A 124,532-nucleotide genomic window follows, 5' to 3' on the forward strand; every position below is an offset into this window, starting at 1 on the left:
TCCTGGCTGAAGTTTTGGTCACTTTTGAATGCTGGCGGTGCTTTCACTCTAGTGGTAGCATGAGACGGAGTCTACAACCCACACAAGTGGCTCAGGTAGTGCAGCTCATCCAGGATGGCACATCAATGCGAGCTGTGGCAAGAAGGTTTGCTGTGTCTGTCAGCGTAGTGTCCAGAGCATGGAGGCGCTACCAGGAGACAGGCCAGTACATCAGGAGACGTGGAGGAGGCCGTAGGAGGGCAACAACCCAGCAGCAGGACCGCTACCTCCGCCTTTGTGCAAGGAGGAGCACTGCCAGAGCCCTGCAAAATGACCTCCAGCAGGCCACAAATGTGCATGTGTCTGCTCAAACGGTCAGAAACAGACTCCATGAGGGTGGTATGAGGGCCCGACGTCCACAGGTGGGGGTTGTGCTTACAGCCCAACACCGTGCAGGACGTTTGGCATTTGCCAGAGAACACCAAGATTGGCAAATTCGCCACTGGCGCCCTGTGCTCTTCACAGATGAAAGCAGGTTCACACTGAGCACGTGACAGAGTCTGGAGACGCCGTGGAGAACGTTCTGCTGCCTGCAACATCCTCCAGCATGACCGGTTTGGCGGTGGGTCAGTCATGGTGTGGGGTGGCATTTCTTTGTGGGGCCGCACAGCCCTCCATGTGCTCGCCAGAGGTAGCCTGACTGCCATTAGGTACCGAGATGAGATCCTCAGACCCCTTGTGAGACCATATGCTGACACATGCACATTTGTGGCCTGCTGGAGGTCATTTTGCAGGGCTCTGGCAGTGCTCCTCCATGCACAAAGGCGGAGGTAGCGGTCCTGCTGCTGGGTTGTTGCCCTCCTACAGCCTCCTCCACGTCATTTGCACAACAGCATGTGAAATTTATTGTCAATCAGTGTTGCTTCCTAAGTGGACAGTTTGATTTCACAGAAGTGTGATTGACTTGGAGTTACATTGTGTTGTTTAAGTGTTCCCTTTATTTTTTTGAGCAGTGTATGTACCCCTCATCAACATGAAACTGGCACGTACCCACCCCACAGCCATATGTAATTCAACTGGGTGACTGGATAGATCAACACACTACACCATAAAGGATATTTTATTTACGGCTGTTAGCAGGTAAAACCACCAGGAAGACCTTTGGGATGTTATTTTGACTTGGGACACATTGGGTTAACTTTCATGCCAGTAGATGTTATATGTTATATGTTCATGCCAGTAGATGTTTTAACAGCAAATCAGAAAAATCCTATACGTTCTATTATGGAGATTCTGAAGAGACATTTTTAGAATGTAGGCTATAGTATCATTTGTGGTGCAGCTGATGCTCTTTGTGTGTGTGTGTGTGTGTGTGTGTGTGTGTGTGTGTGTGTGTGTGTGTGTGTGTGTGTGTGTGTGTGTGTGTGTGTGTGTGTGTGTGTGTGTTTCTCAGAGCACACTGGAGTGGCTGTGCCCCCTCACCTGGAGTTGACTCAGCGGGGGTGGAACCTGGCAGTGGGGCCTGTCCTGTCTCCCCCTTAACTGTCAGCCAGCTAAGCCGGTGATACACATATAACTCTCCCAGGCCCTATCATATACACTGACGTGCACCAGCTTTGATGTTCTCCTCAGTGCTCCCTCTCTCTCTGGGAGCGCTAAGTGCTTCTAACTGAACTGGTCCCGCTAGATGGGAGTTTTTCTCCAAATTACTTTTTGGATGTTTTCAAATTAAAGGCATGTATTAGTGGCCTACATTTCAAAGATGGAGATGAAGACATTTGTCCTTCTGCTCTGAGAAAATTACAAACATATGGGGGCATGTGTGAGAGAGAGATTGAAGAGAGATGGAGAGAGAGAGAGCAATATATGAGAGAGAGAGAGATATGGAAGAGAGATGGAGAGAGAGTGATATATGGGAGATAGAGAGATGGAAGAGAGATGGAGAGAGAGAGTGATATATGTGAGAGAGCGATATGGAAGAGAGGTGGAGAGAGAGCGATATATGGGAGAGAGAGAGATGGAAGAGAGATGGAGAGAGAGAGTGATATGGGAGAGAGATGGAGAGAGAGTGATATATGGGAGAGAGAGAGAGAGAGATGAGAGAGAGAGAGAGAGAATATTGGCCTATGTGCCCTAAATTTCCTGACTATCGATTATATGAGACCAAAGACGAAACATTATGATATAAAAGGACAAAACCTGAGAACAGGACAACAAGGCAAGATGCAATAACAATTCAGTGTTGATTGCTTTTGTAACCACCAGATGACAGTATTTATCCTCAGTTTGTCTGGACATCATTGACTTGACAGCTGTGGACCCCTAGTGGTAAGGCTGACAATATCAACCACTGTCTTGGTTGGAGACAGGATAAGGAGTCAACTGTCAACAAATAGTTGTTGGGATGATTACAACTTGTACAAGAATGACTGACTTGTTTCTTAACCAAATGCACACACACATACACGCAAAGATATTGGACATCTGTTCAAATTAAGAGAACATAGACATATACTATTGAATCACACGAACAGATGAAGTGGACTGCAGAAGGAAAGGGCAATAGGATTCCATCCTATCCCAGAGCAGCATACTTGACAACCAATGTTAGTCATTTAGCAGTGTGTACTAACGAAACTAGCCTGATAGACTCAGGAAATGTAAATATCTAGCCGTGATCTGTGTGTATATGTTATCATCTGAAAGACAGATTGATTGGTTGACAAGTATTTGGGAATTGAATTAGAACCTGATTTGGATGAACGAATGAAAAGATAGACAGTGTCCTGATATTTCAGTTTCTCTAACTGGTATTATTCCTATACATGTGTGCGTGTGTGTGTGTGCGTGTGTGTTTGTGTGAACTGCCAGCAGCCCATTTTCAGTCAGTGAGTACACATGCAGTGGCATACAAAGTCATACTAAAAAGCACAGCTTGACAGAAAACACCACTAATGGCTCCAGGGAACTCCAGTTTTTACAATTAACTGTCACAATTCTAGAGGAATACAAATGCATTCAAGGGAACACCCAAACAGTGCTTGCGTCCCCAACAGCAACCTATTCCTATTTAATGCACTACTTTTGACGAAAGCCCCTTAGAGATATAAGGAAAAGGATGCCATTTGGGACAGTTGGTGAGTCACACACATCTCAAAAAGGTCAAATGTAAGAATTTGAAAAACAGCAAATGTCCTCGTCTCTGTCTTTTAATAAAACAGCATGGTGGGCCGTTCAGGTCTACTGAGTCTACATTACACTAGATCTACACTATATATATATACAAAAGTATGTGGATACTCCTTCAAATTCGGCTATTTCAGCCACACTCATTGCTGACAGGGGTATAAATTGAGAATACAGCCATGCAATCTCCATAGACAAACATTGGCAGTAGAATGGCCTTACCAAAGAGCTACGTGACTTTCTTTCAATGTGACAGCATCATAGGATGCCACCTTTCCAACAAGTCAGTTCATCCTCGATTGCAACACTCACTACCGAGTTCCAAACTGCCTCTGAAAGCAACAACAGAACAATAACTGTTCGTCGGGAGCTTTATTAAATGGGTTTCCATGGCCGAGCAGCTGCACACAAGCCTAAGATCACCATGCGCAATGCCACGCGTCGGCGTAAAGCTCGCCGCCATTGGACTCTGGAGCAGTGGAAACGTATTCTCTGGAGTGATGAATCACGCTTCACCATCTTGCAGTCCGTCGGACGAATCTGGATTTGGCTGATGCCAGGATGAAGGTACCTGCCCCAATGCATAGTGCCTACTGTAAAGTTTGGTGGAGGAGGAATAATGGTCTGGGGCTGTTTTTCATGGTTCGGTCTAGGCCCCTTAGTTCCAGTGAAGGGAAATCTTAACGCTACAGCATACAATGACATTCTAGACGATTTTGTGCTTCCAACTTTGTGGCAACAGTTTGGGGAAGGCTCTTTCCTGTTTCAGCATGACAATGCCCACATGCACAAAGCAAGGACCATACAGAAATGGTTTGTCGAGATTGGTGTGGAAGAACTTGACTGACCTGCACAGGGCCCAAACCTCCACCCCATCGAACACCTTTGGGATGAATTGGAACGCTGACTGTGAGCCAGGCCTATCGCCCAACATCAGTGTCTGACCTCACTAATGCTCTTGTGGCTGAATGAAATAAAGTCCCCGGAGCAATGTTCCAACATCTAGTGGAAAGCCTTCCCAGAAGAGTGGAGGCGGTTATAGCAGCAAAGGGGGGACCAACTCCATCTTAATGCCCATGAATTTGGAGTGAGATATTTGAGCAGGTGTCCAAATACTTTTGGTAATGTATTGTATTTCCCAAATGGCACCCTATTCTCTATACAGGACTCATAGGGCTCTGGTCAAAAGTAGTGCACTATTAAGGGAATAAGGTGCCATTTGGGACACAACCCAGAGCATAGTCACTTCTGTCCTGCCTCTCTCTCTCAGTACCTCTCTCCTTCACTCTCCATGCCAGCATGGAATAATGAATTACAGCGAATGCCAAAGAGGAGCTTGACTGAAATGGCTGCAAATGGACTCCATTTTAGGTCAAATGACCTACGGCAGATCCCATTCAAATTGTAGTCGTTAATGTTGTACCCTCTCCTATTCTCCACATATCCATGTCAATGTGATACGGTTGCGGCCAAATATATTGGCACCCTTGCACTTTTCTACTGGCAATTTGCCCCACTCTTCAGCAGCAACCTGCTCTTTCATGTTTGAGAGGTGCCCTCCACCAACTGCTGTTTTCATATCTCGCCATAGGTTATGAATGTGATTCAGATATGGACTCTTCGCTGGCCACAGAACAGTACAGCAGCTTGAACCATTTCAGAGTGCTTTAATGTGTGTTTGGGGTTGTTGTCCTTCTGGAAGACCCACAACTTTTAACAGAGACAGAGTTTTTGGACACCAAAACACCTTGATAATCCGCTGATTTCACGATGTCTTGCACACTTTCAAGGCCCTCAGTACCAGAGGTAGCAAAGCAACACAGCATTATCGAACCTCACTTATGTTTGATTGTAGGGAGAGTGATTTTTCTTTGAATGCTTCATTTGTGGGCCACATTGCCGGTAGAGAGCTGCAGCAAGCTCATTGATGGTTAAAAGAAGCATTTGTCTACAGTCATCTTGCCCAAAAGCCATATAACCAAGTACTAGCTCTGGGCTGACAATAATTTTGTCCATGCCATTTCTTTTTTTTTCTAAATTAAAATTGTAAACAGAAATGTACTAAAATAAAATTGGTTCTGCAATGTTGAAAATCCAATAGCAAGGTGTGGAGACCAAAAGTTTTGTTCAATTTAAAAATATTTGAAGAGAAATAAGGAGTTATCTAAGAAAAGTGCAAAAATTGTATGTACAACTGCTGGTGTAAAAAGGGCTTTATAAAATACATTTGATTGATATCTGACCCACTGTTTTGACTATTCATTCATTTAGTTAGTCCCGTAACATTGTTGCCGTTGGCTTGTGATGGTCAATGCCTTCTGGACCTTGAATTGAACAGTGCAGAAGCCAATTCAGAATACTGCGTCTATAAATGTCTGATTGGAATATCCCAACAGCAGAGCAGATAGAACAAAAAAAATTCAACACCATGGTAAAAGCAGACAATTGATATCCAAGCATTCAAAGTATGATGAATATATAACTACTTTATAATGAAATGGAAACCTCAAGCTCGTGCTGTGAGTAAGAATATACAGGAAAATGTACCACCCGTGAATAGCATAGAATATAAATGTAAATATCAAGCATGTATTTTAACTCAACATATCCCTTACAATTGGAATAGGAAAGAAAACAAGCATACATGGAGATTAAGGGCTTTGCCTTCTCTGCCTTTATCCCATGTTCTGTGTGCAGTGCTGTATGCTGCTTCTGACGCTTTTCTCTTCCCTCCACAGGGCAAAATTGAGTTGACACGATAAACCTCAGGTGATGCCACATTATGCATCTCATCCCAACAAATCCTTTAGAGTGCAAATTAAACACAAAGCACACACACATCCCATATTACGGTGTGGATTAGCGTATCGTAAACCGGCCCAGCATATTACAACCTAATAAAGTTGAGACATGGCGTTGCATTGGTAAATAGAATCCATCAAGGTGCGCCTTTTTGTTTCAGGGTTTTAAATAAATAAGTTCAGACAATGACATTTATGTAGGGTAACTACCCCCCTGGGGTAACTGTCCCCACTGTAATGCTCACAAAAACCACTTTATGTCACCAAAAAAAATGTGCAACAAATGTTAATAGTCTCATAAACAATGTTTTTTGTCACTAACAAAAGGATTCTGAGGTAAATTGATCTAATATTTCATAATTTAGAAAAAGTTATATAAATAATCTAATTAAGTTAGATCTATAAAAGTTGTATATATATACAGTACCAGTCAAAAGTTTGGACACACCTACTCAATACAAGGTTTATCTTTATTTTTACTATTTTCTATATTGTAGAATAATAGTGAAGACATCAAAACTATGATATAACACATTTGGAATCATGTAGTAACCAAAGAAGTGTATATTTTATATTTGAGATTCTTCAAAGTAGGTACACTTCGCCTTGATGACAGCTTTGCACACTCTTGGCATTCTCTCAACCAGCTTCATGAGGTAGTCACCTGGAATGCATTTCAATTAGTTACCTCTGCTGCAGAGGATAAGTTCATTAGAGTTAACTGCACCTCAGATTGCAGTCCAAATAAATGCTTCACAGAGTTCAAGTAACAGACACATCTCAACATCAACTGTTCAGAGACTGCGTTAATCAGGCCTTCATGATCGAATTGCTGCAAAGAAACTTCTAAAGGACACCAATAAGAAGAAAAGACTTGCTTGGGCCAAGAAACAAGCAATGGACATTAGATTGGTGGAAATTTGTCCTTTCATCTGATGAGTCAAAATTTGAGATTTTTGGTTCCAACCGCCGTGTCTTTGTGAGACGCAGAGTAGGTGAACGGCTGATCTCTGCATTTGTGGTTCCCACCGTGAAGCATGGAGGAGGAGGTGTGATTGTGTGGGGTGCTTTGCTGGTGACACTGTCAGTGATTTATTTAGAATTCAAGGCACACTTAACCAGCATGGCTACCACAGCATTCTGCAGCGATACGCCATCTCATCTGGTTTGCACTTAGTCAGACTATTATTTGTTTTTCAACAGGAAAATGACCCAACACACCTCCAGACTGTGTAAGGGCTATTTGACCAAGAAGGAGAGTGATGGAGTGCTGCATCAGATGACCTGGCCTCCACACTCACCCAACCTCAACCCAATTGAGATGGTTTGGGATGAGTTGGACCAAAGGAAGGAAAAGCAGCCAACAAGTGCTCAGAATATGTGGGAACTCCTTCATGGCTGTTGGAAAAGCATTCCAGGTGAAGCTGGTGGAGAATGCCAAGAGTGTGCAAAGCTGTCATCAAGGCAAAGGGTGGCAACTTTGAAAAATCTCAAATATAAATCATTAGGGGAGCCTAAAGATAAATAATCCACTTGTTTAGAAATGTCATCTGTTTTTAATAAATCAGTAACATTTAAGGTGAGTGTATAGGGGACAACTGCCCCCCCCCCCCTCCTCCCCCCCCCCCCTCCTCCTCCCCCCCTCTCCAGGCAATCCAATGCAAGTCAATGATACCTAAATGAACATTTTCCAAATCATGTCCAGTTAGGCCGGTACTTGGGAAAAACACCACTTTTGTAAAAACAACATTTCATTAAATAAGTAAAAAGGTGTAAACTGTAGCCACTTACATCCCATCATAGTTTATTTGGCTAAGCATGACCATCATTCACATACCTCATTTTTACCAAACTGCTTTTTTGTGTAACCAATTGCAAATATTTCTCAGGTAACCCTTGTTACCCCACTTTACCCTAAATATAATCCCCAAATGTAACTATCATACACAAAAACACAGTTATCATGTGATTGGGCTTCCACAATCGAAAGAAGAAATAAAGAGTAGAAATTTACCACAAGAAAATCTGTCTAAATGCATAATGCAGTGAAACGTTATTGGTCATCAATATAACGAACAAACGCCCGGCAAGCATGCACTAGTGCAGAAAGTTAGCAAAATATGCAATAAACCACAATTCATCCTATACCTTATATTAGAATTATTACATCTCCATTCGCTCAATACTAATTACATATTAACATATTCGAGGTACAGGATGCAAGAATAGAGCGCCAGACGAAAAAAGTGCAGGTGCATTGCCCCGAACAACTTGAGAAACACCTGTTGAGACAGAGATATGTGTCACGGATGTGAAGGTGGGTGTTCGGTGGCTCATATGACCACAATATAGATTAAATGAATGCATATATACATTAAATTATCAGACGAATTTGACCTAATACGAACACTTTTCAACTTTATTTTGCCGTGTATGTAATGGATGAGAAATCTTACTCACTTGAGACCTCACCCCATAAGTAAAAAAAATAAAATAATAATGTATAAACAAGTTCAGAATCACTTCAGCATCGATTGTGTTAGTAACAAAACCTTTATTCAAATGGTTTATTTTTGGACCCCAAAGGCACCATATAGGGTAACGTTCAATAATGTCTCTGCCTTTTCTTGCATATCTTATAAACAATTAAGGTCAACGTGTATGATTTGTAAAACATTTATGTTATGCTCTTAAGGACGTTATGCCCTGTAAAGCCTTCTTGAGTTATAGTTCATTTAAAGCGTGACCGGCTTTAAAGAAAATTAGGCTACCATATATGTACAAAATGTAAAAATGTAAGAATTAAAGTGTAGGCTACTCAGTGTAAAATCTAACAGATTTAACGGAGGCCTATATTATTATCACGAAAAACATATTTAAAGTTACTCAAGAGTTATAGGCCCTACATCAGACAATAATGCTCCACTTCTGACACCCGTGTATAGCCTAATGAAACATTGTTGAATTGAGGTCATTTACTAATGCCGCCTGTCGATTTAAAAGTCACCATCACCATATTTCACCGTTGGGGGGGGGGGTGGGAACTATTCGGGTGGAGAGGGGTGAAAGGTGCCTCGTCGACACATGCATGCTTTCATGAGATCCTGCAGCACTATTTTTGCAAGTTAAAACTGGGGACAGTGCAGGGGCATGATGCCACACAAGAAGAGGGGTCGAATAAACTCTCATAACGATTGACCTCTCCCCTAAGTTAAAAGTTAAAAGTAAGCTGGACCTAAAAGCATATTGCAACTGGCCACTCACATTTGTAACTGAACGAAACATTCGATTTACAGAGTCCTTGGCCAAAACAGATGTAAGTTAAGGGTAAAATTGTCAATTTATGCGATTTTTACTTTATGATTCCACAGTGCTGTAACATTTAACCTTTACACATAATTTAGGCTAATTCATGATTTTGAGTTTAGGCCTAAAAAAAGTGTATAGGCCCATAGCCTATCTGAGATTAAAGCAAAAAATATAGGGCTATATCTAGTGGAAATATCAAAAAACATTCGAATTGATTGTCCAATGGCCAGGTCAGGTGCAAAACATATTCGATAGATAGGCTACTCGCTAATAACTTTTATGAATAAACATTATCGATAACCTTCGACACCCTTAACGCATGATCATTTCACAAAGTTGATTTTACAACCGTTTACACCATTTTAGAAACTTGAAAAGTTAACAATAGGCTACATTGAGTTTACAGTCTTGTTGAAGTGGTTGGGTTTTGAGTAACAAGTGCTTCACACCTGTCGAGGTCCCTGGTAATTGATTGCAGACCTCCTCCGACAGGTGCAGGGGCATTTCGATCATCTAAAACGCGCGAGGCATCGGGGATACTGCAGTAAAACAGGCAAATATTCAAGGCCCATATACGCTTGGGTGGGGGCCTGCCATATACGTTACAGAAGTTGGATCAGGTACCATACCTCTACTTTATTGTTACTGGGCTTTTGTGCGGTTGACCTTTCAGCATGTTTTTATTAAATGGGCATATTGTTTGGCCTTTACGAGGTTTTATTAATGAGCAGATTTTCAGTGTCAATTGCCTGAAAGTGCCCCCTCCCCCTGCAGGGTATTTGTTCTGTATGACTGAGAATCTAAACCCATTAACCTTACGGAAATAGCCTACACGTGGTGTTCATTCTTTACTGTCACAAGTAAGACGTCGTGACACGTGAAACGTCTGGCTGACCGGCTGTATAAACGTACATGTGCATGCGCGCTTTGGTGTTCATCAACAGGATAAGGTTGCCGATGTATAGCCTATATGTTACCATTGGTGAATAAAAACGTCAACACGGCAAGGCTCCAACATTAGACTGGTGGTGAAATGGGCCTACAATATTAAGTCCAATATTAAGTCATTTATTTTTTAAGTGAAAAAAGTATAGCTATTTTGACACATTTTGCCAGTAAACAGTAACCTAAATAACTCGAGCGAATCCTAGAACTTTCGTTGAGTTTTGGCCTCTACAAGGGAAATTTGTAACGAACATAAAAATATATATATTCTCTTCTGGACAAAACCAGTCTTTTACCCAGTCTTTTTTTTGTAAGGTCTTTGACATGCAAATAGGCTACACTGTAGACTTCTAGGACACTTTTTTTCGACATAACTTTTATAGCCCATACAAGGTTTTTCCTTAAAGACTATGCCTTATATGTGGAATTCAAACTATTAACTGAGAAGTTTTACATAGACTGGATTACCAAACTGCACTTCAATAAAAAAAGAACTATATTCTGAATCAGAAAAAAAAGCACAATATGCTAATTGCATGTAAAGTGTCAAAATTGATGTTACCTGCATTTGACACTGACATTGTGTCAACATTAAAACTTTGATTAGTAAACGTTATCCTATATTTGTACATTATAGGCATATTTGTGTTATGTTACATTGATTGAATACAACATTGTTTATACTGAAATAAGCTCCGTTTATTTTAGAAATAGACTATCTATCAAAAGTTCTTGGTTCAGTTGACATATATAGAAATCCGGATGACAAAGACAGCTCAGGCTTCTAAACTTCTGGAACACATTTTTTATTATATATTTTCAAAAATCTTCACAAGACATCTGACCACATTAGAAGAGTATCAAATTAGACCAGAAATCATACCCGGATGCTTTTGCAAACAATCAGAAATTTAAGCATGTGGTATTTTCGTTCACTAGGCCTAATGATTGACAGCAGAAAACATTCATCATCAATTAAAGAAAAATGCGTTTGATCTCCGTTTTATCAATCGTAATTAGGTCGTAGCCCATAGAACAGAATTTGATGGTCAGAAATGTTGGGAATTGGTTTTAGGCCTACCCATACACTATAGGCCAAATCCCCACCATGCTCTTTGTTTTTCTTGTGATTAGATAAGAGTTTAATAGTGTGTCTAAACTTCTAGAAATGTAGCTGCATACAAACATTTAAATGGACGACACTGACTTAACCAAAGTTATAAATAGTTTTTCTCCCAATTCTTCTGCATCTTAAACTCAAGCAACACAAATAAAATATGTAGATAGTTGCAATAAACAACGGACTGGCGTTCAATTAGCTTAATCTGATCAAGACCTTGATTGCGTTCGGGGGATGCAGCAGTGGTTCGTCAGGGCTGCGGTAAACTCGATTAGGACCTCTATGGCGAAATCCGAAGGGATCCCTAAAGAGCAATCCCAATTCAAAGGAGACTTATCTACGCCAGGGCGATCAAGTGGATTCAGAGTTATTAAACCTATAAATTATCTCCACCCAAAATTTCAAGTGACCATTCGCTAGGCAAGACCTCGACGGTGACGCGGTCAGATTAGCTTGAAGAAACATTTATCCTAAAACAAAGGATGGGGATTGGACACCCTTAAATCGTAATTATATAGGGTGGAGAATCGAAACTAACATTAATGACGAAACACTCAAACTTTGATGAATTTTAAGTTAAAGGTCCAATGCATACGTTTTTATCTCAATCTCAAATAATTTCAAATATATCAAATAATTTTATCTCAATAAAGTACCTGTGATTGTTTTCAATTAAAATCGTTTTTTTTTTAAATAGCTTCTTATAGCAAAGAGCAATTTCTCAAGCAAGAATGTTGCTAGGACTGTCTGTGAGTGGTCTGAGTGGGGAGAGGAAAACTGAAAACTAGCTGTTATTGGTAGAGAGGCAGGCCAAAACTCCATCCAACCAAAACAGGCTGACATTTCAGGCAGTCTTTTCAAACAGCTCTAAAACTAACAGCTCTCACACTATTAACATAATTTTCACAATTTCACAGTATTTTTCCAACCTCATAGTGTGGAAATATAAAACACAGGCAAATCACGTTTTTTACTCCACTGGGCCTTTAGGAATAGGGAACAATAAAGACAGGGAAGGTTTTGGGCTAGGTTTGATGTGTGGATTTGATCTGTACATTGACTGTGATATGACTGTTCTGTTCTTGAGTGACCCAGGATGACAAAAAGCAGCTCTCACCGAGACAAAACCACAGAAATTATACAGAATCGTCAAATGGGGGAGATGTGCTTTCACGTTTTGAAAGGGCACATGCAGGAAGCTGGCGGATTTGGGCCGACCCCTGGAGACAGAGCTGATATCTTAGCGACCCCATTCGACGGGAGGGGCGGTGGCCGGGGTGGGAGAGGGAGGGATGCGAATAAGGCACATCTGCAACGGTCTCAGAGCCCTATGATCTGTGAGCTGGCACAGACTGTGCACGGTGTCCATTCACAAATCCTTCCCTGCGCGTCACCTTTTGTAGTGGGGGTTCTCAATCCATGGCAGTGAGTTCTTATAACGTCTCAGAAAAGCCAAAAGAAAAACACAGGAAAAATAGGGTTAGGGACTCGAGGACGGTTTGCAGTAGGCCTATACGCATACGCACACGTAGGCCTAGGCTAACCAATGTCTATTTCAAAGGTATCAGTGGGGAAAACGCTTGTACGCGTGTATGCACAATTGGTATGCATATAGCTCATATGAAATGTATCAACATTGAATTTTGATCAAATCAAAGATATTGATCATTTGGAATCATTGATCATTTGGAATCAAAAAGGCTTACGAAAAATCTATCGAACGAACAAAGGGGGCTTATGGCGCAGAGATGAGTACCCTGCCCTGAATTTAGTCACTGTCACTAGCCGGCTACCACCCGGTCACTCATCCCTGCACCTTAGAGGCTGCTGCCCTATGTACATAGACATGGAACACTGGTCACTTTAATAATGGAACACTGGTCACTTTAGTAATGGAACACTGGTCACTTTACATATGTATATGGGATGCATAAACATTATGGACAGTGTGTGGATAGAATATAGAATATATAGTATGTGTATAGTATGTTAACATTATTAAAGTGACTAGTGTTCCATTATTAAACTCCGAACTCCGACATTGCTCGTCCAAATATGTCTATATTCTTTAATTCCATTACTTTACTTTTAGATGTGTGTGTATTGTTAGGTATTACTGCACTGTTGGAGCTAGGAACACAAGCATTTCGCTACACGCGCAATAACATTTGCTAAACACGTGTATGCGACCAATACAATTTGATTTATATAGCGGGGTGTGCCATAATTGTATGTGACATAATTGTATGTCACAGCATCTTTCAAAGTGGACAGTCTTGAACAGTCTTGGACTGAAATAAACTAACTGTTACTTCTCGGTTCATGTATAGGCTAGTCTACATTAAACATTTGCATAACATTTATTAGTCATTTAGCAGGCACACTGCAGGTTTGTATATCGACTGGTTTCGAAGAACATTTGACAGGTTTGGGTTGTATGCATGCATGGCCTTAAGGATGATCAATATCTCCACCTCCCATGAAGGTGCTCATAATTTATTGGTTAAAACATTTATATAAGCAGCATTTCTGTCCAATTTTAACTGAATTGGTTAGGATACTAAATGCGAACGTTCATAATAACCTACGGATTGCATTTTATTTATCGTGTTAATAACCTTTTTAATCAGACTCAATTGATTTTTAACGTGGCTATACTTAAAATCATAGGGAAAAAAGTGGCGTAGAATTATCAGGTTACCATACGCATGAAGGCCTATACCCATAAACTACTTAACTGACATTACCATCGTTCTTTGCCAACTATCGCAAGAGGTGGTTTGAAGAGCAAATCCCTAGGAATTCGTTGAAAATGTAGGCCTACTGCTTTGGGTAAATATCTGATTTCCTTCGTCGCGCCAGTGTCCAGGGAAAAGTAGACCTATAGGGTTGCTGTCAGGGCGCGATTGTTTTTTCGGGGGGATTAGACTGGTGCAGAAGTGCGAATACCCAATACATGTTTAGTAAATCATATAAGGGGTATAACGACCGTTGAGGCATTGACCACCAGCTGAATGATACACAATGTGCACAACAACAACAACAACAACACATGATAAACAGAATGATGTCACATTCAGGCAGAATAAAAATGTCAATGTAGCACAGCCCTTTACGCATCTCACTACGTTTTAAAGGGGGCGTTATTGCCAAACTGACGCAATGGTAGAGCATACATCTCATGTAGGTCTACCATAGGCTACGAGAGATGAGTTACCATATCCCTCGTAAAACTAAATGATATGCACAATGCATAAATGCATAACGAGGGCATATTGCAGTCAGAGATATCGGTAAAGACTGTCCTACGAAGGTTGTGAATAAATGTAAGTTTATTATCTTGTATTAATAGGCCTATAATGTATCTAAATGTATAATTTATTCACGCATTTAACACAGCAATAAGAGAATATAGGGTATGGATCTACACCGAATTAGTCAAATTCGTTACAAGAATAAACTATAGGGTACAATTGCAGGAAATACAGGCCTACAGCGAAAAACAGATTATGGGTCACAAAAAACCTTTGGAAATTATACAACAATAAGGCATAAAATGTAACATGTATTTGTTCCTTTTAAATTAATCCAAATTCGAGTTCGTTTAACCTAACCTTTGGTAACATAAACCAAATAACAGGATATCGAGACAACACAGTCTTCTTAAACCATGAAAGTGTGCAGCATAGCCTACAAGGTGCACCGTGGAAGAAAACGTAAGGTAGATTGGCCTCTATGTCAATATTTCAAGAAAAATCTCTTAACCGGGTGCGTGTGACACCACAATAGAAGACGCCTACCAATTAAGGGATATACTATGCCATATTGTCCAATATAATCAATAAAACCAACGTAGGCCTTCAATAGCATATTGACACGTATATGCCGTTGCGGTCTATAGGAGCCTGCAAAACAAAACGCATAAAACTCGATTAACTCAATATTCTGCAACAAGAATACGAACATAGAGGCCCATTGAAGCATCCTGTTTATTATTGGCTGTGGTTTGATCTGTATGACTCTTGACTCGAAATCGTGTGATTTCCTCCACGCCAGCCCTGTTTCAGCCCTGTTTTGCTGTGGCTGGCAGCGAGAAGCGGGGGGAGGTTAGAGGCCAAGCCTCGGTGGTAGCGGGTCTGTCTGGCCGCCATTGTTTCCTGCTCATTTATTTGTGCTCTGGATAATCTGGACATCCCTCACAAGTGAGAAACAATCACAGCTTGAGAGTGGCCTATCTAATTACATCCTTTACTCAGAACTTTCACTATCAGCAGAGACGGTCACTGCATGGTGCATGATGGTTGTGCATGGTGCAGGGAGCGCCGCCGCTTTCAACCATGTGGCACTGCTAGAAAATGAATGACGTATGGAGATCGCTCTATGGTGGAAATGTAGGAATTTATTTATCATCAGAGTTAGGCTATTGGTGAAAATGACATAAAAGTAATGTAGCCTATCATTAATATAGCGGGCTCGCGTCATTTGGCCGTTTTGCACGAGCCAATAGGCCTACATAATGTGGAAGAAAACATTTGTATGCCTGTTCGAAGTTTATTCTCTGTTGAGCTGACAAACGTTAATTTTAAACGTACACAAAGTGAAAACAAATAGTAATGCAATAGGTCACACACGAAATAGGGCACAGTCCGCCATATGACTTGGAAAAGCTATTTACCGCAGGACAATACCTAAAAAGATGCAGCCTATTATAGGGTCTTAGTACACCACAGAGGAACAGTCATTCTAAAAACGCACTCTTACAGAGTTATTCCACCGTTCCCCAACACTCTTTTGGGGAATGAATAAACCATGAATGTTGGGACGCACCAATAATAATGACCTACACAAAGTTGATATAGGCAATGCACCCTTTACGTTTTTGGGGAGACTGAGTTGAAATTATAGACCAACTTTGTCCTCTTAATTTTGTAATGCCAAACTTTTAACATTTCTATGGCACCTATAGGCCTACAAAGAATTCGAAATTAGACACTTCACGATTACCTTGATAACAATTTACATCGGATATTGCCCACTGGCCCAGGAGAGGTTGAAAAAACAATTCCATAATTGACAGTTTTTTTTTTAACCTAAATTTGACAAATGCAATGTCCTCTTTCACTCACGCGCTCCTTCAGTGATGCCCTTTTACGCAGTGCGTAGCCTACATTACATTTCAGATCAAATAGCAACTTAACTTTGGTGACTATTGCAAGGCACGCCCTGAATCCTGATTTATGAGAAAACAGTAAAGGAGTTGGTCAGTAAAGTTACTCCCAAGTTTTGTCTTTGGCGCGACTCTATGTCATGTGCACCGTGAATACAACAGTTTGTTTGCGTCACTGATTTATTTTAAAGGGCTACGGACCCATTTTTGCTTCGAACCTCTCGTTTCTTGACCTCAGACTATCGAGCGCAACTAACCAAGGACTCAACACTACCTGCACTTTAAATAATTATGGAGGGAACATGAGGAGATGAGAAGGAATTGGAGATTGCATGACTGGCTATGATTGCATGACTAGCTATGAGATTGCATGAATTGGCCATTTGCTATGGCGCTTTAGAAACTGGGACGGTCAATGCCCTGTCAATGACATGATGCATGCAAGACGAGTCAGCTATAGCCACATTAAATATCACTCCTCAAAATGAAGAGCTCAATAAAGTAAAAAAGGTACACAACGTCCCAAATAGAAAACGAGCGAGTTAAAAATAACTTAGAAACCCCAAACCCAGTAGCCCACTAGTTCGAATCTGCTTCGATGCGACCTATAAACTACAGACTCCGGTATCCCCACCTAATTCTGGTTGCAGAGACTATCCTTAGTAGCCTAGTTGGTTAGGACACAGCTTTGACAACTACTAGGCTATTCATCTGTCTGAAACAAAATAGTTGTATAATGAAAACTTCACACAGCAGGCTATTAACCGACTCTCCAAATTTTACCCAATCTTACAATAACATTTTTAGAATGAGTCTATTTCAATATTCTTCTTCTTATGAAATGGCGTTTGACCGTTTCCAGATTATGCATGCATTACGCATGCAATACGCGTGAATTGAAAACATTAACCTTCAACTACAACACAAAGTCACCAATATAATAGTCAAATCAAACATAAGAGATATTTAGGGTAGGTATTTCGTTTTATTTCAGAACGCTTTTCCTTTAAAAAGGCGAGGCTGAACATTTGTCGATTCGCTCACTAGTCACTGTCATGTGGTAAAATATCTCCCAGTCTATTGGTCCAAGGCACGTGTCTAGGATAACTGCTGCAACGTCACTTGGGGGCTCGTATTGAAAATAAGAACAAAACTCAAGAGTGAATGTGTTTCAGGATCAGTTGGAAGCCTCTTTATTTACCCTTAGTTTAGTCATTGAAGCACTTTTATTGGATAGACTGAAAACGGATAGTATCAAGTTGGATGGCCAAATGACAAATGGTGTCTATCCAGTGCAACAATATAGGATAGGCAAGTTTGGGAATATATGACCAAAACGATGTTTTTGTCTGTGGGCACTATCGCAAAGGGTTGCAGGGTGTCCTGCACACTCAACGAGATTTGAGTTTATTTTTTAAACCTTTATTCAAACATTTAAAAAGCTGCGCGTGACGTAGAAGTGGATTGCGCTCATTTCGGTGCGGGAGAGCAATAAAGGGGTTAAAGAAAGAACATTGGAAAGTGTATCAAGTATGGAAGAAAATGATCATAGCAACAGAGATGAGGAACGTCAAGTGTCGGCGGATGAGTCAAACAGAGCGATACTTCCCCTATTACAAGCGCCGGGAAACATTCAGCAGATCCCGCATCGAGTCACCAATTTCTTCATCGATAATATCTTACGGCCGGACTTTGGGCGGAAAAAAGAAGGCAACACAGAGCAGGAAGAAAATAGTCACGTTACCAGAGAGAACCATAGCCCGGCTGTTCCAAGAACGGAGCAAGTGGGGAGTACTGTGCCAACGGAAGGAACTTCCACTCCTCATCCAGGCGGCGTGGCCAATAAGGCTGAAATAGTTACCGAAGAGCCCCTGAAACCCCGCGGAGAGAATGGAGATCAGTGCCTAAGCTCGGACTCGGATAGTTCTCAAGCCAGCTCAAATGTACCATCCAAACAGCCTATGCTCTGGCCAGCTTGGGTGTACTGCACCAGATACTCAGACAGGCCCTCATCAGGTAGGCTACGATTCTTTCCCCTCGTCTTTGTATCCTGAAATGCCCCAACCCGTTGTAACACTGACCTCAAACGCCTCGACCGAGTTCTATAAGGAAAGGAGGGCAAACAGTGTTTCTCCTGTTTTACGACGTGAAAATGGAAAATAGAAGATTTTACTGTGCAAAATATTCTAAATGTGTCCGTGCAAACATAAAAATAACAATAAAAACATTACATACGATATCATTATCCACGAAAGCTATATAGGGAACAATTTCAAGACTAATTAAGGCGCTCAAAATAGCATCTTGCGCTGGTTTAAAGCTGAAATGTTTAAACGCAGGGGTATTGGAAGTCTACACATTAATGTAGCATAAGTGTGCGGGATAAATAGCATACTAACATGAATAGATGAATGAATTGAATTGTAAATAAATATATATTTCAAATTAGGCTATAAGCCAACAACATTGTTGAAGTCATTTTGGAAAAACCTCAAACGAATTGTATTTTATTTGAGTGTTTAGATTATAACCCCATAATAAGAATATGCTAGCTTTGGGTTAGATCATAGCCAATTAACTACTAGGTTACTACTACTAGTTTATAGGTTACTATAAACATCTGCGCGCATATAACCAAAGCAATAATCGTCTTCCAGGGAATTCTTGAATCTCCCCAAAATTTGTTTAACGACTTAATAGCATACTTTTCCGCGATAATTCTGTCGTGCAAATCCACTGTTTTTGTTTATGCATGAGTTTTCGCAATGGAGCTGCCTTGGTCTCTACATATTTAGCCTATAAAACATGAACGTTTCCATCACTATTCTGTTATACTACTTATTCCAAAAATCGTATTGTACAAAATGTTCTCATGCATTACATAACGTTCGTTGCATGGAGTGCACTATTATTCGATGGTATCCCCATTGGCTGCCTATCTTAAAACGTTTTACGTCGTTTTATCATCTCCAGCAAACTCCAAATGTATTAAATAATATTTATTTGATTGTCGACCAGGCCTATTTACCCAAACAGATGTCACCACTTTTTCATCAAATCGTTTGGGCTGACGATCTTATAGGCCTAATAGTCAAAACAATTAAGCCTAAATAAAACCATCAATGCTGAGGTCAATGTTTATTTTCATTAAACAAATATTCAAATAAACCAATATTCAAAACAAACCATGCTTACCCACCAAAAGTGTAAACTTGGAATAGTATTTTGCAACAGCCAAAAACCGAATTCAGAAACCTGCTACGATGTATTCCACTAGACAACATCAACAAGCCTATAGGCTATTACCTCTACTGTATATGAAAGTAGAAAGGCGGTCTTAGAAATCAATTATTTACGAAAAATATATTTTATATTATTCAGTATTTCAATTTCAGACGGGCATTCCAGTTGTGTTGATATATTTCAGGCCTTCTCAGCAATTCCTCCAATGACCATAACAAACTCCGACATACTCCATCAGTAGCATATTAGCCTACCTACCATCTATATCTCTTCCAATGCATGGTTGTAGTCTAAGTAGCCTATAGAAGTGCGGAATTACGGTTTAATTTCGAACTATTTTGACAATTCTTGTGTAATATGGATTAGTGTTCTTTGAAATTACCAAATGACACTCAAATTCGTATTTTGCATTACGTAGCAAATGGGGTATTTATTGGCCTACCTACAGTGCAGTAATAAATAAATAAGTAGGGCCTAAATGAACGAATTCATTACTACAGTCGTAGTAACTGGGACACTTACAGCCTAGGCTACACTAAGCTTTCACATTTCATATTATGATTGGTTTTGGTTAATAATATATATATTTTTAAACACAGGACCGAGATCTCGAAAACCAAAGAAGAAAACCGCCAGCAAAGAGGACAAGCGACCAAGGACGGCCTTCACAGCTGAACAGCTTCAAAGACTAAAAACCGAGTTTCAAACGAACCGGTATTTGACCGAACAGAGGCGACAGGCCTTGGCCCAAGAACTCGGTCTTAACGAATCTCAAATCAAAATCTGGTTCCAGAACAAAAGGGCAAAAATCAAGAAGGCCACGGGCGCCAAAAACAGCCTAGCCCTGCACCTGATGGCACAGGGACTGTACAATCATGCTACGACGTCAAAAGATGACAAATCAGACAGCGATTGATTTCGAGAGACAGATAACAATGCAATACTTTCACCGAATAAAAGGGCCAGTGTATAGAATATACCAGCATAAATTGATCAATATATAGAGATATTTCTGCAATATCATGTCTATGAAAAGATGTTGTAAAAATGTATGTTTTCAATCTCTTGTAACGTGTGTCGTTTTTCTTCCAGGAAAAGTACAAATGCTTATTATACGCTTCATTTTATATTGCTATTCATTTTCGATTTTTACATTATAGCGCTTTAAACTGGCACTTGACGTTGAGATCTGTCAGTGAAGTGAAAAACAACCTGCTTAAGTCCAAAGAATATTTTCTGCTGCATCCAGGCAACTGTGAATCTTAATAAATTTGCTGACAAGATATTTTATTTCCATGGTTGTTATGGTTTTATTGGGGTTGAGTTTAGTGTAAAAAGGACATAGCAAGGGTTTTTGAGTGTCAGTGCTGTGCAGACTTAATTGAAAAGTAGATGGATTTTGATACTATTTTTTCGAAAATTCGTATTATCACAGAAGTGATTGGTTAGCAATGTTTTGGTTAGCAGACAGAACACCTAAATTGCTAATACGTAGCATAGCCTAAAGCAAGTTCATTTCCATAAACAATTTGCGTGTTCTGTGTAATATCAATGCACCGAGGCCTCTATACATAGTTTTTGAAGAGCAATATAAATCATCTTTTGTAGCAAAATGTTTTGAATTATTATAATGCTGCCTGCCTATAACGCGAGAGACAACTCTGTAGCATAATGACAATGATGACAAAACGTTTAATGCACTCTTGGCTGAAAGTATTATAGGTCTATTTTATCAAAAGTAGACAGACACAAGGTATCGGAACATATGGTCTATATACATCCCATGGAACTCTTTCTCTATATACATTTTATTTCATATACATATCCATATATATCATTAAACAGGCGAAATCGTTAGTGACTGTATAACAATTGTTGAAAATCTCTTTTATTGTTGTTGAAAGGACTTCATATGTGTATTTATATAGATTATATTAAGAGAAAAAAAAATCTATCCAATGACCGGTGTTGCTTTAGAGTAGACTTCTGAGGTTTTTACACTGCTTCTTTATCTTGCAATAACTTCTTTTCGTGAATGAAATTGGTTTATGGGGCCTTTGCATGAAAGCTGCAATTTGTTATACTTGGGCAAATAACTGTGTTTATAAACTTTGTTTTTTGTCGACGAGAGTATGATCGAGCTAAGTTTTAGACTGTATCCATACCAAATTGTGGACTTTTGCCTTTTAATTGTTTTGTTGTGTATCTGGGAAAAGTGTGTGTGAATTAAAATCCACCAAACTGAACACACTTTGCCTTAAATTTCAAGTGAGAACTTTTTATGAAACAGAACTGCCGATTCAGAGAAGCAGTAGCCTATCACTTCAAAATGCAGATTATTGATTCAAGATTATTGCCTTTATGAAAACTGCTGGTATGACATAAAGAATATATTCATCAGCGAATATCTATCTATAGGCCTAGGCTAATATGTTTAAATGAAATTACAACACGGAGTTGTAGTATTATACAATGTTATTTTTCATTATTTTATGTTCAAAGTATTCTTTGGTATAATGTACATCGTTTGTATCATGTATGTATTCATTGTGTAATTAACTTCCTCCTGAAAAACTGGAAAAGAAAAGTAAATAAACCTCGAAGATAATACACTTAAAACTTCTCTGGCATCATAATTTTTCTATAATTCAGAGTCCAGGATAACTTAACCATGGAAATAGAATGAATTCATTCCATTTATATGAACGCCTGTGAGACATGGCCATCTCTATGCAAACACAGAAAAATCGGAAAGAAAACGTTGACCCTCCACTGACAAATGGTTAGTGCTATCCGGGATCCTTGTGATGGCCCTACCCTAACCCTAGCCACTATCCTTACATCAAACATTGCCCATAACCTGAACCTAATCCTAACCCGAACCTTAACCCTTACCTAACTGTTTTACATTTCAACTTCAATGGGGGTGACGTCAGAGTTGTTCCAAGGAGTCCATTTGGATGGCGTCATTGTTTTGGCAACACCACTGGGAAAATCACCAATGTTATTTGTAGTAACCTTTCGACCAAAAATGTCAATGATAAAATGAAACAAAAAGCAAAAATCTAGAATATTTACATGATTTGGATTTTGCCACCATTTGTTGCAACTATTACTACCCCAGAGAGGTTAGGTCCAGCCCAGAAGGGTGCATTAGTTTAAGTGGTGAGCTGTTATTAGGCCTAGTACTCCCCCAAACTGACACTCCCTTCTCAAGACCATTGACATTACAGTTACCTTATCAATAAGACTACTAGATAAATAAAAAGGAATAATGACACCCAACATTTTTTCATTTACAATGGCCTACAATAAAATAGCACTATCACAACAAAGCTGGTATAAGGTTGGCCTATGTTCCAAGTAGGTCTTATAACAGTGATGTTTGCTCATGAAAAATCGTAAAGTGAATTTCATCCAATAGCTTTACATTCCCAGGTTTGTGTTGTCATCACACAGGTCAGGTTAGTTCATAAAAAGGTGACACAAACATACAACTTTAAAACAAAGACATCACATTTGAGTACGTCTTCATTTTTATTATGAGAAGGACAAATCACAACATTACACAAAATGGTGAATAATATTTTTCTCATCACTTTGACAAAAAAAATGTACAAAATAAAGATGGATCAAATGTATTGGATATCATTTGAGATAAATGTTGCTATGTTTCCAGATTCTTCCTCATACTAGTCAGGTGGGCCATATATCCCAGTCTACGACTGCTTCAACTCGTTCAATCATCACAATATAACCAAAACTGCCATTGGACTACTCCTCCATTCGGACTGTTGGGGGATACTTGATTAAGACAATACATATACTGTGGATATTTTTTTTAAATATAAAAAACAAAACATGTTTTACATACTTACAGAGCTTCTATGAATTACCCAAATAACATATAGCCTGCAAAACGTAATACTAAACAGACTTGCTTTATACTGTTTTGATTGTTTTCTCGTAAACGTCACATGACAGTTGTATGTTTCCATATCTAACAAACTATGTAGAATGTTTATCTGAAAGAGTACATTCGGGCATATCATCAGCAAACTGTGATAGGTCATTGTTAATGACATCTTAAATTCAAAGAAACAAAAATATGTTATTTACATTGAGGGCTCTCATAATCTGCGTGTGTAGAAAGATACCTCCGCTCTACAGATCCGTCAACAACTGAAAATGTTGGCAAAATTTTCAAAACAAAATGCACCAGGTAGTGGTACAAGTGGTGGACGGTGACCATTTCCAGGCATTTAACCCTTTTTTTCCCTCTTTCATTTGTTACAATGATTTATCTGCATTTCCATACTTGTGGCACTAGTCTTTGAACAAAACGCCTAGAACAGTCAGTGACTGGCATGATGGGAGAAAGGCCAGTGTCTCGCTTGCAGACTGGTCAGTCCTCACTGCTTCTGAAAAGGAGTCTGTGGTTCTGTGGCCAGGCGGGAAAGGAAAGGAGAAAGAAGAAGAGAGTAAGACAGAAAGAGGAGGGAGAAGGAAAGAGAGAGAGACCAATGAAGGTCAAATCCTCCTGTCATGGCTGCAGGTGGCTCATTCCCCCCCCCCCTCCCCCACCCCACCCCACAGTAACCCATTCTCAATAGACAGTACTTTCTCACCCACAAACTCAAACTCACTCCCCCATTTCTTTCTCCCCCTCTCTGTTCTTCCCCTCCCTCCCTCCCTCTGTTCTTTCCCCCCCTCCCTCCGTTCTTCCCCCCCCTCCCTCCCTCCCTCTCGTCCACACACACACCCACACACTTCTGCAGCTTTTCGATGGGAACCTCCGTCAATTTCCAAAGTTTCAAACCCAACATCAAAACCCCATCACACTTCAAAAAACAAAATAACTGCTAAGCCCCGAAACCCATTGCTTGTCGTGTGAAGGTTAAATGTAAGCATAGAAAATGTTTTAGAAACCATCATAACTTTACTGTGTTTGAGAGCTACCTATCCAAATAAAACATTATTGGTTCCCATTGAGAGGAATGGTTAGTTAAATAACTGAGGGAGCACATTGCCTTAAGAAACAACTGTATGAACATGCAGGCCTGCATTAAAATGCGGACTTCAAAAACAACCATTTTAAAAGGAGAGTAAAAGTAATTGCTTTGAAAGTTCACAGAACTTTTCAAAAGTTCTCCACCAACAGGTAGTTAGGTGGCAGAGAGAGAGAGAGAGACCAAGAAAGAGGAAGCGGGAGATAACAAGAAAATAACAGAAAAGTATTAATGTCCCTTGCCTACCTAGGATCCCATCCTGCTTTGCCCTCACCCTCCCCTACTGTGTCCTTTCACCATAGTTTCTAAATGCTTCCTATAGCTCGAGTGGAATCTGCTTCGAGGTGCCCAGGCTTTGTAGCGGAAACATAATTAAAGTGGTGAAAGACGTAAAAGGTGGAGAATGGGGATGACATCAGGCCAATTTCACACTTGGCACTCGAATGGCCAGGCCCAAGCCAGGACCCTTGCCACGCAACACAGATCAAAGCCCAGTGTCACCGCACCACCGCAAAAAAAAAGAAGGCAAAAGGGCACCTAACTATGCTAATCCCCAGGACAAATATATTTTAATCTTGTTAGAATACAAGTTAATGCCAGAGCTCAGTGACTGGACATTGTGGAGAGAACCCGAGTGGACAGATGCACCTTTTACCTTTCTAAATGAGGTACTTCTGTCTGGCACTGCTTGACCATAGTCAGGTCCAACTTTCCTTGGTTAACCACCTCAATGCATTATCAAGCCACACACACACACACACACACACACACACACACACACACACACACACACACACACACACACACACACACACACACACACACACACACACACACACACACACACACACACACACACACACACACACACACACACACACACACACACACACACACACACTGCACAGAGCTGGGGACCGTTTACAAACAGCAACTCCAGCAGTTGTGTCAGTGACCCTGTCTGAATCCCCACCAGGGCACCTAACATGCAAAGGAAATTAGTATTTTGTGGTCCAGTTTGTCCCCTTTCACATTGAGCCCTTCTCTCTCAATAGCACCTTGGTAACCCTTGATCTCTTATGTATGGGACTCAGGGCACTGGGGCCTGTAGAAGTTGACTGGGCAGACAATGAGACGCGGACGCCTTCTAAGAAGTCGCACAGAAGGCAACTCTCATTTCACACACTGTGTTTGAGTGACCCCTTGGCAAAAGAGACACGGGATAGTTTTCATCGGAATGCTAGAAGTTTTTAGGGAACTTTCCATTTGGCTGTTTTTCTCATGTAGGATATCGAATGACCCTTCCTGGTGTAGGCCACCCTACCCATTCTCCCACTTAGGAAGCATTTTCACTAACAAAGTTTTTTTTTTTAAGAAAAAAAAGAGAAGATATCCCAAGGAATTTAATTATCTAGAAACTTGTTAAAACCACTTCCTGGACTAAACTAACCAATGAAATAAGGTTGCTGATTGATTGATGGATGCATACCAGACATAATTAATTTCAATTGCTGGACGATTCGATTCACTTGCAAAAGTAAAAACATGCTACGATATTGTTGAGGGACTGGCAGTAGGGCTCAGAGAAAATAGTCAAAAATGAATGTCAATAAAGCATTAGCTCCAATTCCCCACAATTTCCATGCCCAAACAGCTTTTTCCTCCAATGCTGAGAGTACATTCTGAGTCCACATATGACATAACCCACATAAACACTTTCTGATCAATGTTTATAAATGCTGCAGTGAAATACAATAGCATTGCAGGTGGTTTTTCATTTATTTCATGTTATGGTTTCTATTCACATTTCACTTACATAACAGATTATGAAAGGAGGAGTATGGACAGACTACTTTGAAAGGATGTTCATTGCACTGTATGATTTTTCATTACACCTCAGTCATTTCTACACCTAGTCTATAATTTGGAGTTGACTAATAAACCTTTTTAGCACAGACTCTGACACCCTGCGTGTCATGGGCTTCGTTTGGACAGGCAGTCCAATTCAGATCTTTTTTTTTTTACTACTAATTGGTCTTTTGACGAATAAGATCAGCTCTGAAAAAGATCTGATGTGATTGGCCAAAAGACCAAATCGTGGAAAAAAGATCAGAATTGGGCTGCCTGTGTAAACGCAGCCATTATGCAGTTATCACAGAAGCAATCTGAGACCCCCTGATGAACTAAGTGCTGAACTCGGCAATACTAGAACAGTGGTTCCAAAACTTTGTTGCTGTGATTTTTAGACATTCAATATATTTTTTAAACCCCACAAACAACGTTCCCGAGTAGAAATTGGCCACAGTATGCGGTTGGGTTTGACCCACCATTTTGGGAGCACTGACAAACATGCCGCAGATCATGAACATAGGAAATGGAGTCGGCACATAATTTGTTCCATACTGAACTGTCATGATCAATCTCTCATGGTGCCAAACGGTGGGATACACAGCGAGAGAAGGTAGGTTTCTCATAGTCAATATTCCGTACCATATTCAAATCCTTCATTTTAACACCGAACATTGTCATTTTTCTTCTTTCTTTATATCCCCAAAACAGATGTATTCTCTTTTGCATCCCTCAGTGTGTGCGATGTTTAGTGTGGAGTTCTTTTTAAATGCCACTTTAAACGTGTACATGATACTGCAACAAAACAATAAAGTCATTAAGTAAGTAAGTAGATCTCCGAGATAGAATTGTGATGATCTGGGGAAGGGTATACAACAATTTCTAGAGTCTTGAAAGTTTCCAAGAGCACAGTCGCCTCCGTCATTGGGAAATGGAAAAAAATATAGAACTATCCAGACGAGCTGTCCGTCCGACTAAACTGAGGAAGTAGGACCTTGGTCAGAGAGGTGACCAAGAACCCAATGAAATCTCTGACAGAACTACAGAGTTCCTTGGCTGAGATGGGAGAACCTGCCAGAAGGACAACAATCTCTACAATACTTCAACAATCTGGGCTTTATGGGAGAGTGGCCAGACGGAAGCCACTCCTGAGAAAAAGGCACATGACAGCACACCTGGAGTTTGCAAAAATGCACGTGAGACTCTGAATGCATAAGGCAAAAATATTTTGTGTTCTCATGAGACAAAAATGTATGCAAAAAGCGCTATGTCTGGAGAAAAACAAAAACACAGCTCATCACCCGTCTAACACCATCCCTACCTTGAAGCATGGTGGTGGCGGTATCATGCTATTGGGATGCTTTTCAGTGTCAGGGACTGGGAGACTGGTAACGACAGAGGGAACAATGAATGGAGCCAAATACAGGCAAATCCTTGATGAGAACCTGCTTCAGAGTGGAAACGACCTTAGAACAGGACAATGACCCCAAGCATACAGCCAAAGCAATGTTGGAATGGCTTCAGAACAAGAATGTGAAAGTCCTTGAGTGGCCCATCCAAAGCTTAGACTTGAATCTCATTGAAATTTTGTGGAAAGACTTGAAGATTGCTGTTCACCGCCGCTCCCCATCTAACTTAACAGAGCTTGAGAAAATCTGCATGGAAGAATGGGAGAAAATCCCCAAACCCAGTTGTGCATACCCAAGACGACTCAAAGCTGTAAATCGCTGCCAAAGGTCCTTCTACAAAGTATTGACTCAGAGAAATGAGATATTTCTGTATTTCAATGTCAATAAATTTGCAAACAATTGGCATTATGGGGGTATTGTGTGTAGATGGGTGAGAATGTTTTATTTATTGAAGCCATTTTGAATTTCTGAAGGCTCTGTATGTGTCTGTGTTGCTGAGAGAAACAAAGGTAGCCAGACAGGCAGGGCCAAGGGCACATCCTACTCACCTCAGGCCCCCTATGCTGTGTGGGGACCAGGCTGTCACTCACTCTCTATGGTTACGCATCATGGCCAACAGAGACACACGTGAGAGAGCCACCGCTACAGTACATCACACCAACAACATCAGTGCAGAAACCCATCCTCAGCATGACATCTTCTTCGTGGTGCAGAGCACAGCCATCCTCCTCACACGCTGTGAAAAAAAAACAAAGAAACAAATATACATTGTGAACCAATGAGAATGTCATATTTACCAGGGGTGCCTAAAAATAGAACTTTGATTTATATGATCCAACCTAATTTTAACACTATTGCATGATCCAACCTATTTTTTCCTATGTATTGTGTGTAGATTGGATGACAATGCGCTGTATACTCCATCACACAATTAATTTCAGGCAAAATTCAGGTTCGTCAATATATTGTAAAGAACAATCCCAGAATTAGGCTACATCTAAAGTTGCTGGTGCACATGAGCAACAAAATAACATGCATGTAATACGTATAGTGACTTAGAAGCAAACAGATAAGAGTATCGCAAATGGGGTTTGTTATCGTATTCCGTAAAACAGTCATTTGGCATCAATGGTGTATAATCACCACAATGAACCGAAGGTCAAATATATTCACCCATTTGAAGGGTTACCATGTTTCAGACCACTTCCTGCCCTCCCTACACTGCAAAAACACATTCTACTTCTGCGATACAGTACAGTTCTGGAATTCAAATGACACAGTGTTCTATGGTGACGCGAAGGATTATCGGAGACATGATACCGCAGAAAAATGGCGCAGCCGTGTTATGTAAGCGGAAAAAGATATGATCATATAACCAAATCTCTGTTTGCCCACATTGATTTGGTAGATAACACATAAATCATCAGGAAGACATTTCAATGCTAAACAGAGGAGCTGGTGAAATTGTGCATAAAACATCCTCGCCTCCATCTCTAGTGCTGATAACAAAAACATATCCAATGCAATAAGATAAGCCTCACCGCATGATGTACCGGTTACTGTATCCCAGTGAGCAAAACTGGCTAAAAAGGACATCCTTTTAACTACACAACTGGTTAAAAAGACGTCATTTTGACTGTAAAACTGGTTAAAAAGACATAATTTCAACCAGTGTCGTCACTGGGATGGTTATCCCTGGTTGCTTCCTAGACAAACGCAAAAACAGCCACCTTAGTCATTTTTCGCAAATAAAACTACTCGCTAATCCAGATCAATATACTTCTGTGCGGTCTGCCACACATTACCATGGCGACATCAATTCTATCATTGAGCCTCTGAACAGCCTGCACTGTCAACCATTTCTTGTGGTTACAGTCATTGAGAAAATGGTGGCGGGCTAGGCTACCCATCATCTGTATCAGTAGTATCTTCTACCTGTGCTGTCCTATGCAAACGATTCATTCCCTAAGCACTCACTCACACAATAACTCTCTCCTTCGTACACTACCATGCTTTAACACCGTTTAAAAGCACCTTAAGACGTATAGAGCGCCCCTAAGCTCGGGTATGGTGAACGGGAAGGGTTATGGTTCAGTGGAGTGTGCCACAGCAGCCACATAGCAGTGGTGGGCGCATCGCTCTCTAGTCTCGCTCACTCCATTTTACTGCTAGTCCTGAGTGGCAGGCGAGAGGGCGGGGTGGCAATGGCGGCCATGATGGAAGAATTACTACACCCACCATTCCACAGGAACAACCACTGCTTCCTGCAGCTGGCTGTGTGCCGGTGAATAGGCGCCAGTCATCACAGACTATGAGAAAATAGTGGTACTATGTGGTAATAACGCTACATGAATGGGGTTTTCCTTAAAAAATGTGCATTGTAAATATGCATGTGTTGCAGAAGATTTTATTTTACACAAGGCGCAGCAAAAGTCGGCAAACTACGTAGACACGTTTTGTGACCAATTATATATTAAATCGAGAAACCATAGTGTAATAACTGAATTATTTGACAATATTTGATCAATTCTGTTCTCATATAGTCAAGTGGGTGGCTAAGCTGAGTCAAAACTGGCAACAGACCAAATGGATATCAATTCGTGTCCCTCAAAACAAAAACAGTGATACTGTTTTTTAGTCAACTTGTAAGAAAACAATGCAATGCCTTTGAGTCTATTAAGATTTGTTTAAAAAAAAAAACATTTTTAAAAACCATTTACCTTCTTATTACACTGTATTTGTACATAAAGTTAAGGGGGGGGGGGGGGGAATCACAAATTACTGAAATATTATAATAACAGAATACAAGTACGTTGGGTTACTTTACACATAACCAAAGTAATACATTTATTTATGTATACACACACACACATACATACATATACATATATATATTCAAAAAAGATAACTTACTGAAAACTTTATGAAATTAGATGTCAGAGGAAGTCCAACTGTAAAATACTGAACATTCTGTAAAAAAGCTCCCATGTAGATCATCTGCATGTCTTGGTCCCCAAGTGAGCAGGTATAATCTGCTAACAAACCTATTAAATCTAAATGTTTGTTTGCTTCTCAGAACAGTTAGCGCCACATATGTTCACAGAAAACAAAATAAATACAAATAAAATGAAACTTCAGAAAAACTTTTGCATTCATGCATTCATGCTAGTGATCCTTTCCAGAAGATTGTATATTATGTGGGTCACATCCACACCCCCGCCCTTTTTCCCCACCCCCCAACCCCTCCAAATAAAAAACATCCTTTTGGATGACCAGAGTGACTCTTAACCAACTGCATTTAAGGTCAGAGTTCATCATTTCCCCTTGGCAACACCACAGCAACCTGCGACACTGTCTAGACAGGTCATGGTGGCCACCACCCCAGGCCAACCCCCCCTGGCTCTTTCCGGAAGGAGGTGTCAGCAGCAGCCAAGTACAGGGTAAAGAAGGCAGGTCGGATCGTCGCCCTCCTCCCTCCACTGATCAAAGCTGACGCTACTCCGTGCCAGGGCCCTGGTCAAAGGGGGCAGGGCCGGGAGATGAACTCTGTGTTTCTCTAATCTGGACGTGTCCAGACCAAATTGTCTCCTTTCACAGCCCAGAATGGACCCTTCCGGTGCCACTGATTACATTAGGGAGGAGAGGCTCTTTTCACAGGGGCTGTCTGCACAAAAGGGGAGCTTCTGTGCCCCTCCGCCATCTGGTCTCCAAAATAAGAGAAAGGGTCCCAGGAAGAGAATAAGCCCAGCGAGCCACGCCTCCCTTTAATTAAAGGGATGCTATTTGAATAGATGGGATGGCTGGACAGATAAGCAAACATACAGTAAAGCCTCACACATTCAGCCCAGAGATTGGGACCCAATCTGCATTTGCAAATAAAGCCAGTGTGTACAGCTCTGTCAGATGGGCTCTAACCATTTTGGAGGATTTATGTAAATATGGATTTTGCTGCAGAACAACAGAAAACAACAAAAATCTAAATTCGGCTGTTGAGCACTACTCTCAAGCCATCTGTTAATAACCACACATTTGAATTCCTAATTAATCAAACATTTGAGAATGTCGTTGAATTGACAAATACATTGCTGTAGTGTAGAAAGGAATGGGTTAATTATTTTGATGCCAAAATTATACCTGGTTGATCTGAAGGTGATAATTACCAAAGCTTGTCCTTTCTCAACAATGACAGGCCGATGTCTCTTCTTGGCCAATATAAGGGATTTGAATGGTGTCTCTCTGGACATGTACAGTGTAGGATCCAACCGGCCAGCCATCCTCAAAGAGAGGAGGCCCCTTAACACTTTATCCATTGTATCCCCATTGGAGGAATGGATGGCCATCTTTGAAAAGACACTGGACAGAAACTGGTCTCTATGTATCGTTTCAGAAGCTGAAAATCCTTGCAGATTGCAATGATCTCCAGAGAACTCATCAAATGTTGTCTACGACTAGACATGAAACAAAATCAAGCCTTTGTGGAACATTGTAGAGAACATTGCAATTACATAACTATCATTATCAGGCATCATGATATGATTAGGGGAGACCAGGGTTGGAGGTCTCACGGGTTGATTGACATAGTGCTATTTACTACAGTGCTTTTACTCTCAATCTAAATGCCACTGTGTAAGAACTCATCCACCTGGTCAATTCATGTCAGCATGACAAAACATTGAGGTGAGGGGAATTTATATTTTTCATAGGTGAAAGTTTAAAAAATGAATTATTGGTATTTTCTTTGTACATCTTTGAATTATGAGAGTATCCATGAACAATTATCTTGTTGAAAGGAGAAAATGGAGAGCTATATTTCAAACCTATTTCGGAGTTCGGATCGTCACCCTCATTAAGATGCTAGTTACCATGTGGTAACTAGCATCTTAATGAGCACATGGAATGTAGGGTTGATTGTCACTATCAACATTGCCCCTGCCAGTACACAATACCCCAAGCTCTTTTGCGCTTGTGCCATTTAGTATTCATTAGGATCCCCATTAAATACTTACTGTACCTGGCAGACACCTTGATCACGAATGAGGTTCACCTAGGGCGAGTCTCAGCCATTGTACTCCGGCCATGCTGACCCCTGCGAATTCCCCAAATGTGGGAATCTCGACTGCATAATTTGTGGTAGTGGGGGACTGCGTCCACGCTCTCCCATGACTGTATTGCTAGGTATTACTTCAAGTATTTCTAGGTATTACTGCACTGTTGGAGCTAGACACACAATCATTTCACGGCACCTGCGACAACATCTGCAAATCTGTGTCCTCGAACAATACACTTTGATTTGATTTTGATTTGAGCTGCTGCCAAGCTACTCTTCCTGGGGTCCAAACAGAAATAAAACAATTACATCACAACAACAGCCTACATCATAAATAAAACAATTATACATTATATTATTACAAATTTACAATTTAAAATGTACACTATTACAATAATACAATTGTACAACGTGTGTATGTAGAGTGTGTGTGTTAGATTGTGTTTGCGTATGTCTCTCTTCACAGTCCGTGTTGTGCCGTGAGGTGCTGTTTTATCTGTTTCTTTAATCTGATTTCACTGCTCGCTTGAGTTATTTGATGTGGAAGAGAGTTCCATGTAGTCACGGCTCTATAGTACTGTGTGTTTCTTAGCCTCTGTTCTGAACTTGGGGTGCTGTGAAGAGACCCCTGGTGGCTTGTCTTCTGGGGTACGTATGGGTGTTGGAGCTGTATGTTCGCTGTTTGAACAGACAGATCGGTGCTTTCAACACGTCAATACCTCTCACGAAGACAAGTAGTGGTGCAGTCAATCTCTCCTCTACTTTGAGCCAGGAGAGATTGACATGCATGTTAATGATATCAGCCCTTCATGTACAGTTAAGAGCCAGCCGTGCTGGTCTCTTCTGGGCCAACTGTAATTGCCTATCGGTGTGTCCTTCTTTGTGGCACTTGACCATATAACTGGGTAGTAGTCCAGGTGGAATAAAACTGGGGCCTGTAGAACTTGTTTGGTTGATTGTAATGTAAAGAGATCGCTTCGTTGCCTTTCTCTCTCTCAAAAACATTTATTTTGTCACACACATACACTCAAAACGTTTCTCAAAATGTCAGATGTTATTCTAAAGACATAAAATGCTGCATTTTGTTAGGAATATCGTTCGATCAAAGAGAGTTGGCTATTTCTAAGACTTTGTTTGCTATATCGCTTCACTTCCTGTTACAAAAGAAATAAGCTACTAGCAATCATAGCGACAACCAACTCCATACTGTGTGACAACCGACCCCATACTGTGTGACAACCAAACCCGCGATGGGGCAGGTGTGTTTGATGGCTTATAACTACATGTTGGAATAGGATACGTGGATAAAACGGGTCCCCATTTCAACCCAAGACATTGGCCTTTCTCCTAATATTGAAAATGGTGATATACTGGTGCTGTCAATAAAAAGCACAGATGCGTCCAGAAAGTGTGACGACCAACCGTTCTCCCCTATTCTCTGGATAAGAGCGTCTGCTAAATGACCAAAATGTAAATGTCATACCGTAGCAATATTCCGAAGATTTCTTTACGTGGTTCAATAATCCTCCAGGTACCAGTGAAACATTCTTAAGGGTGAAACGTGTGCTGAACGATAAGACTTTGAATCCATGATCGTCAGTTCATCCTGGACTGTAATCACTTTGAATGACATGTTCCTCCGCAAATGATACTTTAAGGCTAAAGGGCATTGTGATATTGCTGTTGTGATTTCATCTCGATTGTGTGTGTGTGTGTGTCTGTCTGTCTGGGGGTTAAGGGTGAGGTCTACAGATGGATGTCTGAGACTGACTCAGTTCACTTCGACCGTTTTGGGATGACATGGGTGTGCGTGGCATGAAGAGGGTAGGTGTCTGCAGTCAAGTGGAGTATATGAGCACAGTCCAAGTTGTAATTAGCGTTTGTTCCATATGAGTCTTTTCCGTGCAACAAATGACGTTATCGGGTCTTATGGTTGCCCATTACTTCTGGTAACAAACGAATTGAAAACAACTTCCATCCTACGGAGACCAGCGAATGGCGTTCCAGGGAGGGACTCGAGTCACTGTGTGAAATGAACAAGAACAGACACGACACCTGGCATTTCCCAGCCAAAGTGTGTTGTTGTACACTGCTGAGCACACTGCTGGAACAGCCTGCTTAATTGCGCTAGTTGAAGAGACTGGTGGAAATGGCAGTCTAACCTACTCCACTTTTGTTTACTCCAACAACATTCTAAAAAAACCTATTGACGAAACCCTTCTGGAAACTGTTTTTCTTCTCGCTATGCACAATCTCTGCTAAAAGTAACGAATAAAAACAGATATAAAAGCTTTCCAGTCGAAATAAAACGCTTAACTCCATTGCAGCCTGGTGTGATGCGAGCTGCCGATGCATAACGGCTATCCAAAAGACATAGCGTGTGGTTTCCTTGGCACCACTATTTGCCCACAGTCCTGAAGTTAATGAAAGTAAGCAAAGTCTTTAACAATGAGCGCCACGGAAAAACATGCAAAACGCTTAAAAAGGGGGAGAGTAAAGCTACCAGATGGCAAACCAGAGGATCAAATGTGATGTTTTATGAAAAATGGGTAAAATAGAGGAAAAAAAGACAAACGCCACATTTGACTCATAAACTTGAGTATTCTACTGATATGCGGTTCCTTATTAATAAACTGGACTTCACCAGACTTTTTTGTAATATGCACAAGACTTGACATGATCATAAACCCATCTTTAATTATGCCCATGTCACCCAAACATAGTGCTCGGTCAAAAATGCCATGTAACACTGTATTTGCACCGCTAGACATTTGCATACAGCAACTGAGAGTCGACACAAAATATAATTCTGCCGGAAGATCCCTTTAATATTGATCAAACTTCAATTTTTCATGAAAATTATGTTCAATTGGTGCTCATATTTGAGCTTCTGATTGCTTGATAAATATAGGGCTTATGTAACGGCCCCACAGGTGACCAATAGTACAGAGAATGGAATAATATGTTACTCCTGCTTCCTCCATTTTCAAGTGATTCCTCCAAGTCCAACCAACTCATTAAAACTTTGTTTAAGTGAGTAATTAGCCAACTGTTTACAGCTGTGCAACCATCCATAAGATGGTGTTGAAGATGAAAGAGGTCAAGTCAAAACAAACTTTACCATTGAGATCAATGAGGGATCCTAGAGGTCATGGCAGTAAGCCCTGCTAAGAGCCTCAGATGACACAAACTGAACACTGAGCACTTTGTAAGTGTCTATAAAAATAAAACCCACACAAACATGAAAAATATCAATTTCACATTTGGTTTAGCGCTTTACCACCTTGTGTCACCGACACTCTGAGAGTTGGGCTGTGGAAGACAAAACACAGCTCCTGGATAAGGATTGTATTATTGCCTATCAATTAGCATCAAAAGGGGATTAACCCACATGGCTGATGGGGTGAGGTGGTGCGGGGGCCCGCGCACAGTCACTGAATACCAGGGGTTAAACCTCTGACTTCATTAGGCCTGACCTTTCCACACCATTGTGTGACAGGAGAAAGGACATGGTGCAGTCTGCATTTCCCTTGCTCATTTTGACTTCTGTGGAGTTAAATGTTTAAAACAAGCCAAAGGCATGCTAGCTCGCGCTCAGTGAGATATGAAATCCACCCCTAAAGGTCTCCTGACTGATGTGGGTTTCCACGGGTTTGCAGCAGGTGGGCATTTACCCTCCCTGTACAATAAAGAATTTCCTCCACCTTTGAGCGAGGTGAGATTTACTAATTAGTCATGGTGCATCGTACTCTAGTTATGAGGAACCGGCGGGGGAGACTGGTTCTAACTCTGCTCTGCCTGGCCGTCAATTCACGAAAGGTCACAGTGCTTTAGGAGAGAGAGCAGGTATTCCAGCTGAAGCTAATGAGAGACCCTAATTAAGAAAATATACGAACACACATGCAGGACGAAAAGTGCCACGCATACGAGGAAGTGCGTAGGAAGGAATACTCCAGGATGGTCGCTAACTTAACTATGCAGGTGATAGGCCATGTACTCTATTTTATTTCCTTTGAGATATTTTTATGTAATCTCAAAAAAACTCAGCTGACTAATGGTCAGTCAAAAAGTACAAGTAGTTCAACCAAATTTGTACAGAGAGAGAGAGAGAAACAGTCCATTTCATTAATCTGCAAAACCGACACCTCCAGATTTTCCTATAAACAAAACAATAACAACGGAATAGCATGAAAGCAACCCATGCCCATCTGTGCCATTGGCCAATTTATCCCAAGAACACTAAAGTGGGAGAAAAAAAAGTTACCATGGCAGCGACATGGCATGAATGCGTCGTACTGTATCTTACGACGAAAGCGATGCACTTCGTAGTAAGAAAACAAAACGTGTTTAACATAAGACGCCACCCGAGGACAAAAGTTTCCAGCCAAAAAGGTCTCTCTATTCAATCTGGACAGTCTTCAAGGCTAGGGGTCGCAGTCAGACGTTGCTCACCCACCCCATACCGCTTTTTCTTTACTCTTATGGAGAGTTTTATAGATGAGTACACCCCATTTAAAAGGCAGTGGCTGAAGGATTTGCAGTCAAATGAAAACAGGGGAAATTGCTGGAGCTGTCAGTGTTACGCAGCTGGGTGGGAAGGACATGCTGTGTGTGCACATCCTAAAACCAGCAGCTGCATCTAGAACAGTGGAACATGGGAAAGCACTTAGCATTCACACGGAGCAGCGCAGTCAACATCTGAAACAAACCATTCACTTATTTACCATTCAAACTAAATAGCGCGGTCGCAACCGTACTTTAAAGCTGATGTTTACTCCATGTTTCCATTGGCATATATTATTTGTCCCGCTCATCTTTTTCCGTCTAAAGAGACCCTCCCACCCGAATAAAAGGCCTTGTAATATCAGAAGAAACATTGTGTGAGAAAGTGTCCTAAATATCAAGACCTTAAAAGTGGGATAGTTCACTCAAATTACAAAAATACATACATTGGTTTCCTTACCATGTAAGCAGTCTATGGACAAGACCACAATACTTGCTTTGGTTTTGTTTACATGACCAATGCTTACTCTTTAGCAATTTTGACAATATCCCTGATGTGAGTATTTTTGGCATTTGATGTCATCTTAAAGCTTAAATCTTTATTTGAAATAATAACAAAGCGGACACCCCACCTCTGTTTTGGTAAAAAGCTGGGGGTTGGGCCAGGAGAAATGTAACCACTCAAATTCATAGACAGAGCTATGGATGCACGGCCTGACCATCCATGATAGCGCCATTATAGTTTTAACCATGTTTTGAGGCTATACACAGTTTGTTTACATTTACTTTGTTTACAAACATTGGAGTATATTTGGGGTTCTGATGGCGTACGACATCTGAACTAAGCTCATGAGGCATTTACAAATTATATTATTTTAAGAATCAAAAGTCCAAAAATGGATGTAGCAACTAAGGATTCTAGCTTTAAAGTTAACTGTATTAATTAAGCTATGCAGTACATTTGAGTGACTTTGTGATGATTTGGACATAAAACACAGAAAATACTAATATAAGGTCAGGGGACATGTGTCTTTTCTAAATTCATACCCATAGCCCTATATATGGATAGCCCTTTAGACAACGGTAAAAACAAAGTTAGTTTACTTATATATAGTGGATTACATTTTACATGTATAGTCATTTAGCGGATGCTCTTATCCAGTGCGTACATTTTCATACCGGTCCCCCGTGGGAATTGAACCCACAACCCGGGCGTTGTGAGCGCCATGCTCTACCAAGTGAGCTCCAAGGGAGCAGAGCAGAGGCTAAATGGTAGATTGTTACATTATGTTTCGAAATACATTTCCTTATATCGAAACACACACTTCCAACTATCGCAGCTGCCTAGAAATGAATACACATGTATTTTGTAACACAGCCAACCCTGTCGTAACTTACTTCAAACCGCTGAGTATTCATAATAATAGCACAGTTTAACACCAAATAAAGTTATATTATTCTTCAGCAGAATTTGCGTTATTGTTGTACTGTTTGTACAGTACAACATTTTACTAATGCTCAGTCATTAGTTGTTTCAAACTTTAGGACATCTTTACATTTTTGGTTGTTGAGGAAATACTTCAGCCACAACCCCCAATGTCAAATTATCTCTAATGCCTGTTATATCAGCCCTTGTTTTCCAAACCCAAATGTGCCCCAGAAATCTGACTGCACAAAACTCAGTGCACAAAACACAACTGTATTGGGCATTGCCTTGTCTCACCCCAAAGGTCAAGAAGTTTGAGCGAACAGTGAAAAATCAAGGACTATAGTGCAGACAACCTGACATTAAGCCGAAGCTTGATTCTCCTACCCCACCACCAACCCTCAAAGCCCCCCCCCCCCCCCCCCCACCACCGCCCTCCACATCCTGACACGCACACAAACCAACAGTCCTCTTTCTACTGTTGTGGCGTGGGAGTAGCATGCCAGCTTAACGTGTCACTGGCAGCCATTCTTGTGTTAGGTGGTATAGAAACACAGGTTGACCTCCATAAAACTTTTTTTTTAACAGTAAAACCAAGGCCACCATTCAGAGCGTGAAAGTCAGAGGTACCAGAAACCTACACCCCACAATTAGAAAATAGTTTGTAGCTACAGTTTTTACTATATGAGAACATGTTAAGTTTACACTATGAAATACTTTCAACCAGACTATTCAAAGAACAGAGAGAGAAATGTAAGGAGATGTACAGTTTATGGATTCTCTTTGGTATACCATTTTTTTTCTCACTTTTAGTTTTTTACTTTTCAAAGGCCTGATCATGATTTGCTTGTTCAAAAGCATGTTGGCAAATAATATATAGAAAGGTAATTACAAGTAATTCAAAGATAATGCGGGCAACTATAAAACTGCAAACTCAAAGTCTTATAGCTTTAAAGGTTTAGTTGCAAATGTCCACTTCAGGGATCGAGTTGATTTGTTAATTCATTCCTCATGCAACCTCCAGTCAGTTAAAGTGCAATAATTCATTGAAACATTAAAAGTTACCTTTACTGCAAAAAGTACACTCATCATATCCCCATATATACCGTTTGAGTTTTGCAGTAATGATGAGTCGCAGTAAATATTTCACTGTGTTACAACAAATGACTGCTAAAAGATACAATATTAAAGTACAAAAATTGTTGGGTAACCTTTGTTTGAAAAGCAGTCAAATAACGATGGGAAATTGCAAAAAAAAAAAAGATGTAAAATTATATGCCAAGTAACGTATTTTACAATAATCTAATCAGTTAATATTATATATTGTGGTCTGTATATGTGTACATCTAATTCGATTGCAATTTTTCAACTTAACAATAAATAATAATTTGGTTTGAAAATCTACCAAACACATTTTTTCTTAATATGTATTATAGAAGCAGCATCTGATAATATTTGATACTAAAGATAACACGATTTGGTATGTTTTTTAAATTAGGATATATAGGTCTGCATGTGTCACACTATCTGTATTTATCGGGGTTAAATGTTTATTTTAAGACATTGCAAAACAACGGGATAACCTGTTGTAAATAACCTGAAAACTGAAGAAAAATAATATATATATAGTGAAATCTTTTAATTTAATTGTTTTATATTTTATACGTTTCACTTAATTTTGAATCATAGGATATGTTGGATCGCGATCAAATGTAAAATCATATCATTTAACTGTGGAGAACAGTCAACCACAAATTCAAATTCATATGATAACATTCGATGCAATTTTGGACAAGAAACTTTTGGGGATAGCCAATAAAAAGTGAATGGTTACCCGTCTCAATGCCATCATCTAAAAATCGAACGACCTTGTACGAAGGGGGGAAAAAAGATGAAATAAAGATAAAAAAACATAAATCCATGTTCAGGATGTTCATATTAGTTCCCTCACTGACGATTTAACATTGTTCAGTTGCATATCGTTTTTTTAGTAGAAATTGTATTGCTTCCTAATCATAAACCCTCCATTTTCAATTAGCCTGATCCAGTAGCTACATTACAGCGCAAACTCTTTCCCCTTCGGCTGCACCATAAAATGGAGGATGCTGGCCTTGAATTTTCGACAGCTAAGACCAGCAAAGAGTACAGCTGTGCAAATAGTCATGATCTTGTGCAGCCATGGGGGAAGAGGCAAGTGGGCCCATATTCTGGCAGACTGCGAGGAGACCCTTTCAAATACAGCAAAGGCTTTGATTCAAAAACTATGCCACACCAATATCAAAGGAAACGCCCTGTTTCCAGAATGCAGCGTCATTACGTAGTCAGGATAGGAAAAACAACCAGCCATTTAGAAAGCAGCATTGGCTGGTGTCGCTGTTGTGCAGTGCACTGATAAAAGATTAAACAACCGAATTTAACCTACCGTAATATAATGTATGAGCACAGAGATCTCCCCAAAAAAGTGTTAAAATAAAATAGAAAAATGGCTTTAAGATGAACCACATTCTCTCTGGGCATTTCCATGATGCTAGAATGTAAATCGTGACTGCGGCCACTAGAGCGAGGCAAGCAAAAGGGAACCGATAACAGAGTAGTAAAACGATTCTGAGATATATGTCAGTATTTTTTCCCCCAGCTAAAAGCCTCTGGTGAAAAGTTATCTGATTTCAGATCCACATTGTGTAATTATCTTGAGAAGATATCAACAATCTGAGTTTATTAGAAGTGGTCGCTGAAAATGAATGGACTGCAGAGCTGAATGCAAAGTGCCATTTCTCAGCAACAGATTTGACGATGAAAGCTGCTACTCATTTTCTGTTAATATTAGCCTGTGAAGCAGTCATGCTCCCCCAAGGCAATAACACTTGCTCTCTTTACCCAACACCTTATAGCATTCCTAGCGTTACTATTTTCTCCTTGCAACATGCCCAAATGTGCTTTAGCGAACAGGTCAACAATATTCTTACCATCAGCCATGGAACAGTGTCCTCACCACAGACATGGGGTTTATGTACAGGGTTCAAGATGTCATAAGGGCCTTCTGTAAACAAAGACAACAAACATTTTAATATGCTGCTAATGTGAAAAACAAAAAAAGAACCCATGCTTGACATAGGATTAAAGACATGAAATTAAGGACAGAGTCTATTTTAAGTGTAACTGAAATGTTCTTAATCATTATAATTGCATTATAATCCATTGTACCTGTCTGCTTTCAGTAAAGTGTTTGTGAAAAATTTACTTAAAATGTATTTCAAATATATGTTGATGAGCATAGCAAAGGAAGCCGATTTTGTTACAATGTCATCGTACACAAATTGTGTGTTTTTTTTATTTAAACCAGGTCCATTGGACCATCATGAACATGCTTACAGACAGACCATCACCATGAGCATGCAATGTTTTTCTCCCTCTCTAATTGCAATTGGAATATTGTACATGTCAACCATTTCAGGTCAGATTGGGGACAAACCTGCAAAGATAAAACTTCCCAAGTTAGGCTACATTGAAACATAATCTTAAACCACTCAAAAACCATTAACGTATCTGTCCTGTGAAAATCTCACTTTTAAAAGTTCATATTCTGTTAATTCATACCCAAATAACGTTATTGACTCATCCTATACTCGTATGTGGCCAAAGCATACATTGGCGGGGGAAAGAAACACTTCAAAAACCCCACCTTAAACTTGTATCTCAAACAGACAGTTTTGAAAATGCTTGCCATTTCCTCACAGAGGATAGTGAAATGAAATGGCCAATCAGCGGTCTACTAGCATTAATATCTTTAATGACCGGTATACGCCCACACTTCTGTCGTTGGGGCACGCCCAAGCCATTCAAACACAGAAAGGCTTCTTTTTAATTACCATTTTTTGGAAGGAAAACTTTTTCACTCATATTGTAATTATAGGTCATATTAATTAGGTCATAGATTAATATAAACTCGAGACAGTTGCTTTAAGACTCAGTGAGGGTGAGGTTGGACAGCAGATGCACAAATCAAGCTTTAGCAGGTGATCATTAAGTGATCTGTCCAGGCCGGTCACTGATAAGACTCACAGATAAACATCACAGAGCCAGCGATTACAGTCAGACTGCACCCTGATGGGTGTTTAACAACACCCAAAGAGGCCTTGCGTCTATTACGATCTCTCTTTAGAGGTATACTGTACATCATTAACTTGTCATTACAACTCCTTCTGATAATAAAGTAAAAAGTGTACAAAACCACACATTAAATGTAGGCTAAGAGATCTTGTGTCCATTAACCACATTTGTTACATCAGAATCAGCATCAAAGACATGTCTATCACTTGCATCAGTTATTATGTCAAACCATAATGCCATGAGCCACTATGTGCCATGAGCAAAATGCTGATGGCTGTGCCTATAAGATCTCAAAGTTCCAGGCTGCCCTGCTCATTTTCTGAACTCTGTCACTACCCTCTACTGTGACGACGAGGGGCGTAAGACTGAATACTATGGATATTTTTGCTGATAGATAAACAAAACCAGACAGTGGGATAGTCCATATCATGTGTGCATATGAACAACAGGGTTGATGTGGGAAAAAGAGACTAACAGTGCCCAGAATTCTTTTTATATTATCAAAGAAACAAAAAAGGGGGTTTTGGTGCAATGAATGCTCACTTTACATTCAGCAGTAACAAATAAATCTATGCTTTCTCTGATCTATCGCAGATAACCGCACTGTGTTCAAGTATTCTGTCCAAGGTTTGTCTCATTACATTCATCAAATAGCCAAAGAATCAATAGGCGATAGAAAATAACAATGCTTTGAGATTTCAGCAGCCGCCATCTTGTCCTGTCAAACCAGAGGCGGGTGGGAGGGTAGCTTCCAAGTCATGTGACTACTGTTTCTTTAGACAGCTACAATGACAAAGCAAAGGTGTCTATTTCACATGCAAAGTAGAATCTCTGACCGAGGCAACAAAAAATGTGGATATACCCGCTGAAGAGCACCTTCTTATCTAAAATGTCAAATTTGTAGAAGCTTATTGTGCATGCAATGGAAAAATCTATGAACTATGTAAATGTTTCAGGCTACACAATTTCATTTTTTTTAAACACAGTCAATTCAAATGGCTTCTTCAACAAAAACTTAACAGTAATTCTAGTGTCCTATACCAAATTCAGTGATTGGCAAGAGATGACAAGAAACCACCTTAGACAGGTACAGAAGACTACAGCTAATAAACATAGGCTAATAAATCTACTGGCTGACACAAATCACGTTTTGGTTAATCTTCAGGGCTATATTGCCTTACCTGAAGTAACAATTTGTGGGCTATAGGCTATTACATTGATTGTGTGAACAAAGAAAACTGCTACCTGTTACTCGTGTTTTGACACAGTTCCAACATCCAATTTTCATGACTATGAGCTCGTTTGGCAATTGGTAGCTTAGAATGTACTTGTTGGGTTATGGGCCATCTCATGTGCTATCCTGCCTTACCTTAACAGGTAGACGCCAATTGTACAATACCTCAGTAATTAACTTATCATCATTTACTTGTAATTTACTTTTTCAACCAGAACTAACCTTTCAAATAACTGCTCCATTGAAACGCTCCATTAGGCTTAATCTTCGGGCAAATAGGCTTTTTGTCAGGACGGAAGAAGATGATACCTGCAGGTTAAGAGCACACTAGCACATGCCAACAATGGCGTGGTATTTACCACACGCGCAGTGCAGCTACACTACATCAATTCAAATTCCTAATTTAGCCTACAATGTTGTTGTAAAACAATGTCGTAATCCATCAACAAATTACAAATATTTGGGAGTAACATGTATCCAACGTTCAAGTGCTTGTCGGAACTTTGAGATGTTCGACTTGCTAAATGGTTATAGTCATACACGTGCCACGTTTAACCAGTTAGCAAGTCGGACATTTCCGAGTTTCCTAGTTCCGACTACCACATGAACTCGGCATAACACACTGTTACTCGTGTAACATTTAAAAAGGGCCATCATCCTCTGGCTCTGAAAATGCTGAACAAGTAAGAGGCACTCTCTTGTGAGGTGCTCAAATGGTTAATAGGTATTCACGTGAGCAAAGGTGCGTCACCTGCGCATCTTCCAAAGTAGGCAACAGGACGAAGAATGAGGGATGCATATTTCCTCAAAAGCAACAATTCTGTTGTTGTCTGTTTGGCAGTGCATAATTCACATCACATAAGGCATGCGTTATATACAGCAATGAAGTCAATTTATCAGCATGTGATGTCTGTTGATTTTTTTTTTTATATAAAAACACATTTCCGATTCTTTATCATAACATATTAATTTTAACAGCAATGAACGATAGCATTTATTTAGTAAGCTTGTATAAAATAGTAGCCTATCGCGCTCTACAGACGGTTGGTTGTCTTACCTGTAAATAATGAATTGTCTGATGATAAACATTGAAAAAACTTTCAAAGCGTCAGCCTAAATATTGATTTATATTGCGCGGTAATTCAATCCCTAGCGTTGTTGAGTGATTGTAAATTCCCATGTTGAATTCATTATTTCTTATCAATTTAGATGGAGACTTAAAACTCCATCTCCAATTTGTTCAGTTTCAGACAGACTCCAGACAGTCTCAAAACAGTTACGTGCCTGTCTGTGTTGCGCGTGCACGACCCGCGCAAAAAAATGAGCAACACTTCAGACTGACAGCCAAAGAGCCAATGGCATTGTGAATCTGAACCTGGCATCCAATGACAAAGGCCATAATGATAGCCCTCGTGCTCGAATGCTGGGGTTGAAATGAATCATTAGGCTGGGCTACGTTTAACTGTGTCAAGCTTGAACTTGAAAATAGAATTGGGAGAACTGTCAAAACACTTGACTAGCCCATCTATTGTGAAATAAAGTGCATTGTGGATATGTTAGTGTAGTGCACCTATTCTGGATAAATCCTCAACTGAATGAATGCACAATTGAAGTAATTATTTGAATGTATGTAATGCACATTTTACATGCAATAACTGAGCAAAATGCCAGCAGACAGACAGTTATCAATTCTGTAACATCCTTTCACAGAGGCTACAGTTTATCATGAAATGTAACATTTTTATTCTTGACAATCCCATTAGGGTGCGTCACGACATCTTGACCATATATGGTAATTGACTGGTAATTGACCATGAAGAAAAATTGGTGGAACTTGCTTTAACTCTTAACACATATTTTTGGGGTAGTGGAAGAAGTTTAAAATGTTTTACTTAAGCCAAGCAGTTAAATATAGTCAAACTTAAATTTAGTAAAATAATTGGTGTTATTACTTTGATAGTGTAGTTTATCAACCTTATTACTTTGGATTGTGGGACAGATAGATCACATATTTCATCTCAAATAAATACACTCAGACTAGCATACTACACTTTTATGCACTCTCCTACTAGAATACCACAGTATGTGCCAACTGTAATAATAGAGTATAAATGACAAGGAGGCATTGTTGAAGTTTAAAATAAATTAAACAACTTTATTTTATCCCAGGTGTTTATCCCTTACTTCAACCATACATTCATTTCTTAATTAAATGATAAAGCTGTTAAAAGAAAGTTATTACTGGATAGATACATAGGATAGATACATAAATAGATAGATAATGAGAATAACATGTTTTTGCTGAAAAACCAACACGTGAAAATCGAACTCCCATGTGGAATAGCTTTTTCACGTGTGAAAAACTGTTGAAATTTTGCATCCCCACGCTGTCACGTTTATTTCAGATTGAGATAATGTTTTCACGTGTGCTCAAATGTGTAATTGAATGGTATCACAGAGATTTTGCATTCCCATGTCGTCACATTTATTTCACATGAGATGATGTTTTCACCTGTGCAGTTTCATGTTATCACGTGTTGCTTTTACATGCTGTCACATGTTATCACATTCTCTTCACATAAGATCACATGTGATCACATGTGAAGTTGATGTGTTTTTTCTGTGAAGTAAACAACCAAAGTTTATGTATTAAGTATAAATGCTTAGGTTTGCTTGTTTGAAACAGGTTCATAGCAAAATACAAATGTCTTCTTAGGTCTCTGTTACTTTCACTGGATGGCTCAATCGCTTCCTACAATACTATAGTGTTGTCACAGACTTTAGAAGCTACTTACCGAGTTCACAATTGACCAAAAACAATGACAAGGGAGGTCAGATTCATTGTGCTTGGACCCCCCATCTGATACTCCAAACACATGAAACCAACTGAAAACAAAATAGATTATTGCAGTGCCATTATTGCAGTGCCATAACTTTAAGGGGTGCCAGAGACAGAAGGGGGTGACAGAGACAGAAGAGGAAGCGAGACATCCCACTTCATTTTTTCTTGAACAATAAAAATGAATTAAGCAGACCAGATTCAGCTGCTATTACATTGGTGCCTATGTGAGAGCCACCATGTCAGGCAGACCAGCACTTACACCCCCCCCCCCGGCCCCCCCTCCGATCCCCTCCCAATGGTAAATGGCCTGAGTAAGACATCTTCATTTAGCTAGCACCTTTCGGGTGCTTTTATACATTTTTACATGTTCACCACTACATATGGTTCCCTGAGAAACAAGGACCAAAACTAAGGTTTATATCCTGTCACACGTAGGCCTACATTACAAGTTGATTGTCATTTTCAGGGGATCAGAGTAGACAGAGTATAGGCTGGGTACTATATCCTTTTGATTTTAAAGGTCTTATGTGTGTGTTATTTCACACTCCGAAGTGTTTCTGATAATATCACAACCTGCACAAGTAGAATGCTCTGTTACATAGATCATTTCATGTACAGTACCAGTCAAACGTTTGGACACAACTACTCATTGAAGGGTTTTTCTTTATTTTTACTATTTTCTACATTGTAGAATAATAGTGAAGACATCAAAACTATGAAAGAACACATATGGAATTATGTAGTAACCAAAGAAGTGTTAAACAAATCCAAATATATTTTATATTTGAGATTCTTCATAGAGACTCTTTGCCTTGATGACAGCTTTGCACACTCTTGGCATTCTCTCAACTAGCTTCAGGAGGTAGTCACCTGGAATGCATTTCAATTAACAGGTGTGCCTTGTTGAAAGTTAATTTGTGGAATTTCTAGTAGTAGAATTTGTAGTAGTATACAGAAGATAGCCATATTTGGTAAAAGACCAAGTCCATATTATGGCAAGAACAGCTCAAATAAGCAAAGAGAAATGACAGTCCATCATTAATTTAAGACATGAAGGTCAGTCAATACGGAACATTTCAAGAACTTTGAAAGTTTCTTCAAGTGCGGTCGCAAAAACCATCAGGCGCTATGATGAAACTGGCTCTCACGAGGACCGCCACAGGAAAGGAAGACCCAGAGTCACCTCTGCCTTTGAATCTCGAATATAAAATATATTTAGATTTGTTTACACTTTTTTGGTTACTACATGATTCTATATGTGTTATTTCATAGTGTTGATGTCTTCACTATTATTCTACAAAGTAGAAAATAGTCAAAATAAAGAAAAACCCTTGAATGAATAGGTGTGTCCAAACTTTTGACTGGTACTGTACATGTTTGGTAGCAATGCTATAGGGCTTTCTCAGGATAGTTTGCATTGTTGTAATAATGATTCATTATTTGCACATACAAATGGTTCACACACAAAAACAAAACAAGATGAGGTTGAGGCTTTGTCAAGTGAATCTACACAAGGCAAATTGACAGACTTGTTGTGGGAAGAACTTTTCTCCGTTAACTGAAAATGATAAATGATTGTCGCCTTTGGCATTGCACCCTCGCATTGTTATGGAAAACCACTGGATTTGGAAAAGGGCACAGAATCATTCAGGGCGCTGTAATAGAATGTGACAGCTCCCTTCGGCACTTGCTATTGGAAATAACCCAAAATTCTTGGAAAAGACAATCAGGATCGAGGGATGAGTATATACAACCTCTCAGCATTTAGTTGGGGGAGAAAAACATCACACAGCATCTTAAAAGCAGCTGTGTTCAGTTGTTAATATTTCTTACGATGGTATCCCCATTATGAATATTAATATGCATAGCAATAATGTTGATCATGATGAAAGTACTTATTAGTTATGATGACATGGTTGTTTTGTATGTGTAAAATGTATGTAGTCAAGATAATTGTTTTATTTTCTGAAACTTATAGCTCATCTATAATCTTTTCAATTCATGTTTTTACAGTTGTACCTTTACCATAATTGGTTGCATGTTAGTACTGATAGCTAATGTTGTTCTGTGTTCATTGTACACTGGACATTGGACACACATTTGGAGTATCCTTGACAAGCCCCAGGGGTTTAATTATTCACTGCTTGAGGATTTCCTTTTGTACTCGCATGCATAAAGTCTTGTCTTTATTTACAGACACTATTGGTGAGATATTGTTAAAAAATGTGTGTCAGAAGGTAAGCCTACCTGCCAAACACCAAAATAAATGACATGCCAGGCAACAGACAGTCATGGAGAAATAGGGAAAAGGCTATAGGCTTTATCAATACACCATTCCACACGAAAGCAGGAAAACATTCACCAGCTCAACATCCTATCCTCCCAATCCCCACAGTCCATTATAATTCACAGACTGTCTTTCACCAGGAAAGTCCCTTTACGCCTTCTCAAATTAAAAATCTCACGGCTGATCCCCTCCATCGCTCTGGCTTTCAGATATTGACCTTGTGGTGCTACAAAATGGCCTCTTCCTCACTGCGGGACCCCATAATAAGCCAATACAATGAGGCTTCACTTCACTGCTCACCTCTCTTTGGTGTCTCTAGGGGTCTTTGTTGACGTTTGTCAGCCCTAGAGGAATTTGGGGGTTAGACTTTAGCAGTAGCTGGGTCGTTCCATAAAAATAGTGCCTTTTGCATCTCTTCGATATTTTAAGTAGAAATTGTGCACCAACATTGCATTTTAAAAACATGATATATTAAATGAAGTGCCCTTTAATAAAGACCACATGTATAATTCAATAAATATTTTCATATTTTATTCATGTTTTTAATTTGAAAAAAGTTTTGCTAAAGTGCCAAAATGTATTATTTTGACATGTCCCTCTGTGCACCCTCTGTGAATTCTAGGAACATTTTAACCAACTTAACCCCAGATTTTCTGTAAGTTTTCACCATCATTGTAAAGCCCTAGTAATTTTGTTTGATGTAGTCATTACTGAAGATTATTATTGATTTAATGTGATTAGTGATTCATTTACGTCTGTCCCTCAATTTAAGGTCAACCCTGTTACGTGAACTGAACTCTCGATTTAAAATGGTGAAATGATTCCTTTTTAAATATATTTTTCAAAAGAAACATTGAACATTAATAGTCAAATCATAGTGTAAAAGCAAGTGATCTGATTTGACTATTTTTGGCAATTTTCTGGTGCTTGTGGTGGAAAACCGAGTGGGACAAGCATAACATGTCAACCTTGTTACCCATAGATAGACAGGCTAGAAATGTTTAACAGTGAAACAAAATGTGAAGCTTGCATTAAATTGCCACTCCCTGTTGCACACAACAAGCTTCCATTCCCCCTGTCACAAGGGGATTTATGGCTGATTTAAGAGGAAATCGTCGACCCTGTTGCGGTCAACCTTGATAAGTCAACCCTGTTGCATTATTTGGCACTTAATAGGCACTTACTATAGTCATGTTTTTATTTAACCTCTTGAGATGGGAAAACTTGTTTTTTATTAAGATGAACATGTGCTCTTTCTGACTAACTAGGTGAAATCCCCCCCCCCCAAAATGGACCAAGTTACACTTCTCAAAAGGCACTAAATTGGTGAAACGACCCAGCTGCAAAGTCTGGCTGAAGAGTCAGACAGACAACTACTTGGATTCCTTCTTCAGAGCTTAATAGACCCCAGAATTTAGAATGGAAACCTTTGTAACGTTAACTGAAAAAGGCTTTGGTCCAAAAATATAAAAAAATATAAGGACTGACTTGAATCACTTCAATAAGATTAACTCCATTTCTGGAATTGCATAATGACTAGACGTCAATGTAAATTGCATGTGTTTATCTAGAGGTAAGTAAAATACAATCTATTTACATTGGTCATGTTTACACCAGTCAGTTACTGTACTAAATAATATGGATCTGAGAGTGATTGATAACCTCAAGTTATTCCCAAGGGACTGAGTCTTTTGTTTCAAGGATACTTCATGTTTTATTCACAATTCCACTCCAGCATCATTGTGACAAACCCATTATCCTCAAATAATTTTTGTGACATTTCCCCTCTCTTAATTCCTATAGCTACCAGTGAGACTGATAAACATGGTCTGTTTCCTATCCAAATCACAATCCCAGAGGAAAGTCTCTATGCAGTCAGACCACAAATTAAATTGATGCAATGCTTCAACGCAGCACACCACTAACCTTGATACAGAAAATAAGACAAGAGCGATGGTGCTACTGATTTTGGCGAGAAAGCATATTATTCAGTCACAATAATGCAACCAAGCAATAGCGAAACCTGATAGCATTGAAAATATATTCAATATGTATGTTGGAAAACTGAAAGGTGCCATATCTTTGGTAGAAAAACAATATTTTTGAAGAACGGGTAATTGGGTTAGTAAAGTAACGTGGGGTAAACAGCCCCCCATAGTAACTGTCCCTCCCCCCTTCTGAGGTAAATTGATCTAATATTTTGTCATTTAGAAAAAGTTATATACATAATATAATTAAGTTAGATCTATAAACATTTATAAACAATTGAAGTTGGCAGTTTACATACACCTTAGCCAAATACATTTAAACTCAGTTTCATAATTCCTGACATTTAATCCTAGCAAAAATTACCTGTCTTAGGTCAGTTAAGATCACCACTTTTATTTTAAGAATGTGAAATGTCAGAATAATAGTAGAGAGAATGATTTATTTCAGCTTTTATTTCTTTCATCACATTCCCAGTGGTTCAGAAGTTTACATACACTACAATTAGTATTTGGTAGCATTGCCTTTCCATTGTTTAACTTGGGTCAAACGTTTCGGGTAGCCTTCCACAAGCTTCCCACAATAAGTTAAGTGAATTTCGGCCCATTCCTCCTGACAGAGCTGGTCAGGTTAGTAGGCTTCCTTGCTCGCACACACTTTTTCATTTCTGCCGACAAATTTTCTACAGGATTGAGGTCAGGGCGTTTGTGATGGCCACTCCAATACCTTGACTTTGTTGTCCATTTTGCCACAATTTTGGAAGTATGCTTGGGGTCATTGTCCATTTGGAAGACCCATTTGCTACCAAGTTTTAACTTCCTGACTGATGTCTTGAGATGTTGTTTCAATATATCCACATAATTTCCCTCCCTCATGATGCCATCTATTTTGTGAAGTGCACCAGTCCATCCTGCAGCAAAGCACCCCCACAACATGATGCTGCCACCCCGTGCTTCACGGTTGGGATGGTGTTCTTCGGCTTGCAAGCATCCCCGTTTCCTCCAAACATAACAATGGTCATTATGGCCAAACAGTTCTATTTTTGTTTCATCAGACCAGAAGACATTTCTCCAAAATGTATGATCTTTGTCCCCATGTGCAGTTGCAAACCGTAGTCTGGCTTTTTTATGGCGATTTTGGAAGCAGTGGCTTCTTCCTTGCTGAGCGGCCTTTCAGGTTATGTCGATACAGGACTCGTTTTACTGTGGATATAAATACTTTTGTACCTGTTTCCTCCAGCATTTTCATAAGGTCCTTTGCTGTTGTTCTGGGATTGATTTGCACGTTTTGCACCAAAGTACGTTCATCTCTTGGAGGCAGAACGCATCTCCTTCCTGAGCGATATGACGGCTGTGTGGTCCCATGGTGTTTATACTTGCGTACTATTGTTTGTACAGATGAACGTGGTACCTTCAGGCGTTTGGAAATTGCTCGCAATGATGAACCAGACTTGTGGAGGTCTACAATGTTTTTTCTGAGGTCTTGGATGATTTCTTTTGATTTTCCCATGATGTCAAGCAACGAGGCACTGCGTTTGAAGGTAGGCCTTGAAATACATCCACAGGTACACCTCCAATTGACTCAGATGATGTCAATTAGCCTATCAGAAGCTTCTAAAGCCATGACATCATTTACTGGAATTTTCCAAGCTGTTTAAAGGCACAGTCAATTTAGTGTATGTAAACTTCTGACCCACTGGAATTGTGATACAGTGAATTATACATAAAATAATCTGTCTGTAAACAATTATTAGAAAAATAACTTGTGTCATGTGTAGCGTGGTTCATTCTGCGTTGTGTATTTTTAATTAGGACGCTGCCACAACTGATGGTCTGCTCGTTGAAATCTTTTTATTTGCCCTGCACACGAAGAGACAACACACATGTTACCCTTGGCGCAGTCACAGCTCTCGGGCACCTTGCTAGCCGAGGGTCAGGCAAAAGAGCGCCAAAAGGAATTAACAGGTGCTGCGTGCACACACTCGCTGCACAACAGCACACCATACAAGTAAAACTATACAGAACATAATTCTGACAAAATAAAAGACATACCTGCACACGAAGAGACAACACACATGTTACCCTTGGCGCAGTCACAGCTCTCGGGCACCTGCGCGAGCACATGGACACTCACTCAACCACTGTCACAAGTACTCACAAGTTACAACAGATACCCCAGTCAGTGAGCTCTGTGAAACTTGTTAACATAAATTCCTACACTGTCCACACTATAACAAACTTATGGTTGCAAAACAGTACATTGTATAACCTTATGACGGTTGTATATTAAACAGTTTCGGAGCCAAGGACAACATACCTTGCTAGCCGAGGGTCAGGCAAAAGAGAACGATAAAGGGGTATGGGAATACAGATAACCCGCGATGGGCCAAACCAAAATATACAAAACTTTTACAATCACATGTATGTACAATATTGGTATGAAAAAGTGTTTGTACACCAAATAAAAACATTAGCTATGCAGCTGTAATTAAATAAAAAATACACTGAATTATTATTATTATTATCAAATTATTAACATCCCCTCTTGACCTGGCCTATTTTAATTGGTCCTTGTGTGCAATTTGGTGCTTAATCTAGGGGAACAACATCACACTGCTACATTCACCCCCACTGTTTTACACTAGATTATAGGCCCAAAACAAAACACATTACCTCGAAGGTAACAAAGCAAAGAAAAAAAAAACAATTCACACCCACAGGGTGACAGAGTAACCCAGTGTAGTCCCTTAATTCTAGACCCACAAATGGTCGATCAGCTGAAAAGCTATCCCGCGAAGGATTAGGAAAAATAAGGGGTAGCTAATCCCTTATTCAACCGTATACGAAAAATGCCATATACATTTTATGCCGATGGACTACACACAAAGTTACATGAATTGTCAAATATATTAGACAAACCCACAAACCATTCTAAGACATGCTTAGATTCCTACATATATATATATATATATATAAAAAATAAAAGGTAGGCAATATCCTACCGTCACTGAGAAACCAAGAACTGTTTCATTTCCTGTGTAGACATAGTTTGGATTAGCCTATCCACTGGCTTAATAAGTCTACCTAGTCTAGTCCGAACACCCTCACCCACAAACCTAGCAGGAATGTCACAGACAGCACTAACCCTGCTCAGAGGTCTAACCTCAGGATGGGGAGTACTACAGATCCGCATCTCCGGAGCCAGCACACTTTCAGTTACCGACTCAACACTAGTAGTGTCAGACGACTGATCAGAATCCTGGTAGATTGTCACAGACCACACTGACGAAGCATCTTCAACCAAGGTAACATCATCCGCACTGAATGGAGTTTCGCAATCAGAACTCTTGTAGGCTTCGGGGATATCTCTCTGGTCCACTTCTGCTGAGCACACTTCACTTAAGGGGACTTCATACGGTTGTTCCACCTCACTTCCATCAGCCGGGACTTCACCATCCTCTTGGAGTATCCTCCCAGAAGACTCAGGAAGGCCTGCTACCCAGTGGACAGTCCTGGCGTCACTCCCATCCATTTGGCTGGATTTTGCAGACATCTCAGAGATCACGTCACCACTCGATAGAGATCCGTGACCCTCAGGTTCCTCCCACGAAGGTAAAGGCAGAAAGTTGACTGGCATAATCAGGTTCCTATGCACAGTTTTGATGCGTCCAGTGGTAGGGTGTTGGATACGATATGTGTTCAGTGAGCTGTTCTTTGCAACCACTATGTACACCACACTCTCCCAGCGATCAGCCAGTTTCTTCTTGCCCCTCTCCCCCTTGTTAGCAAGTAGAACTCTATCTCCCTTCTGCACCGAGTGACCCTTAGACCGTCTGTTGTAGACCTCGGCTTGTCTCTTTTGTTGCTTACTGGCATGCTGCTGGGCCAATGTCATGGCCTCTCTCAGATCCTCACCCAGAGACTGGACATACTTATCCACATCTACTGTGTCCCCATCCAACAGCACACTTTCAAACATAACATCTACCGGCAACCTAGGGGTGCGTCCGAACATCAAGAAGAAGGGTGGAAACCCAGTAGTCTCATGAACAGTGCAGTTATAGGAGAATGTCAATGTGTTCAACATCTGAGGCCATTTAGCCTTAGACCTAGCTGGCAGAGCTCTAATCATCCCACCCAGTGTGCGATTCAGACGTTCTGCTTGACCGTTACCCATGGGATGATAAGGTGTGGTGTGGGACTTTTCAACACCAGATAACTGAAGTAATTCTGCAATAAGTAAACTCTCAAAGTTAGCACCCCTGTCAGAATGGATGCAATCAGCGAACCCATAAATGCAGAAGAAATTATTCCAGAGAACACGAGCAACAGTCTTAGCAGACTGGTTTGGACATGGATACGCACAGGCCAGCTTAGTAAAGTGATCAGTCACTACTAACACATCAATAGACTTGTTGTTTGAATCTTCAGCAGTCCAGAAATCAATACACACAAGTTCTAAAGGTGCCGTTGTCACAATGGAGACAAGTGGAGCTCTTGCTTCAGGCTCAGGTGCTTTACTCAACACACATCTCTTACAGTGGGCCACGTATTCCTTGACATCCTTCTCCATAGATTCCCAGTAAAACCGCTGTCTCGTGAGCCACAATGTGCGCTGCTGACCCTGATGACCAGCATCATCATGAACTCCCTTCAACACAAGGCCTCTCAAAGACACAGGTACGACATACTGGAATATTTTCTTCTTACTCACTGGGTGTTTTGAGACACGATACAGAATCCCTAACCGCGTGGTGAGTTTCCCCCACTGTCTTAGAGTATAAACTGTTTCTTTAGCTTCAAAGACTCGCTCTCTCCTAGATGGGCGCCGGCCTCTATCTACAAAGAACATGACTCTGCTGATGATAGGATCCAGTGACTGGTTATCATACAGCTCCTTGTGTGTAAGGACAGGTAAAGGGCTCTGACCCATGGACATCAACTTCTCAAGGTGCTGCACATGTGAAACGGCCCTCACTGTGGCACCATCATCCCATCTGCGATGGGCCTGGAGGACAGCAGACACCTCTTCACAGGAAACCAACCCACTGACATCGTCTCCAGCTCTACTCAACTCACTCCCAGGAGCCATAGACGTTCCACAGCCAGCCTCGGGCTGCTCACAGGAGAGACGGAACATGTCTTGTACATCATCCAGTCGAAGACCTCTGGCTTCCTCCAGCAGGGCATCATATGGAATTCTTGTCAGTCGGTGCAGAACTTTGGAGCGGACAAATGGCTCTCTGCTCAAAGCATCAGCAACGACATTCTTGGGCCCTGGTATGTACTGGATATCAAAATCAAAAGGTGCCAGCTTTGCAACCCATCTCTGCTCACATGCATCAAGTCTCGGCTTTGTAAGAATATATTTGAGTGGATTGTTGTCGGTCCACACCGTAAACTTATGCCCTCGCAGCCAATGGCTGAACTTATCATGAATGGCCCATTTCATGGCTAGAAATTCCAGCCGGTGAGCAGGATACTTGGATTGTGCATGATTAAGAGATTTACTAGCAAAAGCTATTGGCCTGGCTATGGCCTTCCCATCTTGCACTTGGGATAGTACAGCTCCCAAACCACTAGTAGATGCATCAACAGAAAGCAAAAATGGCTGAGAAAAATCTGGATGAGCCAGCAGTGCCTGGTCAACTAGTGCTGCTTTCAAAGCTTCAAAAGCGAGTTGACATTCAGCAGTCCAGTCTGCAGCAGTGAGCCTGCGAGAGGGACCAGGCCTCTTTCTGCCCTTGCCTCTCCTAGGCTTCTTCTGACCTGTAGTCAGCTGAAACAATGGCCTAGCAACCATGGAACAATTCTCAATGTAGTGTTGATAGTATACTACCATACCAAGGAAAGAACGGATTTTGCTAGGAGACGGAGTGACACCATCAGCTTCCATCATCTCACTCTCAGTCACATTCAAAATGGTTTGAACCTTAGCAGGGTCAGTGGCTACACCCTCCTGAGAAATGATGTGGCCCAAAAACTTAACAGACCTCCTCAAAAACTTGCACTTAGACGGAGACAGTTTAAGATTGTGCTCCTGCAACCGCTGGAAAACCATCTCAAGTCTCTGCAGACTCTCTTCCTCCGTCTTAGCAAAAACCATCAGATCATCCAAATAGCAAAGGAGACTTAGAAAGTTTTGGTCCCCAAAGATGGTCAGCATCATTCTCATAAAAGTAGCTGGGCTGTTGCAAAGGCCCTGAGGCAAACGATTGTACTCGTGCAGACCTAAAGGAGAGGAAAAGGCTGTGTATTTCTTATCCTCTTCATGCAGTGGCACATTGTAGTACCCAGATGTCAAGTCCATTGTGCTGAAGAAGGCATTACCTCCCAGCGCCGCCAGTACATCAGCCTGATGAGGCAGGGGATGAGCATCCTTCGCTGTGCGGGCGTTTAACCACCTAAAGTCAGTACATAGACGCAAGTCCCCATTCTTTTTCCATACCAGCACCAATGGTGAGGCATACTCGCTGCTGGATTTTCTGACGATTTCCTTTTCCTCCATATCATCCAGTGTTTCCCTGAGTTTTTGGTAATCAGCTGGAGAAAGCCTACGATAAGGTAATCGAAATGGGCGGTCATCAGTCAGCCGTATGCGATGGCAGAACTCTTTTGCCTCTCCACAATCCAGGCTATGTCTAGAGAACACCGTGTCATACTTCTCAATTAAACCGACAAGTTTGTCTTTCCAGAACTGTGAAACTGGACACTCCTCAACAGACAGGCCTTGAAGTCCAAGATTGCTCAGTGTACTGTTGTCATTAACTACACTGCCACCAACTGAACTCTTAGCTGTAAGACTGCCATGTGAGCTGTCACATTGTACTTTTGCCACGTTCTGGTAAGCAGCTTGCTGCTTGACATCATCAAAATCCTCCAATGCAATACAAGGGTACACATCTGCCACTTTAGCATTTCGTCTCAGGGTAACTGGCGAAGTTGTTGGATTCACAATCTTCACAGGGAGCCATCCATCCCCCCACAGAGGCGTAACTATTCTCCCTACTAGTATGTGTCGATTCACACAACGAGACGTGCTGGGCTCGACAACAACAGTACTGCCCACAGAGAGTTTTGTCTTTGGGGGTAAGCGGCCCCACACCAGATGCTCAGTCATGGGTTGGAGCGTTACTGCCCTCTTCAACTTAATGGTGCACACTTTATCTGGGATGGAGTCTCCTCTCCATCTCTCCAGATTTGATAGGAGACGCAGGAACTGGCTGTCCTCACACTGGCCAGAGGGACCTGGCGTACCCACCACCCGCCAGTAGCTGTCATTTGATTTGAACTGTTTAATCAGAGACTTCAACACGTTAGTGCCAACAATGAGTTCATCAACCTGCCCATCTACAATAAGCACTGGGACTACATAACTGAAGCCATAAAGCTGTAGTTTCAAGTCACACATGCCCACTGGGCTAGTTTGCGTCCCACCACAACCCACCAGTATGATGTCTGAAGGAGCTAGAAAGTTCCCCTCTACCACTCCTGCCTCCCTCAACCGAGGTACAATATCTGCGCGCAGAGTAGTAGCCATGGACCCACTATCTAACATCCCCTTCAGCTCAACTTTATCCTGTACTAGCACGGTGGTGTAAAACAAACTGTCATTCTGAGAAATTCTCATTGTGTTCTGAAAAATTACTGTGTTGTTCTTGGGTACTGACTCACAAAAATAAGAATAAACAGATTGGATATCATCATCATCAGTGGAGGAAAAATTAGCCTGCCCCACATTGCCCTCCTCAGAATGGAGGCTTTCTAGTTTTCCAGACCTGCCATTCTGTCCACATCCAGGGCTCTTTCGCTTCCCAGTATCACTACAGTCAAAGCTCATGTGGCCAGGAGAGAAGCACTTGAAACACAGCTGGTGCATCTGACAGTGAGCTTTGGTCCAGTGATTAGTGCTTCCACAGACAGCGCACTCACGCTCACGTTTGGGGAACTGTTTACGGGGCCCTCTGTTCACAGACTGAGTATTGCTGACAAGAGCCTTCTCTAGCATACTCAAAACTTTCTCTAATGTCCCACCCTCAGATACAGATTGGGCCTGTTCTGGTTCACGGCCACATCGAGAAAAAGATGACACATTAGGTCTGCTCTCAGGATCCACTTCCTCTTGGGGGGAGTCGAAGACAGCAGCCACCTGCTGTGAAAGTTGTATTCTACATGCTTTACGCTCCCTTAACAGTTCATCCAAACGGTCCTGTACCTCACTGGCTGTCCAGTAACGAAGGGGTTTGCATTTGAACACTTGGGCCAACTCTTTATCAGGACAGTTGCGTACAAACATGACTGCCAACTCTGAGCGCTGATTGGGCAAAGTTCTACCCTCACCTACAAGATACTGTTCAGCTGCGTCTGCAGCTTTGTTAAGCCTAATCCAGAAATCTAGTTGACCCTCATTAGCATATGGTTTCATTGAATAGAAATCAGCTAATGGCATACCTGAGTAGACAGTATCCCCAAAGTGTTGCTTGAGAACACTGAACACTGCCTTAACATCTGTGACAACAGGGTTGTTACGCATCCAGACTTTGGTCACATCCCGTGCCCTCCCCATGAGCCTAGACATCACCTCCCCAACATTCTCAGACCCAGTGTAACCCCTCTTCTCTAGGTAGACTCCCATTAGCTCCTCCCACTCCAGGACAGAGTACTCATCTGAGCCATCACCCCTGAAGAAAGGTGGAGCACTAACCTCTGACTTCACAACCAGATTCAGCTTGGACGCATCAATAAAAGTTGACCCACATTGTTCAGGCAGGGGAAACTGCTGGGATTGGTCAGGGGAATGGGCAGGAAAAAGACTTGAAGCCCCAGGCTGCAGTAAACTCGCCCTGATAGATTCTCCTATCTCTGAACCAACCTGCTTTATAAGGTCACTAAGCTGACTCGGTGTCCCATTATTACTGAGGACTGGGGACGATGGTACATCAAGAGACAGAGGTGGGATACCCTGGTCAGGTGGAGTAAACAGCCTACCCCTCCCAGTGCTTGTAAACTCAGGACTAGCAAACACTCTACTCCCAGGAGCTGACTGTACAAATGGTGTAAATGCATGGACACCCCTCCCTCTACCCACACCAAAATCCCCAGCATAACTCATCTTATGGACTTGAGAGTCTTCCATGGCTCAATAGAGAACTAAACTACAATGTAATTTACTGCATACAAATACAAAAAAAATGCAATAAACAAATTCCCTCAAAACATGCAAATAAACACCAATACAATTATCTAGTGAATATGCTACATTCACCTTCACTATTTACAGTATACATTCACTTATAGCAAACCATCAACAAGTGCGCATGCGCGGATCGCGCATCTCCTCCACATGCACAGCTCCGGTGGTCAGCTTGAGCTAACCAGTCGGCAGGTCGCGGCACCAGTTTGTAGCGTGGTTCATTCTGCGTTGTGTATTTTTAATTAGGACGCTGCCACAACTGATGGTCTGCTCGTTGAAATCTTTTTATTTGCCCTGCACACGAAGAGACAACACACATGTTACCCTTGGCGCAGTCACAGCTCTCGGGCACCTTGCTAGCCGAGGGTCAGGCAAAAGAGCGCCAAAAGGAATTAACAGGTGCTGCGTGCACACACTCGCTGCACAACAGCACACCATACAAGTAAAACTATACAGAACATAATTCTGACAAAATAAAAGACATACCTGCACACGAAGAGACAACACACATGTTACCCTTGGCGCAGTCACAGCTCTCGGGCACCTGCGCGAGCACATGGACACTCACTCAACCACTGTCACAAGTACTCACAAGTTACAACAGATACCCCAGTCAGTGAGCTCTGTGAAACTTGTTAACATAAATTCCTACACTGTCCACACTATAACAAACTTATGGTTGCAAAACAGTACATTGTATAACCTTATGACGGTTGTATATTAAACAGTTTCGGAGCCAAGGACAACATACCTTGCTAGCCGAGGGTCAGGCAAAAGAGAACGATAAAGGTGTATGGGAATACAGATAACCCGCGATGGGCCAAACCAAAATATACAAAACTTTTACAATCACATGTATGTACAATATTGGTATGAAAAAGTGTTTGTACACCAAATAAAAACATTAGCTATGCAGCTGTAATTAAATAAAAAATACACTGAATTATTATTATTATTATCAAATTATTAACATCCCCTCTTGACCTGGCCTATTTTAATTGGTCCTTGTGTGCAATTTGGTGCTTAATCTAGGGGAACAACATCACACTGCTACACATGCATAAAGTAGATGTCCTAACCGACTTGCCAAAACTATAGTTTGTTAACAAGAAATTTGTGGAGTGGTTGAAAAACGAGTTTTAATGACTCCAACCTAAGTGTATGTAAACTTCCGACTTCAACTGTATATACCATTAGGGGAGCCTAAAGATACATAATACAGTTGTTAAGAGATAACAATTGTAATAAAGCAGTAACATTTAAGATGAGTGTGTTGGGGGAAACTGCCCCCCCCCCCCAATGGGGAAACTTGCCCCCCCCCCAGCAACCCAATGCAAATCAATGGTTCCTAAATTTGCATTTTCCAAATCATGTCGAAATCATCTACAAGTAACTTAATTGAGTTACACAGTAATTTTTTTAGATACTTTAGGATGACTTGGACATGATTTGATGCGGAAATTAGAAGAGGGACCTTACATCAAAATCTCATCATAGTGAGAATATTAATAGTGAGATGTGCATTGCCATTTTGTTAAAAAGTTTAAAAAGTGTAAACTGTAGCTACTAATTTCCCTTCATAGTTTGTTTGCCTAAGCATTACCATCATCCACATACCATTTTTTTCGCCAAACTTCGCATTTTTTTTTGTGTCAGCAATTGGACATTGTTGTTAGGGGGCTAGTTACCCCACGTTACCCAAATTACTGATATTGTATAGCTAGTGTATTGTAGGCTATATTTAATGTGTCAGTATCTCCTACTCTAATTAAGAAAATATGTATACTTTTACAGTTTCATTCATTATGTATTAATGTAATTAGATATCGTGCATACTTATTGGGTCTCATGAACTGCAGAGGTTGACAAAAAGATCTAGGATCAGTTTATCCTACACATAAATATTAAATGGATATGTGTAGGCAAAATAAACTTTCTTCGGATCAGCGCTTAGGAAGGACATTATTCTATCCCAGAATGCATCAGAACTTATTCAGTCTGTAATGGTTATGTTCAGATTCTCTGCCGATTGTGGTAAACAACGTTAGCTTGATTTAAACACGAAGGAGTAAACATTTCAATGTATTCTTCAATTATATAGAATTTCGCCTACACTGAGGAAACCGGCTTGCGTAATGGCGGACAGCCCCGGAGGTATGGTTACCACAATTATTTCGGTAGACTTTTGGCTTTCTAGCTAACACGTTTGGTTTGCTAGCCAGACGAGATAGGCCTAAAATGTAGCTAGCTACGATAATTAATCCATAAACACTCTAGGCATCATGATACAAGTTCATGCTGTGTTGTATTTAGTTCCAAAGTTTGAATGTCCATGTTACCGTGTTGTCTAGGGTGCTCATATTTTTAGCCAACAACCAAGTGGGAAAGGCCACAGTTAGCCAGCTAACTATCGTTAGCTAACTAACGTTGCATTTGGCTAACGTTAGCTTGTTGCTACATTTTCATTGCTTTGAACTATCTAAAACAGCCTAAATATCATTAAAAGTATTAAACAATTGTTGTTTAGTAAACTGTCATAGCTCGTTGACCATTCATTAATTGAAACAGCATAGGTTGTCAATTGCGGTATTGCGTTTCTCTAATTGATTGGCCCGAGTTTTCACATCTGGTTTCCCACATCATCATCATCATTTGCCAATTAGAAAGCAAATATGTTCAATGTTTCTGGCCCTCAAGGACTGGGGTTGAAGACCCTGCCATCCAACAAGTTAACAGAACCTTGTCTTTTTGTTTTCAGACGAGGACTTTGAAGATTATGACAAGCCAGGTGCAGAGAGATCACGCAGGAGGAGAGGAGAAGATGATTTAGACAGGTATCTCAGCCGCTTGGTGTAACATACTGTAGCTCTCAAACTCTCGGCGGCATTCTGCCTCCTCCTTACGGTTCTCAGCCATTCACTTCGCCCACGACTGTCTCATGGGAACTACGATCCCGACACTGTGTTTTAACGTTTAGAAACGTCAAATCAAACTTTATTAGTCACATGCGCCGAATACAACAGGTGAAATGCTAACTTACAAGCCCTTAACCAACAATGCGGTTCAAGAAAGAGTTAAGAAAATATTGACCAAATAATCAAAAGTAACACAATAAAATAACGAGGCTATATACAGGGGGTACCGGTACCGTGTCAATGTGCGGGGTACAGGTTAGTCGAGGTAATTTGTACATGTAGGTAGGGGTAAAGTGACTATGCATAGATAATAAACAGTGAGTAGCAGCAGTGTAAAAACAAATGGGGGGGCAATGTAAATAGTCCGGGTGGCCATTTGATTAATTGTAAAGCAGTCTTATGGCTTGGGAGAAGAAGCTGTTAAGGAGCCTTTTGGTCCTAGACTTGGCGCTCCGGTACCGCCTGCCGTGTGGTAGCAGAGAGAACAGTCTATGACTTGGGTGACTGGAGTCTTTCACAATTTGAGGCTTTCCTCTGACACCGCCTAGTATATAGGTCCTGGATGGCAGGAAGCTTGGCCCCAGTGATGTACTGGGCCGTAGGCACTACCCTCTTTAGCGTCTTACGGTCAGATGCCGAGCAGTTGCCATACCAGGCGATGATGCAACCGGTCAGGATGCTCTCGATGGTGCAGCTGTAGAACTTATGGATTATCAGGGGATCCCTGACAAATCTTTTCAGTCTCCCTCAGGAGCCCTCTTCACGACTGTCTTGATGTGTCTGGACCATGATAGTTCGTTGGTGATGTGGACACCAAGGAACTTGAAACTCTCGACCCCCTCCACTACAGCTTCGTCAATGTTAATGGGGTCCTGTTCGGCCCCCCTTTTTCTGTAGTCCACAATCAGATCCTTTGTCTTGTTCACATTGAGGGAGAGGTTGTTGTCCTGGCATCACACTGCCAGGTCTCTGACCTCCCTATAGGCTGTCTCTTCGTTCTTGGTAATCAGGCCTAACACTGTTGTGTCAGCAAACTTAATGATAGTGTTTAAGTCGTGTTTGGCCACACAGTTGTGGTTGAAAAGGGAGTACAGGAGGGGACTAAGCACGCACCCCTGAGGGGCCCCAGTGTTGAGGATCAGTGTTGCAGATGTGTTGTTACCTACCCTTACCACCTGGTGGTGGCCTGTCTGGAAGTCCAGGATCCAGTTGCGGAGGGAGGTGTTTAGTTCCCGGGTCCTTAGCTTAGTGATGAGGTTTGTGGGCAGTATGGTGTTGAGCTGTAGTCAATGAACAGCATTTTCACGTAGGTTTTCCTTTTGTCCAGGTGGGAAAGGGCAGTGTGGAGTGCGATTGAGATTGCGTCATCTGTGGATCTGTTGGGGTGGTATGTAAATTGGAGTGGGTCTAGGGTATCTGGGATGATGCTGTTGTGAGCCATGACCAGCCTTTCAAAGCACTTCATGGCTACCGACGTGGGTGCTACGGGGCGGTAATCATTTACGCAGGTTACCTTTGCTTTCTTGTGCACAGACTATGGTAGTCTGCTTGAAACATGTCGGTATTATCGACTCGGCCATGGTGTGGTTGAAAATGGCAGTGAAGACACTTGCCAGTTGGTCTGCGCATGCTTTGCGTACACGTCCTGGTAAACTAAAGCAGGAAGAACCATCTGGCCCCGCTGCTTTGTGAATGTTGACCTGTTTAAAGGTCTTGCTCACATCGGCCGCAGAGAGTGTTATCACACAGCCGTCCGGAACAGCTGATGCTCTCATGCATGTTTCAGTGTTGCTTGCCTCGAAGCGCGCATAAAAGGCATTTAGCTCATCTCGTAGGCTCGCGTCACTGGGCAGCTCGTGACTGGGTTTCCCTTTGTAGTCCGTAATAGTTTTCGAGCACTGCCACATCCGACGAGCATCAGAGCCGGTGTAGTAGGATTCAATCTTATTGACGCTTTACCTGTTTGATGGTTCGTCTGAGGCCATGGCTGGATTTCCCATAGGCATCCGGATTAGTTTCCCACTCCTTGAAAGCGGCTTCTCTAACTTTTAGCTCGATGCGGATGTTGCCTGTAATCCATGGCTTCTGGTTGGGATATGTACACGCGGTAACTGTGGGGATGAAGTCGTCAATGCACTTATTGATGAAGCCGATTACTGTGGTGGTATACTCCTCAATGCCATTGGATGAATCCTGGAACCTATTCCAGTCTGTGCTAGCAAAACAGTGCAGTCCTGTGAAGCGGATGCTATCTGACCGCTTTTTGTATTGAGCGAGTCACTGGTACTTGCCGCTTTAGTTTTAGCTTGTAAGCAGGAATCAGGAGGATATAATTATGGTCAGATTTGCCAAATGGAGGGAGAGCTTTGTTTGCGCCTCTGTGTGTGGAGTAAAGGTGGTCGAGAGTTTTCTTCTTTTTTTTTCTCTGGTTGCACATATGACATGCTGGTAGAAATGAGGTAAACCGGATTTAAGTTTGCCTGCATTAAAGTCCCCGGCCAGTAGGAGCACCACTTCTTGATGAGCATTTTCTTGTTTGCTTATGACCTTATACAGCCCGTTGAGTGTGGTCTTCGTGCCAGCTTCGGTTTGTGGTGGTAAATGGACGGCTACGAATAATATAGATGTGAACTCTCTTGGTAGATAGTGTTGGTAGATACAGTTTACATAAGATACTCTACCTCAGGCGAGCATTGCCTCGAGACTTTAATATTAGACATCGCGCACCAGCTGTTATTGACAAATACACACACCCCCGCCTCTCGTCTTACAAGATGTAGCTTCTCTGTCCTGCCGATGGTTGGAAAATCCCGCCAGCTCTATGTTATCCGTGTTTTCGTTCAGCCACGACTCGGTGAAACAAAATCTGTAATATCTTATATGTCCCATTGGTAGGATAGTCTTGATCGTTTATCATCCATTTTGTTTTCCAATGATTGCATGTTGGCCAATAGAACGGATGGTAGTGGGGGTTTACTCACTCGCCTACGAATTCTTAAAAGGCAGCCCGACCTCCGTCCCCTTTTTCTACGTCTTTTCTTTACGCAAATGACGGGGATCTGGGTCCGTTCCCGAGGAAAGCAGTATATCCTTCGCGTTGGACTCGTTAAAGAAATAATCTTTGTCCAGTTCGAGGTGAGTAATCGCTGTTCTGATGTCCAGAAGTTATTTTCGGTCATAAGAGATGGTAGCGGCAACGTTATGTACAAAACAAGTTAAAAAAATGGCACACTTGGTTAGGAGCCCGTAAAACGGCAGCCATCCCCTCCTGCGCCATTCTCAACTATTAATAATCATTTATTTCGTTACGGCCCTGATCTTTCATCAGCGAGAAAGAATACTGAAATCAAATAGAATATACACTTACTGTAGCAGTTTTGCACAGATCCATACAGCTATGGGTGCCTCCATCTGACGAAAGTACACTTCTACACTTCCCGAGTTACACTTACCCACAGGTGTTCGGAACATGCTAGATAGCTAATTAGCACAGGTGGTCGCCTCCTGTCTTCCTTCTGTTTTCCGTAAACAAGCTTTGTAAGATAGAGATATGGCTGTGTGGGAACACTAACCTACATAAGGGACGCCGATGGCATTTCCCGTATGATTGATGAGGATCTCCATATTCCAAATGTACGGTCCCTTACTATACGTCCGCAAATGTTTTTAAAATAGGCCAACGGCCTCAGGCCTTGCCCCTAGATAGCTAATTAGCACAGGTGGTCGGTCGCCTCTTGTCTTCCTTCTGTTTTCCGTAAACAAACTTTGTAAGATGGCGATATGGCTGTGTGGGAACACTAACTCTATAAAAGTGTGTATCAATTTAACTTTTTTCTTTAATGATTTCCCACAGATATGAAAGATAAGGTCCTTATGCTTCCAAAACTGTACCACAAGCGATGGGTGTTAATGTTCAGAACTAGTGTCGGGGCTCTAAACAACACTTCCCCATGCAGAAGTTGCCTTCGTCCAATGACTCTTATGTGTAATGGAACTTAGAGTCATGATCAAGTGCTAGGTGTAACATGACTGTTTTAAACCTTTGTTCAAGTTTTGCATGCCTTTTCCCTTTACTGCAGGCCGTTTTGGGCTTGTCCTCTGACATTAGGCTATACTAGTACAGTAGTTCCTTACTCCAACTATGAAGCCCATAACTCATGCACAAAATATAGGCCTAAAATAGATTTTAGGCAGAGACTGTCTCCAGCGGAGACTTTGTCACAATGTGTATTCATGAATGGAGCTTGGCGATTATATACACAAAGTATACTGTTGTAATTTGACTAAACAATTTTCACAACACTATAAGAAACAATATGACTATAATGAGCTTATGATCTGAATATGATGTAGGTTTATATGAGAAGACCTGGTAGGAGAGTAATTGAGGTGGTACATTTTGAAGTGCTTTCTCCTGTTTGAGACCAACTGAACATGACCCAGGAACGATAGTGACTGCAGCCTATGAGAACAACATTTCTATCACTACTATATGGGCCTTGCAGAGTCAGGCCTAGTGTAAATATTGTGGAACATTGGGATCTGCTTATCGTAAACATGCCGTGTAAGAATGTAGCCTATTGCCTGGCCTTGCTCATGAGAATGACAATTTAGGCTTCATTAAATAATCTTGTCTAGACTAGCTGTAAACATGCGTGGAGAGTAGACCAATACCTAGCTTTGTAAAAGGAGCTACGCTGACTCTGTTTATCTCGCTAACTTGGTTGATCTCTTCTCTTAAAGTGATCTTGAGAGTGATTTGCTCGAGGAGGATTGGCTGACAGCCAAAAAGGTAAGACAAAGAACTCCCTGGCTTCTGTTTGTGATTACTTTCATAGCATTCATAGATGCCTCTGCCATGCTAACCTACATGCCGTTATTAATGTAGCCTACCAGCTGTAGGATAGGTGAAATAGTCTTGATCCCATAGTTAGAATTCACAGTGACGTGGAATTTTGCAGTAGTCTTTTGACAGGGGGCTCCACCACAGGGGTGTTTATTGATGTGAACCAGGAGGAAGTACAGTGGGCAAAAAAAGCATCTTAACCTGCCCAGGTTGCCTTCACCACATGGGAATAAAGCATACATTTGGACTGGAGGAGACCCCCCCCCCCCCCCCCCATGTTTATTTCAACTCACTATTTTATTGATTCAAATATTGACTTAATCTGTTAGATTAGCAATCCGATTTGAACATGCGTAGGCCTACACATTCAATCATAATGTAACTTTTGGTTGATATTCGGGGAGTTGTGTTATAGTCGACCTTGCCATTTTAAAGCCTGGGCTTGCAAGGAATAAACAACATGAGCTAAAACATACTGATCCGTTCTGGCTTGTTTATCTTGTTTTTTTAGGATCCCTCAGAAGTGTCAGATGAGGAATTGAACGATGACCTTCTACAAAGCGATGAAGAAGATCAAAACATGTAAGTTAATTGTATCCACGTTGTCTGATCATGCTATATGCGTTTCCATACTTAGTCTTTAGACACTTGATGTGCCCGTTTTTGAGCTACAGTGTCCTTTGTTTATAATTGTGTGTTTTTGCCTTTCAGCGGCCAGGGCGTTAGCCTCAATGATACTCTATGCGAATTTGACCAGCAGGTGAACCCCATAGACTACCCAGAAAAACTAGGAGATATAGAGGGGGGCTACCAGCAGGAGGGGGGAGAGTACGTGGACGAGTACAGCCTGCCCAATGACATGGAGATACCAGACGGCCAAATGGAATACTCAGGAGAACAGGCTGGGGGCGACGGAGTGTTAGACATTCAAATCAATGAGCCTCTAGACGATGAATTTCAAGTGAGTCCTCGTCTCCCCTCTTTCTATTTTACTCCATTGCATCTTGAAACGATAACTTAGATTTATTTCCCTGTCTCAGGTTTCAGGGGGCACGTATCAAATATATTCAGGGGACGCTAAAGGGGATGTGCGTTGGATAGGGGTTGAAGGTGGGGTGGGGGGGATTCATTATCACTCTGTGCCAGTTGATTTCTCCTTTCGTTGACGAAGTTGGTGTTGACATCTTGTTTGGCAGTAGGTAGGTAATGCTCTGGGGTCTGTCGGCTGTGACGCCTGGTGCCATTGGGCCCTGTATATTTTGTCTGGCTAAAGAGCCACTTTGTGCGAGGAAGACGCGCTGCCAATCGGCAGAGGTTAACGCGGGGGGCTTTTATATCGGGCACTCGACTCTGATAAAGTCTCACATTGGTGGAAAGATTATTGACCTTCCTAAGGACAGCCCATACAGTCCTGAAGTGGGATGAAATGATTGATGCGATTTCCTCTAGTTATTTCCCAAATCCCTAAGCCAAGAGTGAAGAGGGGAAAAGATAAGACTAGATCCATGTGACGTCTGTTATAGTCCTATTTACTAAGGTGTGATGGCTGACAAAAGACACATCACTGTTTTTACTAACTGAAGATAAAGCCTTTGATATTCTAAGTAGGGTTGCACGGTTCTACTTCATACTTACTTTGAAAAACCCCAGTGAGTACGTAGAGCACGTTTGTGTGTAATAACTATGTTTACAAGGTCACTCGACTGCCCGGGCTTAAATACTTCTGTTTGCGGTGGTATTCAGAGGTAACATGTGGAACAGTTTAAAGGATTAATTCCTTTCTGTTCCCTCGGGACAGTCTGTCCGTCTATCCTTCTGCTACAATTATTATTTTATTTGTCTGAAATATTATGTTTTGGGTTGGCAGGTTAATGGTGCAGAACACCAAACACTATCCTGCGACCTACACACTGACCTCATTTGACAGTCATGAATCACCTAGTGGCTTCTCACTGGAAGTATGTTTTGAAATGAGTGTAATTACGTGAGTTGAGACCACATGGTATATCAAGTACACGTTGGAGAGCCAACACTTTTTTTTATTACCGGAATTATTGTATAAATGGAATCCCGGGTTTCGGCACCGTGAAACTGTAGTCAGCTTCCTGTGTGGGATGCTCCTCCTGGCATTGAGTCGTGAACTTCTAGAGTGGGCCATTAAAGCAATAGCTAGCGTGATGATATTTTCATCACTGATCCAGAGGTTGTTTTTATCTCCCCCCACATTTCTGGATATCATGTCAAACATTTACATCTCATAGAATTTCAAATGCCGTCAGGAATTGGTAACAAAGCCTGCTCCCACTGTTATGTTAATTCAAGAGGCTCCCCCTTTCTAACCCCCCCCCCCTCATAACATTTCAATGATTTCTCCTTTTATGCTCGCTGTTAATATTTTCATTAAAAGGAAACACGGCAGTATTTTTGGTTCAACCGTTATTCCTTTCACATTTCCATGGGGATAAAGTTAGGCTAAACCCACACAGGCTGTAATCTCAGGCCAGTGTTAATATCCTGCTAGCATTGATAGTAAATATGAGCCATAATAGGATGGTAGAATGTACAATACATCTATGACACTTAGCCTATTTTGAATATTGACTCTGGATCTCTCCACTTGTTGTTCTAGGCGGATGATTACTCACCAAGCTATGGGGGTGGAGAAAAGCAGGAGGAGCAGGTAGAGCAACAGGAAGCCCCAGAGGAGGAGGAAGTCTCTCAGCTCGCAGACACAGAGGTAGGAACAGAACAAGTCTCCTTCACTCACTGGCTACGTCCTAAATTGCACCCTATTCCCTCTATATTCCCTATACAGGACTTTACATTTTAGCCAGTTGTCCTTAGGACAAGTAGGACTTTCATATTTTTATTGTAACTTGTCCAAAAGCTCAAGTCGCACCATTTTTACATCATTGTATGATGCAAGAAACCACTTTACAAAATAAAATGCGTTACTATCTTTTTTACCATAGAGAAACAGATAAAAATGTAGGCTACACTATTGGATTCTTATATTCAAACTCGTCTCAAAATAAAACACTGCCCCTTTAAGGCTCTCCTGGAGGATGGTTGGCCACCCTTGAGAGCCTATAAAATATTGCAACATTACAATTACGACCCCCAAAAACATATCTACGGTTCAAAACAGACTCTGGGACGACAGATCCAAAATTCATACAACCACTGCACATAAACTCACCAAAAATAGAAACGTCCTCATTGTCAACTGCGTTTATTTTCATGAACATAACAACAAAATTCAACAACTGAGACCTAAACTGAACAAGTTCCACAGACATGTGACGAACAGAAATTGAATGTGTCCCTGAACAAAGGGGTGGTCAAAACCAAAAGTAACTGTCAGTATCTGGTGTGGCCACCAGCTGCATTAAGTACTGCAGTGCATCTCCTCATGGACTGCACCAGATTTGCCAGTTCTTGCTGTGAGATGTTACCCCACTCTTCCACCAAGGCACCTGCAAGTTCCCGGACAATTCTGAGGGGAATGGTCCTAGCTCTCACCCTCCGATCCAACAGGTCCCAGACGTGCTCAATGGGATTGAGATCCGGGCTCTTCGCTGGCCATGGCAGACCACTGACATTCCTGTCTTGCAGGAAATCACGCACAGAACGACAATGCCACCAACCATACTGCTCATGCTGGAGGGTCATGTCAAGATGAGCCTGCGGGAAGGGTACCACATGAGGGAGGAGGATGTCTTACCTGAAATGGACAGTGTTGAGTTTGCCTGCAATGACAACAAGCACAGTCCGATGATGCTGTGACACACCGCCCCAGACCATGACGGACCCTCCACCTCCAAATCGATCCCGTTCCAGAGTACAGGCCTCGGTGTAACGCTCATTGCTTCGACGATAAACCCGAATCCGACCATCACCCTTGGTGAGACAAAACCGCGACTCGTCAGTGAAGAGCACTTTTTGCCAGTCCTGTCTGGTCCAGCGACAGTGGGTTTGTGCCCATATGCGACATTGACGGTGATGTCTGGTGAGGACCTGCCTTAACAACAGACCTGCAAGCCCTCAGGCCAATCTCTCTCTCAGCCTATTGCGGACAGTCAGAGCACTGATGAAGGGATTGTGCGTTCCTGGTGTAACTCGGGCAGTTGTTGTTGCCATCCTGTACCTGTCCCGCAGGTGTGATGTTCGGATGTACTGATTCTGTGCAGGTGTTGTTACACATGGTCTACCACTGCGAGGACGATCAGCTGTCCGTCCTGTCTCCCTGTAGCGCTGTCTTAGGTGTCTCACAGTGCAGACATTGTATTTCATTGCCCTGGCCACATTTGCAGTCCTCATGCCTCCTTGCAGCATGCCTAAGGCACGTTCACGCAGATGAGCAGGGACCCTGGGCATTTTTCTTTTGGTGTTTTTTAGAGTCAGTAGAAAGGCCTCTTTAGTGTCCTAAGTTTTCATAACTGTGACCATAATTGCCTACCGTCTGTAAGCTGTTAGTGTCTTAACGACCGTTCCACAGGTGCATGTTCATTTAATTGTTTATGGTTCGTTGAACAAGCATGGGAAACAGTGTTTAAACACTTTACAATGAAGATCTATGAAGTTATTTGGATTTTTACGAATTCTTTGAAAGACAGGGTCCTGAAAAAGGGACGTTTCTTTTTTTTTTTGCTAAGTTTATATGAAAAATATCTATCACTGATGCTGATGCAACAGATCAGACCATTGAGCTTCAAATGTTGCCAAAGTTATTTATTCATATTATAAGCTCAACAATACACATATGGCTGTAGGCTTGGCGAATGTTTCAACATGCAATTAGCGGGAAAACACTTATCAAAAGTGCACCGCACACGTGAGCAGTTTCATGTGACAGAGATGAAAATATCTGTTAGAAATGAAGAGAGGAGAGACTTAAAAATGCATCAATTAGCATTGTTTACTGATATGACAAGGATTATGCCTTTGGCTGCTGGACAATAAAACGTTGATTTGAAAACTAATATGGCATGGGAAAAATGCTAGTTTCAATGGCATATTAAGTGTTTTATAAAATAATTCCCTCAATTTCTATGGTCATATTTTGGTTAGGCTACTTTGAAACAATGTAAAGTGCCTTCCAGAAAGTATTCATACCCCTTGACTTATCTCACATTTTGTTGTTACAGCTTGGATGAAAAAATAAATAAAACATCCATCTGCACACACTACCCCATAATGACACTGAAACATTTTTGTATTATTTACATAACTATTCACACAAGTCTCTAAGAGCTTTGCACACCTGGATTGTACAATATTTGCCCGTTTATTATTTTCAAAATTCTTCAATATCTGTCAAATTGTTTGATCATTGTTAGACAACCATTTTCAATCCTTGCCATAGATTTTCATGTACATTTAAGTCAAACTGATAATCGACCACATTCACTGTCTTCTGTAAGCAACTGCAGTGTAGATTTGGTGTTGTGTTTTAGGTTATTGTCCTGCTGAAAGGTGAATTCGTTTTCCAGTGTCTGGTGGAAAGCAGACTGAACCATTTTTTTTGCCTGTGCTTGGCTCTATTACGTTTGTTATCCTGAAACTCCCAAGTCCTTAACAATTACAAGCATACCCATAACATGATGCAGCCACCACTATGCTTGAAAATATGGAGAGTGGTACTCAGTTGTGTGTTGTTGGATCCATCTGCCCCAAACATTACACTTTGTATTCAAGACAAAAAGTAAATTGCTTTGCCACATTTTGAGCAGTATTACTTTAGTACCTTTCAAAGAGGATGCAGATTTTTGGAAAAATTGTATTATGTATAGGCTTCCTCCTTTTCACGCTCTAGTTTAGTATTGTGGAGTAACTACAATGTTGATCCACCCTCAGTTTTCTCCTATCACAGGCATTAAACTGTTTTAAAGTCACCATTGGCCTCGTGATGAAATCGCTGAGTGGTTTACTTCCTCTCCGGAAGTAAAGGACGCCTGTATCTTAAGAAGGACGCGCCTGTATCTTTTGTAGTGACTGGGTAATGTTCATTAGCGATAGGCGTCCCGCTAGCGGGACACCAGCCGACTACATCCGGTGAAATTGGAGGGCACGCAATTCAAATAAATAATCGTAATATTAAACATTTATGAACATACAAGTATCTTATATAATTTAAAATCTAACTGCATGGTCCGGTTTACAATAAGCTCTACGGCAAAAGCATACCATGCGATTGTCTGAGGACGGCGCCCCACATCAACATATTTTTCAACCAGCACAGGCTTCATAAAATCACAAATAGCGATGAAATAAATCACTTACTTTTGATGATCTTCCTCTGTTTGCAATCCCAATGGTCCCAGCTACAACATGAATGGTCGTTTTGTTAGATAAAATCCTTCTTTATATCCCAAAAAGTCAGTTTAGGCGCCATCGATTTCAGTAATCCACTCGTTCAACATGCCGACAAAGGAGTCCAAAAAGCTACCGCTAAACTTCGTCCAAACAAGTCAAACAACGTTTCTGTCTAATCCTCAGGTACTCTAAAATGTAAATAAACTATAATATTTCATACGGAAAGTAGTATGTTCAATAGGAAAGGAAAATTAGTAAGCGTGCGCCCTCTCCCTCGCGCGCCGAAAGACTGATATCGTTCCGGTGCTCTACTCACTAAAACTCAAAATTCTTGCTTGTTTTTCAAAAAACAAGTCTGAAACCTTGAATAAAGACTGTTGAAATCTAGTGGAAGCCATAGGAATTGCATTCTGGGGAGACGGATTTACATGGGAACAATAGGTTTCTATTATAAGAGCCTGGCACCTAAAAAAAAAAATATATATTTATAAAAATCCGCTTGGATTTTCATCGGATTTTCGCCTGCCATATCAATTCTGTTATAGTCTCAGATATTATTTTAACAGTTTTAGGAACTTCAAAGTGTTTTCTATCCAATACTACCAATTATAAGCATATCCTGGCTTCTGGGCCTGAGTAACAGGTAGTTTACTTTGGGCACGTCAATCAGGCGGAAATTCAGGAAACTAGACCCTATCCCAGAGAGGTTTTAAGCCATTTTTGCACACAGTGAGTCCATGCAATGTATTATGTAAGTTTTTCAGCAAATTGTTACTCCTGAAATTATTTTGTCTTGCCATAACAAACGGGTTGAATACTTATTGACTCAAGACATGTCAGCTTTTTATTTGTAATAATGTCCCCCAAAAAATCCACTTTGGGGTAATGTGTGTCGGCCAGTGACAAAAACATTTTATATTCAGGCTGTAACACAACTAAATGTGGAAAAAGTCAAGGGGTGTGAATACTTTCTGAAGAAAGACATGCTTCATAAAATGATATAGAATGTCCAGTTTTAAAACAATGAAGTTTATTGTTGAATCATTTTCTAAATGCTGACCGCCTCCGCTCAGATTCAAGGTGGGTGATGTGTGGTGCGCAACAGGCACTGTCCTTCACTCTCTGGTCTTGTGACCATTTAGACATTAATGTTAATTATCCTTCATTATATTTGTCAAACATTATTATTTATGTACATGGAAAAATAGATTTTAATATTATTTCAATGTTTGCTTCTCTGATCCAATTATTGGCTTCTCTGATCTAATAATTGTTAGATTGTTATGATTATATGTTTTTAAAGATTTTTAAAATATATATATTCTTGTCCGACTATTTATTTAAACTTGTACCTGGACAAGAGGACAAGCGTTAATGTCGAGCCCTGTTATATAATGCACAACTAAGAGGCTCTGGTCAAAAGTAGTGCACTATATAGGGAATATTCCCTATATAGTGCACTATATAGGGAATAGACACTGACCAATAAGTCAAAGCCCCTCTCTCTCCGATGCCTCTTTGGTGCTTTGCATTGAGTCAATGGCTGCAATTCTGCTATGGACAATGTATAATTTATGCAAATGATAAATGTTGTTTGTAGCTTATTCTATACTTTAGATTTACGTCTTTTGTGAAGTACTGTGAAATCTGATAATGCCCCAGATGTTCAAGTAATACATGGTTGCAGTTTATAGGCCTGCAAGAACACTATCCATATGCTGTACAGGTAACTGCCAAAAAAAAGGGACCACTGAAGTGGGCCAGAACCACTTCAGTGCACCTTGGCATAGATTGTCTGGAATTCTATTGGAGGGATGCGATTAGTGTTGCATAGTGTATTTAATAAATAAATAAATAAAAGGTTAACTAGGCAAGTCAGTTAAAACCTCTCTGGGATCGTTCGGGACGCTAGCGTCCCACCTCGCCAACAGCCAGTGATATTGCAGGGCGCCAAATTCAAAACAACAGGAATCTCATAATTAAAATTCCTCAAACATACAAGTATCTTATACCATTTTAAAGGTAATCTTGTTGTTAATCCCACCACAGTGTCTGATTTCAAAAAGGCTTTACAGCGAAAGCATCACAAACGATTATGTTAGATCACCGCCAAATCACAGAAATACACCGTCATTTTTCCAGCCAAAGAGTGGAGTCACAAAAAGCAGAAATATAGATAAAATGAATCACTAACCTTTGATGATCTTCATCAGATGACACTCATAGGACTTCATGTTACATAATACATATGTTTTGTTTACATTGGCGCCATGTTCTGAAATGCCTCCAACATCCCGTGGGAAATTGCAGAGAGCCACATCAAATAACAGAAATACTCATCATAAACTTTGATGAAAGATACATGTTTTACATAGAATTAAAGATAAACTTGTTATTAATGCAACCGCTGTGTCAGATTTCAAAAAAGCTTTACGGCAAAAGCACAATATTCAATAATCTGAGTACAGCGTTCAGCCACAAAAGCAAGCCATACAGTTACCCGCCAAATTGTGGAGTCAACAAAAGTCAGAAATAGCATTATAAATCTTCACTTACCTTTGCTGATCTTCGTCGGAATGCACTCCCAGGACTCCCACTTCCACAAGAAATGTTCGATTACGTCCATATTTATGTCCAAATCGCTCAGTTTTGTTGGCGCGTTTAGTTCAAAGGCACAATGCGCGAGCGCAAAATACAGACAAAGTCAAAAGAGTTCCATTACAGTTTGTAGAAACATGTCAAACGATGTTTACAATCAATCCTTAGGTTTTTTTTAATAATAAATCTTGAATAATATTCCAACCGGACAATAGCGTATTCATTACAGAGAAAAAAGAAGGAACCGCGCGCCCGCGTGACTGCGCAGTAAACAACTCATTGGCCTCAGCCTAGTCCACTTGTTGAAACGGCTCTTATTCGACCCCCTTCAACAATAGAAGCCTCAAACAACTTTCTAAAGACTGTTGACATCTGCTGGAAGCCTTGGGAAGTGCAATCTGGCCCCATAGACACAGCATAGGCAATCACTTAAATGAAACTACAAACCTCAGATTTTCCACTTCCTGGTTGGATTTGAGTTTTGAGTTTTGTTATACTCCCAGACATTATTTTAACAGTTTTGGAAACTTTAGAGTGTTTTCTATCCAAATCTACTACTTATATGCATATCATAGCTTCTGGGCCTGGGTAACAAGCCGTTTACTCTGGGCACCTTATTCATCCAAGCTACTCAATACTGCCCCCCTTTCCCAAAGAAGTTAAGAACACATTCTTATTTTCAATGATGGCCTAGGAACAGTGGGTTAACTGCCTTGTTCAGGGGCAGAACGACATTTTTACCTTGTCAGCTCGGGGATTCGATCTTGCAACCTTTTGGTTACTAGTCCAACGCTCTAACCACTGGGCTACTTGCCGCCCCGGTATCACGGTACCAAAACGTCATGATACTTCTGACACCAATATATTGTTTTATACCGTAGTACCGTTTCATATGATACTACCATATTTTTCATCCCTACTGATCTAAAGATCCTGCTGGTGCATGTTTATAAATTCAGTTGAATTCAAGCAATAGCCACTAGTCTCTTGTATGCGCAGGGCCAATAATATCCACTTCACTCATGTGCATATCACGTGTGGCAGCTGTAATTAGTCCTGTAATCAGTCCTCACTCACCTGCTTCTCTCTGTCTGCTCTTCATGCGCATCTATTCCTCCATCAGCTTTTAAAATATACACTGAACAAAAATATAAACGCAACCTCCAACAATTTCAAAGATTTTACTGAGATCCAGTTCATATAAGGAAATCAGTGGATTAGTCCCTAATTTATGGATTTCACATGACTGGGAATACAGATATGCATCTGGTCATAGATACCTTTAAAAATAAGGTAGGGGCGTGGATCAGAACCAGTCAGTAACTGGTGTGACCACCATTTGCATCATGCAGCACGCCTCGTCTCCTTCACATAGAGTTGATCAGGCTGGTGATTGTGGCCTGTGAAATGTTGTCCCACTCCTCTTCAATGGCTGTGCGAAGTTGCTGGATATTGGCGGAAGTGGATCATGCTGTCGTATACGTCGATCCAGAGCATCCTAAACATGCTCATTGGGTAAGTATGCAGGCCGTCGAAGAACGGCGTTATGGCGGCAGATGAATGGCACAATGGTCCTCAGGATCTCCTCATCACGGTATTTCTGTGCATTCAAATTGCCATCGATAAAATGCAATTGTGTTCGTTGTCCATAGCTTATGCCTGCCCATACCATAACTCCACCACCACCATAGGGCACTCTGTTCACAACATCCGTGAAGAGCACACTTCTCCAGTGGCCATTCGAAGGTGAGTGTTTGCCCAATGAAGTCGGTTATGACCTCGAACTGCAGTCTTCAAGCACACAGTTGAGCTTCCCTGAGACAGTTTCTGACCGTTTGCATAAATTCTTTGTTTGAAGACCCACAGTTTCATCAGCTGTTCGGGTGGCTGGTCTCAGATGATCCCGCAGGTGAAGAAGCTGGATGTGGAAGTCCTGGGATGGCGTGGTTACTTGTGGTCTGTTGTTGGGAGGCCGGTTGGATGTACTGCCAAATTCTCTAAAAAGATTTTGGTGGTGGCTTATGGTAGATAAATTAACATTCAATTCTCTGGCACAGGTGTGGTGGACATTACTGCAGTCAGCATGCCAATTGCAAGCTCCCACAACTTGAGACATCTGTGGCATTGTTGTGAGAACAGCATGTTTTAGAGGGCCTTTTATTGCCTCCAGCACAAGGTTCACCTGTGTAAAGATCATGCAGTTTAATCAGCTTCTTGATATGCCACACCTGTCAGGTGGATGGATTATCTTGGCAAAGCTGAAATGCTCACAAACAAGGATGTAAACAAATTTCTGCACAAAATTTGAGAGATGCTTTGTGTGCTTATGAAATCTTTCTGGGATCTTTTATTTTAGCTCATGAAACATGGGACCGACACCTTTTTATATGTTTTATATTTTTGTTCAGTGTAATTTAGCTGTGATGGTGAGCGGGATGCAGACCCAGATGAGTCTAAGGTTGTTAGATTTGTACATTTGTTACATTGGAGCAGAGCGCACAGGGAGCGATGTTGATACATTGTATCATTTCATCACCTGTTATAAGCAAGAGCAAAGGTCAGTCTTGAGTAGACTTTGCAAGATCACCTTCATGCAGCCTCTGAGTGCCAGAGGGAAAAATGGACAGCCATGCTTGCAGCTTTACAGCAAAGAAAACTAGCATAAACGGTTCAAAACAGTATGACCCATATTACCAGAGATGCCTTTTTTTCTATCGGGATTTGCGTGCATTTAATATCATTTCACAGACCGTGTCGTTTTTTGAACTAATCCCTGGTCGCTGATTATTGGTTTGATAACAAATTACGTTGTTCAGTCATGTTACCTAGCTAGCTAACAACCTGGTAACTTGACAGTAGGTTTAAGTAAATTTCATTGGCACAGGAAGAAAGGAAAAGGGTCTGCTACTCATGATGTGCTTCAAAGGTAGGATTCATATTGGCCTAATGTAAGCCTAAACTATATCAAAAAATCTATTTATTTCTGGCGCTCCTTAAATTTTGTTCGGTGCCTAACCTTTTAAAAGTTGGGAGCAGTGTTTGTGGCAGAGCGAGAGAGTGGTGTGAGTTTGAGAGCAAGGGAGACGGTGTGTGTGTGTGGGGGAGGGAGTGTGTGCATCTGTTAACTCGAGTAAAGGTTTCATGCCGTGTTTGTTTTTTAGTTTTAGTTTTTAACCTTTATTTAACTAGGCAAGTTTTCCCCTTACTGCCACAATGACATGCATGTATATTAATATATTCCTTCCTCCCATTCCTCCAGCCAAATCCAAGGTATGCCTTTGCAAATATGAGCTATCAGCTCTCTGTAGTATTCTATTATACACCGAACAGTGTGAAGTTAAATTCAATGTGTTGTATTGAGTAGAAGAGTGAATTTCAGTGACAGGATTTTGTGTAGCACATGTACATGATGGTGCGAGCAGGACGCCAGACCACAGATTAAAAAATAATGATAATAATAATTTACGCCATGGTACTGTGAAACTGCTCTATATCGTGATACTTGGCCTGGTATTGTTAGTAAAGTGTTGGTATCGTGACAACACTAGATGCAACACCATTCTTCCACGAGAAATTCCATCATTTGATGTTCTGTTGATGGTGGTGGAGAACGCTGAGACTGCCATGGCATATAGTTTACATTGTTTTCATCAACCCATTCAGTAACCACTCCTGTCTTGTTGATAGGGGCATCGTCTTCCTGTTGGGGGGGGGTATATGGTGCCAAAATAATGGCCTGCCCAACATTTGTATACATAAGCCTAAGTATGATGGGATGTTAATTGTTTAATTAACTCAGGAACTACACCTGGGTGGAAGCACCTGCTTTCAATATAACAATGTATCCCTATTTTTTTTTTTTAAGTCTTCCATTATTTTGGCAGTTACCTGTATCTGATGGGGTTGTTGATCATTGATGGCTAAGATGATCCCTATATTTCTAAAGGTTGAGAATGAACCAGAGCCAAAGGAAGAAGTGAAGGAGGAGGAAGACGAGGATGAAGAGGAAGACGACGATGGAGAGTCTGGCCGGTTGCGTTTCAAAACGGAGCGCAAAGATGTCACGTCTGGTGTTGTGCGGCTGGCGGATGCGGGAACCAAACGACGGAACATTCCTGAAACATTAGGTACATTAATGTACAACCTTGCACTGTTATATAAACTGTAATATATTTGTGTGCTTTGTTTGGTTACGTTGTTTGGTTGAAGGGCATTTCAAGTTTAACTCCTGTACCTAAACAATTTGGATCAAAAGAAAATGCTCAAGTGCAGCTTGAGCAATTCTTACTGAATGGCTTGTATTTGAATGTCCTAATGTTAACCTCGTGGGGATGTGTTTTGCCCTCCAGAGCTGTCTGAAGAGGCAAAAGCAGACCTGATGGAGTTTGAGGAGAAGGAGCGCCAGAGGAAGCAGGGCCGCTTTGGGGGCCGAGGAGGAGATAGAGGAGCATTCAGAGGTCGAGGATTAAGAGGGAGGTTCCCCGGATTTGGGATGGGAGACTTCGGTGGAGGAAGAGGACGAATGAATGACATGAGGCTCCCAATGGTGCCTCTACATATGGGCATGCAGGTAAATCTTATTAAAATAATCTGACACAATATAAAAGGATTATCTATCTCTTGATATTCTGTAATGTCACTTTAAATTATAGAATTGTTTACGATTAGCTTACTTGAGTGTATGTGTGCAAGACAATTTAAAGCTATGCTTACTGAATATTGGCACAGCTATGTGGGCTATTTTTTTCTTGTTCTCACACATGCCATTGTCATCATGGCATATTGGATTTAGTTTCTCGTGGCCTTTTTATTATTAGACATCTCTTGAAGCATATAATCTGTTTATTTAAGATGTTCATCCATATACAGTTGAACTCGGAAGCTTATATACACTTAGGTTGTCATTAAAGGGAGTCATTAAAACTCGTTTTTCAACCACTCCACACACATTTCTTGTTAACAAACTATAGTTTTGGCAAGTCGGTCAGGACATCTACTTTGTGCATGACACAAGTAATTCTTCCAACAATTGTTTACAGACAGATTATTTCACTTATAATTCATTGTATCACAATTCCAGTGGGTCAGAAGTTTACATATACTAAGTTGACTGTGCCTTGAAACAGCTTGGAAAATTCCAGAAAATGATGTCATGGCTTTAGGAGGTGTACCTGTAAATGTATTTCAAGGCCTACCTTCAAATTCAGTGCCTCTTTGCTTGACAACATGGGAAAATCCAAAGAAATCAGCCAAGACCTCAGAAAAAAATTGTAGTAGTACGCAAGTATAAACACCATGGGACCACGCAGCCGTCATACCGCTCAGGAAGGAGACGCGTTCTGTCTCCTAGAGATAAACGTGCTTTGGTGCGAAAAGTGCAAATCAATCCTAGAATAACAGCAAAGGACCTTGTGAAGATGCTGGAGGAAACAGGTACAAAAGTATTTATATCCACAGTAAAACGAGTCCTATGTCGACATAACCTGAAAGACCGCTCGGCAAGGAAGAAGCCAGTGCTCCAGAACCGCCATTAAAAAAGCCAGACTACAGTTTGCAACTGCACATGGGGACAAAGATCGTACTTTTTGGAGAAATGTCCTCTGGTCTGATGAAACAAAAATAGAACTGTTTGGCCATAATGACTATCATTATGTCTGGAGGAAAAGGGGGGAGGCTTGCAAGCCGAAGAACACCTTCCCAACCGTGAAGCACGGGGTGGCAGCATCATGTTGTGGGGGTGCTTTGCTGCAGGATGGACTGGTGCACTTCACAAAATAGATGGCATCATGAGGCAGGAAATTATGTGGATATATTGAAGCAACATCTCAAGACATCAGTCAAGAAGTTAAAGCTTGGTCGCAAATGGTCAATGACCCCAAGCATACTTCCAAAGTTGTGGCAAAATGGCTTAAGGACAACCAAGTCAAGGTATTGGAGTGGCCATTACAAAGCCCTGACCACAATCTTGTAGAAAATGTGTGGGCAGAACTGAAAAAGCGTGTGCGAGCAAGGAAGCAATCAAACCTGACTCAGTTACACCAGCTCTGTCCGGAAGAATGGGCCAAAATTCACCCAACTTATTGTGGGAAGCTTGTGGAAGGCTACTCGAAACATTTGACCCAAGTTAAACAATTTTTAAAGGCAATGCTACCAAATAATAATTGAGTGTATGTAAACTTCTGATCCACTGGGAATGTGATGAAAGAAATAAAAGCTGAAAGAAATCATTCTCTCTACTATTATTCTGACATTTCACATTCTTAATATAAAGTGGTGATCCTAACTGACCTAAAATTGAATTTTTACTAGGATTAAATGTCAGGAATTGTGAAACTGAGTTTAAATGTATTTTGCTAAGGTGTATGTAAACTTCTGACTTCAACTGTATGCAACGCCTTGGAGGTTGAAGGTCACTTGTTGAACGCGGAAAGAGGGATAGCTCGGTTTGATGTTTTGGACGTCTCTGGCAAAATTATTCGAATGAAAAAGTTTGGTTACTAGTTCCTTTTTTTTGGGGGGGGGTTCCTGCAACTCAGTTAGCCTCAGTTGCTGCGACCACTATATCTGTCCAGGGATCCTGCCTACCAAAAGTTAGAATGAAGAGCTGCTTGGCGTAGCAGCTAGCCTAGCTGTTAACTAGCTAGCAAGGTTTATTTTACAGCTTGAACACAGCCTGTGATGCAGTTAGTCCTTGTGGCTGGGACTGCTATAGTGGGAAGCAATATTTGACATGTTTTTATACAGTATATTATATATACATCACATGCGACTCGTAATTAGGTTAAAGAATTAGCCTATTAACATTATCTGACTCAATAAAGATATACAAGATACAATAAAATATACAAGCTAGCATTAGGCAATGAGTTGACGTTGACTAGCAAGAATTGGTATGAAAATGGTTGATGTCAAAGGCAGATATTTAATTAACATTGTACAATGAATGGATTTATAAACAAGGCATTAAGCATTACAAGGCATTCTAAGCATATAGATCCTAAGATTATAGAACAGGACAAAGCATGAACAAAGAGATGCCTACTCGGCCAGGGGCCTGGAAGCCTAGGGAAGGAGAATTGATCATACAACCTTCCTCCATGGTTTTGAAACAGGATAAGAGAGAACAGAGGCATTTAATAAAAAATAAAGTGTTATCACCTTTATTTAACCAGGTAGGCCGATCGGTAAGCTGCTCAGACAGCTGATGCTTAAAGTTAGAGAGGGAGATATAAGACTTCAGCTTCAGAGATTTTTGCAATTCATTCCAGTCATTTACAACAGAGAACTGGAAGGCAAGGCGGCCAAAGGAAGTGTTGGCTTTGGGGATGACCAGTGCAATGTCCCTGCTGGAGTGCCTGCTATGGGTGGGTGTTGCTATGGTGACCAGTGAGCTGAAATAAGGCGGGGCTTTACCTAGCAAAGACTTTTAGATGACCTGGAGCCAGTGGGTTTGGCGACAGATATGAGGGCCAGCCAATGAGAGCATACAGGTCGCAGTGGTGGGTAGAATATGGGGCTTTGGTGATAAAATGGATGGCACTGTGATAGACTACTCAGCAAACTGGATGTAGAGTGTTGGGGGGCTATTTTGTAAAAGACATCGCCAAAGTCAAGGATCGGTAGGATAGTCAGTTTTACCAGGGTATGTTTGGCGGCATGAGTGAAGGAGGCTTTGTTGTGAAATAGGAAGCCGATTCTAGATTTAATTTTGAATTGGAGATGCTTAATGTGAGTCTGGAAGGAGAGTTTACAGTCTAACCAGACACCTAGGTATTTGTAGTTGTCCACATTCTAGGTCAGAACCGTCCAGTGTAGTGATGCTAGTCGGGCGGGAGGGTGCGGGCAGCAATCGGTTGAAGAGCATGCGCTTAGTTTTACTAGCATTTAAAAGCAGTTGGAGGCCACGGAAGGAGAGTTGTATGGCGTTGACGCTCGTTTGGAGGTTTGTTAGCACAGTGTCCAAAGAAGGGCCAGATGTATACAGAATGGGGTCGTCTGCGTAGAGGTGGATCAGAGAATCACCAGCAGCAAGAGCGACATTGTTATATACAGAGAAAAGAGTCGGCCCGAGAATTGAGCCCTGTGGCACCCCCATAGAGACTGCAGAGGTCTGGACAACAGGCCCTCCGATTTGACACACTAAACTCTATCTGAGAGGTTGTTGGTGAACCAGGCGAGGCAGTCATTTGAGAAGCCAAGGCTATTCAAATCAAATTTATTTATATAGCCCTTCTTACATCAGCTGATATCTCAAAGTGCTGTTCAGAAACCCAGCCTAAAACCCCAAACAGCAAGCAATGCAGGTGTAGAAGCACGGTGGCTAGGAAAAACTCCCTAGAAAGGCCATTGAGTCTGCTGATAAGAATGTGGCGATCGACAGTCGAAAGCCTTGGCCAGGTCGATGAAGACGGCTGCACAATACTGTCTTTTATCGATGGCGGTTATGATTTCATTTAGGACCTTGAGCGTGGCTGAGGTGCACCTATGACCAACTCGGAAACCAGATTGAATAGAGGAGAAGGTACGGTGGGATTCGAAATGTTCGGTGATCTGTTTATTAACTTGGCTTTCGAAGATTTATGATGGGCAGGATGGATATAGGTCTATAACAGTTTGGGTCTAGAGTGTTTTCCCCTTTGAAGAGGGGGACGACTGTGACAGCTTTCCAATCTTTGGGGATCTCAGACGATACGAAAGAAATTGAATAGGATAGTAATAGGGGTTGCAACCATTTCGGTTGATCATTTTAGAAAGAGAGGGTCCAGATTGTCTAGCCCAGCTGATTTGTACAGATCCAGATTTTGCTGTTTGCTGCTTCAGTGTCTTTAGATATTTTTGTCAGATGTTACTATGGAATACTGAAGTATAATTACAAGCATTTCATAAGTGTCAAAGGCTTTTATTGACAATTACACGAAGTTGATGCAAATAGTCAATATTTGCAGTGTTGACCCTTCTTTTTCAAGACCTCTGCAATCCACCCTGGTATGCTGTCAATTAACTTCTGGGCCACATCCTGACTGATGGCAGCCCATTCTTGCATAATCAATGCTTGGAGTTTGTCAGAATTTGTGGGTTTTTGTTTGTCCACCTACCTCTTGAGGATTGGCCACAAGTTCTCAATGGGATTAAGGTCTGGGGAGTTTCCTGGCCATGGACCCAAAATATCGATGTTTTGTTCCCCGAGCCACTTAGTTATCACTTTTGCCTTATGGCAAGGTGCTCCATCATGCTGGAAAAGGCATTGTTCGTCACCAAACTGTTCCTGGATGGTTGGGAGAAGTTGCTCTCGGTGGATGTGTTGGTACCATTCTTTATTCATGGCTGTGTTCTTAAGCAAAATTGTGAGTGAGCCCACTCCCTTGGCTGAGAAGCAACCCCACACATGAATGGTCTCAGGATGCTTTACTGTTGGCATGACACAGGACTGATGGTAGCACTCACCTTGTCTTCTCCGGACAAGCTTTTTTCCGGATGCCCCAAACAATCGGAAAGGGGATTCATCAGAGAAAATGACTTTACCCCAGTCCTCAGCAGTCCAATCCCTGTACCTTTTGCAGAATATTTGTCTGTCCCTGATGTTTATCCTGGAGAGAAGTGGCTTCTTTGCTGCCCTTCTTGACACCAGGCCATCCTCCAAAAGTCTTCGCCTCACTGTGTGTGCAGATGCACTCGCACCTGCCTGCTGCCATTCCTGAGCAAGCTCTGTACTGGTGGAGCCCCGATCCCGCAGCTGAATCAACTTTAGGAGATGGTCCTGGCGCTTGCTGGAATTTCTTGGGCGCCCTGAAGCCTTCTTCACGACAATTGAACCGCTCTCCTTGAAGTTCTTGATGGTCCTATAAATGATTGATTTAGGTGCAATATTACTGTCAGCAGTGAAGCCCTTTTTGTGCAAAGCAATGATGACGCACGTGTTTCCTTGCAGGTAACCATGGTTGACAGAGGAAGAACAATGATTCAAAGCACCACCCTCCTTTTGAAGCTTCTAGTCTGTTATTCGAACTCAATCAGCATGACAGAGTGATCTCCAGCCTTGTCCTCGTCAACACTCACACCTGTGTTAACGAGAGAATCACTGACATAATGTCAGCTGGTTTTGTGGCAGGGCTGAAATGCAGTGGAAATGTTTTTGGGGGATTCAGTTCATTTGCATGGCAAAGAGGGACTTTGCAATTCATCTGATCACTCTTCATAACATTCTGGAGTATATGCAAATTGCCATCATACAAACTGAGGCAGCAGACTTTGTGAAAATTAATATTTGTGTCATTCTCAAAACTTTTGGCCACGAATGTATATTGGTTCCTGACTTCCCTGTAAAGTTGCGTATCGCAGGGACTATTTGATGCAAATGCAGAACGCCACAGGCTGTTTTTGTGCTGATCAAGGGCAGTCAAGTCTGGGGTGAACCAAGGGCTATATCTGTTCTTAGTTCTACAATTTTTGAGTGGGCCATGCTTATTTAAGATGGAGAGGGAAATAACTTTTGAAGAGCAACCAGGCATCCTCTACTGACGGAATGAGGTCAATATCCTTCCAGGATACCCGGGCCAGGTCGATTAGAAAGGCCTGCTCGCTGAAGTGTTTTAGGGAGCGTTTGACAGTGATGAGGGGAACCGGGGGCTGAGGGGGGGTCTATAACAAGCGGCAACGGTGAGGGACTTGTTTCTAGAAAGGTGTATTTTTAATAGTAGAAGCTCGAATTGTTTGGGCACAGACCTGATAGTATGACGGAACTCTGCAGTAGATTGCAACTCCGCCCCCTTTGGCAGTTCTATCTTGTCGGGAAATGTTATAGTTAAGGATGGACATTTCAGGATTTTTGGTGGCCTTCCTAAGCCAGGATTCAGACAGGGCTAGGATATCCGGGTTGGTGGAGTGTGCTAAAGCAGTGAATATAAGAAACTTAGGGAGGAGGCTTCTAATGTTAACATGCATGAAACTAATGCTTTTACGGTTACAGAAGTCAACAAATGAGAGCGCCTGGGGAATGGGAGTGATGCTGGGGGCTGCAGGGCCTGGGTTAACCTCTACATCACCAGAGGAACAAAGGAGGAGTAGGATAAGAGTACGGCTAAAGGGTAAAATAATTGGTCGTCTAGTGCGTTCAGAACGGGGAGTTAAAGTGGCAAGTTTCTCGGCGTGGAAGAATAGATTCAAGGCATAATGTATAGACAAGGGTATGGTAGGATGTGAGTACAGTGGAGGTAAGCCTAGGCATTGAGTGACGATGAGAGAGGTTTTGTCTCTAGAGGCACCATTTAAGCCAGGTGCGGTCACCACATGTGTAGGGGTGGAACATAAGGGCTAGCTAAGGAATATTGAGCAGGGCTGGACGCTCAACAGTGAAATAAGACAAAAAGTACTAACCAAAACAGCAATGGACAAGGAATATTGACATTAGGGAGAGATGTGTAGCCGAGTGATCATAGGGTCCAGTGAGTAGCTAGGCGAGCTGGAGGCACGGCGATTCAGACAGCTAGCAGGCCGGGGATAGCAGATGGGCCTCAGGGGAACTTCGCAACGGGAGAGTCTGTTGAAACCCCCTCGGACGGTTACGTCGGCAGGCCAGTTGTGATGGATCGGCGGTGCTCCGTGTCGACAGCAAAGGGTCCAGGCCAATTGGCAGAAGAGGTATTGAAGCCCAGGAATTATCTGATGGAATTCTTCGGCTAGCCGGGAGAAGGGCCTAGCTCGAGGCTAGCTCCAGGCTAACTGGTGTTTGCTTCAGGGCAGAAACCCACTCGGACGGTTACGTCGGTAGACCAGTCGTGGTGGATCGGCGGGGCTCCGTGTCGGCAGCAAAAGGTCCAGGGCAATTGTCAAAAGAGGTATTTGAAGCCCAGGAATTGCTTGATGGAATCTCTTAGGCTAGCCGGGAGATGGGCCTAGTTCGAGGCTAGCTCCAGGCTAACTGGTGCTTGCTTCGGGACAGAGACGTTAGACCGTAGTAGCCACTCGGATAGCAGCTAGCTAGCTGCGATGATCCGGAGTAAAGGTTCAGAGCTTGCGGTAGGAATTTCGGAGATGTGGTAGAGAAAAGCAGTCCAATATGCTCTGGGAAGATATCGCGCTGTGCAGGCTGGCAGGAGTTACCTGGGCTGAGGCTGGCAGTCCGCGTTAAAGGTGATTACCGCTAGCAGTGGCTAACTCACTACTAGTTAGCTGGCTAGCTTCTGAAGGGGGTTCCTTGGGTGAGGCGGGTTGCCGTCAGACTATGTTCAGTCCGTAGATGGAAAATGAGATTAAAAAAATTAAAAAAAGACATATATATATACAGTAATCCCTCGTTTATCGCGGGGGTTACGTTCCGAAAATGACCCGCGATAAGTGAAATCCGCGAAATAGAAAACTTTTTTTTTTTTTTACAATTAGCAACTATTACATGTATACAAATACAGTGACTCACGTGTAGGCCGTTTCGTCGACATTATGGGTTTAGGAGATGTTCGAAATTACAAGATAATTTGGCCAACTTAATGTAAATTTGCCAAGCTGTTTTATGTACGTACACATAACTGCACGAGACGACAAAATGATAGCACAATTCGTAGCATGTTTTGATACAAGAAGCGGGAGTGAGTTTTTAGCGAATCAGAATGCAGAGCACAATGCACCAAAAAAAAAAAAATATGCATTATGAAAATCCGCGAAATAGCGAATCCGCGATAAGTGAACCGCGAAGTGGCGAGGGATCACTGTATATATATATATACACTGCTCAAAAAAATAAAGGGAACACTTAAACAACACAATGTAACTCCAAGTCAATCACACTTCCGTGAACTCAAACTGTCCACTTAGGAAGCAACACTGATTGACAATAAAGTTCACATGCTGTTGTGCAAATGGAATAGACAAAAGGTGGAAATTATAGGCAATTAGCAAGAAATACAGAACCGTTCCGTATTTTATCTAAATATTGCTGTTACATTGCACAACCTTCAATGTTATGTCATAATTACGTAAAATTCTGGCAAATTAGTTCGCCAGGCGGCCCAAACTGTTGCATATACCCTGACTCTACATGCAATGAACGCAAGAGAAGTGACACAATTTCCCTAGTTTAATATTGCCTGCTAACATGAATTTCTTTTAACTAAATATGCGGGTTTAAAAAATATATACTTCTGTGTATTGATTTTAAGGCATTGATGTTTATGGTTAGGTACATTCGTGTAACGATTGTGCTTTTTTCGCAAATGTGCTTTTGTTAAATCATCCCCCGTTTGGCGAAGTTGGCTGTCTTTGTTAGGAAGAAATGGTCTTCACACAGTTCACAACGAGCCAGGCGGCCCAAACTGCTGCATATACCCTGACTCTGTTGCACAGAACGCAAGAAGTGACACAATTTCCCTAGTTAAAAGAAATTCATGTTAGCAGGCAATATTAACTAAATATGTAGGTTAAAAAATATATACTTGTGTATTGATTTTAAAGAAAGGCATTGATGTTTATGGTTAGGTACACATTGGTGCAACGACAGTGCTTTTTTTCGCCAATGCGCTTGTTAAATCATCCCCCGTTTGGTGAAGTAGGCTGTGATTCAATGATAAATTAACAGGCACCGCATCGATTATATGCAACGCAGGACAAGCTAGATAAACTAGTAATATCATCAACCATGTGTAGTTAATTATTGATTATGTTAAGATTGATAATTTTTTATAAAGATACGTTTAATGCTAGCTAGCACCTTACAGTGGCTCCTTGCTGCACTCGCATAACAGGTAGTCAAGCCTGCCACGCAGTCTCCTCGTGGAGTGCAATGTGATCGGCATCCAAAAATGCCGTTTACCGATTGTTATGAAAACTTAAAATCGGCCGTAATTAAATCGGCCATTCCGATTAATCGGTCGACCTCTACTCTCACGCATGCTTCAGTGTTGCTTGCCTTGAAGCAAAAAGCATGAAGAGGCATTTAGCCTGTCTGATAGGCTTACATCACTGGGCAGCGCAGCTCGCGTCACTGGGCAGCTCGCAGCTGTAGTCTGTAATAGTTTGCAAGCCCTGCCACATCCGACAAGCTTCAGAGCCTGTGTAGTAGGGTTCAATCTTAGTCCTGCTTTGCCTGTTTGATGGTTCGTCTGAGGGTATAGCGGGATCTCTTATAAGCGCCCGGATTAGTGTCCCGCTCCTTGAAAGCAGCAGCTCTAGCCTTCAGCTCAGTGCGGATGTTGCCTGTAATTCATGGCTTCTGGTTGAGATATGTACGTACGGTCACTGTGGGGATGACGTCGTCGATGTACTTATTGATGGAGCCGGTGACTGTGGTGGTGTATACTCAATCCCATTGGATGAATTCCAGAATATATTCTAGTCTGTGCTAGCAAAACAGTCCTGCAGTGTAGCATCCGCGTCATCTGACCACTTCTGTATTGAGCGAGTCACTGGTACTTCCTGCTTTAGTTTTTGCTTGTATCAGGAGGATAGAATTATGGTCAGAATTTCCAAATGGAAGGCGAGGGAGAGCTTTGTAGGTGTCTCTGTGTGTGGAGTAAAGGTGGTCTAGAGTTTTTTTATTTTTTTATTTTTTTCTCTCTGGTCAATAATGATAAACCACCAGGTATAGAAAACCTTAATGGGAAACTATTGAATGGTAGCAGACTTTATTCCCACCTCCTATTTGCTACAGTGCCTTGCAAAAGTATTCACCCCCTTTGGCATTTGTCCTATTTTGTTGCATTACAACCTGTAATATAAATTTTTATGTGGATGTCATGTAATGGACATACACAAAATAGTCCAAATTGGTGAAGTGAAATTAAATAAATTGTTTCAAAAAATGTAAAAAGGAAAAGTGGAATGTGCATATGTATTCACCCCCTTTGCTATGAAGCCCCTAAATAAGATATGGGCAACAATTTACCTTCAGAAGTCACATAATTAGTTAGATTGCACACAGGTGGACATAATTTAAGTGTCACATGATCTCAGTATATATACACCTGTTCTGAAAGGCCCCACTGAAAGGCCCAACCCTCGAGTGGTTTATGGATTAACATGTACATTTCTTGGAATGGCCTAGTCAAAGCCCAGAACTCAATCCAATTGAGAATCTGTGGTATGATTTAAAGATCGCTGTACACCAGCGGAACCCATCCAACTTGAAGGAGCTGGAGCAGTTTTGCCTTGAAGAATGGGCAAAAATCCCAATGGCTAGATGTGGCAAGCTTATATAGACGTACCTCAAGATACCTGCAGCTGTAAGTGCTGCAAAAGGTGGCTCTACAAAATATTGACTTTGGGTGGGTGAATAGTTATGCATGTTCAAGCTTTCTGTTTTTTGTGTGTCTTATTTCTTGTTTGTTTCACACACAAATATTTTGCATCTTCAAAGTGGTAGGCATGTTGTGTAAATCAAATGATACAATCCCCCCCAAAAAATCTATTTTAATTCTAGGTTGTAAGGCAACAAAATAAGAAAAATGCCAAGGAGGGTGAATACTTTCGCAAGTCACTGTATATATTTAACCAAAGACTAAAGGAGTGTGTGTCCACAGGTGTGGAATGAAGTTAAAGTAATTCCACTACCTAAAAATAGTAAAGCACCCATTGCTGGTTGTAACAGCTGCACAATCAGTTTGCTACCTGTTCTTAGTAAACTGATGGAGAGAATTGTGTTTGCCCAAATAAGTTAACTACTGACTTTCAGCATGCATATAGGGCACTCAACAGTACTGCACTGACTCAGATGACTGATTGGTTCAAATAAATGGGTAATAACATGATAGTTGGAGCTGTATTGTTAGCTTTCAGTGCCGCCTTTTGATGTTATTGATCATAAATTGTTATTGACAACTAAACTCACTTGCTATGGCTATACATTGCCTGCCATCATGGTTGGAGAGTTATTTATCCAATAGAACCTGGATTTTGTTCTTCAATGGAAGCTTCTCTAATATCAGATATGTACAGTGCGTTGTCCCTCTCGGCACTTGCCTTGAGCCGTTAATCTTCTCTATTTTTACAAATCGTTTAACACAAAGCTATACTGAAAAAGTATAAATGCCACATGTAATGTTGGTTTCATGAGATTAAATAAAATAAATGTTCCATACACACAACAAGCTTATTTCTCAATTTTGTGCAGAAATTTGTTAACATCCCTGTTGGTGAGCATTTCTCCTTTGCCAAGATAATCCACCTGACAAGTGTGGCATATCAAAAAGCTGATTAAACAGCATTATCATTACACAAGTGCACCATGTGCTGGGGACAATAAAAGGCCATTCTAAAATGTGTAGTTTTGTCACAACACAATGCCACAGATGTCTCAAGTTTTTGAGGTAGCTTACAATTGGCATGCTGACTGCAGGATTGTCCACCACACCTGTTTCCAGAGAATTTTATGTTAATTTCTCTACCATAAACCCCCTCCAACTGCGTTTTTAGAGAATTTGGCAGTAAGTCCAACCAGCCTCATAACCGCAGACCACGTTTAACCACACCATCCCAGGACTTCCACATCCGGCTTCTTCACCTGCGGGATCGTCTGAGACCAGCCACCCGGGAAGCTGATGAAACTGTGGGTTTGCATAACCAAATAATTTCTGCACAAACCGTACCATGGTCTTGACCTGACAGCAGTTCGGCGTCGTAACGGACTTCAGTGGGCAAATGCTCACCTTCGATGGCCGCTGATCAATCCCGGTTTCAACTGTACAGGGCAGACGGCAGACAGCGTGTATGGTGTCTTGTGGGTGAGCGGTTTGCTGATGTCAATGTTGTGAACAGAACCTCACCGCCACCATGGGGTAATGGTATGGGCAGGCATAAGCTACGGAAAACAAACACATTTGCATTTTATCAATGGCAATTTGAATGCAAAGATACCGTGACGAGATCCTGATGCCCATTATCATGCCATTCATCCGATGCCATCACCTCATGTTTCAGTTTGATAATGTATAGCCCCATGTTGCAAGGACAGAATTCTCTAATTCCCGCCAATATCCAGCAACTTTGCATCGGCATTGAAGAGTGGATTAGGATTAAATCCATAGATTAGGGCCTAATGAATTTATTTCAATATAACTGTAAATTGAATTTATATGTAACTCAGTTAAATATTTGAAACTGTTGCATATTGCGTTTATTTTTGTTCAGTGTAGGACTATGTATCACAATGGGTGATTTTAATAATAAATACATCTAAATTTAAAAGCATTGTATTTGGTTCAAAACATTCTCTAAGACCTTAACCTCAATTGGAGTTGTACATAAAGGGAGTGACCATTGAGGAAGTTAAACTTCTTTGTAGAACATTGGATGGTCAGTTACTCAAGCAAACAGCAAAATTACCTTTAAAAAAAAACTGATTACAAAATAACTTGTGGAACGAGGGGGACACACTAACACCTTGTTTTATTTGTACCGTTTGGATGATTATTTTTGTTGCATTGTTTGTACAGGGAGTGTACAAAACATTAGGAACACCTTCCTAATATTGAGTTGCACCCACTTTTGCCATAAGAACATTTTTAATTTGTTGGGACATGGCCTCTACAAGGTGTCAAGCGTTCCACAGGGATGCTGGCACATGTTGACTCAATGCGTCCCACAGTTGTGTCAAGTTGGCTGGATGTCCTGTGGGTGATGGACCTTTCTTGATACATTCTCATTTACTGTGCTATATATAACCTATGTTACTCGACATCTCTGACTTGTCGGTCTTCCCTCTCTCCATCACTCTCGTTACCTCCAATTAGCAGTCTCCCTCGAGAATGACTCCCCCTCACCAACGTCATCATCCTCATCAGCAGCACCATCGTCAGGGTGGCCCTCGAGGGCCCTCCTTCCAGGAGCACAGCGGCAGCACGCTGGCCCTGCAGCCCCTTCTCCCCCTGCACATGGCCCAACGCCGGGCACCAGTCAGGCCCCAGATGGACCCACCACACCGCATGATGAGTCCCCCTCCCTCACACAACCACCAACAGCAGCAGCAGCCCAAGAACATCCACATCAACCCCCATTTCAGGGGCCCTGCATCCTCCCCTGCACAAGGTAGGTTTGCACTTTGGGCTGCTCCGCATGTTTGCAGGGCCAAATAGCACCCCATTCCCTAGATAATGCACTACTGTTGGCCCTGGTCAAAGTAGTGCATTATGTAGGGAATTAGGGTGCTATTTGATACGCACACCTGGTCCTCTTTCATTGGCTTCTGACTTATTGTAATGATGGTGCCTCTTCTGTTGAATGTTGTGAGTATTTGCAACTTAGGTGAAGGCATAATATGCAATTTCGTTGGCAGTTATCAGTGCACTGCTTTGAAAAGTGTCATGTTTGGGTTGAATGACATGAGGATACTTCTCAAAGCCAGTAATAAGTTTGTTGTTTTTTGCCAGCATCTCCATTCCTCAATCTGTTTATCTGCCATGTCTTTCCAGACTGCCATTGAAGTGTGTGTGTGTGTGTGACTGTGTATGTGGAGGGGGACAGGATAACGGGAGTGTTTTAAAGAGGTTGGCAAATGTCCCTGAACCCATATAGTGTATTTAGACCCCTTGACTTTTTCTATATTTTGTTACGTTACAGCCTTATTCTAAAATGGATTACATCGTTTTTTCCCCCTCCTCAATCTGCACACAATACCCCATAATGACAAATAAATCACATTTACATAAGTATTCAGACACTTTACTCAGTACTTTGTTGAAGCACCTTTGGCAGTGATTAAGGCCTCGTTCTTTAGTTCCTTTTTGCCTCTGTCAAGATGTGTACATTCAGAGATTTGTCCCAAAGCCGCTCCTGCTTTGTCTTGGCTGTGTGCTTAGGGTCGTTATCCTGTTGGAAGGTGAACCGTCATCCCAGTCTAAGGTCCTAACCTACTCCAGAGCGCTTTTCATCAAGGATCTCTTTCTACTTTACTCCGTTCATGTTTCCCTCGATCCCGACGAGTCTCCCAGTCACCTGCCGCTGAAAAACATCCCTACAGCATGATGCTGCCACCACCATGCTTCACCGTAGGGATGGTGCCAGGTTTCCTCCAGACGTGAAGCTTGTCATTCAGGCCAAAGAGTTCAATCTTGGTTTCATCAGACCAGATAATCTTGTTTCTCATTGTCTGCGAGTCCTTTAGGCACCTTTTATGGCAGGCTATCATGTGCCTTTTACTGAGGCCCGGCTTCCGTCTGGCCACTCTACCATAAAGGCCTGATTGGTGGAGTGCTGCAGAGATGGTGGTTCTTCTGGATGGTTCTCCCATCTCCACAGAGGAACTCTGGAGCTCTTTCAGTGACCATCAGGTTCTTGGTCACCTCCCGGATCAAGTCCCTTCTCCCCCAGTTGCTCAGTTTCTCTGGGCAGCCAGCTCTAGGAAGTGTCTTGGTGGTTCCAAACCACTTTCATTTATGAATGGTGATGGCCATTGTGTTCTTGGGGACCTTCAATGCTGAAGACATTTTTTGGTACCCTTCCCCAATCCTGTCTTGGGGGCTCATGGCTTGGTTTTTGCTCTGACATGCACTGTCAACTGTGGGACCTTATATAGACAGGCGTGTGCCTTTCCAAATCATGTCCAATCAATTCAATTTACCACAAGTGGACTTCGTTGTAGAAACATCTCAAGGCTGATCAATGGAAACAAGATTCTCAATTTTGAGTCTCATAGCAAAGGGTCTGAATACTTATGTAAATGAGTTATTTATGTTTTTTAGGTTTAATACATTTGCAAAAAATTCTGAAAACCTGTTTTCACTTTGTCGTTATAGTGTGTAGATTGATGAGGGGGGAAAAAATAATTTAACCTCTTATGGATCCCTTGAGCGCGAATCCTGCTCGAATTCCGTTAGCGGGATTGATTTGACAACATCCAGTGAAATTGCGTGCCAAATTCAAACTACAGAAATATCAATATTCAGCCTTCACGAAAATATAAGTGTAATACATCAAAATAAAGCTTAACTTCTTGTTAATCCAGCCGCTGTCTTAGATTTCAAAAAGGCTTTACGGCGAAAGCAAACCATGCGATTATCTGAGGACAGCGCCCCGCATACAAACACATGAAAATCATTTTTCAACCAGGTAGATGCGACACAAAAGTCAGAAATAGCCATATAATAAATGCCTTACCTTTTGAAGATCTTCTTTTTGCAATCTCAGATGTCTGACACAATGATTGGTCGTTTTGTTTGATACATTCCTTTATATCCCCAAAATGTCCATTTATTTGGCGTGTTTGATTCAGAAATAGACCGGTTCCAACATGACTACAAAGTATCTAAGTTACCTGTAAACTTGGTCCAAACATTTCAAACAACGTTCCTAATCCAACCTCAGGTATCCTAAAATGTAAATAAACGATAACATTTAAGACGGAATAAACTGTTTCTAATACCGGATAAAAACGTGAAGCGCGCTCCAGTTCACGCGCAACAAAAGACTAAAGCCCTTCAGAGTGACACCTACAAAGAACAGCCCTACTTCTTCATTTCTCAAAAGAAAATCATCGAACAATTTCTAAAGACTGTTGACATCTAGTGGAAGCCATAGGAACTGCAACCTTGGCTCTAATAAATCAGGTCTCCCATAGAAAACCATTGGAAAACAGTGACCTAAATTTTTCCCCCCTGGATGGATTGTGCTCGGGGTTTCGCCTGCCAAATCTGTTCTGTTATACTCACAGATATTATTCTAACAGTTTTAGAAACTTCAATGTTTTCTATCCAAATCTACTAATTATATGCATATCCTAGCTTCTGGGCCTGAGTAGCAGGCAGTTTACTTTGGGCACGCTTTTAATCCGGACGTGAAAATACTGCCCCCTATCCCAGAGAGGTTAATCCATTTTAGAATATGGCTGTAATGTAACAAAATGTGGGAAAGGGTCTGAATACTTTCCGCATGTGCTGTATATACAACGTACTGTCCTTTACAATTTCTGCTGTTAAATTAATCCCCATTGCCAGTTACAACAAACTGATTATGAATTGAAGATGCATGTAATATTTACTGAAGTCAAAAAGCTTAGCTAATACTGTATGATGAAGTGGCCTCAGAGCCAAATGTACCCATCTACCTTAACCTGTGGTCCTTTAAGAGAACTACAACCGCATGCTTTTACTATGTTTATTCTTTAATTCCTTTTTGCCTCTGTCCAGATGGGTGCAAGTGGGAGCTCATTTTGGAGGTGAAATATAAAAACAGTTTTCAGACGAACGCTAGATCCACATTTGGTGCGACGTGTGAGAGCCTTCAAACGTGCCTGTGTAACAGCTCACGAAGGGGTGTCTAATGGACTGCCTCTCCTTTTCCCCACACTCGTTCTCTCTTACTATTCCCATTTCTTTCTCGACCCCCAATCTTCTACATCTTTCTCTGTCTGCAGTGCCCTTGCTGCCTCCTGTCCAGAGCCAGCCCAGACCTGCTGTGGGTCCTCAGAGGTTCCCTGTGAGTAGCAGCTGCTCCCCCGTCTCCGTTAACAGTGTGGACCTTTTTGTGAGAGAAATGTCATTATGGCAATTAGATGCCCACTCGGATCCAAATACTGTTAGAGCAAATCTGTAAACTCTGATACCAAGTCTGTCTGCACAACTGGAAATGGTTGATAGGGGCTTTAGGCAGTGGCTATGGTGGCAGGCTTAGTTTAGTTTGCACTCTTCATGGATGCGCTATGGCTCAGACTCTGAGGTTGGCATCATAATGAAATCCTGAAATCAGGGCTGCCTCCCAAATTGAACCTTATTCCCTACATAGTGCACTCCATCTGACCAGAGCCCTATGGGAATAGGGTACCATTTGGCACACAGCCCGAGATAAAGCCTACCACCGCCAGTGAAAATACCACTTTTTATTCGCCAGTGAAAATACCACTTTTTAGGACAAGTTTGTCCCAAAGCAGAACAGTCCTTTAGATGGCTGTTTGAATGGGTAAAACATGCCCAAAACACAGTTTTGTTTCATACTCTGGGCTAAAAAGATAGTCAGGTAGTCAAAGAAAGGAATATGGAGTCATTGAAGAGCCTCAGAGTAAACTAGAACCCATTACAGAGATAACAGGAAAGTAATGCTTTTTTAAAGTGATTACAAACATTGTGGGGGAAGTGGATTGGCTAGGCAGCCAAATATGCCTCAAGTTACTCAGTTGCATCCCAAATGGCACCCTATTCCCTACATAGGGCACTACTTTTGGTCAGAGCCCATGGTGCTCTGGTCAAAAGTAGTGCACTATGTAGGGTATAGGGTGCCATTTGGGATGCAGACTCAGTTCTCCCAGCTAATGATGCCCAGGCATCAGGTGGCGCTGGTGCTGACTGACACCTTCCCGGGATGAGCGTTTTATATGGATTTATGCAAATCAGCTTAAACATTTGAAAATGGCTGCGTCCAATTGCATTTGGCAAAAGGTTTACAAATGAGCCAGGGTCTCGCGTTAGTCTGTTATTTGGAAATTGCCTACATTTTATTCAGTCTTCCTCGTCTCCTCTCCATTTTCAATTTTCCAGTGCCAGTTTCCATCAGTCTGTGATGGCGGTGGACATTGATAGCAGAGAGAGTGCTTCAGTGTGTGTAGCAGAGCTGTTTTACACTTTTGTCAGAGTTTGAGGGAGAGGCTAAGCTGACGCCAAGCATAGTGTTGGTTTGCCCAGCTGTCAATCACTTTTAGGCTGCTGTTGCCACAGACGGGATTTGAAATACATGTGACAAAAAGACCTGCAATATCCATGTACGACTGGGCACCAGGTTACGGATGATTATCATATATTATCAAATGTAATTGTTCAAGGAGGCGGCAGAGATTGAGATTATGCCTCTAATATTCTGTAATATCGTTATGAACAATATTGTTAATCAGGGGGTCCAATTAAGAGCTCATTAGGGGGCTATAATGATGAAAAAACTGCTAGTCAAGAATATATTTTTATGTTTTGTAATTTGCATGTAGTTGAAATAGTATCCATTATATCAAGTGCTTGGTGGTGCCGTACCGTATATTAATTTAGCAGTGGCTGGCCGCTGCTTCTAAATCGTTGCAGCCATGCCAATAAAAATATATATATTAAAATTTGCGATGGTAAAACTAAAACCAGATATAAAGTATATAGAAAAGATAAAGGAGCTATATCTTTGAGAACTAATGATCGGCAATAAAAACTAGTCAGAGAATCTAAAATAAAAATGTCATGACATGGGGGTGCCCCCTTTGATTTTGTTATGTTTTAGTCACTCAGATAACATAAAAAGCCATAAGCCATGGCCAAATGTGTAGAATTGTAGGAAATTCATTTTTTTAAAGTAACATGTTCTTTCTGCCCCCTGGCAAAATGTGTAGAATTGCAGGAAATTTACTTTAAAGCAGCCAAAGAGGATAGCCTTTAAAATCTTTGGTCGGACACCGCGCAATTGGCCATGCCCGCTATCACACACCCCCCCCCCCCCCCCGCTAACTTTGCCACCGCTGCTGAAAAAAATCCTAGGGGAAACACTGTGGTGAAAGTATCATTTATATTTAGCCATTTTATTTCAAATATGAATACATTGTAATATCATCAGGTTAGATATTGAAAACATGAAAGTAGCCTTGGTTCCACATTGTCCAAGCTACAAAGAACTTTAAACGATGACATTGAAGTCCCATCGCGAACATTTTCTGTCCGACGGTAGAGGCACTTATCTAACATGTCTTTCAGACTCATTGGTCAACAGTACCATTGTCCTTAGAAAGGTGAAATCCCTCCCTCATCAGTGGCAACAATATGCAATTTGTACAAAACACTATGTCCAAAGAGGGAACAACGAAAAGAAATGTCACTTCTAATCCTCTTTGTTTCCATTTCTCATTGAATGGTTTGACATTTGGCCTGGTCCATTGTATGACATTTGTCTTAGCTAGCCCTCTTCTCTTTCCGAGGGGGATATCTGCAGCATCAGTTACACATTGAGCACCTCTCAGCCTGTTTATCGAGGATTAACACTCAGAGGATGAGCCGCGTTATCAAATTCATACAAATTTCCAGAGGTATTATGTATACACCCAAGCCTCCATTGTGTATACCGGACTGACCTTTGCAACAGAGCTTTAACGTCCAAACTAACAATGTGATCCGCTCCCTCTCCTCCTCTGCTTCGTTAAGCCCCGTTGATTAACTTTCTGTTAAGCAACTTTGGCGACTCTCTCCAGTCCAGCATTCAAAAACACCCCTCGATCCCTCTCTAAATGCCGTCAGTCTACCGGCGAATCAGGATGGATTAAGCTTAGATAGCATCTTAAGTCATTTATAAAGCGGCAAAGAGGGAGGGAGGTCTAAGCACCGCATTTGTGGAAGTGCCACATGTTGAGTTGAAGGTTAATTTTTCAACAGAGACTGATGTTTAAGAGGATAAAGGAGAGACGGGCTGTAAGGGGGGCTTCTTATTCCAAGGAGGGATTAGCAGATCGTTATCTGCTGCTTTTCCTTGAAGGTAGATTAGACGCCGCACGGTGGGGGGGATTGTGTGCTGTGTGGAAAGTGGAAAGCTGTTGTACATACAAAATGGGTGGCTGGAACAAAGAAATTAGCACTGATTTAACCCAAGCCCAAAATGCTTTGCCATCCTTGTTCCCGGAATGCGAGCAGGTCACGTCAACAAAGTTTATATGTTGGCTTTAGTGCAGGTTTACAATAGCGATCCTGTAATTCACATTTTTTCATACGATATTTTACATATTTGAACCGTTTCTCAAATGGACGTTTTCTTGACCAAAATGGCAGATTCTGTCATGTTGCTATGATCCAATGACCACTCTAGTGAGTTATAGAGGTTTATTCTCAATGGTATTTTCTCTGAATATTTGTGTGCACAACTATACATTTCACGCAAGTCAACATCGTGCCTAATGAGAATAATCCTAGCCATTACATTTTGAGCACTCACTCCCTTTCTAGTATAATATTATTACCCGAAATTTCCATTTTGGGGGGGGGGGGGTTTAATTAGTTTGATTACAGTGGTTCCCAATGTGGAATTAAATGCATGAGCGTTTTTGTGTGCTCCTCTCCCCCAATCACAGGGACCGGGGGACTTCCAGCAACAGCACGTGCCGGGTAATTTCGGCCAGAGGCCCTCCCATCACATGGAGCCCTGGAGGAACCAGCCTCCCCCCACCCCCCAGGACAGAGAGCCTTTCTTCATTGGGGGTGAGACTGCGTCCCAAACGGCAACTTATTCCCTTTTTAGCGCACAATTTTTTGTTATTGTCCCAAATGGTACCCTATTCCCTACATGGTGCACTAATTTTGACCAGGGAGCTCTGGTCAGAAGTAGTGCACCACATAAGGAACAGGGTGCCATTTGGGACGTAGCCCTCCTTACCTAGCCCCACACACCCAACTCACCCACCCATGCCTCCTTCCCTGCCTTTAAGGGGTTACGTCTTCTCTCTTAGCATATCTAACCCTTCTGGGCATTAACCCCTAGCAGTACACCTTCAGGGTACACTGCAAGGGTAATTGCGGAGTTCCATTAACTCAATTAATGTTATGTATGTGCTCATGCATGCATTTGAAATGAGTCGGGGCTCCTAATGTACATGCGTATCACTTCTCCATTTACTGCTTATGTGGAATGAGAATACCATCAAATATTTGTGTCGTGTTCTGTTAAAATAAATGTGAGCCTATGTATTGGCAGTCGCCGTCTGATGTATTGAAAGTGAGTGGAGATGCGGCAAACAACTTGAAGTCTCAGTTGTGGTTCTTTCCTCCCTCCTATTTCCCCTCCTGTTCTATAGAGCCAGGGCGGTTCCCAGGGCAGCAGCTGCTCATGTTCGATCACCAGAACTCCGGCTTGCTCATGAACAGTAATAACCACCAGCTCTCCAGCCAGGGCCACATGGCCTTCAACCAGCCAAGCCCAGGGGGGTTCAACCAGCTAGGCCAGGGCCCAGGGGGCCAGCTAGGGATGTTTCAGAGAGAGCCCCCCAGACCTAACCTGCCTCCCCAGGGCCACCCCCAGAGCCACCAGGGCATGGCCAGCCTGACTGGGCACAGTGGACCCACCAACACCAGGCTCTTCATGGGCCACCGTCAGCCCGGTTTCCCACAGCAGCAGGGGACTCCCGGGCCGTTCCCCTCACAGCAGCTCCAGTTTGGGATGCAGGTACGGATGAGAGTAAGTGAATCTACTACCAATTAACATGTGTGGTGGTGGCCTGCACTCTGCCTGCGCAAGAGGCGTGCGGAATGATTTAAGCGTTGGTCCACAAATGGGAATGTTATCTATTTGTTAATTCGTTTGTTTATTCTGCATGGAAGGGAATCTGTTCAGTTTGTATTGTAAACTCTGGCTTTTCCAAGCTTCTTCACGATCTGTAATTATTCAGTGCCTGTTGAGATGCATGTCAAATGTGAAATATGGGCCTTTTCTTATTTTATAAACCAATCGTGTATTTCACCCAGTTCTCTGGATTATTAAAATGTTGGAAACCCGAGTAATGATCACATAAATAAGTCAAGCACGTTGAATATTCCCTGTTAGTGAAGCAGTCATAAAAACTGTTCGTATTTCTGAGACCTCCCTCCCTTGCGGTATGTATGGTGAGCCACAGACAAGAGTGCCCTCTAGTGTACGACTCATAGTTCTACCTCGGTTACTGCGGCTATATGAGGACACCGATTGGAGGTTAATCAAATGCATGTAACAGTTTCTCCTTGAAGAAGCTTGAATCGTGTGCGTATGACAATTCAGAACTGTGGCTTTTTCCCATCAAATTATAATTAAATTATTCAAATTATTTGTCAAAACCGTACGTCTTAAGACCATGTCAAAGTTAAACTCACTCATTCTGCCCGCTTTGTCTTTTTTTTATTTTTTTTATTAAACTAGGGCTTGATGCAGCACGGTCTTCTCCACTCGCAGCTCCAGCATCATGACTTGCCTCTATCCCATCAGCAACAACAACATCAGCAGCACCACAGACAGGACCTGTCTCAGCCGCCCCTCCAGCACCACTCTCACCCCCATCCCAACGAGCAGCGGCAAGGCCTCATGATGCACCACGGCGGCGGGCAGGGCCAGCCCCCCTTCCACCAGCAGCAGATGCAGCAGCACGGCAGCCCCAGACAGATGCACCCTAGCGGGCCCCGCCCCCAGAACCTCCAGCAGCGTAACGCCCCCATCAGGCCAAGGATGGTGAGTTTCAGAATTGTGAAATGATTGTGCTCACAATCGGTCATAGGACTGTTTGGGTTTATGGTTCCAAACGATTTTTGAATGAATTGACATGCTTTACTTTCAATCAAAAACCCAAACTGGCACAAAAAGAAAATCACATTGGTTATGTAGGCTACGCATATCAAGCAAATGTCAATACAAATCATCCCTCCCCTTTCCACAGAGCCCTCCTGCCCCCAAAGTCATTCCCCATCGCAACAGCAACCTCCGCGAGCTCCCCGTGGCACCTGGCAACCAAAACGCCTCCAACGTCCGCCCCGCCTCCAACGTCAGGCCCGTTGCCAGGGCAATGCAAGGAGGGGCGCGACCGGGCCTGAACCCTCGGCCGGTACCCGGCGGTGGCAGAGGAAGAGCCCAGCCTGCTGCTGCCAACAAGGCTGCAGCACAGCTACCTGGGCCACATGGAAGAACGGTGGTTCGCAGGGATTCCACAAGCACTCGGCCAAACACAGCAGTACAGGTCAGTTCTGCACCACATGTAAATGGCACCCTATTCCCTATATAATGTAATAAAGCTCTGGTCAAAAGTAGTGTACTATGTAGGGAATAAGATGCCAGTTCAGACACACCTAAAAGGAGTGTCTAAATTAAACAGTGTTGTGGCTAAAACGGGAAAACAACTTGAAACGGCTGGGATTTCTATGTGCGACTCATTCGCAATATAGAGAGAATTTAGAAAATGAGCATTAGGTTTTATTTCGTTAATCGTTTTCTCTGTTTTATCACATATTCAAGGCATGGAGCTAATTTGAGAATGCTTTCTTATTTTGACAGACGGTGTGCCTGTAATATTCAGTAACCTGAGATAAGCCGAGCGAAGCCCGCCGTGATCCTAAGTGGGGTAGTTCTATTTATTTAATGGCCCGATCATAAGGTTAGAAATGAGATGAGACTCATTCACAGAGGAGTCCATTAGAAAATTAATCAATACCATCGTGGTATATTTCTCTGGGGGGATATCGCTTTTCATTGCTACTGTGAATGTCACACCAATTTAGACGGTTCCAATGGTAAACACTGTAACTCTGTGGTTGCGTCTCAAATGGCACCCTATTCCCTATAGTGCACTGCTTTTAACGAGCGCTGGTCAGAAGTAGTGCACTATAATGGGAATAGTGTGAGGCAGGGCTGGGAATTGCCAGGGACCTCACAATACGATTGTGTATTGCTATTATCACAATTCTATGTATTCACTGAGGGTACAAAACTTTAGGAACATCTGCTCTTTCCATGACAGAATGACCAGATGAAAGTTGTAATCCCTTATTGATGTCACCTGTTAAATCCACTTCAGTCAGTGTAGATGAAGGGGAGGAGATCGGTTAAAGATGGATTTTTTAAATCCTTGAGGCATGGATTGTGTGCCATTCAGAGGGTGAATGGGCAAGACAAAGATCTAAGTGCCTTTTGAACGGGGGATGGTAGTAGGTGCCAGGCGTACCGGTTTGAGTGTAAAGAACTGAAACGCTGCTGGGTTTTTCCACGCTCAACAGTTTCCTGTGTGTGTCATGAATAGACCACCACCCAAAGGACATCCAGCCAACTTGACACAACTGTGGGAAGCATTGGAGTCAACATGGGCCAGCATCCTTATAGAATGCTTTTGACACCTTGTAGAGTCCATGCCCCAATGAATTGAGGCTGTTCTGAGTGTAAAAGGGTGCTGCAGAGGGACAAGAGAGAGCCATGAGAGAACCAGTTTTGATCAATCGTGGAAATTAAAGTGCTGAAAACAAAATGGGCTCCCTATTTAAAAAGAGCAAGCTATGAAGGATAAACACTGGAGTTTTGGTGCAGGTACAGCAAGCTAGCGCAAAAATTATAATGCAATATTGTCGGAAAGATACGCTATATCGGCAAAAATAATATCCCGATATGAAACTATAGATTTCTTTCCCCATCAGTAGTCTGAGGGCCCATTGGGCTCTGGTCAAAAGTAGTGCACTATATAGAGAATAGGGTTCCATTGGGGAAGCAAGCCTGTGTTACTAGCACATTGTGAGTTTGTGTCTTTGTGATGTTTCTCATATTGTTCGATTTGTTGTAGGATCCGGATGAGGACGAGGAGACGCGGCAGTACCGTCTGAAGATCGAGGAGCAGAAGCGTCTCCGGGAAGAGATCCTGAAGAGGAAGGAGATGAGGAGGCAGATGCAGGCCAGCGTCCGCAAGAAGGAGCTACTGGAACGCATCAACGGCCAGGGTGACCCACCACAACAACAACAACAGCCGCAACACCACCAACAACAACTGCAACGTCAGTTTCCTCCTAAACCTCAACAGCCCCAGCAAGGCACTTCTGCCTTCCCTCCCAACGGCACCCCACAGACGCCCCCCGCACTCCGCCAGAACGTCAAGACCCGCCTGACCAAGGGTGAGCAAGCCCCGGCTCCAGGCTGGCAGGGCGGCCAGCAGGGACGTAACACCTGCCCCGGGGGCCCTGGTCCCAACCCTCACCAGCAGGCACAGTGGCAACAGCAACACGGGCAGCAGAGGAGGAACGTTACCCAGCTGAACCCTATCAGACCAGGTGGGGCCCCTCTCATGGGGAACATGCCCATTCAGGGAGTCCCGATGGCGGCTCTGGGTTCAGGCCAGGCCCAGTCTCTGGGGCCTAAATCAGGGGTGAAGAGAACTGTGATGCAGCGAGCCAACAGTGGAGACGGAGCGGGCCCACAAGTCCCACAGAAAGTTAGAGTGGTCAAGCTTCTAGGAGGGGTGAGTTCCTGGTTTGGTGATTTGCTTTTGGACTGACAGACATAGGGTTGCAAAATTCCAGGAGAATTACGGAATCCGGAGGGAATAAACAGGAAATCCTGGAAAACCTGGGAATTTGGGGAAAATGTACCAGAATTTTGCAATCCTAAATAAACAGCATCTTTGTTTCGTTTTGCCTTTGTCCTGCAGTTCGTTCGGTGCCCTCTATTGTTTCCTTGAAAGTGAATTCAACGTAAGAATTTCCAGATACTTTTAAAGGTCACCCACTCACTAGGACCACATGTTTTGTAACCTATTTGGAATGCCATATGGCTCTCATTTTGACAAGATGTATCCATAAAGTGTCCCATTTCCTTTGTTTTTGTGGTGGTATTGAAGATGAGGCGCTTCCACACTCATCTTAGCTTTAAAATACTAATAGAAACCAGTCATTAATGTGAACTGTCTGGCATTTCTCTGACATTTATTAAATGTAATTGGTGTTTGAGACACCACTGCTCTTAAAGGTTGGTGTTTGTCCTTTTTGAAGGCATACCCATATTGTTTTTAAAAGATCTAGACGGGGGAACTTTAAGTGTAAAACAGGCAAGACGGTTATGAGCCAACTCGGTCCAGATTCAGAAATCCCTCCTTTGTCAGCGTTGGATCATTTTATTCTTGTTGGTTCAAATCACTACTGACGCCTTAATTATGAATTAATCACGGTTGTAAATTGGAAAAGGCTTTGTGTATAAACATTCGTATCTGTCGTTGATGAGGCAGTTGTGAGATGTGATGTATTTTGGAGTAAGCTGCTTTGCTCACATCCCAGAGGATAAGGCTGTAAAGGCTGCATCGCAGGCTCTGTCTCTCTGCTGCCCTAAATGAAGATAACGGAGTGTCAGCCACGTTAATAGAAACCTGTTCCTAGCTATCTGAAGTGCCGCATCTCTGAGGGAGAGAGGAAGCCCATAGCTGTGCTGAAAAAGCAGATTCTCCAGATGCTCTCTCCTCCGCCACACATTGTTCCGCTGTCATCGGCAGCCTGACAATGTTATCTCGCTCCCTCCCTCCCTCTCTCCAGCAGCCGCCTCTCAGGTGTGTGAGCCATAGAAACGTCAACCCACGACTCGCGTCAATTAATCTTCCCTTAGCAGGGCGGCTCTGCGCCATAATACCTGTGTAAGAAAGAGTCGCCACTTTTGCTGGGAATTGGATTTGTATAGCTTAGGCAGTGCAGATAAGGGGGGGGGGGGGGGGTTTAATCAGGCAGAATAGGGCCCTACAATGCAACATGCGCTACAAAAGCCAGGGGGGTGGGGAGGAGACGGGGTGGGGTAAAGGGACGGGGAACATGTGAAGCCGGTGTCACTCGGGTGTAATGCAGCTTAGCATCTGATGGGTGCAATCAGCAGCTGTAGATTTCTATAGGAGGATTAATCCATTTACTGTGGGATGACGGCAGGAGACCGGTCAAAGTCAGATAGCACTGCTGTCTTTCTCTCTTTCCCTTGTATTGATCTGTCACATTAAGAGGAGGAGGAGGAGAGAAGAGACAGCCTTCATCTCTTTCCGCGTGTGGGTGTGCATGTGTGTAGGCTGTACGGCCCTAGCTATCTGTAACTATTTAATAACGAGAGCGTAACCATGTTGGATCCATTTCTCAGCATGAGGCCCACAGTGCTCCGCCGCAAAGCTAATGTCTTCATGGGTATTGTGGTGTGAGAACAGGAAAGCCAGACTGGCTTCAGATATTGCTGAAGGGCGCATTTCAACAGGACCTTTTTCAACCGTTTTGATGTTCGATTTGATGTCTGGAATCCGTGACCGGTCTTGTGTTCTCTGCGTCGCCAGGCCCTTGGATCCAATCGAGGGACTCCATCCAGACCACACTGTGTAACAGTTAAAATTGAGAAATGAGTCGAAAGTCTGTTGGTCGGCGTATGCGCCCCAAATGGCACTCTATGGCCTGCGATAGTGCACTATGTTGGCACCCTATTCCATACAAAGTGCACTACTTTTGACCAGAGCCCCCCCATGGGACTTTGGTCAAAAGTAGTGCACTCTAATGGGAATAGGGTGCCATTTAGGACACAACCCTGCAGTCTATTTACTTTGCCTGTACTGTGTGATCTCTAGGGAGGAGATGTGAGTGGTGCCAGCGCCCCAATCCAGCAGCAGGCCACCAAGCCAGCCCCCCAGCTCCGCCAGGGCCCAGTGAGGAAGGTAACCCTGGCCAGCCCCCTCGGAGGACAACCCATACAGGGCCTGGTCACACAGGGGGGCAGAGGGGGCATGGGCAACAGGGTAGGTTGTTATATCTACTCATACCTATCACCATTACGAGCACTACACAAAAAAACAGTGTATGTGTCCCAAATGGCACCTTATTCCCTACATAGCCATTTGAGGTGCCATTTGGGATGGAACCAGTGGACTCTAAACAGGGCCGAGCTAACATGCTATAGCGTTACTTACCAGGGCCTAAAAATTGTTTTTTTGTCCACCAGCCAGTACTGTCATATTAAGGGCAGGTGTATTTTTGACAGGAACGCTACCTAGAACTTTCATCTTTTAAATATAGATGTAAGAAAATCCTCTCTTAATACATTGCTATTCGCTATGTTTTTCATGCCTCTGGCGTTCCCCTGCTGTTTGTTAGTAGCTGTACCATTTGGAGCAGGTCTGGTAATAACTTAAGACAGGACAGTATGCCAGGTGTAGTAATGTTGACAAGCTGAGAGTCAGTGTGACACGACTGCTACACGGGGTCCCCTGGCCTCTCTGCACGCTTGTCACCAGCCCGCCGTCTCGGCGGACGGGATGGACGCTCTTGGCTCGGCGACACTGACAGGGAAAGGCAGCCACCATGACGCCTGGTTGGCTGGCTCTCTCCTTCTTTGTACTCTGGGGGTCGCTCCCCCTTTCCGCCGCGGCGGCTGACGAACGGACACACCACTCCCTCGCTCGCTCGCTCTCGTATGAAGAAGATGCAACAGATGCGCGCAGGCAGCAGTCATGTTTTGACGTTGACGCTGTATGTAGAAATATAATAAGTCAATCAAGCAAAAGCACCAGCTCAGCGGCCCGGAGATGTTTATGAGAAAATGGAGGAGAAAAAAACAGCAGGTTTTTGAATTTTTACTAATGCTGATAAACAGTAGACCCTGGTAGATGTAAGTCTCTCTGGATAAGACTGCTAAAGGACGTAAATGTACAGTGTATTCAGACTTTTTCCACATGTTGTTACGTTACAGCCTTATCCTAAAATTGATTTAAATAGTTTTTTCCTCATTAATCTACAAACAATACCCCATAATGACATAGCGGAAACATGTTTTTAGAAATTTTTGCTAATTTATAAGAAAGAAAAACAGGAATATTCAGACCCTTTGCTATGAGACTTGAAGTTGAGCTCAGGTGCATCTTGTTTCCATTGATCATCCTTGATGTTTCTACAACTTAATTGGAGTCCACCTGTGGTAAATTCAATTGATTGGACATGATTGTCTATATAAGGTCCCACAGTTGATAGTGCATGTTAGAGAAAAAACCAAGCCATGAGGTTGAAGGACTTGTCCTTAGAGCTCCAAGACAAGATTGTGTCGGGGCACAGATCTGGGCAGCATTGAAGGTCCCCAAGAACACAGCAGTCTCCATCATTCCTAAATGAAAGAAGTTTGAAACCACCAAGCCTCTTCCTAGAGCTGGCCGCCCGGACAAACTGAGCAATCGGGGAGAAGGGCCTTGTTCAGGGAAGTGACCAAGAACCCGATCGTCACTCTGACAGGGCCCGGACTTGAACCCAATCGAACATCTCTGGAAAAACCTGGAAATAGCTGTGCAAAGACACTCCCGTCCTACCTGACAGAGCTTGAGAGGATATGCAGAGAAGAATACAGGTGTGCCAAGCTTGTAGCATCATACCTAAGAAGGCTTGAGGCTGTAATCGCTGCCAAAGGTGCTTCAACAAAGTACTGAGTAAAGGGTCTGAATACTTATGTAAATGTGATATTTCATTTTTATTCTTTATAAATTTGCTAAGATTTCTAAACTGTTTGGCTGGTTATGTGGTATTGTGTGTAGATTGATGAGGAATAAAAACAATTTAATCAATTTTAGAATAAGTTAATGTAATTGTGGAAAAAGTCAAGGGGTCTGAATACTTTCTGAATGCACTGTAGATATCACGCATCTCGTTGCCACTCGGCTGAATGCGGAATTAAAACAACATACCTGCATAAGAGGTTCAAGCAGTTTCCTCTCTTTCCCCCCTCCCCCTTTCTTTCCTCCCTGCCTGGTGCAGGTGGTTGTCCCGGGGTGTGGCAGAGCCAGAGGGGCAGCGGGAGCGGGAGGGGCGAGTCAGCTGGGCCGTGGGCGCCTGATTCCTACCAGACAGAGCCAGAGAGGGGCAGAGGACAGCCAGGCCTGCACTGTGTCCATAGACGGCCTCTCCACATCCACCACTGACGCGCAGCTCCGAAACTTGCTCAACTCAATCGGCCCCATCCAGGTAGGCCTTCTTTCCTTGTCTCCATCTGTGTTTGCGTCTCAAATGGCATCCTAGAGTGCTCTACTTTAAATAAAAAATGCTATATATATTATTATTTTTAGGGTGCCACTCTAGGGTGCCATTTGGGACGCTTACCCTACTCTCCCTCCATGCTTCTCTGCTCCACCGGTAGAAAGTCTTCTATGCTCCCGCTCATATTGGTGGATCCGATTGTGGTCTGCTAGCACCCTCTAGCTACAGAATGTAATATAACCACACCTGCCTCCCCCATCCACCCCTGCTCCCTCTTGTGGATGAGAAAAGCTTGCGATGGGGGTAGCAGCAACTGCTCAGTTCTAAACACGCCTGCTCTCCCCTTGTTCTGCTTATGCTGCTGCAGATGTTCAAAATGCTGCCCCAGCAGAGGAAAGCCATTGCCAAATTTCACAATCCCCAGCATGCCTTGAGTTTCCAAGTCAGCTTCAACAGGTAAATACACCACTTTGTTTCACTCTCCCTATTTAAAACCCACAATCCTCTGTCACTATTCTGAAAATGTAGTCCCCCCCCCCCCAAAAAAAAATCGATCATTATGAAAAGGGCTTACACCTAACACCAAATTAGAACGCCTACTCATCAATGCATCTTTCTTTTGGAACCACACAGGCATATGATAGATTTGTCCCATATTGATGTGTCACTGATTGATGTCTGAAGCGCGCGGTAGAGGGTGGCGGCGAGTGCCCAGTGCAGGACGTCACGCCTGACGCTCATGTGGCTTGGAGGCTCCGGTGTACAGCTCCTTCAGCTCTATGTAACCACAGCCCTATGGAACACAAAGAACCTACACAGCACCCTCATCCTCCTCACAACAAGCACCCCCGACCGCCTTGCCTGCTGACTATCTACTGAGGAAAACGTCAACACAAAGCAGCATGTTTTGCTCATGTTTGAATTAACGTTAAGGGGGAGGTTCAATGCCGGTTTCATATGACAAATATGTTTACGGTCGCTGGTCTGGACACTTGGACAGACGTGACTAGAGGGAAGATGCTGGATAGTCTGTGATTTTTCAAACTTTGACAGAAGAAATCTGAGATGAAAAAAGGTTTGAGTAAAAGGTTTGTGCATCGGGCACTAACGACAACAAGAAGTAGTGGTTGACACTGGATAATGGTTGCTCCCATCCTCAGCTCAGTTGTGAACACCATCTATATCAACGATTAGGGAAAAGAGTTTAGGAGATTTAACTTGTACCTGGAGATTTTACACATTTTCTGAACAGGTGTTTTTGATTCGAGGCAAGCTGCTGATGTAGGTCTTGACTGAAAGAAACAGGTGTAGAATTGGTGCGAAGCTTGCCACTACATAGTTTCCTTTCTGGCAGTGCCATTTTCCTTCTACAGATGGCAGCATTTCATAATTATTGTGGTTTGGATGCGATGGGTTGACTTTTTGGGTAGAGCCCTTCCTCAAGTAGTGTTTCATTTCTGAGTAAATGGCACAGCCTAGTGGAGAATTTAAGCCATTTAAATAAAAAGATTCTGGTTTGAGGGTATGATTATGGTGATTCAAACTTGCACTTGCATCAGGTAACGATTCCAAGGATTTATATTCAAATAGAATTTAGATTGATTAGCCATGCAAAATATAGGACGTTCTTAGCCTATTCCTAACACAATTTCACAGTTCTGTTCAAGAAAGCCGTTTTGACTGGCCACCATGTCGTCACCTTTCACTTCTGGAGGAATACTAGGCTGGATGACATGGATAAATAGTGTGTGTTTGTTAGGTTTTCTCTACATTAAAGTTCATTGATGTTACGCGGAAAGACTGGTTTAATTGTCCTTATGATGCTAGTGTGTCCATTTTGACCGTTAGCGTTACTTGATCATTGGAAAAAGGTGTACTTTAATAGGGAGCCGTTAGTTTTGTCTTTTAACTGGGTAAACATGAATAGGGCGTCTACGCTTGTGTGATCTCGGAATCCGTTTTAGACTTTATTGACATTTTTGGGATGCGCTCAACTTTAGTTTTGTATATTGTTGGCATATTCTGATTTGATTGGTACATGTCAGGTTTAGTGGGTGTGTTCGCTCCATAGTAAATTGTCATTACAGTTCCATTTTAAAGGTTTATCAGTGTTTCCCTTAGAATTTGTTTTAGCAGTGGTGGCAACTGTCGCAGAAGGGGGGTGGGGGGGTCAGGCAAGGATCATAAAGGGGTTTATCTGGTGTTCGTGTTGGGGGGGGGGGCGTGATCATTGGCGTTGTCAGCCCGTTGGCGCAGCTTAATTCGATCCAGAATTGTCGGTGGGGAGACAAATTTACTGTTTCTCAGCTAAATTTCCTGCAATTCTATGTATTGCTTTTTGCCATGGCTGTGTTATGCTCACACATTATAACAAAAGCAATGGGTACACCAATCGGGGGCCATGGGTATGTGCCCGATGGGTAATCCAGCCAGGCCAAAAATACTCATAAATTCATAGGGCGAATCAAACATTTTAAATATATACTGTCTAGCCTTAATTTTGTGGATTTCTAGTTCTCAAAGATTATATTATTAAAAAATATATTTAAATTATAATTTCTAAGTACTTTGTCTGGTTTTTGTCATTTAAGTTTACACAAAACATTTTTCCATTCCACTTTTTTAAATATATATTTGGTGTGGCAGCAACAATTTAGCAGCACCAGTGCGCCGCTGTGAAATGAATACAGGGGAAACACTGGGTTTATGATTGTCATGCTACATTGGTATAATGATTCAAATGCTGAGTATGGTTGGTAGTTTTATAGTCTGTCAACAAAATCCTTTAAAGATTGATTGGAGAAAAAACTTTGAGGCGTCCAATTTTTGCAGGGTACAATTTCTACATTGCAGCAGATGTGTTTTAGTTGCCATAAATTTAGATTCAGTATTGGATTGCTGATATGATTATTGTCGGCCGGTACGTTCAGAAGATTTTTGATATGGGTCATTTAGAAACCGTTGGAAGTTTAGTTTTGTTTCTGATCATATAGAACTCTAACCTGAGCTAAACTTTAATTTAATAATACATTTTACTTTGACTCAATAGTAAAACAAGGATACTGGTTTGTGGTTTTTGCATTAGGCCACATCTATGTTTTGCCAATCTGTTTTTGTTGTTTAGAATTTTGATTAGAACACCAAGCTGCAAAAGGAAATCTCATACTTGATTTTTTTACTTAAAAAACTAATTTACAAACTCATTCTATACTGAGTGATTATCTAGATAATGAACGTATACACACACACACACATGCACACGCATGCATGCATACATACATCTTTTTTTTTTTTATCATGGTGCATTTTATTTATTAATGATGGATTTCAGTTTTACTAAAACCTGGTATCTGGTGCAACAAATGCATATTTGTATCAGTGGACAACATAGTACCTTTCAGTATTGCTGGATCAAGGCTTGGTTAGGTTTTTATTTTATTTTGCTTCCAAAAGTGACCAACCTCCTATAATAAGAGATGAGAATAAAACAGTTGCGGTATAATTCCATGATTTAGTATAATTTAGCGCCAGTACCTGTTCCATTTTGGAAGGTATGGGGGCAACCATTGTCAGTGTATTAGTAGTCATGTACATAACATCAAACAATTATAACTGTCACTGAATGTTTATCACTTTTCCAAACTTTTTGAGTTCTCATTATGTGCTTTGTTGTATCAAGTTAACCTTTTTATTTTTATATATATATATCTATATGTAGATATAGATATGTGTGTGTGTGTGTCCAGACTTTCATTATTCTACATGTGTTTCATTTGTATGTAGAACAAAAACTTGAGAGCCTGGACCCTGTTTCTGTTTGTAGATATTTGAAGACGTTTTAAAGGGAAATAAAATATGGCCTATATATACCATGAAAATATGGTTATGTGAAGCCGATTGAACTATTCTAGCCCGCAACTTTGTGTGTCTCATGTCTATTTGTCTTTACGGTGAGGTAGCTCAATTCGGATGCCAGCTGTCCTTCATTGTAAATTAATATTTTTCTTAAGGTATTGGTTAGTTTTTATCCTCCCTGGTTATTGTCTCTTCCAGTATACTGACTCCCCTCCCTGTGTTGTTTTACCAAATCCTTTAACAATTTCCTGTTGCCCAATTCAACTTGGGAACTAGGTGTATGAGTAAGATTAGGTAACTTGTGCTTTTGAATGTAGGCTACATAGTTTGAATGTAGGCTACATAGTTCCATGACATGGTAATTGGGTACGATCTGCCATTATTTCTGGCAATGAATCTTCTTTTTTTGTCAAGTATTTGAGTATCTTTATTCATAGTGTATATATTCATAGTTTACATTTAATTACCCCCATCCTCCCCAACACACAGCAGTGATAATGAATTATTTGAGATGCCATAGTATTAGCTGTCAGCATAAGGAGCAGAGGAAGACGCATGTGTTACCTAGCGGTTTCCTGTACTCCTTGTAAAGTCATAAAGGGGCTACATGTTATAATTGAGTACAATTTTTTAGTTTTGTTTTGTCACTGTTCCCGTTTTGTGCTTTCTCTGACTCCACTGACTGAGGTTTTATTTTGTTATGTTAGATGTTTGAACTGGCTGCTTCTTTGCACGTTGTTCGATGTTTTTTGTGTTGAATTTAAATTTGAATCCTATGGATTTGAAAAGTACTGGCAATGCCATTTAAGTCGCATTAGTAAAAGACATGCAGGTTATGTCTTGTAAAAGAGAACCAGGTTCATATTGGACCTATTTTTGTACCTTGTTTCTAAGGTGTTTATTGCCGTTGTACTTGCATGTACTTTATGATGAACGTTGTGCTTTTTGTGTCATCAGGTTTGGAGCACTCCACTTTAGCTGTTTTAATGTTGATGATTTTTTGGGGAAAGCTGCACTAATTTAGGTTTTAAACGGGATGCTACATCTACTGATTTGACTGGTCTGCTCACATCTAATTGTTTGCTATTGATTATTTTATTTTAAATGTCAATGGTTTTCTAAGATACAACTACTGTACGTGCTGCTTAAAATGTTATCGTGGCCGTTGGGTTGAAGACGCGCCTGACCTTTAAAAGATCTCCGAACTTTGAAACTACTAACGTTTCTTATTCTTCACTTAGGTGTATTGGATGGGCTCCAGAAGCGCGTTGTTTTTTTGCAGGACCACGGCTGAATATCCATAGTTGACTCCTTTCCTTCTCTTCTCTTCTTTTTTATTTTATTTTTTAGGTGTGATCCCGTGGACTGGCGCCTTGCCTCAATGCTAACACGGTTTGGTTGTTTGCAGGTCCTGTGAGAACACGATGGACTACTTTTTCCTCTTGATAATTCAGTTGATTTTGCAGCATGGTTTTGGGCCTCAAACCCCATTGGCCAGACTTGCGCTTCTTCCATCAACCCCTTTTCCTGTAACCCTATCCTCCCAACCTCCAAGGTTGGCATTGACTCAGTTGAGGTGTGTTGTTATTGTGGTTGTTGCTGCTCTTAACCCTCTGTATCAAGCAGGGGCCCTGCCTGGATTACCTTTGTTTGTTAGCCCAATGGATGGAGGTTAACATCTCTGTGACGACACCCGGGTTCACAGATCAGACACGCTTAAAGCCACACGCTTCCACTCCACCCAAGTCATGCCAGCAATGCTCGGCATTCAAATGTTTGGTTGGATCATAAAAAAGACACCACTGATTTCTTATACCGTGTACGGTGTGATATTGTCAAGCACTGAAAAAACTGACTTGAATTGTTGAAAATATACCAAAATGTATGTTTCACATTTGTGTTGAAAGAAATGTTGATCAATCAAGATTGTACAAACCAACGTTGTTCAAGAATGTCAGTGTTTGTCTGTGAAATGTTTGCTTGAGATGCCTTTGTAAACTGAGATGCAACATGTTGAAATATGCTATTATTTTTACAAAATATACAAGATACAATGTGCATTGTTGAATAATTAAGTGATTCCATACCTAAATAAACACCGATATATTTTGTCTTTTGGTTTTCTTGAATTAACTTTGAAATTAAAAGAAGTGCGATTGATTTAAAAAATATATATATATATTTCACCTTTATTTAACCAGGTGAAATATCGCAGTGCGATTGATGCCTAGTATGATGCGCTAACTATAGGTAGAAACGAATTATGCTCAAGTCATTCTTACGATAATAAAAGTATGCCTATGTACAGTTAAAGTCGGAAGTTTACATACACCTTAGCCAAATACATTTAAACGCCGTTTTTCCTAGTAAAAATTCCCTCTCTTAGGTCAGTTAGGATCACCACTTTATTTTAAGAATGTCAGAATAATAGTAGAGTTATTTATTTCAGCTTTTATTTCTTTCATCACATTCCCAGTGGGGTCAGAAGTTTACATACACTCAATTAGTATTTTGTAGAATTGCCTTTAAATTGTTTAACTTGGGTCAAATGTAGCCTTCCACAAGCTTCCCACAATAAGTTGGGTGAATTTTGCCCCGTTCCTCCTGACAGAGCTGGTGTAACTGAGTCAGGATTGTAGGCCTCCTTGCTCGCACACGCTTTTTCAGTCCTGCCCACACATTTTCTATGGGATTGAGGTCAGGGCTTTGTGATGGCCACTCCAATATCTTGACTTTGTTGTCCTAAAGCCATTTTGCCACAACTTTGGAAGTATGCTTGGGGTCATTGTCCATATGGAAGACCCATTTGCGACCAAGCTTTAACTTCCTGACTGATGTCTTGAGATGTTGCTTCAATATATCCACATCATTTCCTGCCTCATGATGCCATCTATTTTGTGAAGTGCACCAGTCCCTCAAGCAGCAAAGCACCCCACAACATGATGCTGCCACCCTCGTGCTTCACGGTTGAGATGGTGTTTTTCGGCTTGCACGCATCCCCATTTTTCCTCCAAATATAACGATGGTCATTATGGCCAAACAGTTCTATTTTTGTTTCATCAGACCAGAGGACATTTCTCAAAAAAGTACGATCTTTGTCGCCATGTGCAGTTGGAAATCATAGTCTGGCTTTTTTATGGAGGTTTTGGAGCAGTGGCTTCTTCCTTGCTGAGCGGCCTTTCAGGTTATGTCGTTATAGGACTCGTTTTACAGATACCTTTGTACCTGTTTCCTCCAGCATCTTCACAAGGTCTTTTGCTGTTGTTCTGGGATTGATTTGCACTTTTTGCACCAAAGTACGTTTATCTCTAAGAGACAGAACGCGTCTCCTTCCTGAGCGGTATGACGGCTGCGTGGTCCCGTGGTGTTTTTACTTGCGTACTATTGTTTGTACAGATGAACGTGGTAACTTCAGGTGTTTGGAAATTGCTCCCAAGGATGAACCAGACTTGTGGAGGTCCACCATTTTTTTCCCTGAGGTCTTGGTTGATTTCTTTTGATTATCCCATGATGTCAAGCAAAGGGACTGAGTTTGAAGGTCGGCCTTGACATACATTCACAGGTGGTACTCCCAATGACTCAAATTATGTCAATTAGCCTATCAGAAGCTTCTATATCAATAACATCATTTTCTGGAATTCTCTAAGCTGTTTAAAGGCACAGTCAACTTAGTGTATGTAAACTTCTGACCCACTGGAATTGTGATACAGTGAATTATAAGTGAAATAATCTGTAAACAGTTGTTGGAAAAATTACATGTCATGCACAAAGTAGATGTCCTAACTGACTTGCCAAAACTATAGTTTGTTAACAAGAAATTTGTGCAGTAGTTAAATGAGTTTTTATGACTCCAACCTAAGTGTATGTAAACTTCTGACTTCAACTGTAAATTGCTTTGAACATTTGGAGTTATGTACTCATGCACATGTGCTCTTTGAGGAAGAGCCTGTGTTGCTTTTTCCATCTTACTACCAACCATTTACAGTGTTGCAGACACACCTACTAGTTGTTGGTAGCAGATGCAATACATCAAAAGTTTACACCAAATAAATGATGCAAACTTCCATTTTCAACGTGACCCGCTAAGAAACCAATTTGTGTTTTCCAAAATGCCAGATGACTACTCATGTTTGCAAATGTCCCCGATTTGTTGAAATGGTTGTTCAAACTGCAGAAGTCAAACATGAGGCCCCCACAGGGATTAGCGAGAGCTTTATTTACCTGCTCTGCGGAATGCTTTCTCTCAGCCGCTTTTGTATCTGCCAGAGACCCAAGGTCAACGCTCTGGAGGAGACGTGCCGCTTTGTCTCTCCCAAGTTTCCACCTCACAATATCAACAACAATACACAATGTAGGTGACTCTAGAGAAGGAAGTGGAATTCCTAGTCGTGTTGCAACAGTGTTCAGACTTCAGAAACCTTGCAGTGGCCCTACCTCTTTTTGAGACTTGGGGGGGGGTGGGGCATTTACTCTGTACTTCTAGTCTTCGTTTGCTCTTACACTCTGCTCAGTATAAGATGTAGAGAGCTACTCAGTAGTTCAGCATTAAACATTGACCAACCTTCAACCATACCTTGGCTCTGTAGACCTTTTTATCACAGTTCGTTCATATAATAGGTTAATAATCCTACCGCAATCTATTCAAGAGAGTGAAGCCTAAGTCTTAGTATTTGTGATCAGTCGGCCTCTGAAAGTCATCATTCCTTGTTTACCTTTCGACAACACACTATATGAAGGGGGTATACATAAAACCGTTGAATGTTGCAGTATCATTCATAACACGTGAATTCAACATCATTTATAAGGAGTATTCAAAATGAGTCCCCTCAAATTAAACTCGATTCATCCATTTTACAACTGAAATGTGTGTTCTTAGTGTCACAGTACCCAACCTTCTGAGAAACTATTCACGCAGCATGTTGGGAGAAGCACAAGGTCAGCCTTAAGGGCATTACCCTTGTAACAGTTTTGAGGGTTAAATGAATTGCTAAAGGCCACAATGGCTGTAGGGGAGGGCACCAGCGCTGGGTGTATCTTTTAAATACACTAAACAAAAAAATAAACAACATACAAACATGTCAAAGATTTTAGTGACTTACAGTTCATATAAAGAAATCAGTCAATTGAAATAAATGAATTCGGCCCTAATCTATGGATGTCACATGACTGGGAATATAGTCATAGATACCTTTTTTTTTTTAACTAACGGGTGTGGATCAGAAAACCAGTCAGGATCTGGTGTGACCACCATTTGCCTCATGCAGCGTGACACATTTCCTTCACATAGAGTTGATCAGGCTGTTGATTGTGGCTGTGCGAAGCTGGTGGATATTGACGGGAACTGGAACACACTGTCGTGCACGTAGATCCAGAGCATCCCAAACATACTCAATGGTGACAAGTATGGTGAGTATGCAGGCCATGAAAGAACTTTTCAGCTTCCAGGAATTGTGAACAGATCCTTGCGACATGGGGGCTGTTCATTATCAGGGCATGGCGGCGGTTGAATGGCACGATATTAGGCTTCAGGATCTCGTCACGATATCTTAGTGCATATAAATTGCCATCAATAAAATGCAATTGTGTTCGTTGTCCGTGGCTTATGCATGCAGATGAGCTTCCCTGAGATGGTTTCTGACAGTTTTTGCTGAAATTCTTCAGTTGTGCAAACCCACAGTTTCATCAGCTGTCCGGGTGGCTGGTCTCAGACGATCCCGTAGGTGAAGAAGCCGGATGTGGAGGTCCTGGGCTGGCGTGGTTACACGTGGTCTGCTGTTGTGAGGCCGGTTGGACATACTGCCAAATTCTCTAAAACAACGTTGGAGGCGGCTTATGGTAGAGAAATGTACAATTAATTCTCTGGCAAAACTTCTTGTGGACATTCCTGCAGTCAGTATGCCAATTGCACGCTCCCTCAAAACGACATCTGTGGCATTGTGTTGTGTGACAAAACTGCACATTTTAGAGTGGCCTTTTATTGTCTCCAGCACAAGGTGCACTTGTGTAATGATCATGCTGTTTAATCAGCATCTTGATATGCCACACCTGTCAGGTGGATGGATTATCTTGGCAAAGGAGAAATGCTCACTAACAGGGATGTGAACACATTTGTGCACAAAATCTGAGCTAAATAGCTTTTTGTGTGTATGAAACATTTCGAGGATCTTTAATTTCAGCTCATGAAACATTGGACCAACACTTTACATGTTGTGTTTATATTTTTGTTCAGTGTAAATTTTTAAATATACAAGCTAGCTGTGCTTGATTGAGCTTGCCTGGCCCAATGGAATAGTCCCAAAAGTGAAAACCCCACCTGACCATCTGGCACTTCAGGCAGGCTCATGGATAAGCTCACTGTATTTGAAAGATTTTTTATACTATTGAACTGGATGCCTGAGCAATTGTTTGTCATTGAAATGTGGTGCTAAGCAATCTTAACTGAGACCTGAAGACTTGTACTAGATCCACAAACGAATGCTTAGCCCTAGACTTTAGCTGCCATTGTGGTGCGCAGAAGACCCAGGCTTTAACCCACCCAACCAGTAACACCAATAACCATTTGGCTTACTCCCACCAGATTTTTCTACTAACATAACTTTTTGTATTAGAATAAAAACTGAGTTTTATTTTGAAGACCACTTATGAATGAATAAATGTGTTATGAATGCTACTGCAACATACATAAAGGTGTTATAAATGCCTTATGCATACCCCCTTCATGTAAAGTGTTAACTACCTTTTACCTGGGGTGTGTATTTGATGTATACAGTCCTTTCGGAAAGTATTCAGATCCCTTGACTTTTTCCACATTTTGTTACGTTACAACCTTATTCTTTTTTTTGTCCTTGAGTGGCTGGGCCATTCAAAGACTTGTCCCGAAGCCACTCCTGCGTTGTCTTGGCTGTGTGCGCTCTGGAGCAGGTTTTCATCAAGGTTCTTGCTGTACTTTGCACCGTTCCGTCTTTCCCTCCATCCTGACTAGTATCCCAGTCCCTGCCGCTTAAAAACATCACCACAGCATGATGCTGCCACAACCATGCTTCACCGTAGGGATGGTGCCAGTTTTTCTTTAGATGTGACGCTTGACATTCAGGCCAAAGAGTTCAATCTTGGTTTCATCAGACCAGAGAATCTTGTTTCTAATGGTCTGAGAGTCCTTTAGGTGCATTTTGGCAAACTCCAAGCGGGCTGTCATGTTCCTTTTAGTGAGGAGTGGCTTACATCTGGCCACTCTACCATAAAGGCCTGATTGGTGGAGTGCTGCAGAGATGGTTGTCTTTCTGGAAGGTTCTCCCATCTCCACAGAGTAACTCTGGAGCTCTGTCAGAGGACCATCCCTGACCAAGGCCCTTCTCCCCCGATTGCTCAGTTTGGCCAGGCAGCCAGCTGTAGGAAGAGTCTTGGTGGTTCCAATCTTCTTCCATTTAAGAATGATGGAGGCCATTGTGTTCTTGGGGACCTTCTATGCTGTAGAAATGTTTTGGTACTCTTCCCAAGAGCTGTGCCTCAACACAATCCTGTCTCGGAGCTCTACAGACAATTCCTTCGTCCTCATGGCTTGGTTTTTGCTCTGACATGCACTGTCAACTGTGGGACCTTATATAGACAGGTGTGTGCCTTTCCAAATCATGTCCAATCATTTGAATTTACCATAGGTGGACTCCAATCAAGTTGTAGAAACATCTCAAGGATAAGAAATAGAAACAGGATGCACCTGAGCTCAATTTCGATTCTCATAGCAAAGGGTCTGAACATGTATGTAAATAAGGTATTTCTGTTTTTAATTTTTAATACATTTTCTGAAATAAAAATAACAGTTTTTGCTTTGTCATTATGGAGTATTGTGTGTAGATTGATGAGTGAAAAAATGTATTTAATAAATTTTAGAATAAGGCTGTAATGTAACAAAATGTGGAAAAAGTCAAGAGGTCTGAATACTTTCCGAATGCACTGTGTGTCAAATAAATGGAATATTTTATGTGTCCAATACCATTGCACCACTTTCCCAGCCAGAGCCTTTTACAGAACACAACGAAACATTTAGCATCAGCAATCTCATCAACAGTATAGTCGTCTGGGACATCCTACCAATTGACCAAAAGTTGTGTTCCTATTATTGCTGCTGGTCCATTTTGGCTAGTCACTTCTTAATTGGAAGATTAAAGAATGTTCAGACAATTGCACCCTAGATAGAACCTAAGTCATGGGTGTTGATGCTTGTGTCCCCCTCTTGCTCTTGAGTAAGGAAACATGTTAAGTGCCTCAACCACATGGTGTCGCACTTCTACATGTTAACAGATTGACTTGATGCCGCCGTTTTCACTTTGTTCAGTTAAAATCACATAGATTTGATGTGTGTCGATAATCGAATGGGTCATGATGACCAGAACACAGACGTTCAATAGATTTAGGCCGACAAGTACCCTAGCGGGTAAGAGCGCTGGGCCAGTAACCGAAAGGTTTATGGTACGAATCCCCGTGTCAACCAGGAAAAAACTCTGTCGATGTGCCCTTGAGGCAAGGCACATCGCTCTGGAAAATAGCATCTGCTGAATTACTCAAATGTAAATATAAGCTTAATCATTTGCCAGCTTATCTTTCAGTTGTATGACCATAATGTGTGAAGTAAATACAGACCGTATTCCATGCGTTGGTGGGCATGCATCCAGCGGGACTTGGAATACTGCGCCATTGTCTTAGCGCAACAGTCGCTGTTCCTTGAATGGACAGGCATTTGTGTATTAGGCATTTGTGTATTATGTGGCAGTGAACTCTTCATTGAGCAAATATTTGATTTAACTACGTTTCCTGTAAATGGAATTGCTCACAGAGTCTTCAAGCAGGTTTAGGGCTAACAAACACGGTTCTGTCTGTAAGTTTTTCAGAAGTTATTTGCGAAAGGCTAACCTCGTTAAATTTGACGTAGGGTCTCTACATTTCACAAGCAGACATTAGGCAGTTCAAAGCAGAGCGGAATTCCTGCA

The 124,532-nt window shown here is 41.8% G+C and overlaps 2 protein-coding genes, 3 long non-coding RNA genes and 1 other non-coding gene across 11 annotated transcripts; 3 read left to right on the plus strand and 3 right to left on the minus strand.

Annotated features, from left to right (window-relative positions):
* Positions 1-17,686: 17,686 nt before the first annotated feature.
* On the plus strand, positions 17,687-20,789 carry en2a (engrailed homeobox 2a). Its single transcript, XM_071329074.1, has 2 exons — positions 17,687-18,523; positions 20,350-20,789. The coding sequence occupies exons 1-2, from the start codon at positions 18,040-18,042 to the stop codon at positions 20,664-20,666; spliced, it is 801 nt and encodes a 266-aa protein (XP_071185175.1). The 5' UTR covers positions 17,687-18,039; the 3' UTR covers positions 20,667-20,789.
* A 2,455-nt stretch (positions 20,790-23,244) lies between these two features.
* LOC139531991 (uncharacterized) lies at positions 23,245-45,622 on the minus strand. 2 transcript variants are annotated; one of them, XR_011666463.1, is made up of 5 exons: positions 45,394-45,622; positions 44,559-44,663; positions 41,959-42,032; positions 28,565-28,752; positions 23,245-24,191 (listed from the first exon to the last, which is right to left on the minus strand). It is a non-coding gene; the product is annotated as an uncharacterized lncRNA (long non-coding RNA). The 2 variants fall into 2 exon arrangements; XR_011666464.1 differs by having other exon boundaries at positions 44,559-44,645; positions 45,394-45,621.
* On the plus strand, positions 33,019-33,178 carry LOC139533099 (U1 spliceosomal RNA). Its single transcript, XR_011666697.1, has one exon. It is a non-coding gene; the product is annotated as a U1 spliceosomal RNA (small nuclear RNA).
* A 7,660-nt stretch (positions 45,623-53,282) lies between the features above and the next one.
* Positions 53,283-54,174, minus strand: LOC139531992 (uncharacterized). Its single transcript, XR_011666465.1, has 2 exons — positions 53,503-54,174; positions 53,283-53,368 (listed from the first exon to the last, which is right to left on the minus strand). It is a non-coding gene; the product is annotated as an uncharacterized lncRNA (long non-coding RNA).
* A 6,735-nt stretch (positions 54,175-60,909) lies between these two features.
* Positions 60,910-61,570, minus strand: LOC139531993 (uncharacterized). Its single transcript, XR_011666466.1, has 2 exons — positions 61,130-61,570; positions 60,910-60,995 (listed from the first exon to the last, which is right to left on the minus strand). It is a non-coding gene; the product is annotated as an uncharacterized lncRNA (long non-coding RNA).
* A 1,046-nt stretch (positions 61,571-62,616) lies between these two features.
* Positions 62,617-117,659, plus strand: LOC139532005 (RNA-binding protein 33-like). 5 transcript variants are annotated; one of them, XM_071329096.1, is made up of 19 exons: positions 62,617-62,797; positions 63,402-63,477; positions 68,302-68,350; positions 68,916-68,986; positions 69,116-69,365; positions 71,034-71,141; positions 81,264-81,444; positions 81,667-81,887; positions 95,032-95,326; positions 98,649-98,710; positions 102,312-102,438; positions 103,032-103,399; positions 104,192-104,431; positions 104,637-104,933; positions 106,521-107,189; positions 109,308-109,475; positions 111,475-111,681; positions 112,061-112,149; positions 112,327-117,659. In XM_071329096.1, the coding sequence occupies exons 1-19, from the start codon at positions 62,779-62,781 to the stop codon at positions 112,373-112,375; spliced, it is 3,546 nt and encodes a 1,181-aa protein (XP_071185197.1). In that variant the 5' UTR covers positions 62,617-62,778; the 3' UTR covers positions 112,376-117,659. The 5 variants fall into 5 exon arrangements, with proteins under 5 accessions (XP_071185197.1, XP_071185194.1, XP_071185193.1 ...); XM_071329093.1 differs by having other exon boundaries at positions 95,035-95,326; positions 103,032-103,411; positions 104,126-104,431; XM_071329092.1 differs by having other exon boundaries at positions 62,618-62,797; positions 103,032-103,411; positions 104,126-104,431.
* The last annotated feature ends 6,873 nt before the right edge of the window (positions 117,660-124,532 follow it).

This window comes from Salvelinus alpinus, chromosome 10 (genome assembly GCF_045679555.1).
Source record: "Salvelinus alpinus chromosome 10, SLU_Salpinus.1, whole genome shotgun sequence".
Lineage (NCBI taxonomy): Eukaryota > Metazoa > Chordata > Actinopteri > Salmoniformes > Salmonidae > Salvelinus > Salvelinus alpinus.

Excerpts from the sequence above, each read along its gene's own strand:
- en2a (XM_071329074.1), top strand. The coding sequence starts at position 18,040 with ATGGAAGAAAATGATCATAGCAACAGAGATGAGGAACGTCAAGTGTCG. Across the intron at positions 18,524-20,349 it reads CTCAGACAGGCCCTCATCAG|GACCGAGATCTCGAAAACCA; the intron begins GTAGGCTACGAT and ends TTTTAAACACAG.
- LOC139532005 (XM_071329092.1), top strand. Across the intron at positions 98,711-102,311 it reads TGGGTCCTCAGAGGTTCCCT|GGACCGGGGGACTTCCAGCA; the intron begins GTGAGTAGCAGC and ends CCCCAATCACAG. Across the intron at positions 112,150-112,326 it reads TTCCAAGTCAGCTTCAACAG|GCATATGATAGATTTGTCCC; the intron begins GTAAATACACCA and ends GGAACCACACAG.